The 144,179-nt window shown below is 35.8% G+C and overlaps 5 protein-coding genes, 1 non-coding gene and 6 pseudogenes across 11 annotated transcripts in view; 3 read left to right on the top strand and 9 right to left on the bottom strand.

Moving 5' to 3' along the window:
* The window catches only part of LOC120156569, a 3,436-nt gene extending 1,066 nt beyond the window's left edge, over nt 1-2,370 (bottom strand). The window contains exons 1-2 of the mRNA XM_039167866.1: nt 1,831-2,370; nt 181-464 (exon numbers count right to left, since the gene is read on the bottom strand). Of these exons, the coding sequence (XP_039023797.1) occupies nt 181-464; nt 1,831-2,242 (696 nt within the window). The 5' untranslated portion in view covers nt 2,243-2,370. The remainder of the gene's footprint in view (nt 1-180; nt 465-1,830) is intronic.
* A 15,279-nt stretch (nt 2,371-17,649) lies between these two features.
* Nucleotides 17,650-19,984, bottom strand: LOC120156548 (annotated as a pseudogene).
* Nucleotides 19,985-25,663: 5,679 nt separating this feature from the next.
* On the bottom strand, nt 25,664-34,536 carry LOC120156565 (annotated as a pseudogene).
* A 1,135-nt stretch (nt 34,537-35,671) lies between these two features.
* Nucleotides 35,672-38,089, bottom strand: LOC120156547 (AP2-like ethylene-responsive transcription factor PLT2). The gene is given in 10 exon segments (XM_039167853.1): nt 35,672-36,399; nt 36,477-36,553; nt 36,630-36,680; nt 36,795-36,868; nt 36,953-37,041; nt 37,121-37,129; nt 37,255-37,337; nt 37,420-37,792; nt 37,872-37,955; nt 37,958-38,089. Coding segments are annotated over 10 exon segments (1,632 nt in total). The 5' UTR covers nt 38,022-38,089.
* A 43,373-nt stretch (nt 38,090-81,462) lies between these two features.
* LOC120156571 (extensin-2-like) lies at nt 81,463-101,710 on the top strand. 6 transcript variants are annotated; one of them, XM_039167873.1, is made up of 5 exons: nt 81,463-81,622; nt 81,800-81,880; nt 82,094-82,336; nt 100,760-101,092; nt 101,216-101,710. In XM_039167873.1, exons 1-5 carry the CDS (start codon nt 81,530-81,532, stop codon nt 101,507-101,509), a joined length of 1,044 nt encoding a protein of 347 aa, XP_039023804.1. In that variant the 5' UTR covers nt 81,463-81,529; the 3' UTR covers nt 101,510-101,710. The 6 variants fall into 6 exon arrangements, with proteins under 6 accessions (XP_039023804.1, XP_039023803.1, XP_039023802.1 ...); XM_039167872.1 differs by having other exon boundaries at nt 81,464-81,622; nt 81,800-81,928; XM_039167871.1 differs by having other exon boundaries at nt 81,464-81,622; nt 81,800-81,928; nt 82,046-82,336.
* On the bottom strand, nt 83,354-84,463 carry LOC120156575 (annotated as a pseudogene).
* LOC120156576 lies at nt 99,311-99,452 on the top strand (annotated as a pseudogene).
* Nucleotides 101,711-102,310: 600 nt separating the features above from the next.
* Nucleotides 102,311-104,355, bottom strand: LOC120156574 (arogenate dehydrogenase 1, chloroplastic-like). Its single transcript, XM_039167876.1, has 5 exons — nt 104,180-104,355; nt 103,920-104,088; nt 102,782-102,937; nt 102,605-102,687; nt 102,311-102,522 (listed from the first exon to the last, which is right to left on the bottom strand). Exons 1-5 carry the CDS (start codon nt 104,353-104,355, stop codon nt 102,438-102,440), a joined length of 669 nt encoding a protein of 222 aa, XP_039023807.1. The 3' UTR covers nt 102,311-102,437.
* An 869-nt stretch (nt 104,356-105,224) lies between these two features.
* On the bottom strand, nt 105,225-106,639 carry LOC120156573 (extensin-2-like). Its single transcript, XM_039167874.1, has one exon. The coding sequence runs from the start codon at nt 106,542-106,544 to the stop codon at nt 105,537-105,539; it is 1,008 nt and encodes a 335-aa protein (XP_039023805.1). The 5' UTR covers nt 106,545-106,639; the 3' UTR covers nt 105,225-105,536.
* A 3,104-nt stretch (nt 106,640-109,743) lies between these two features.
* On the bottom strand, nt 109,744-120,481 carry LOC120156564 (annotated as a pseudogene).
* Nucleotides 120,482-129,573: 9,092 nt separating this feature from the next.
* On the top strand, nt 129,574-132,323 carry LOC120156549 (annotated as a pseudogene).
* A 1,718-nt stretch (nt 132,324-134,041) lies between these two features.
* Nucleotides 134,042-134,123, bottom strand: TRNAS-GCU. The gene has a single exon. It is a non-coding gene; the product is annotated as a tRNA-Ser (tRNA).
* Between the last annotated feature and the right edge of the window lie 10,056 nt (nt 134,124-144,179).

Genomic DNA, 144,179 nt, shown 5'->3' with positions numbered 1-144,179 from the left:
AGAAGCTGGTGTCTTAAGGGTTCATATAAGAAAATTGCCTTAAAATTTATCCTGTCCAAGAGTTTAAATAGTCGATAGCTAACATCAGTCGCGAACAATTTCCAAATATTTTAATGGAAGATTCAACTCACTACTGCTTCTAGACTTCTAGTCTAAAGGATTAAGGCTTCGGCATTGTACCTTAGTGAGTAAGGATTCAGTCTGGATATTCATGAAAACAATGGGGACCCCAGATGCCTGAGATGCAGTAAGCCAAGAATTTGCTCGAGCAAGGGTATCCTCCAGGTTGTTGTATCGAGAGGCCATTCGATCTGAAGCCTTTGGAAGGAGGAGAATGGAAAGAAAGCTGCTTGAGTTGGGAACTGATAGCATCTCCTGCATCCTCCTTTCCCATGGATATGAGACATATCCATCCTGAAGCCTTGTCCTTTCTAGTTCACTGACCATTCTGGAGCTCCTTGAAGCTGCAGACTCATTGTTTAACATCGAATCAGAAACTAGGGGTAAAAAAACCTGAAGGAAAAGATTCAAAATTCTATTTTCAACAAGTTATGGGTCAGTGCTGAACATTTACTTATGGATAACTTCTATGCAGAGATAGCATACCAATTACCAAGCAGCAAATGGGGTTAAAGAGAAATGATCATCAACACTCCATTCATCTACTCAAACAGACAATTGAGTTAATTATTCAATTAGAAGTATAAATCCAGCAACACATATTGCTGGACAAGTAGAGAACAGTGACCATTAAGTGGCATTAGGCGAGGACAATGTATGCTTATTTAATACTTATACAACCATATTTCGTAGGTTACATTCATGTTCGTACACTAGGATTGCATATGTGGTTTACACAATTGATGCCAGCAGAGATTCATACCAAAAACTTCTGTAAAGGGACAAAGATGAAGGTTGCTCTTACTGCTCAAGGATCGAAGGGTTGATTAGGCTAACTTGTTATCACTTTAAAGACGCTCACGCACAAGGCCCGGAAAACTTAGTATAATCCATCCCAAAGTTGACATAAACTAAATGATCACTAAGGCTTTCACTGAATCCATAAACAGGGATGAATGGACTGATATAATTTAGGTACTTTATTTGTATTTTCTATTGGTTACTTAATTTTCGATTCCTAGAATTTTATAATTTAATATCTCCTAAATTTTTAATATAACTTCTTAAATTTACACCTTTAATATAAATTCCTGAGTCTATCCAAATTAATCTCTATCGAACATGTACGTTACTCGAAGTCCCTAAATAACCATTGAAAAGTAGTTGACTTTAATGGCTGTACAAACATCACATTGTGAAAAACATATCTTTGAGAATGTTGACAGATACGCCACCCAAAGAAAAGTTGAATTTTATGCATATTGTCCTTGACATTTTGATTTAAAATAACGCATTTTTTCACATAACTATATACTAAAAATTCTTCAAATATATATTTCAGTTTATCATTTAAACACATTTTTAACACTAACTTTTTCTACAAACAATTGCAAGCTAATTCTTAGAACTTTTTTCTACAATTTATAAATTAAGAGGCAGCATTTATTGATATATATACCATTTTAATTTAATCACAGATTTTTTTTGAAATAAAACTAAAGAACTTTTTTTGTAAATTTAGATAGTAAATATAGTAAAGATATTAAAAAATAAATTAGTATTACACGTGTCTAACACAAACATTCGGAGAATCAAAGCAATCTAGGCCGAAAAGTCTAAAGTGCAAACAAAAAGAAAAAAACTAGGCACTGGAGTAGGCGGGCGGGCCAACTCGGAGACGAAAACGTAGTCAAAAGAGAACTAACTCACCTTGCAAGTCGAAGCACTCGGACTCGGTGCGATCTAAGAACCCGACAGCGTAATTAGGATCCGCTATAGACCTCAACATGTATTGTTTTCTCCCGGCAGCCTCGTTAGGCACAATACACGCTTGCAGCTGAGCGAACTCGTCGTTGCCTCGCCTGACTCGGACGAGGATGGAGGTCTCCTTGTTCTTAAAGGAGCTGTGAAGGATCCTCTGGACTCCGCTCCTGCCGCCTTTAAAAGGTGACTTATGAGTCGATCCTGAGCCGGATCCAAAACGAATCTCCTCGACAATATCGCCGGTCTGGAGCATGTCTCCGGCCCATTCGTCGGCCTTGGAACTCCCTTTTAGACACTCGATCGAGAGTACGTACGTTGATCTCATGCTCTCCGATTGTAGTGTTCGGTCCATGGGCATTTTCTGGGTCGGGAAAAACAGTATATAATCGTTACAAAGACCCTTTCGACGATCAACACCGCATATATTCAAGAGAAGTGAAAATCCAAGAAAAATTGAGAAAATTGTTGGTTTCTAAAGGGAGAAATGGGAATATTCTTGAAATGAGTCGAGACATGAAAGAGAGGAGAATAAAAAGGAGAATGGAAGGGCAAAGTCAAAGCAAGTATGGAGAATTGAAAATTAAAAGAGAAAAGAATAATATATTGAAAAATATAAGATATGGAATCGTGATCCAGTTGAGATACGGAATATGAATTTGCACAGTGATTTCCTATATTTTTTTAATACATTTCTGAGATATTTATAAAGGCTAAGTAAAATACTTCCTTTATATTTGTAAAATTAGCGAAAATGTGTCAGTAAATTTTATACTAAAACATGATATCTTCGCTAACATCAGATTATATATATTTTAATTTATTTATTAAACTTTATAGATTTAATTTTTTTATCACTTCGTCGTTAAATAATTAACGATATTTATGACATGATAACTTACATTATAACAATGTCATTTTGAATTCTTGAAAAAAATAAATTTAGATTAAAACGATGTTATTTTAATTTAAATATGATCATGTCATAACGTCGTTAATTATTTAACAGTAAGTAAATTGAAAAAATTGAAAGTATAAATAAAATAGGAGAAAAATAAAATTTAATTATTAAATGTGTAATTTAATTATCATCAGCGAGTAGTGTAATAATAATTGTTCATTTGTTTGAAAATTATATTAAATTATTTGTATAAGTTATTTACATTATTTTATAAAAAGAATCTAATGTATTTTAATTTTATTTAATGTTGTGGACTTCGACAACTCCACGAAGAATCTTTAACGTACAAAATAGAATATAGCACCATAAATTACCGTGTAATGTTTTAGTTAAGAATAAGTGCTTTATCAAGTAGAATTAATTTTTTTTAAATTATTTAAATTAACGAGTCATATATTTATAATTCAAATTTAATTTAAAAATTTTAAATCGAATTAAATTTATAAAATTCAAATCAAATTTATACTTATTTTAAGTAGCGAGAACTTAATAAGTTAAGAAAACTAAAATTTGTCTGTATTAAGATTATAATATCTCTTGTAAATAAAAAATATTATAGTGTAACGCAAACAAAAGTCTCACCGTTTAGAAATATTTTAAACCGTGTACCGTTAATTTATACTATAATTGTCATAGACTGAAATCCTAGCGTGCCGCTCAATCCTCTTCATCATCCTGGTGGCCGTCTGCCGGATGCTATACCGCAGATCAATTTGCAACCCTCTCTGGAAAGGCCCGGTTCACCGGTTACCGCTGCTGATCAGAGGGTGCAAAAGAAAGTGAAGAATAGTAAAGGTTTTGGTGATGGACGGTCTCCGATTGAGTATGGGGGCTTGGGATTCAGGAAATTAGAATCTCTCAATGAAGCGTTTATTATGAAATTTGCCTTTAATCTAATCAATCAAAAGTATACTCTGTGGGTTCGGTTCTTGCGCGTGAAGTACAAATGCGGGGATTGTGCTCCTTTGACTATTCGGAACCAGAATTGTTCGAAGCTTTGGAAAGGGATTAGTATTATTTGGCAGGACGTCTGCAGTAATACTACTCGTGGTGGAAAAATGGCGCTAATGCGGACTTTTGGAGAGAGAAATTGATGCTAGACATAATAATGATTATCCTGCATGTTAGTTCCAACAGATGATTCATAAAAAAAATTCGTCCAAAAATTAGAGAAAAAAGTCTCTAGGGTTTAATAAAATATTATAAAGCCAATAATCCTGAAATCAGTCCATAAGTCAGACTGTTATAGCCAAAAATCGTATTTATTCAAATTTTACCAAAAATAGCAAAATCCCGAAAATCACTCTAAATTAAAATTCGAAATAAAATAAGCAATCTCCAAAAAATCTGGCCTAAATCGGATTTAAATTGGCTTCCTAATTGACAATCGAAATATTACCATAAATAGTAAAAAAATATATAAATTTAGTGATTCGGAGGGGAAAATGACAGAATTTGAGGTTGAAAAAAGGCCACATGGAGCATAGCTCGATGTGGAGAGCGTGCGCGTCGAAAAGAGCTTTCCGGATTGGGGTCTTATGCGCGATTCTGACACCTGTAGTCAAAGTTATGACCAAAAGACTGAAACATACTCAAAACGACCCCAATAAGGAACATGTCACAATCAATTCCGCCTTTGCGCTGATCTGCCAACTCATGATATCTCAACGTCATTAAGGTGTAATCTGACAGTTCAGCATCATCTATCTCGGATCCCCATGCATCAGAAATGGATCCCTGATCTTGAGCCGTTGATATACTGTGTGAATAATGATGGCCTTTGTAGTTCCTTATCTGCAACAGTAAGGAGTATGCCTGATGGTGCGGGTATTTGGAAGTGGAATATCATTGATAATCCGAGTAAGGATTGTGCGGGTGTCTGGCGAAAAGCAGGAGATTAACTTGGGAGTTGAGGCTCAAATGGGTCCTCGAGAAGACGCCGACAACCGATAAGTCTGCATACGACAAATACAGAATAGTTTTTATATTTAAACAAGTTTTGTATTACATCTAACGGTAACAGAATGTTCCAATTAATTAATTTTAAATAAATATAATATTCAACACGCTAATGTGGACTCTTGTTGTATCGCATTGGAAAATTATATTATTTATTTAAATAATTTATATTATTTTTTAGGAATATTCTATTAATTTGTATTACATGATCATTGTCAATAAATTTGTGCCTCGGGAATTCGTTGACTGACTTTATATATGGTACTATGAGTTTATTTGAAAGGTATAAATCTAATTTTAACCCTCATATGTTTTTTTTCATTTTCAAATTTATTTATTTTATTCTCCATTTTTTTTAAAAATAAATCACTTTTGTTTAAAGAAAATATTAACACAATATCAAATTTTTAATGATTTTATACATCATAGGTTAATATACTAATATTTTATATCGACATAACATTATTTATCTTATATGTCATTTTAGTAAATACTTTAAAATTATAAAATATTTTAAAATAAAAAATATTTAAATATTGAAAGAACCAAACGACTCTTGAATATCAAGTTCAAGCATCACATATGTTAGAAATATGAGCGTTTATTGTTAAATGATATTATCTTATATAAATCTCAAGTTTATCGATATATAAACATTTGTTATATATATAATGATATTTTCTTTTGATTAATATTGCAGGGGGTTTGATTTTTATTTTTAAGCCTTTTTCGTTGAGGTGAGGAAATGACCATACAGCTCAGTTGGTAGAGCACAAGGTTCTTAACCTTGAGGTTGTGGGATCTAGTCCCACGGAAGGCATTTCATAATTCGGAGGTCTCTTACGGAAGCTGCTCTCAACCTGGTGTTGGGGGTAGCCTACTATCTTACCTCCCCTTACCCCATACATATGGGAAAAAAGGACAGCCATTTTTTCGTTGAGGTGAGTTTTAGTTCCGCTGCAGTTCTTCTCTAGCTGTGCACTGGTGTTGGCGGCTTAAAGTTTTGTGGCTGTTGGTTCTACATTCCTCTGTCCAATGGTGCCTTGTTGGTGGTGAGCTTGTTCCTGGCTGTGCCGTATAAGCTTGGTGTTTTCGATTCTTTTGTCCCTGTGGATCCTCTAGCTTCATAGGGTGTGAGGTCAGTTTTGTTATCGTGGCCTTGTTGTTTGTTTTATTTTGGAAGTTGTTAGTAGATAAGATAGATGTTTGTGGTGAATATTTGCCACACAATTTGTAATTTTAAAATTGATCTAAAATGTTAAGATTAAAATTAGTAAAATTGTACAACAACAAACCTGTAAAATTATCGAATATTCAAACCTAATGAAAAAATTTAATAAAAAATAATAATAGAGTGTTAAAGAATGGAGAAAGATAATTTGTTTTTGTATTTCCAAGAATGAATGATTCATACAATCAATTGACTATTTAACAAGTTACACGATTGGGTTAACTTCTATACGGCTGTTAAAACAAACTAAATAACATGCCACGTGTATCAACAAAAAAACCACGTGTAGTAGAATACTAGATGATTTTAAGGTAAGTCTAATATTCACCTTACTTTCTTACATCACTTCTTCCAACTCAAAGACACACAACTTGTTCATGAGCATTTCAAACCTATTTTGTGCAAGAGGTTTTGTTAAAGCATCAGCAACTTGACTGTCACATGACACATAGTTAACTCGAATTTCTCGTGCTCCAATTTTGTCGCGAACAAAGTGTAAATCTAGGTCAATATGTTTGCTCTTAGCATGTAAAATGTGGTTTGTAGCCATTGCAACCGCATTAGTGTCGTCACACCAGACTTTTGGTGCTTCAGGCAAGGGAACATCCATTTCATCCAACACAGCTTTAACCCATATTACTTTCGACATTACGTCAGCAAGGCTTCTATATTCTACCTTTGCAGTCGATCGTAACACTGGTCGTTGTTTCTCGAGCTCCAAGAAAGCAAATGTGTGACACTGTAAACAGAGTTTTTGTTATCAACATCTACTCCCCAATCGGAATCAGAAAAAGCATTGAGAGATAACATTCCTTGCACTTGAGAGGAAAACCAGAGTCCATGATCTAAGGTTCCTTTTAGATATCTTAATATTCATTTAACAGACAACCAATGAACATCTGTAGGCTTTTTAGACACCTGTTTTTGTCCGAGTCTACAAAAATAATATTATTTATTATTATTATTATTATTAATAATACTATTATTACATAGGTACAGGCCAACCAGTGACCCAGTACAAGCCCAGTATCCCAAGACCCGACTCAATAGCCCACCAAAGCAGTACAAGACCCAACCCAAACTTGACCCAGTACAAACTCAACCCGACCCAGTTTGATAACCCATAAACTTAGGGTTTTTAAACCCTAATCCAACGCCTCACTCTAGCCCTTGGACTTGGACCCATCCAACGGTCCAGATCGCTCCAGGGATTAGGGTCTTCTCACCCCAGAGACCTGCTGCTACTCGCCGTCGAGCCTTCCCCGATGCCTGACGTTGCCACCGACAGATCTACACCAAACAGTGTCAGAAACACATCTATCAGTCAGAGTAATCCATCAATAGCAAAAAATATATATAAGAGAGAGATGAATTCAAAAAAACCCCTGAGAAAATCGAGACTCTAACAAGCTAAAGTATAGTACTTAAGCCCTATTTTCTCGGGCACTAGCAATCTATCAAGCCATCAGAGAAAAGATAAAAAAAGACAGAGGAAGAGATAGAAAATAGATCAAGGAAAAGAGCAAAAAGAAAACAGAGAGACCATTCGAAAAAACCTAGAAAATCAAGGAAAACAGATCAAAAGAAAAAAAGAAAAGATAAAAGAAAGAGAAGAAATACGTCGGAAAAAGAGCATACCTTGGTTCTTGGCCGGAGTTGTGGTTTTCATCAAAACAAAGCTTTCGATTTTAAAATGTAACCGTTAGTTTTTTTTGGATCTAGGACAAAGGGTTGTGTTTTAGGAGATTTAAGCTTGATTTTCGGGTTGAGGGTAGAAAGAGGAAACTTTCGGGTTTGTTTGAATTGTTCCGACCACCGTGCGCCACCGTCAGCGTCGCTATGTGCGCCACCGGTGACGACTTCCTTCTCCCATGGGAGAGTTGAGATAGTTCTCTATCTCCTTTTGTTTTCTTACGCAAGGAGAAATGAAGAGTAAAATGAGAAATGAGATGTTTTTGGGCTTTAAATACCATGCACAAAATGATGTCGTTCTGGGATCTTCTGCGAGTTTTCAATGGGTGGGATAATAGTCGTTTTATTCCCCCATGTGCTGTAATATTCTATTTCAGCCATTTAATGAATTTATATTTATTTGATTTTGAGCACTTATATTTCAATTTTTATATTTTAGTCATGTTTTTACATGTTATGTATTTTTGTTAATATTTGATTTCGGCCATGACATTTATAAATATTTTTATTTTAGTCATTGCTTGATATTTGGTTTAATTCTTGTTTGATCCTTTATAGTTTTGTTTATTTCATTTTAGTCCTTTATAGTATTAATGGGTTATTTTCATTTCCAGTACTTGTATTATTTAATGTTTTCAATCTTGGCTTTGGATTGTTTGTAATTACTATTTAGCTCCTTCAAGTTTCTATTTTTCCCATTCTAGTCCTTGTAATTACAAATGCTTACTTTTTGGTCATTATATTTTGGTTTGTAATATTCATTTGTATTTATTTAAATCCCTTATATATATACATATTTTATATGTTATGCATTCATTTGTATCATATGTAAGTAAATACGCTTAACTCTATTTATTGTAAACATTGTACTTCGCATGTCTCCAATCATATTTGTTTCCATTTCCTTAACTATTAATGTTATTCGAATACTTTCAAGAACCAATTTATAGAATGAGCGTGGAAAGTATAACTTGTTCGAAGTAATGCGATCCGATACGACATTTTAACAAAATGGAAACTTGAAATATATTTGGTTTATTTTATGAATTAAATATTTTTTTATTCAACTAATCCGACGCGTTTTTAGAAATTTATGTTATTTTACGTAAATATCGATTTTCAATTTATATTTGATTTGCGTTTTTTAAATAATCAAGATAGAATATTCTTTTACGAATGAAAAATGATTGAAATAGCTTTCTCGACAGAGAATTTCAAGATTTCTTATCAGGTAAAAGGTTTTTCTTTTAAATAAACAATTGAATAAGTTAATCAAATTTTAATAAATGGATTATAATTCAACTTTATATTCGAATCATACTTTCCACCATTTACGACAACGTGTAAGCGACACAGTATCAATTTTAGGCGTTATGGGAGTGTCAATCATTCCACATGCGTAACCGACTCCTGAATCCTTTTAAATCGAATCTTTAGTAAACACATACTAATTTTTGTCTAAAAAAGATTTTTCTTAAAATTATTTTAAAAAGACATTTTTAGGTATTCGACCTACCTAACCCAAAGGTCGATGACGATTCTTTTTTCATTTTATTCAAATCAATTCCAAAACCACCAAATTTTCAAAATAAAAGTCATAATTGTTTTTTAAATAATATTTAATTATTTTATAAAAAATGGTTATGACATGCTTGTGAAGAAACTGAGCAGCCTTGTTAACTGCAAATGAAACGTCTTGACGAGTGTGACAAATATATAGAAATGCACCCAACACACTTCGATACTGCTTTGTATCACTTAGCACTTTTCCATCATGCTTGCTGAGTCTGGTTGAAGTGGGCATATTGGTAGAAGCAGCGTTTATATCAACCATTTAGGATTTGTGGAGGAGTTCAATGATGAATCTCCTTTAACTAAAGAACAAGCCTCGTTCTGACCAGTGTACTTCAATCCCAAGGAAGAATTTCAATTGCCCAAGATCCTTAAGTGATAATTTTTCATGAAGTTTTCTGATAATCTAATCCACATCTTCCTGTAAACTCCCAATGACCAATATATTGTCTACATAAACAACTATGTAGGTAATACTTTTACCCGTCTTGCAAACAAACAATGATGTGTCATCTCTTGAGGATTTGAAACCTAACTCATGCAAAAACTCTTGCAAGTTAAGGAACCAATTTCTCGGGGTTTGCCTCAATCCATACAAAGCCTTTTTTAGTTTGCATGCTAACACTACTCCAGTGGCTGAAACTTCTTCAAAACCAGACACTTGCTGCATATAAACAACTTCACCAAGTTCACCTTTTAGAACGACATTGTTCATATCAACTTGCCTTATTTGCCATTTGCAAGTGACAGCTAGGGAGAGCAAGACGTTCACTGTGAAGAAACAAACTACTGGACTAAAGGTATCCATAAAATCATAGCCTGGTATTTGTGAGTGACCCTTGGCTACTAGACGAGCTTTCAACCTTTCAATCGTTCCATCAATGTTTTTTAATCTTAAAAAGCCATTTGCAACCAACAACTTTCCTCCCAACTGGTAATTCATCGTCCTCAAGAGCAGTGAGAATATCAGTGGGAATACTGAATATACCTTAGGTTTGAAGATGTCATGCTTTCTTCGTGTGGCCATGTCATGGGTATTCTTAACATTACTGAGTTGACCAACATTTTAAACTTATCCTTGTTGACTAGTCAACCGCTGATCATGATTGAGTGAAGAATCATCAACTTGATCAGCAACATGGGTAGATACATGATTCTCAGATTCAACTGTTTGATTTTCATTGATCATGCATGTAACCTGTCGAATAGTAGAGCTTGCATCAACGAAAATAACATGTTGCCGATTATCAACACCATTTTGATGATGAGACTCAATCTGAGTAGGTTTATCACAGATGACTGGTAGAGGATTCGATCGATAAAGCCAATTCAGATCCTTGGTAGAGGGTGGGTCCTTACTAGCAAAAGGAAACATATTCTCACTGAATACAACTCTCAGAGAGACAAAGATCTTCTCATCTTCATCCATGCATTGATACCCATGATTCATTGGTGAGTATCCTAAAAAACACAGGATTTAGAGCGAAAGTTCATCTTGTGCTTATTGAAAGGCCTGAGATGTGGAAAGCATTGGCAACCAAAGACTTTAAGAAAATCATAGTTAGGAGGTTTACCATAGAGTTTTTGATGAGGTGACACATTTCCAAGCAATCTGAAGACATTCTCTTAATAAGAAAAGTTGCACTGAGAACCGCGTGAGACTAAAAATTTAATGGTTGTGAGGCTTGGGCTAACAATGCAAGACCAGTCTCAACTATATGCCTATGCTTCCGTTCGACCACTCCGTTCTGCTGAGAAGTATGGGGACAAGACTTCCTGAGCTTTATACCAAGACGATGTGAAATTGCTTCCAAGAATCTGAGCTCTCCACCACCATCAGTTTGTAGAGCAAATATAGTCGTGGAGAACTGATTTTTAGCTAAAGCAGTAAACATCTCAAATGCAACAGAAACTTCACTTAAAAGATATACCTAGTTGTTCCTGGTATGCAAATCCACAAACGACACAAAGTAACGAAATCCACTAGAAGCTACTGGGGCTGGGGCCCATCCATCAATTTCAACAAGCTTAAATGCTCGACTATATATACTGTTTGAGACATAGAAAAGGTATAACATGACTTTCCCATTTGGAAAGCTTCACATATACTACTGTTGTCTATATGTCGACTTATTGAGAACTAATTTCACCACCTCAGGCACTAGATGATCTAACCTCTTGTGCCACTTCCAGTACTCTACATTATCTTTAACAATTGTGTTGTGAAAAACAACTGATCCTTCTAAAGCCTGGCAATCAAAGCTGTAAGACCTCCATCAAGCCTACCCTTCAGTAGAACAACCCCTCTACTTTTATCCTTAACATAGCAAACATCAACATGAAGTTCAAAGTAAACTGAGTTATCTTTAGAAAACTTAGAAATTGACAAAAGATTTTTTGTTATCTATGGCACATACAACATTTAATCAAGCAAAAGTTCTCTAGAGGAAGAATGAACAAATTGCTGACCAATATGACTAATGAAAATAGTTAAACCATCCCTTAAATGAACCTTACCACTTCATGTGTATGGTTGTTTGTTCGCAAGAATGGAAGAATCATTGGCTAAATGGTGAGTGACTCCTTTAAGGTTCAAACATCAAACTACCAATTTTATTCGTATTCTCTCTTTTTACGAAAGAAATAGTTATTAATTTAGTGTTTATTTACCAAGGATTCGCAATTTTGCTATGATTTGTGTTTGAATTAATAAAATATCCTGTTGATGAAATTTGAGAAATAAGTTGTTTCACAAATTAAAATAAATAAATATTGTATAAGAGTAGTGATCTATTCCGTGGAACTCGTCACATTAAAATAACGAATTCCCCTACACTATAATAAATGCCGTTGATCCGAAATTAAAAGTCTGGGTGCTCCTATTTTCTACCATAAGACTCGCTCGTTGGGCTTGCTAGTTGCTTTTTACCCTTTTTGGTGTGGCGGTTGTACCATACTATGGTTTAATTAAACATGTTTTGTTGTACCATGCTCGTCTATCACATGCTCATGTGGTGAGTAATTCTAACCGAGCATTCTTTTGGACCCTTACTTCGCCGAGGTATTTTAAATTTAATAGGGATGATGTGACTGACTGTCCCTTGTTCCCATATATAATGGGGTAAGGGGAGGTAAGATAGTAGGTTATCCCCAACACTAGGTTGAGAGCAGCTTCCGTAGAAGACCTCTAAATTATGAAATGCCCTCCATGGGACTCGATCCCACGACCTCAAGGTTAATAACATTGTGCTCTACGAGTCTGATTACGTGTAACGGTACTACCAGGTATAAAATATCCCCATTTGAAAATAATAAAAAAACATTTCTAAAATCATATTCCGTTTGAAAATATCCTAATATGAAATATTTTCATTATTTGAAAATAATGAAAATAAAGAAATAACATGTGTGATACATATCGGAGACACATATTTGTCCAAGACTACGAGCCAACGACGACAACACGTGCTTATAGGCCTTGTTTTCAAGCACTTAACGAGCACATGTTTATGAGACTATATTTGAAATAAATTTAAAAAATTAATATATAGAAAACGTCAGATTTAAGAATATCCTAACAAACACTAGTTGATATTGAATTGTTACCAGGACGAAGTCATGATTAGGAATTGATAGGGGTAGAAATATTGAACATTTTAAAAAACATATAATAACTTATTATGTATTTAACCTTAAAATTCAGAAGACAGTGTCTAATTTGTCTAATATTTAATCTTACAATAACCTAAAACATTGAATTATCATTCTTTAGTTCGGCCTCTACATAATTAAATATTAAATATTTTTTTTTTAATTTGAATACTTATTTTTACATGAATTAAAATTTTATTAGATCAAAATCTATCGAACATAATTTTTTTTTACAAGGGTTGGAACCCTTTGGGCCCGAAAAGAGCTCCACCTCTGATTGTTATATATAATTCTTAAAGTTAACTGAATTTATATCAATATCACAATCAAAGACAGTTGGTATCTAAATCACTTAAAAGTTTAATGTAAAAAAATTTAAAATTAACGAAATTAAAAATACCGTAGTTATTTTCAAGTCCATTCATCAAAGACAGTTGGTTGCATCAATTGGGACTTTTGAGTAATTTTAAGAATTGTATATAACAATACATTATCAACAAGTGTTAAGTTTCAAAATAATCTATATATATAAATTATATTTATATATTGTCTATAGTTAATATGTTAAATATTTTTTGTATAAATAAATAAATAAATAGACATATACACATCACTATAATAATTGTGAATGAAGTACTCAAATAGAAAAATAATGAAGTGTTAAGTTTCAAAAGGTAATTTGAACAACAAGAAAAGGGAAAAGGAGAATCAAAGCAAAGCCAAAAAAAATATTGCAATGAATGGGAAAGGTTTGAGAAGGAGAGAAGGCTAAACGAAGAAAACTTGTACAACCCTAATCTGCTCCACCACTAAACTCTACACCTCTTTTATAGGTTGGTCCCCATACTTTATTATTATTATTATATTGTCCCAAGCAAAGCAACCCCGACCAACAAAAAATGGACCCGATAGTTTGTTTTCGGCATAATTCTAATTTTAGCCCCTAATATCTATTTCTTTTCTCATTTTGACTTAAATTTTTATTAGATCATTTCGACTCTCAACTTTTAGTTAAAATATTTTTTCAACATAAAAGTTAATACTGATGTTAAAATCATAATGATGTTGATGTGGTAATTTATATATACTTTGCGGGTATACTTTTTTTCTAAAACTTTTATGATTTTTAAATTTTTTATAAGTACACGTATTATCAAATTTTTAATGATTCAGTTAATTTTTTATAAAGAAAATAAATAGACTAAAATTTGAAGATTAATTATTAAAATGATATAAAAAAGAACAACGATTAAAGGGAGAAAAGGATAGACATCTAAACTATTTCTTAAATTAATATTCTTTAAATAAATGTTAAACATTTAATTATTACATATAACGCGTAAAATATAATATAGAAAAATCAAATTATATGATAATTATTTGTGTTGTAGAGAAAGAGTGACATCAGGTATGACATGGCAGCCACTTGCACATATATGTGAGAATTAGTGTCCAAATTCCTAATTAAGGTCCTTTCTGTTTATAAAACTTTTTTTATTCGTCAAATGGAATTTTGATATTTCTGGTTTCATGCTTTAAGTTTTGCCATGCTTACATTTTTAATCATTATTTTCTCTTTAATACATTTTGGTTTAATATCTGATATTGGCTATTGATTTGAGATGCAGTTCATTTAGGTCCTTCCTTCTTATTTTAGGAGATTCAGTATTATTTATGTTTAAGACCTTCCATTTTATTTCAAGTTTATTTTAGTCACCATCCTTAGTTCGAATATGGGATCCGATGGATTATATCTTTATTTAATATTTACTGTTTTATTTCTATTGTGATTTAGTCTATATATTTTTGCATGATATGTTTCTTTGTTTCTTTTCATTTTTTTCGTATATATATATTAATGTTTTTTTATTATTTGTGTATATCTTATGTTGGTATATGTTATTTATTCAACATGTCTTAACCCCTATATATTTATAAATATATATTTTATTTATACATTAATATGTGTATATCATTCATTCATTAATATCTTATTTATTTTATATAAGTTTCGATTATTTATATTTATTCTTTATTAAAATATTAGGTAATATTATTTTGTGCAATAAATTTATGGGAACGTACCTTAACTGATTAGGACCGTGTTTGGCAATGTTATTTTGTATGGAAAATCTATGGAAACATGTCTTAATTGACAAGGAAAGTGTTTCCATGATTGTTCTTATAAAATTATATCCCTTTAATTTTTTCATAAAAGTATCATAACTTAAATATCATTTTAATTTACAATTTTCAAACATAAAAATGATGTATAATCGTTTAGGTGTCGAATTTGAACACTGTGGGGATGCTCACCCTTTCCCACTCATAACCGACTCCCGAATCATTTTCAAAATGATTTTTTGGTTTGACGCAAACTAGTTTTATCTTTTAACTTACTTTTTTCTTAAAAAATATTTTAAAAGGTATTCGACATGCCTAACCCAAAAGTCGATGGCGACTCCAAATCATTTGTTTTTCAAACCCTGATCAATTTTAAATTAAGTCGGTTCGATTCCATTCTAACTAGTCAAAAAGCTAAAAAACTGTTCCGACAAATTCTCTCAACCATTTGACATTGAAACACTCACATCATTGGTATTCTTAATGTTCGAACTCGAGACTTCAAGGAATAATAACAATTTTTTTTACCACTAAAATCGTTTGGTTTATGCTACATGTCTATAATAGTTTTAAGATTTAATTTAAATACTTTTCAGATTTCAATACCTTTTGATTACTTCAATGTTTAATCTTAATTTCGTTATTGATGTGTAGGAGTATAAATGTGAAGATGCTTTAACTTACCCGTGATCAGGGACAACCCGAGGGGTATTTGCCCCCAAGAGTTTAGCAAATTTATTTTCAGCCCTCAAAATGTAAAAAGATCTTAATTAGTCTTTTAAAGTTTAAAAAAATTCTTATTATGTCTTCAATAGCAACAGTTTTGAAAATTCTTATTATGTCTTCAATATCAACAGTTTTGAAAATTAGTTTTCCAATATCCTTCCGTCACTGCATGTAAGAGAAATTGAAAAGGCTGAAAGAGTAAATGAAAGGAAAGTTTAAAGGGAAAGGAAAGGCATTTTGTGACATTTTTATAAACAAATTTAATTTACCATCATCGTATCAAATAACAAAACTTTATTCGAGCTATAGTTTTTTAACCAAATATCACCCAATAAATTATAATATACTAAAATAATATCCTTAGTCGAATATATACCAAAATACCACTTTTTCTAGAGAAAAAAACGTGTTTGAAGAAACGTGCCTTGCAGATGTGGCAAAGAGACGCGTTTTGAGAAGCATCTTACGCTGAGATGGCAAGACAGTTGGAAAGCGCATTCTGAGGGACAAGTCTTTCCGGGTTTTTGTAAAGCATATTTAAGAACAATACATTTAAAAAAAATAAAACTATAAAAATTAATAATATAATTTGAAACATATTAATTTTATGAGTTAAAAAGTTTAATGATATTAATTTATATAGACATAGTAAAGTGTTTAAGTTATATCTGTTGACAATGTAAGATAAAAGCTAAAAATGAATTATTCTATCATTTTCTTATATAATCTTTAATTTTTTTATTTTTACTTAATCTAGTATATATATAATAATCTAATTTCAAACTGAATTTGATGATGTTTTGTAAAAAAAAAATTATAAAACATATAATTATTTATTTAATTTTAATTTTAATTTAAGTACTCTTATCAAAATATTTCTTAATAAAATTTATCTCATAATTAAAAATAAAAAATTTAAATATTTTAACATGTAAAAAATATTTAATTTTAATTAATATAAACTATAATTTATATTTTAATAGTAAAAATAAAATCTCTAAATTAATAGATTAAGTAAAAATAAAAATAAAAATTAAAGATTACAAGAGAAAACGATAGAAGTATTATTTTTTAACTTTTATCCCACATTATTAATAGATATAACATAGACACTCCACTATGCCTATATAAACTAACACCATTAGACTTTTTCAGAATTGTCTTTCCAGCTCAGTTGGTAGAGCACAAGGCTCTTAACCTTGAGGTTGTGGAATCGAGTCTCACGATGGACAATTCATAATTGCTGGGGATCTTCCACGGAAATTGTTCTCAACCTAACGTTGGGGGCAGCCTACTACCCTACATCCCCTTACCCCATTACATATGGGAAAAAGGGTCAACTAATTTAATTAGACTTTTTCAATTCATAGAACTAATATGTATTAAATTGTTAGTCTCTATACTTTTTAATTTTTTAAAGTATATTTTTTTAAATATGCTTTATAGAAACTTGGGGAAGCTTGCCTCACAAATTGCAATTTCCACTATCCTGTCACCTAAGAGCAAGACGTTCCCTTTACAACGTGTTTCCTTGCCACATTTATAAAGGAGGTTTTCCTAAATGCACCTTCTCACTTTGTACTTGGAAAGGGTGTTATTTCATCATATATTCAATTTAAGGTGATATTTTGATACATTATAATTAATTGGGTGATATTGAATAGAAAAACCTCGAACTATATATCTAACATTTTGGTCAAACGATTCAATGCAACAACAAGACCATGCAAACCCTCTAATTAGTTTTCACATCAATATAAATATGGTTGAGCAAATGCCACATTATTGCTTTCCCATTTGTACAAAATATTCAATATATCATTGATGATTCCTTCCACGCAAAACCCCAACATCATTTATGACACAGATTAGACTTGTTCCTGATTATTTCCGTTTGAAAAATGAAAACCATACAAGAAAATAGGCTCAAAAAGCAAACAGTAATTACAGCATAAAAATACTTGTCTCCACACTGCTGAATCGGTTTCTACAATAATTTTACCTTGTTCTTTTAATTACCATCGCCGACTATTGTTGCTGCTGGCGCTCTGAACCACACGAACACCTTGCACGATTCTCCGAGAGTGTCTGAAAAAACAAGAATGAATGAATCGAAATGGCAAAAATAAAAAGGATTTTAAACATTAAAACAAGTACAAGTTTTGGGTAGATGTCACTATAAACATACCTCCACCTGTTTTCGGAGGTCTTTGATATAATCAACAGCCAAATCTAACATGTCGGATGTGTTTGTTTGCTTCAAACATGGAAAGAAACCGTCAGTTTTTTCCCCTACATATAATTTCATTTATAAATTGAGAATTTTTACCTTATCCATGTTTGGAACAAGGTCTTGAAGCTTCCTCATGCGTTCGCTTATTTTGGTTCTTCTCACCTGAATGAAAACAAACTTAACTAATGATAAAAGATGGTCTATTTTCAATTTTAATAATAGGTATTCGATTCATTGATCGATTAATGGGAAGAAGATGAAAAAGTTACCCTCTCAGCTATGCTTCTAGGGTGAGTGGCACACCCTCTCTTGGCCCGGATCTTGCACGGAACCGAATCCTGATACTGCAATAGCTTCTCGATGGCAGACATGTCCGGCGAACTCTTCGGCAAACTCAAATGATGAGACAAAAGTGGCGGTGGATGGTTTCCGGCCACCATCGTGTTCTGTTAGAGTTTACGTTGTTAGCTCACATATAACTAATGAATGCTGCATTGTGTATTAAATGTGTTTGCTACCTGAGTTTCTGCTCCGTCGAAGTCTAAGCCGGAACTATCGTCTTCGTTGAGTCTTTTAACACCGGAAATGTTATCAGAAGCCATCATCGAGTCATCCAAGAAGAACCCGGAAACCCCGAGGAATAAATGTTATCGGAGCTCGGTTTCGGACTCATTAGCCTAGACGGAGGCTGCCTGCTTGCCGAAGGAAATGCTGCTGCATTGTTACCGCTATTGATACTTCCATAATCTCCCATTCCTCTCATCGAACCATAGACTGCAATTTCATAAGATTTTGAGTGCCAGAAATTACCACTGAAATCTAATAATCATAATCATTTATATTCTAAAATGAAGATCTGTATGAACTGCCATGAAACATGCAAAAAAAAAAAAAACTTACTATTTTCAATGTTCATATTTGAGAATAACCCAGCAGGAGAGCTGCTATGTCGAATAAGACTCGAATTATTGCCATTTCCCATCTTCAACTCTATTGGCCGATCCATCTCCGTCGAGCTCTGAACCCGGTAATCCATGGTTGAATTTGGTTGCTGATTTGACAAATACTGTTGAGGTTGGCTTTGATAAAAATTCTGTGGAACAGAGTAGTTCATTTGTGTCATAATCTGCGTTTGCGGCTCTATTTTTACTGTCGTTTCTCTAAGGGGTGAGTTTGGCGTTATCGAGCCAAGATTCTGGTCGGAAATGTTATCCGGATAATCTCCGCCACTGCCAGCGGCGTCGTCGCTGTTCGATAGAAACCGGGCGATAATTCGTTCTGTTTCGGGACTCGACGGCCGGTTTAGAATCTCTTGACAGAAATCTCTGTCCAAGATGTTGGAAAAATACGAACTGGGTGCAGATTGATACCTTGTCAAGCCAGTGTTCGTCTGTTTTTGATGATGTTGAGGTTGATGATAATGATTCCGGCGTTGAAGATCTGACTCCATTCCCCTTCTCCAACACTAAAAACCAGATCAATATTAAGTACCCACTATGAAACCAAACTCTCCGTTTGTTTCCCAAGAAAGCAGCTCCAGGAAAACAATATTTTCTCTGAAAGGTTAATCAAATTTAACAAAGCGATGACCCAGAAAACACGAGCCGCTTTCACGTGGATCTATCTCAAGAACTTCAAAGTGGGAATCCCAAGAATTTGGTGGCCTGAAACTCAAGTTCAATCACTGCTCCGCTACTGGAAACACCTCCAAAAACAGAGGAACTGGAAAAGGAGATTCCCCAGAGTTGTTCGCCACAAAACAGCACTTACAATCAAATCACAAAGAAACCCAATTTTGTATTCTGGGAAACCGAAGCACTAAGCTGAAGAAGATAACACTAATTAGAGAAAAATAATAATAAAAGTGAACCACTCAATGAAAAGAATATCATGAATTTCAACAGAACAAGAACAAAAAAATAAATCCCCTCCCTACCTCTATGTCTCTCCACGTTCTCTTCTTTTTCTCTTTGTTTACTCAGATTTTGTATGATTCATTAATAAAGTGTCGTTGACAATTATAGCTTTTGTTATTGTGAATGATTTACAAAATTAGAAGACGGTGGAATTTCTGGTTTGCCATTTTTCACCATTTCAAACTCATTTAATGGGGATAACCCCAGGCAAGAGTAACATAGATGTGCCCCATTTTAGAAGGAAGCCATGAATTTTGTGATTAAAATGAGATGCCCCCACCAATAAAATGGCTTTTTGTCATCGTTGGACCATATAATATTTTTGTAAAGTATTTCATGAATTGATGTAGAATATGGAGTAACGTTTTTCTGTAACCTAAGTTATAATGGAAAATTAGGTCAAATATGAAATGGAGATAAAAAAAGGTTCGATACTGATTTGAAAAAAATTGTGAACTTCGGATACCGATTTGTAGAATAAACCATTAAAACAAAATCCTTAACCGTAGATGATCATTAAAACAAAATACCTGAATATATCAGAAAGGTATTGAGATATATTAAATAACTAAATGAAATTAAAATACACAGAATTCAAAGCGAAGTGAGCTGTCCCCTTAATACCGTTTTTTCTTCTTCAAAAAGCAGTATTTATAAAATAATAAATAAAAAATATATATTTCATCTGATTGTCATCAATGATGTAAAATAAAATCAAAATATTTGGCTTTGATCTTCCACGGGGACCACCAAGGGGCCACGCGGCCATTTATTTAAGGATCTTACAAAATTTTAATGCGCAAAGACAGTAGTATCCTTTGAATGAATATTCAACGAGAGGATAGTTTTGTCATTTAGGTGCTTTTGCTCAAGTACAAATAATACTATTTTCAATTAATGTCGAAGCTTTAGCAGAATAATTAGACGCCAAATCCTATGAACATTATCTTCCCAAGTCATAAAATAAAAGAAAGTATGATTGCAAAAATAAATTGATATAAAAATACATATTTTATTCTAATAATGATAATATAATAATATATTGTTTCTTAAACTAAACATGAATTTTACTTCAAGAAATTTAAAAAGTACTCTATATGTTATAATTTTTCGGAATCTGATAAATTAATATAACTGTTGTTAATAAGCTAATAATAGCTTGTTGATTCTTCTTTCACATCCTTCAATGTTCAATGATTATTATTATTAGTTAATAATAGCTAATAATATATATGTTAATAAACTAATTTATAATTACACGTTGAGTACTTTATATTGTTAAAGTTTTATAAATTAAATTAATGATGCTCTTCGTCAATGATATTTATTGGTGTTCGTCGAAAGTGACAGAATCATCTTAAAATTTCATATTCAATTATTCTTATAAGTCAATGTATCATTTTTTAATTAAAAAGTAAAATTGTTATTTTTAGATAATAATTAATATTATAAGAACAAGTTTTTCTTTAATTATTGTATTTTATATAACTTTAAGTGGAGTCAATTAATATAATACAGAAATAGAAATAAAAATAATTTTGAAAGTTATTCAGACGGATGGGCTGAGGATTTGACTTCTTGTGTGATAAAGAATAAACTTTTGTTTTAGGATTTTTAAATATTTAGTTAATTTAGATAATCCAAACCCTGAAATATTTAAAAAGAGAGTTTAATTAATCATCACTTTCACTTTAAGTATGCTTCTTAAGATTCTTTATCAATGTTTTTAAATATTATTTTCATTGGTTTTTTTCTATTTGATTCACTTTTTTAGTTCAAACCCAAAATTAAACCAAAATCATGTCAAATGAGGTGAGAATACAATACTAATAAGATATAATGAGACATTTAATAGTTAAACTAACGATTTTAGTAACAGAATTATCTAATTTGCATAGACTGAAAGTTTGGTGATATACTATGATATTTTAAAGTTTGAGGATAAATATAAAATTAGACTCAAATGTTAGGGATGACTGGTGCAATTAACTCAATTTATAATGTAAACTAAAGAAGTCGTCGTCGTCACCGACGAATGACTTTAAGAAGATTGGTTGACTTTCTTACAATATTAACAGTGTATTAATGTTAATTAAGGACATAAACAGCTCAGCTGCTGACAAGTGACCATTTGAAGCTAAAACTGCCGGTTTTAGGTGTAGGAATCACACAACATATTAAGACTATAATCTAAACATTGAACCACCAAAGTCTGCTCCAAACAAATCAAATCAGCCTTTTGATTTGTTTTAGTGTTTTCCTAATTATTTGGGGGCATTATTCACCAAATCTTTTGCATGTGAACCTTCCATGAACGTTGATTGAAATAGAGACACCAAATTTACAGTCCATTTCCTTGTAATATTCGAATCATTTGATAATGCCCAATTTTAATATAAAGATTAAAAAGGTTATGATGGTTGTTTTCTATATAAAATAAAAATTTAATCGGTTTAATTTAAATTTTTATCCTTTTATTTTATAAAATTTGACAATCTAATCTCTTTATAGCGGTTTATCACTATTTTATCATTGCATTTTACCTTAAATATAAAATAAATGTCCTATATCATTTTTCACGAATAGTTGCCTAAACTATTTTTAAATGATTATGGTGTCTAAAGTTACAAACGTTATCATTTTAGGTGTTTGAGCTGTCAACGACGTTTATTTTCTCCGTTAGGTGATACGTGTCACAATATGATAATTTAAAAAATTTCGTTTAAAATTAAAAAATTAAAATTATATTTAAAGAAACAGAAATTTGAAATAACCACAATACTTTAAAAGCCTTCATTTCAACCCCTAAACCCACGCCGCTGCCGCCCTTTACTGTCGACGAATTTCCATCAGACCACACCTCCTCCGATGACCAAAACCCCTATAAAATCGTGATTGATAAATTTCATTTTTGTGGGGAATAAAATCAAACGGGTAACTTGGATAAATCTAAATGCGAAGTTGTGGGATCTCAAAGGGCGGAGAATCAGGGAAAGAGATTCCCACAATGTTGGATGGACCCAACACCAACACTCGAAAACAACAGATTCTCACCCCAAACGTAAATGCCCAATATTTCCCATTTTTGGTAATCAAATCTTTAACCCCATTTGTTATTCTTGCCATATGTTTTGGTTACACATAAAAAAAAGCAGAGAGATTGAGAATTGAGAAGACATGTTTTGGGCATATTGTCCTGTTGGATCTATACCCTTTCTTGTCAGCACTGTGTCACCTCCACTTCAATATTACTCATCGTGTGAATTGTGGGTCTTTGTGCTTTTATATATCATTGTCTTTCTCAATGCCCATCTTCCTTTATCAACCAGAGATTAGAGACTTACGGTTTGGGTTTTTAAGTGTTCAACAAGCCTAATTTCAAGCTAAAACAAGTCTAATTTTAAATCTTCCTTGTTGATAATAATCAAAGATTTCTTATTTTTAGGATAAAAGTGAGATAATGATATAAAAATGGTATTTTTATCGCGAATAACATATTCAGACCTACTATTATACTATATCATCACTTAAAATTTTCTAAAAACTGTTTTCAGAAGAATCATCCGAACGCTAGAATTTGAAGGATGTGATTCTCACATCTTATAAGTTTGGTAGCCAACAATATACGAGATGAGATTGACCGCTACTACTACACCATTTGACGTCCTTTTATGTTAAGTGACCACGTCTTAATTAAAATAAAACAAAACTGACCTCGTATTAACTTTTTTAGATCAAATGACCATAAGTTTATAAAAATAAAATAAAATGACTAACTCTGAAGTTTACCCTATTTCTTATTGACACATGGTAGGACATAAGGAATAATGATAATAGAGAAAATAGGAGAGAAGAGCTTCCTCATTTAGGGAGACTACTTTTTTCTCTTCGAGTAATATTTAGAGTCTCAACTAATCAAATATTTTATCTTTAACATATTTTTTCGGTCATCGTTATTTTCAACAATATTCCATTTAAATTTAAAGAGGTAAATCGTAATCAATCACAATTAATCTCCCTTCCTTTAGTTGTACATCAACAAGACTCCAAAGGAAAAAAATTAATAATTACCAATTCAAGAGTCTATTCATGATACCCATTTTTGTAACGCATCAAATCCCGGGTTAATAATTTTGGCCTGACCTGAGAAGATCTTGAATAAACTCATTAGCTTTGTAGAAATCTTAGTTTAAATTTAGGTTGGTTTGAGTTTAAATTAAGCCTAAGTAGTGATAAAAGTGACATTTTTTATTTGAGACCAAAGTTTAAGGGACCAAAGAAGTAAATATTTAATTAAATTTTGAAAGGTTGAATTCCTTAACGAGGGTGATATAATCGGATATGAGAAAAGGATAAAACTGACATTTTAATACGTCTTTCTCCTCACACTCTCGTGTCTTCTACCTCACTTTTCTCCATCTTCTTATTCAAGTTTAATTTATCAAAGGTAGCAACTTTATAATCTTACAAACTTAGTCCAAAAATACCAAGGTAAGAGTTGTAATCTTTTCATCTTTAGCTTCCTTTTAAGCCCATAATAACAAGGTTTGGCCATAATACCTATAAGTGGGAGTTTAGAAATCCCAAGTAAACTAGCTTGTTTTTAGAAGATTTAAACCTTATAAAGTATTTTTAACTTATTTCCAAGTTTCTAAATGTGTTGGTAATTCATTTTCTTATTGTGATTAGAGAAAGAAGTTGGTGAGAGCTCTAAGGACAAACACATGGTAAAATTAGTGTTTGATTGAGCCTTGAGTTATTCCAACGACCTTAGAACAAACTAACACATTTTTAATTCATCTATACCACTTGTGGATCACAAGGTATGTTATGTTGGCTTATATGAGTTCATAGAGCATATAAATGCATTCATGGTAAATTATGACATTTGATATTATACAACATGAGAAACAACTCATTATGACCCATATGAACTTACATAAGACTTAAATAATGTTTAAAGGCCTTAAATAGGCAAATGGGTAAAATTGGGTATCGTTTTTATGCTAATATAGAGCAATTCCAGGCTTGTGTATCGATAATGGATGAACAATACCAATAATGTTATTCATATAGCTAAAATAAGAGTTTTCAGCTGGGTAGTATCAGTATCCTGTTCATAGGGTATTGATGTTGTTCTTCGAGTATTGATACACAAAGGTGAGGTATCGATACCAGCGTCGAGTTATAAATTTATGTAGTTAATTTTGGTTTTGGTACTCTGGGAGTATCCATACTACACAAAGCAGAAGTACTGATACCCTAAGTAAGAGTATCGATACTGAATTATTTTTTCAAACATCGAATCGTAAATTGGTATCGGTACCCAGGATTATTGGTACCCTAATAAAGAAGTATCGATACATCATATAGAAGTATTGATACTACAAGGCTTTCTCAGATTTCAATAGACAATTTTGCTATCAGTATTGAGAGTGGATATCGATATTGAAGAGTCAACATAGTACAATTATTTATATGACACTACGCTTGTGAGTTCACCATTCAAAATTTATTTTTGTGCGTAAATTTTTAGAAGATTTTTGAGTATCTAAAGTACGTCTTGAATTTATTTAAAGGACGTATATTATTTATAGACCCTTATATACTATATTATTCTAGCAATTACATAGCGTGAGTGTTACAATGGACTATGATACGACGACTGCCACCGAGATTAATTCATCGGAAAGATGAATCTTATTGTTTTCTAATAGTACCGACGCATTGTTCCGTCTATATACGTGGCCACCGACATTATGGTTTAATGTTGAAATAAATGGTGTAAGATTCATTTTTGAAGCTTTGCAATGGCGCCATAAGGAAATTCCTCATTTTCCCTTTCGCAACGAAGCTTATCGGATGGTATGCGCTTATTCTGCTGCTCATCACAAAGCTGGTTGCCTGATCGAATCCTGCCCCGGATGATGCTGAATTGCAACTGAGCTTCAGGCTAAGACTGAAACTATAGTTTACACTGCTGTACACATAGCACTCCTCTTGGTTAACAGATTCCAGGGATACACTATTATCCTTTCCATCCAATCAGGGAACTAAACGGAAACTTGAAGTCGCTTCGTAATTCAGAGAATCGTTTACGGCAAGGTTATTTTCCGTTCCTTGATGCACTAAAACCATTCCTGGGAAGTCAAATGGCTCAAACATGACGGTTTTACCAATGGCTGAAAATTTATCCGATGTGTCATCAGAGATGAGCCTGAATGTGGCATGCACAGCGGCTTCGGCACCGGCTTCGAGGAACTTCTCCATTCAGATTGATTGGTTTGAGTTTGTTAGGACAAAAGTTGAGTCGCTTGAATTTTGGGAAAAAGTAACAAGATGATTGTTATATGCAGCGGGAACCAGAGTTATCCAGTCGGCAAATGAACCTGCTGAACCAGTTTTTATGTCCCAGTCACCTCTGCTGTAACCGCTGAGCAGGTATGGACCATAAAGTATTGCCTGAACAGGAGCGTATTCAGGACGATCATCTGAACATTTTTTAAAGAAAAAAGCTAAAATTTTGCGGATAATAGAAGCTCGTTTATTATACAATTATAAAAAAAATTAGCTGATCCTTATTCCCATATGTAATGGGGTAAGGGGGAGGTAGGATAGTAGGCTGTCCAAGCTTCCAGAGACCTCCAAATTATGAATTGCCCATCGTGAGACTCGATCCTACGACCTCAAAATTAAAAACCTTGTGCTCTACCAACTGAGCTACCTAAAATAATGCAATTTGTATCAGTTCCTGTTATTCTTTGAAAAGACGTGCATAAAACGATGATTATGTTTCACACCTGGTGCTGGTATGGCTAAATTCTGATCATTAATTGTTGCCTTGGCCCCCTTCAATTCAGTCCGGATGATCAATCTATGTTTACTATATTGGATTCAATTTTCCTTTTTGTTTCGACTAAGAAAAATAAAAAGGCGAAACCGAAAGTAAAACGATTAGTTGCTTAATACCTCTTTCGAAGAGGAAGTCAATGTGACTTGAAGGTAACGATCCAAAGAAACAACTGGATCAACTTTCTGGTTGAGTACAAAATTTCCGGATTTCCAATCAAGAATGCTTGGTATATATTGGATGATGTAAAGACTAGGATAACCCCCTTCCTCTTCGAAATATATGGAATCCCCTAACTTGGAAAATGATTCAATTCCTGCAAAGATAGAGAATTTCATCACGCTTTATTCATTGCAAAAGGAGTAGTTAAATATTGGCAACGATCCCGGACCTGTGCCGTAGCAACACCAGAAATAATCAAATGGTGTTCCTCACTTGTGGCAACTTACAGCCTTAGAGATGCCGCGACCTTGGGGTAACGTGTAAATCATCACTCCCGGCTGTGTTCATCTTTGGATGCCTAGTACACCATTTGTGAGTGCACACTCGTAGTAATCTGCATATGCCCTAAAATAGTGGCGTTTTTTGACAAACGCCGCAATATGTCCATTTATAGTAGTGTTTTTCAATAAAAGCCGCAATAATAGTGGCGTTTTTTGAAAAACGCCTCCATAAGTCCATCTATAGTGACGTTTATTAGAAAAACGCCACTATAAATATATTTTTTGGGCCTACGCGGTCACCCATTTCGCACCGCCCCATCCACGACACTGCCTAAAACACCACACATACAAAAATGTAGGTCATTTTGAATAGGAAGAAAGGGTTGTCCGTAATCCGAACGTATATCGCCGAAAGACCTTCATGGATTAAGGAGTGATGGACATACCTTCAGCATGTTATAAGTTATGCAAGACTCTTCATTCTATGTCTGTAACGTGTTTTTCACTCGTTTCGTGTCAGACCTTATCTTAGGTAATTGGAATATACCACAAGAAGGCAGAGCCAAAATCGAAACAAAGGTCTTTAGATGAACTCCATATCATTTCTTATAAGAAAAAACAACTTATATTTGTGAAATGACAAAGCTAGTACCAGAACTCACTAACGGACGTTCCTTCGGTTGCATAGCTATGAGAAGAATTAACAATGTCCATAAAGGAAGTTGCAATCAATTAAGAAGATTGCATACCTTGTAAAGCACACCACCTATCGATTCGTATTGTATTTGAGGTCCAATAACAACAGGAATGAGTGTATTAGCATGGAAGCCTGATATATCATCAGTCTAAAAGAAAAAGAGAAGAATTTTATCAAAGAACCAGGAATTATTCGTACACATTATCAAATACAATTTCAAGACAAGTTTACCTGAACTGTAAGTAATCCTAGAAAATAGGGTTTGTCGAAAATGTGAGCCAACAACAAATGATATGGATCTCCCTGCTCAAAGTAACATGAGAATCACGTTAAATATAATTCAACATTGTCTAATAACTCTTCAACTGCATATGGAATGAGGGTGGAAAGAATACCGACAAGTCCGAATGTGAGATAATTTACCCACCTTTATGGTAAACAATCTGTAAAGGACGTTGTTCATACCACCGATTTCTTCGTTAAGCCACTGCCAATGTCTCTCCACACTGTGCTTTGTTATCACATTCCGAACACGACCATAAAAGTATTTGACCATCCATTTTGCCATATCTAAAGATTTAGAATTATCGGAAAATGTATATTGATCCAACAAACCTGCCAAGATCTGCTAAATCGACCCGAGTTAGAAGTTATAGTGTATCTCCTTAAAATTGAACCCCATAAGCATCCTTAGGAACCAGGCATAGAATCTACCTTATAAATGGTGTAGTATGGAGCCCAGACTGGTTGTATTGCTTCAAAACGATCGAAAAGTTCAGATTGAAATACCGAAAGATATCCCGTCCCTATTTTCTTCTGACAGACGGATAAGGAGGACACTGTTGGGAAATAAATGAGTAACAAGTAATTTCCCTATAATCAGATTATTGAGAATGCGAAATAAAAACGGAAAAATAATACCCAAAAATTTGATAACGGAGTTCAGCCAATTGTGCCTACGTCTCCGGACTGCTTCAGATCTTTTACTAAGAGAGAAAATTTACAGGTGTTTACAAAACACTCACTACTCATAAGAAAGCTCTCTAGTATTTGGAGAAAGAAATGATTTTGGGATTTTGGGATGATGTTGAAGCTAAATGGGCTAGGGTATTTATAGTTGAAGCTTAGGGACTAATATTTGAAAATACCCTAAAGAGCAATGACTGAAGTGTAATTTGCCCATTACAAAAAATAACAAAAATCTGTAACTTTGAAACCTTGCGTAGTAGGTGCCAAACCTCTTTGAAAAACCCTTTGGCGGTGCCAAACTTTGATTTTAAGTTTGTTGTATTGTTTGGCTTTCAACAATCTCCCACTTGAAGACTGATTTTAATCTGTCTTCACACCTCGATCAATGCAACAACATTTCTGGTCTCGTTACTATAGCATGCCAACTGAAGCTGAACACAACTTCAGTTTGTCCGTAGTCACCGTCTTTGTCAACATGTCTACCGGATTTTGAGTTCCACTAATCTTTTCAAGTTTCAAAATCCCATCTTCCAGAAGAGACCAGATAAAATGATATCGCAATTGTATGTGCTTCGTCCTGGAATGAAAAGACGGATTCTTCACTAGATGGATAACACTTTGACTGTCACATTATAAGACATTGTTTTCTTGTTTCTTTCCTAACTCTTCCAAGAAACTTTGGAGCCAAACCATCTCCTTGCTGGCTTCCGTAACAGCGACATATTCTGCTTCAATTGTGGAGAGAGCAACTACCTTCTGTAGTTGAGAAACCCAACTAACTGCAGTAACTCCTAAAGTATAGACATACCCTGTAGTGCTTCTTCTGATGTCAACATTTCCGGCTAAGTCAGCATCTACCTAGCCTGTTAGTATCGTATCTCTACCTTGGAAACAAAGTGTTTTGTTTGTGGTGCCCCGCTGATACTTGAGGATCTATTTGACTGTTTCCCAGTGTACCTTGCCCGGATTATTCATGTACATGCTAACAACTCCCACTATATGAACAATATCTGGTCTAGTACAAACCATGACATACATCAGACTTCCAATTATTGAGGCATACGACACCTTCACCATGTGTGCACGTTCTTACTACGTCTTTGGTGACTGTTCTTTGGAGAGTCTAAAATGAACACCTAAAGCTGTTCTTACTGGTTTAGCATCTTGCATGTTGAACATGGAGAGTACTTTGTTGATGTACTCAACCTGTGATAACATCAGTCCCCGAATTTGTCTCTCTTGATCCTCATCCCAAGAATCTGCTTTGTAGCGCCCAGATCCTTCATAGCAAACTGCTTCGACAATTTTTGCTTCAAGTTTATAATCTCTTGCATGTCTGAGCCTGCAACGAGCATGTCATCAACATACAACAATAAAATAATGAAGCTGTTGTCGAACCTCTTGATGTAGCAACAATGATCTGCTTGGCATCTGGTAAAACCACTGCTACTCATGAAGTTATCGAACTTCTTGTACCACTATCTAGGAGCTTGTTTTAAACCATACAAGATATTCTTCAACCTACATACCAGGTTTTTCTTACTTGCCTCTATAAAGCCTTCTGGTTGCCTCATATATATTTCTTCCTCTAAATCACCATGAAGGAAAACTGTCTTTACATCTAACTGCTCAAGATGTAAATTCTCTGCATGTACAATTTTCAACACCAGTCTGATTGTAGACAATTTTATGACTGGAGAGAAAATTTCATTGTAGTCAATACCTTTTTTTCCTGAAAGCCTTTAACAACCAATCTTGCTTTGTAGCATTTACTCCCATCGTGCTCTTCTTTGATCCTGTAAATCCACTTGTTATGGAGCGCTTTCTTGCATGGTGGTAATTCAACTAATTCCCACGTCTGATTTGACATAAACGAGTCCATCTCATTTTTCATGGAAGACTCCCACTTGACTGAATCCTCCACCTGTATTGCTTCATCATAGCATTCTGGTTCACCATTTTCAGTCAGCAACAAGTAGTGCAAAGAAGGCGAATAACGCTGTGTTGGTTTAGGAATTCTGGAGGAGCGTCTTAGTTCTAGTGTGCCTGGTTTTTCTTGAACTGCTTCAGGACTGATCTGAACATCATTTCCAGAACTCTCCTCGAACTCAGCAAATTTATTTGTTTCAGCTTCGATATTTGATCTACTTGATTCTATGGTTGACCTTTTTTTGTACATCACATTCTCATTGAAAATGACATATCTGCTTCTGATGATCTTTCGATTTTCGTAGTCCCAAAATCGGTAACCGAACTCATCACCACCATAACCAACAAAGGCACATTTGTTGGACTTGGCGTCAAGTTTACTTCTTTCAGCAGAATTTATGTGTACATAAGAAATACAACCAAACACTCTTAAGTGTAAAAGGTTTATTTCTTTCTTGCTCTAATCTTCCTCTGGTATTCTACCATCCAAGGGAACTGAGGGCCCACGATTGATCAGGTAAGCTGCAATGTTGATAGCTTCAGCCCATAGAAATTTGGGCAATCTGACATGTATCCTCATGCTTATGGCACGTTCATTCAGAGTTTTGTTCATGCGCTCTGCTACGCCATTCTGCTGCGGTGTCATGGGAACTGTTGTCTCAATCTTGATCCCATTGTTTGCGCAGAAATCTCTGAATCTCCTATTTCTGTACTCTCATCCATTGTTAGACCTCAACCGCTTGACTTTCAGACCAGTCTCATTTTCCACCATGGCCTTCCATTTTCTGAAGGTATCAAAGACTTCTGATTTCTTCTTCAGAAAATAAACCCACACCTTCCTTGTTGAATCATCGATGAAGGTGATATAATATAATGAGCCTGCAAGAGATGGAACTGGAGATGGTCCCCATACATTAGTATGAACCAACTCTAACTTTTTAGCCTTGAGTGTCTTACCAATCTTTGTAAAGCTGACTTTCTTTTGTTTGTCAAAGATGCAATCCTCGCATAGTACGACATCTACATTCTTTAGATCCGGTAGCTTCCCTTTTGACAAATGTGTCTTCATCCCTTTCTCGCTTATACGGCCAAGCCTTTAGTGCCATAGGTTTGATTTTCCATCAGCATCTGCTATTGTAATGATATTCTCTAAATTTGCGGTTACATAGAGAATACCAATCTTCTTACCACGAGCAATAAAGAGTGCTCATTTGGTAATCTTTCATTCACAGCCTGAAAAGGTTGTATTATATCCTTCTCCATCATGCTGTCCTACAGAAATCAAATTTCTTTTGAGACCAGGAATATGTCTCACACCTTTCAGCGTCCAGGTGGTCTGGTTTGGCAGCTTTAATCGTATGTCTCCCTTTCTGACGATCTTCAAGGTTTCATCATCAACTAGATGAACCTTCCCAAAATCACCATTGATATAGTTCTCCATGATTTCTCGGCATGGGGTGGAGTGGAAAGATGCCCCTGAATCCAAGATCCATGATTCAATCAAGACTGTTTACGCTTAGAATCATGGCATCACCTGTCTCCTCTGTCATGTTGGCAGAATCCTGTGCGCCGGTATCTTTCTTCAATGCTTGACAATCTATTTTAAAGTGACTCTTCTTGCCACAATTATAACAAGTAAAATCTTTCTTTCCCATTCTAGATTTTCCCCGTCTGGATTTTGATCTGTCGCGATTTGAATTTCTTTCTGAAGTTCTCCTTCTAGACTCTGTGTGCAAGGCTGAGGAGGTTGATGCTTCACCCGATTCTCTTCGTCGAATTTCTTCACTCAATACCAGATCCCGAACATCGTCGAATTTTAATTTGCTGTTTCCCGACGAGCTGCTGACTGCTGTAACAGTAGCATTCCAACTGTCTGGTAGAGATGATAAGAGAATTAAAGCTCGAACTTCATCATCGAATTCAATTTCCACTGAACTCAACTGAGTTGTGATTGTGTTGAGTTCATTTAGGTGTTGTGCCACTGATGCCCCTTCCGCCATCCGCAAATTGAATAATCGCCTCATCAAGTGAACTTTGTTTGAGGCTGATGGCTTCTCATACATATTAGAGAGAGCCACCATAAGACCCATCGTGGTCTTTTCCTTTGCTATGTTGAAAGCAACATTGCAGAATAACGTCAGTCGAATAACTCCGGGGGTTTGTCTGTCGAGAAGAGTTCAGTTTTTATTCTTCATGCCCTCTGATTGCTTTCCTGAGAGGGGTTGATATAGATTTTTCTGGTACAGAAAATCTTCGATCTTCATCTTCCAAAAGCCAAAGTCCGCACCAATGAACTTTTCAATTTTCACCTTCCCTTTGTCTGCAGTCATCGCTCCCACTCGAATCTGGCTTCGTTTAGATCGTTTCTGACAATTCTTATGAACCACTGTGTATAGGAACACCTCCGTCGACAAATTCGTATCGCCGACAAAATTTTACTATTCACTATTCACGTAAATAGTAACCTCACAAAAAATTGACAAAATTCACAACCAAAAGCTCTGATACCAGTTGTTGGGAAATAAACGAGTAACAAATAATTTCTCTATAACTATAGAACGAAATAAAACGATAAAATAATACCTGAAAATTGATAATAGAGTTCATCCAATTGTGCTTACGTCTCCGGACTGCTGCAGATCTTTTACTAGAGAGAAAATTTACAGGTGTTTACAAAACACTCACTACTACAAGAAAGCTCTCTAGTATTGAGAGAAAGAAATGATTTTGGGATGATGTTGAAGCTAAATGTGCTAGGGTATTTATAGTTGAAGCTTAGAGACTAATATTTGAAAATACCCTAAAGAGCAATGACTAAAGTGTAATTTGCCCATTACAAAAATCAACAAAAATCTGCAACTTTAAAACCATGCGTAGTAGGTGCCAAACCTCTTTGAAAAACCCCTTTGGCGGTGCCAAACTTGATTTTAAGTTTGTTGTATTGTTTGACTTTCAACAGACACGACTGGACATCTTCTCTTTGATAGTGTCATTGTGAGTGCTAGCCCACATCTGTGTCGTTGCACTCAAGTAATGCCCTTCAACATTCAAAACATAGTTAATCTATGTTCAACAGCAGCAGAAAGGAACTAAATTCATAATAACAATAATCATTTGCATTGAGAGGCAATATAAATAGCAAAGAAATCGAACTAAAGCCGTCGATTACCGACGAAATCGAACTAAAGCCGTCGATTACCGACGAAATCATCCATATGGCTTCCCAGGAGTTAGCAAACCAGCAGTTTTCCTAAAACTCCACACCAAATCATCCACATCAAGCATCATCAAGTACTCTAAGTTGATTTTCTGTGCTCGCCAATGAATCCAATTCGAATCCAATCTAACATCATGCAGCGAGACCTCTTTCAAAGAATCTGCAGCCAAGTTGAAACGACCAGGGTGCTTCATTTTCTGATACGTCAGCGACCAACTTAATTCATCTTCTTCTCTCAAATTCTTCCTCGGAAACAAACCAGACCAAGCAGAGTCATCGTTCGGGATTAAGTGGTAATGAGAAAACATCTCATGTCTCCATGTCTCGTTATTAGATTTCAACAGCTCGTAACGAAAACTATGTGACAATAGCTGAGTTGGGATGTTCGTACACTCTCTACTCACAACACTCCCACGCAGTAAGAAAACACCAATGGCTAGAAACAGAGCAAATCCCTTCATTTTCTTTTTCTTTGAATCAGAAGTTGAAATTCTCAAACTTTATCAACAAAAAAAACCCAGAAAGCTAAAAAGAATTCATTGAAGGATAGAGCAACATGTGAGTCCCCATTCCCTGTATTTATACAAAAAAAAAAACCCCAAAGTTCTAGCAGTCAAACAACAATTAAAAGCACCATCCCGTGAAAGATGAGAAATGCCTTTTGTCTTTGCATGGTAAATAACAATAGGTTATTGACTGCAACATATATTTGCAGTGAAAGAGGGAATTGCAGAATAGGTTTAGGCAGGTAGGTGTTGAATAATAGGATCATGTGAGATGTTTATGAAAATAAATTATATATGGATGGACCTACATTTCCAACAAAAAGTGCATTACCAAGCAACTTGTTACTAGCGGTGTTCTCCCAAGAACTTCTCGTGGGTCTTTAATATTTATTCTTGATTATCAATTTCTTTTAAAATATCTTAAAACAAATTCTCTTCGGGATTTTTATTTTAAAAATCTATGTATGTAAAGAATACCATACGAAGGCAAAAACAGATGATTTGGAGCAGCCATAGTTGCAAAACATGCATGTATTTAGATATCCAAATTTCAATCCTCTCTAACGCATTAGCCATAGTCTTAAAAAATATAGCAGCTTAGGATGGATGATCCTATTTTTTGACCACATGTACTTATTTTTCAACATTAATAATTAAACATGTAGTTATCCCATAGCTACACTCATAATTACTAAATAATAGTGGCCATGAAATAAAACGGGATGAATTGATGTATCATTGGTTAATAAAATTTCTATTAGCCCTTGTGTGGTAAATGTTGAACAATAACCTCAAAATTAATTTACTAAGCAACAAATAAATGGAGGAAAATGTTAATAGGAATAATTATCCATTGTACCATATTTAAACCCTAAACATATCCAATTAAATTGGAATTAGGATCATTAGGTAAAACTCCATATATAAGAAGTTTGTAGCAAGAACATCAACCCGAAACAAAAAGTGAAACAAACAAAAGGCCATTTTTTATCAACGAGAAACCTAAGTCAATAAGCCCTTTTTTCTGCATTGAAAAATTAAACGGTTGTTAGTTCAAAACAGAAACAATGATTTTGATCTGTCTTGGAAAAACATCGACCCTTTAACTGTGTTGTTAGTCATTCCATGTTGGAAAAACACCGGGATTCGAGCCTTGAATGGACTCACCAGACCAGCCGCCATTGCTCCCTGGCATGTCGTAATCAACCTTGACCAGTCCCAGCTCTTCGGTTGTTGCCACCGTGGTTCCTGCCGTACCCAGATACACTCCGCCGCTGTAACTCCCACTCGAGCAACCGCCGCCACTGTTTTCGACCACGGAGGGGGAAGAGCAGTTCATGTTCATCAACCCGTGAAGCAAAGCCGGGTTGTTTTGAATATAACTGTTGTAAAATTGGGAACTCTGGCTCGACTGCTGCAGGTTATAAAACCCGGCGGATTGCTGCTGGTGCAGTTGGAGCTGCCTTTGGATGTAATTCTGGTGAAACGTGGAGGTTTCATTTGCATATTGAGAGTTGATGTCGTGGTTCAGTAGTGTTAGCAACGGTTGAGGTTGATGATCAAATGTGGCTTGCATTAAAGGGTAGCCTTGTAGGCTGCTACTGCTCGAGCTTCCGTAATGGAAACTCGAACCAAGAGCGATCATTTCTTCGCGTTTCCTCGTTGATTCGAGTGCTTGAGCTTCCTTTAGCCTTTTAGCAGCTCCTCCTCCGATCGGCAACGTATTGCTCTCGAGAATTGCTTTGACGTCGTACCGATTCATGTCAAAGTTCGTCACTGCATTAAGTCCTCGGAATTTAATCGCTGCAATGTCGTAAGCTTCTGCAGCTTCCTCCTCGGTGCCTGTATTTTGGTAAACAAATTGTGATCATTAAGCACAATTTAGGTTCAGTTTATTTATGGGGAAATCAGAAACTTACCGAAAGTTCCTAAGTAAAGATCTTTGTTTCCTGCAACTCTGCCGATCCTCGCTTGCCATCGGCCATGCTGATGATGCCTGTATAAAAGATTCACGTTCGTTAGAGAAGGAGAAGATCATGCATGGAGCGCTGTTCATTTTGATAATAAAATACCTCGTTACTCCACGATACATGGATGCACCCCTTGAAAAACCACTACTCTTCCTGATATGTAACATTATAAACACATTAATATATATATATATATATATATATATATATCATTCTTGTCTAATTCCAAAGCCTGCAAGCAGAATCTCCTATTATATATGTGTGTACCTTCTAATGGAAGCAACAAATTCTTGTCTAGTCATGTGCTTCATTTCTTCGAGTTCCTTCTCATAATTACTAATCTAGAAACGCACAAGAAGAAAAATCACAATTTAAAAATGGAGATTGAACTTTAGTTGCATTACATCTCTTAATTATGTTTATACCAGGAAATTAGTGGTGGTGGATGTTCCCCAGTATTTGAGTGCAGCAAGATCATAAGCCCTAGCTGCTTTCTCTTCTTTATCATACCCACCTGCTCGACATGGTTTACAATATTTAACGAAAGCATATATATGTATGTATGTATGTACTGGTTGAATAACTGTACTCACCCAGGTATACTGGTGTGTTAATGATGCAAAGTCATCAAGGTAACCATGAAAAAGAAAATAGAATAGAGAAATGGGTTAGCAAAAGATTGGAATTTTCACTTGAAATGAAATCCTAGAAGAAGCTCAAACTCTACCTTGTCTTCCTTTCCTTGATTGTCCTTCTCTCCTACAACTATTATCCCAAAGATGAGCTTCATATCTTCCGGTCCATCTATGCCTGTAATTGCACCGACTTTAATTATTTATTTATCCAAATTATTACTTAGTTTTTATTGAAACTGATCCGAAAGATAGCTCACCTTGTGACGCCACGGTATATGGATGTTCTTTGGCCAAAAGTGTCCAACGTCCTTCTCGGGGGAGCCTCGACGATATTGGTGCTGTTATCGGCGCTGGTTTCGCTGGTTGAGCCCTTGCCACTGCCCATGGATAATGTCAGTGACTGCAAATTGTTAGCACTTTCTTGGAACTCAGCAGCGGGTATTAGAGTTGTGTTCTGCACTTGGACGATGTTGTTAGGTTGAAATGAATAGTCAGAATCACTGGATTGACGAAGTTCGTTGAATGCCAGGAGATCTAACGACGGGCTTTCGGATTTCGAAACTCCGAGGAAATCTGCAACCTTTGGAACTTCAGTACTTGTATTTTCATGGGTGTTTATCAGGTTCCATTCTGTCAAAATATCCAGAAAACGAGGAGTTAGATTAAAAATACAAGAACTAGAGAGAGAGAGAGAAATACGTGATGATACCTTGAATTTGAAACGGATTCTCCATGGTATCATTCACTAAACCTAGATTGAACTGCTGATGAGGCTGAGACGAGTGCAAATGCGTGGCAGTGAAGAATTAGTGGGAGAAAGCGGAAATGAAAGCCAGTTATTTGAATTCATGGAACCCATAATATCATATATTCCAAACTCCTAACTCCAAATCAAAAACTGTGCTTTAGCAACCCTCCAACAAATCAAACTCTACTGCAACAAGCGGAAAAAGAAAGACTATCAAACACAAGATGATCAAGTGACAATCAACAACAGAAATGATAAAAAGAAAAACTTTTTCAAATACCTAGAGTTAGATAGTGCCAAAGTGACCACTGACTAGGGTTTGAGCTTTGTTGATTCACCCTTCTCTCTCTTAGTTTCGTTCTTGGTTAAACCTCTTTATGGTGGCAAGAGAAGATATTTTACAATGAAACTAAACAAGAGAGAAGATAAAGAGACTGAAAGAAGAAGAAAGATACAGTATATATATATATATATACGAGTATATTAAAGGAGAGTTATTTTTGTTAAGTGACCCGTTTTGCAAGGGTCAAGTTCCCAACAATTAACATGATAGGGCTAATTGTACATAAATAATCAGTGTGTTTGTAGCAAGACAAACCCACAATTCCAACTAGGAAAAATCCAGTTATAAAAACTTTGATATATATACTTTAATCTTTGAATGCCCCACTAGGGTTTATTGGAACTCTCGGGGACCTCGAAGGAAGCAATGCATGACTCCCGAAAGCCCAGCATTCCCACACTCTGCAAATCATCTCATAGTCTAAATTCAATACATTGACCACTCTGCGTAAAGCTAACTTCTCTCTTTGTCTCTCTCTGGTGCAATTTCAAAATAGATCAGCCTAATTTCCCACTGTTTTTCCTCACTAAAAGCTATCCAAATTTTGTTGTAGATCCCCGAGTTCACCTCGTTCTGTGTACGGACATGCATTATTCTATCCCAAAATATCCGACATATTTAATATTTAAAGTACCCCATCCCATTTATTAAAAGAGTAACGTGTATAGGTCGTTGATCGTGTATGAATTTATACAACGTAAACTATATGTGGTTTCAAGTTTTATTATTAAATGGGTTATTTTAAAAAAAAAATTTGGAAAGTAATTCATTAATAATAATGAAGGACGTTGAAACTCAAAAGTAAAGGAAGATTTAATTGAAGGATTTGGTTTTGGTTTCCCAAGTAGAGCTCTGTTGACTGCCTAATCGGTTTCCGCACCCCGTCAAAAGGTTAACAATAACATGGATTAAAATATTAATCGTATTCTGTCATCCAATTACCCCAACCATAAACTATTTGATTATTTTAATTTTAAAATTTTAAACTATTTTATTCAGATTCATGAAGCTAATATAAAATGATATTAGTTCCACGTGTATAAACGTTTATCGAAACAACAAAGGTCGGCCACTCTAGGCTTGTCCAAACGATCTGTGGTGACAACAATAATAATCAGCCACGTAAATGAATTACATGAAGTGAGAGTCACGTTCAGATATTGGTGCCCCAAACCTCATAGGAATTTGACCTATATTCTTATAATTTCCATTTCATAATTAATTATTATTATTTCTAAAGTTCTATAGTTTAATTTCATTGCGGCCTTTAGTTTTCAAAGGGGTTCAGACTCAGCAGACAGATGGACCAATTATTCGTTTGCATGCTTGCACAAATAAACATACTCTTACTACCAGCAAAACTTTGACCATTCTTTAATGATCATTTCCTACTTTTTTTACACTAAATAATTAATTTTCCAGTAGAGACAAATAAATAAATAATTAAAATTTACGAGAGGACCAGTCTTCCCCCACCTTTTTCCAGCTGGTTAAACGAATTAGAAAATTTACATCAACATTAATTTTACACGTTTGTATAATGTTTATTAGAATTCAGATTCAATAAATGCTAATAATATTAATTAAACTACGATGAAAACTGTAAGTTATGATCGAATGGATGTGCAATATTAACCACAAATTCTTCATGCATGTCCATTGTCGTTTTTTTTAAAGAATTGAATATGGATCTGAATAAGAGCATATAATATAGGATGGGGGCATTGAAGAACATAAAGCGAAGAAAGGAGGGCATTTCTGGGCAAAGGAGGTCACGAGAATCCATGGAAAGATCTGTAGAGGGTTTCCAATTTCCCAGAGAAGGTGGGAGCAATAGCCGGGAAAGTACTCGTGTCGCCTCGAACCGAACCCACTTTAGAAACTCTTAATGTATTCTCTAGGGACTGTGGAAAAATCAAAAGCAGTCGGCTGCTAGGTTGCTGATTTTTTGTTTTTTTATTATTATTTTTGTTGAATTATGCAAGGGATAATTACAACATTTAATCATTGTACTTTAGGGTATTTACAAGATTAGCCCTTAGGTTTCAACTATAAATACCCTAGCTCATTTAGCTTCAAATCATCTCAAAGCATTCTAGCTTTCTTCCAATACTAGAGAATTTAGAGAGTTTCTTGAGAGTTGTTTTCTCCTTTTTATCAAGAGAGAATTATCATTGTTTTCTCCTTGGTAGATAGAGAGAAGTTGTAATTCCTATTTTCTCATAGTGAAATTCTTCTACCGTTGCCCGTGGTTTTTACCCTATATTATTTAGGGGTTTTCCACGTAAATTTTGTGTCTCTTTTATCTTTATTTTTATTTTCTCAAATTATCAGTTGTGAATTTGCTCTATCCGATAGCCGTCTTCCGCAACAATTGGTATCCGAGCTAGATTAGAGTGTGTAATATCTGCTTATTGTCTTTGTGGTTGCCACCAAAAGGTGGATCCTCTAACATAAGAAAGTAAGAAGGTATTACCCATTCTTTGAAGGTTCCAGAGAACTATTCACGATTGTGAAATAGTGGGAGCTATCCGTAATAGAAGCTATGACAACGAAATTTGATATTGAAAAATTCAATGGGAGAAATTTCTCACTGTGGAAATTGAAGATGAAGGCCATCCTGAGGAAAGACGGGTGTCTAGCGGCTATCAATGAAAGGCCGGTGGATTTCGCAGATGACAATAAATGGAACGAGATGGACGGAAATGCTATGGCAAACTTTCATCTAGCATTAGCAGATGAAGTATTGTCAAGCATCGAGGAGAAGAAGACAGCTAAGGAGATATGTGATCATCTCACCAAATTGTACGAGGCCACATCGTTGCACAATAAAATTTTCCTTAAAAGGAAATTGTACACTCTCCGTATGTCAGAATCTACTTCAGTGACAGAGCACTTAAATACACTGAACACCTTATTTTTCTCAGCTTACATCCTTAAGCTGTAAAATAGGAGAACAAGAACGTGCTGAACTTCTACTTCAAAGTCTACCGGATTTGTATGATCAACTCATCATCAACTTGACAAATAGTAATGTCACCAGTCTAGTCTCGATGACGTTGCAGTGCTGTTCTACAAGAAGAAAATCGGCGCAAGAACAAGGAAGACAAACAAGTAAATCTGCAACAAGCAGAAGCGTTGACAACGACGAGAGGGAGATCAACAGAATGTGGCCAAAGCAGCAGTCATAAACATGGTAGATCGAAGTCCAGAAGCAAAAAGAATTTAAAGTACTACCACTGTGGAAAGAAGGGTCACTTGAAGAAGGATTGTTGGAGTCTCAATAAAAACTCCAATCCACAAGGCAATACCGCAAACACTTCAGATGATGGAGATGCTCTATGCTGTGAAGCGTCAACTACCGTGGAAGGCAGAAAAAGATTTGCAGATATATGGCTCATTGATTCAGGAGCAACATATCACATGACCTCAAGAAGAGAATGGTTCCATCATTATGAACCTATCTCAGGAGGATCTGTCTATAGTTGCAATGATCATGCCTTAGATATCGTTGGCGTGGGAACCATCAAATTGAAGATGTATGATGGAACAATTAAAGTTGTTCGAGATGTACGGCACGTGAAAGGCCTGAAGAAAAATTTATTATCCTACGGATTGTTGGATAATAATGCAAGCAAGATTGAAACACAGAAAGGAATCATGAAGGTGTTCCGTGGAGCGCTTGTGGTGCTGAAAGGCGAAAAGATAGTTGCAAACTTGTACATGCTGAAGGGAGAGACTTTGCTAGAAGCAGAAGCCTCTGTTGCCTCATGTAGTTCAGATTCTGCAATGTTATGGCATAAGAAACTTGGACACATGTCAGAACAAGGAATGAAAGTCCTTGTGGAGCAAAAGCTACTTCCCAGCTTAACAAAGGTATCACTTCCTTTGTGTGAGCATTGTATAACAAGTAAGCAACACCGATTGAAATTCAACACATCAAATTCTAGAGGCAAAAGTGTTCTAGAATTGGTTCACTCTGACGTATGGCAAGCACCGGTCACATCCCTAGGCAGAGCAAAATACTTTGTCTCATTTATTGATGACTACTCCAGGAGATGTTGGGTGTACCCTATTAAGAAGAAGTCAGATGTGTTTGCAACTTTCAAAAACTTTAAAGCGCGGGTGGAACTTGATTCTGGAAATAAGATCAAGTGTTTCAAAACAGATAATGGAGGAGAATACACAAGCGAAGAATTTGATGACTTTTGCAAGAGAGAAGGCATCAAAAGACAGTTCACAGTGGCGAACACTCCTCAACAAAATGGAGTGGCAGAGCGGATGAACAGAACCTTGTTAGAAAGAACACGAGCAATGTTGAGGGATGCAGGCCTATAAAAATCATTCTGGGCAGAAGCAGTCAATACCGCCTGTTATTTGGTGAATCGAGCTCCATCAACTGCAATAGAGCTGAAGACACCAATGGAGATGTGGACTGGTAAACCAGCTGATTATTCAAACCTCCATGTATTTGGAAGTATTGTGTACGTGATGTACAACTCCCAAGAAATTTCGAAGTTGGATCCAAAATCCAGGAAATGCAAATTCTTGGGGTATGCTGATGGAGTAAAGGGGTATCGCTTGTGGGATCCCACTGCCCGCAAAGTGATCATTAGCAGGGATGTTATCTTTGTAGAAGATAAGCTACAAAGAAAAGAAGACGATGCTAGCGCTGAAAAGTCAGAGATTACTCATATACATGTGGAAAAGGAGGTTGAACAAGGAGATTCTTCTGAAGCAGAACCAGCTCATGATGAACAAGAACTAGAGAGTTCTGAAGCTCCAATAACTCGTCAATCAGATCGTGTGAGAAGATGTCCCAATTGGCACTCAGATTATGTTATAGAAGGTAATATTGCATACTGCCTTTTAACATAGGACGGTGAGCCATCAACATACCAGGAGGCAATAAACAGCTCAGATGCTTCATTATGGATGATGGCGATGCAAGAAGAAATCGAAGCCCTTCATAAAATAATACATGGGACCTTGTGCCACTACCACAAGGAAGGAAGCCAATTGGTAACAAATGGGTCTTCAAAATCAAGCGAAATGTTGACGATCAAGTGGAGAGGTACCGTGCAAGACTGGTGGTCAAAGGATATGCTCAAAAAGAAGGTATTGATTTCAATGAAATATTTCTCCTGTGGTTCGACTAACACAGTTCGAGTACTCTTGGCAATGTGTGCTACATTGAACTTACATCTAGAGCAGCTAGATGTTAAAACAACTTTTCTTCATGGAAATCTTGAAGAAGAGATTTATATGCTCCAGCCTGAAGGTTTTGAAGAAAAAGAAAAGAAGAACTTGGTTTGCAGGTTGAACAAATCTCTGTACGGTCTAAAGCAGGCGCCGAGGTGTTGGTATAAGAGATTTGATTCCTTCATTATGTGCCTTGGATACAACAGACTTAATGCAGACCCTTGTGCTTATTTCAAGAGGTCTGGTGATAACGATTTTGTTATATTGCTGTTGTATGTGGATGACATGTTGGTTGCAGGACCCAACAAAGATCATATTAAAGAATTAAAGGCACAACTGGCTAGGGAATTTGAAATGAAGGACTTGGGATCAGCAAACAAGATTCTAGGGATGCAAATTCACCGAGACAGAAGTAATAGGAAGATTTGGCTTTCACAAAAGAATTACTTGAAGAAGATCTTGTCACGATTCAGCATGCAAGATTGTAAGCCAATTTCTACTCTTCTTCCTATTAACTTCAAATTATCCTCCAGTATGAGTCCTAGCAGTGAAGAAGAGAGGATGAAGATGTCTCGAGTACCGTATGCATCAGCAGTGGGAAGTTTAATGTTCGCTATGATATGCACAAGACCAGACATTGCACAAGCAGTGGGAGTGGTTAGTCGGTACATGGCGAATCCAGGCAAAGAGCATTGGAATACAGTAAAGAGGATCCTAAGATACATCAAGGGAACCTCAAATGTTGCATTATGTTACGGAGGATCAAACTTACTAATAAATGGTTATGTAGATTCTGACTATGTAGGGGATTTGGATAAAAGCAAATCTACTACAGGATATGTGTTCAAAGTTGCTGGTGGAGCTGTAAGCTGGGTTTCAAAATTGCAGTCAGTTGTGGCTACATCCACAACAGAGGCAGAATATGTAGCAGCTACACAAGCCAGTAAAGAAACAATTTGGTTGAAGATGCTATTGGAGGAGCTTGAGCACAATCAAGAGTATGTCTCTCTGTTTTGTGACAGTCAAAGCGCCTTGCATCTAGCAAGGAATCCAGCATTTCATTCAAGAACAAAGCACATACGAGTTCAGTACCATTTCATTCGTGAAAAGGTTGAAGAAGGAACGGTAGATATGCAGAAGATCCATACCAAAGACAACATAGCAGATTTCATGACGAAGGCAATCAACGCTGATAAATTTACCTGGTGTCGATCCTCTTGTGGCCTGTCAGAGACGTAAGCAACATGATGGTACAAGGTAGAAAGAATGGTGTGAAGATATGATTGTTCCAATCAAATCTTCAAGTGGGAGATTGTGGAAAAATCAAAAGCAGCCGGCTGCTAGGCTGCTGATTTTTTGTTTTTTTTTATTATTATTTTTGTTGAATTATGCAAGGGATAATTACAACATTTAATCATTGTACTTTAGGGTATTTACAAGATTAGCCCTTAGGTTTCAACTATAAATACCCTAGCTCATTTAGCTTCAAATCATCCCAAAGCATTCTAGCTTTCTTCCAATACTAGAGAATTTAGAGAGTTTCTTGAGAGTTGTTTTCTCCTTTTTATCAAGAGAGAATTATCATTGTTTTCTCCTTGGTAGATAGAGAGAAGTTGTAATTCCTATTTTCTCATAGTAAAATTCTTCTACCATTGCCCGTGGTTTTTACCCTATATTATTTAGGGGTTTTCCACGTAAATTTTGTGTCTCTTTTATCTTCATTTTTATTTTCTCAAATTATCAGTTGTGATTTTGCTCTATCCGATAGCCGTCTTCCGCAACAGGGACACCCCTTTCTCCATTTTATATTATATCATGAAATGAAATTAGGGTTAGGGTTGTTTTGTTTTGCAAGAGCTATAAATGCGATGCTAAAGAATACAAGGTACAACACTCATAAAACATGCAATCTTGTTTTGCACTCACTTTTATTCGTTAAAACTCGTAATTTCTTTCTTCTTTTTAATATACAAAACACTATCTTAAGTATTTTTAGGTTTTATTTATAAACAACTTTTTCTCCAAATAAATTAAAAACATCTTCATATAAATATATCTATTGTCATTTAATACAGCGGTCGTGGTGTTAGGCTTCAGTTGATCGTTTACGTAATTTTGTACAGCGCATCAACTTGTAATCAATTAATTAAAAATTTCGGTCTTGTTTATGTGAGTTGTGCAACACTTTCACTTTTCATATCTTTTTTCTTCATATGTTATTTTACACGACTTAGCAAACTCTCTATTCATATTGACAGTACTCATAAAAGAATGAGAATATATATATATATATATGATCCACTAAAATCATGAAAATTCTTTTCGTTTTGAACCTTTTAAGATATTTGGATTAAGAGAAACTAAAGGTTGAGATTAACTTTTTATTATTTTTCAATGAATATTTTTTCATTTTTTACTTTTAATCTCAACCTTTAATTTCTCTCATCTATGGTCCTAAAAAGTGTAAAACTAAGAGAATTATACTGATATATATGGCAGGATCCACTTACTCAATGTAAAACTAATAAGTTTTACACTAGTTTATAGTCATTACATTTAAATAAATAAATTACTTAGATTTAATTAAAATATATAACTTATAAATAAATATATTTTAACTCACAGTAAAATAATACCTCTTTTCACCCTAAACCCTAAAATCTAAAACTCTATCCTAAACCCTAAATATAAAACCCTAAACCATAAATCCAAAACCCAAACCTTAAAGTTTAAATCTTAAACCTTAAATCCTAAACATAACCCTGAAAAATAATTTATTTATTTAAATTTAATGACTATAAATTAGTATAAAACTTATTAGTTTCACAAATCATAAGGGATATATATATTATAATTAATAATATTGCTGAGAGATCAAAAAGACATCCTTTAGTATATACAGTAAAAAAGAAGATGATTGAACAAGAGATATCGTTCAATATGACAGAGAAGAAGATATATGGATTAAAATTTGAAAAATTTATTTGATATATAGATTATATAAATAGACGATGAAGATTGGAGAATAAGAAACCAAATCATTAAATGTTAGATTCATGGAGTTTGAAGTGTTTCTCGATTAAATAGACACTAGATTCACATACAGAAGGATGAAATGACTTTGGTGGGGAATTTTGAGACTTATCGATCACCATCAATGACGATCATCGATAATTATTGTGGCGGCCAGAATTCGGGAAAACTGAGGAGAACATAAGAAAAAGAAAGAAGAAGAAGAAGAAGACATAGATTTTATATATATTTAAATTGACGTCATTTAAAAGTAGATTTAAATTTTAAAAACCATGTTGTTTTGATGTTGTGTGTCAACCACCATGTCATAATATCATTTAACAATTGAGAAATCAAAATAGGAGTTCTTCGAAAATTTAATGATCAAATTGAATTTATTTTAATTTTAATTACCGAAATTAAAATGCAAAAAAAATAAAAAATAAAAAATGAAATGATGAAATTTATAATTTAAAAATAGGATTTACCCTTATTTTATTATCAACTTACCTTCAACGCATTTCATTCATCCATAGAACATGCACCTCCACTTTATTAAACTCCATCCCAACCGATTTGGAAGCCTAATCGTTATTTGTGTTATTATTATTATTATTATATTTTCATATTTTATCTCTAATATAAAATATTTTTATAATAAATATCTCCATAAGACAATGCAACTTTAATGTAAAGTTTTTAACATCTAAACACGAAACATAATCTCAGGGTTAAAATAATTGGATGTATAGAGTCATTGAGATCATGTGCATGCAATTGTCTTGTTTTAGAAAACCAAGATGCTTAAAAAATACCAAGGTTAATTAAATATTTAATTATATAATGAGAATGATCCTAAGTTATACAAAGATCTGAGAATGATCCTATTTTTTTAATCTATGTTATACCACAGTAAATACTTAAAGTATACCTGCATGTCCAATGAATGGTAGCTAAAGAGGAGATAAGACCCAAAATTCCAAAGTCCATGCTCCATTTAGGTTGTGAAAATTTTAGTTTGCCCTCTAAATTCTTTTAAAAATTTTCATTAAATCTCAAAATTTTAAGATACCCTTAATTAAACTTTTCTTTATTTATGTCTCTAATTTTAATTAAATCTCAAAATCATTAGCAATTTTAATTATGTCTCTATTTTTTTTTAAAAAAAAATCTGTTTAACCTCTTAAAACTTTTAAAAACCGAATCATCATCCATTGAACAACACATACACAAGCTTTACACTACTCGTGCCTTTATAATGTTAATATACATGGGTAATACTCATTTATTATTTATATGTAGTTATAGTATTTTATGTACGTCATAACTCATTGCGTGACCTCAATGATTAAAGTGAGTGTTATTTTTCTTGAGTTCTTGAGTTCGAGTAACCGTGTTCACAGGATGTATGCGTTGTTAATAATTAAAAAAATTATACCTATATTATCTTATAATTAATTCAGATCATTAAATAAATATTTAGGTATATCATTCACTATTTATGTAAAAATAATAATATCTGCATTAATTCTTTGTATTACCTTTTGCCAATATACTTATGTGATCTTAATATGTAAGCGTAATTCTCATTTATTGATTATCTATAAAAAGTTTACGTAATTATAATATTTAATAATATTATATATATGTACGAACCCGACCCGACCCAAAAATTTTACATCCTTCACCCGACCCGACTTGAAAAATATATACCCTCCACCTGACCCGAACCCGACTTGACTTTTTGAGATAAAATCCGAACCCGATCTGACATTACCCGAAATAATAATAAAAATATTATTTTTATTCAATAAAACAGTGATTTAATTGAAAATAATATATAGAGGGGTATTATTATAATTATTCATAAATATATAAGGTAAAATTATATTTTTTTGGGTCGGGTCAGGTCGGATATTTTTTACCTTAAACTCGAATCTGACCCAACCCGAACATCACCTTTAAAATAAAACCCGAACCCAATCTTTTTTTTAAATGACCCGATCCGTTGGGTTGAAACCCGTCAGGTTCAGGTTCCATGCCCATCCCTACCTACAAGTAGTGCAGTAGGAGAATAAGAAGGGGAGTGGGGAAGGTGCTGAATACGAACGAGTGAGTGCAGATGCTTTTACAGCACCACGCATCGAATCACACAGCAACAGGGTCATAGATGTTTGAGAAGGCACCGGAAGATTTACTCTCACAAGTTAGCCCTGGCTGGCCTCTCTAGCCTTGTCGCCCTACATGCAGATCTACTGTCCATGGTAGAGCATCTTAAAGTTGTTCAATCACAATGCGAGACTCTGCAAATTTTCATAACTTCACATTTATTGAAGTATTTATATCATTTTTAATTCATGGTATCTAGCAAAAATCAGTTTTCTTTTCAAATCTCTTCGAACTCGAATATGATGTTGTGATCCAATTGTGAAAATTCATATTAGAAGAGATCCGACGAAATGCTTACGATAGCGTCCAAATTTTTAAAGAGAAAACAAGAGAGTTCCATGATTGAAGAATATCCTTTAAATCGTTTAATGTTAATCAAAAAGTTTATAGTGACTCAAGTTTTTCCTCATGGCGCAGTAGAAATCGAAGACAATTTGGGAACTCGATTTAAAATAAATGGATAGAGATTGAAGCCGTATTATGAACACACTCCAATTGGATTAGTCGAGGAGATTGAATTGGAAGAACCAATGCTTTAAAATCAGGTCGTCGAACTAACGACGTTAAACAATAGCATTTTAATGGGAGGCAACCCATTTTGTTTTTTTTAATTTATTTTCAAATTTTAGTTTCCAAATTTCGTTTGCTTATTTTACGTTTTTAATTCTTGATTTAAATTTTGTAGGTACCCCGAGCATTTTAATTGAAGATCGGATAAAGTCGAAGCAAAAAATTGTTTCAATTGAAGCAAGAGTCGACCGAAGTTAAGGTATTGGAGCAGAATTTCAGCCAGTTTTGAAGTTGGTGTCATGCGGCAACAAATGAGATTTTACTCCAAACCCATACATATCATTTCATTAATGGTGTGCGTTAGCAAACCCTCCATAACCGGTGCATGTTAGCGGAACCCAAACCCTAAATTTATCCCCTTTACGCCCAACATTCTCTCAAAATCTTTCCCCATATTTTTGTAAGTTTCGGCCACCCCTAGTCTCCAATCGCTATCAATTTCTTTTTGATTTGATAACCTTATCCCTTATCACTCATATTTTTCTAATTAAATTCCCTTATAAACCAAAACACCTCACCAAATCAAAACGCATACCATACCTGGCATTAACCACAAAAAATTAGTCTTTCCCTCTTCTTTTTATTAATCGGCCAAAACCTTACAACCATCAAGCATCATTGACGTCACCCACTTCACCACTGTTAGTCGAGCACCGCTACGCCCTTACATTTTAATCACCGCCAAACGTCACTAATTTTGCTGCAATTTTCATTCTTTAACCAATCAAGAAATCATGGTGATGACAAGAAACCAATCGGACAATCCATCTTGCCCACCGATCACCCTTGGTGGTAGTAGACAATGTTTCACTGTTCCTCCAGTGATCAACATTCCGAGGAGCTCTGACTCGCTGCCACAACCTGCTCTCATTCCTCAACAAACCGCTCAACATGGAGAAAAACGTGGGAGACAACCTTGCTCTCATTCGTCCATGCCTGAGTCAATGCCATCATCATCCGCTCATCATTAATCCAATTATATGGTGCCATAGTAAGGTTCTATCGTTCCATCCAGATCACGCCAAAACCGACCATCCTAATTGGTCGCTCTAATATTTTATTCGATGCCATATGCGACACATTCATAATCGATGCCAGATATCACCCATTAAACTCATTCGGCAGTACTCGAACAAGATGAAAAACCCGAGGTAAATTCTACTCATGTCGATAACGAACCACTACTATTTTGGCATCCTATTTTTGATTTTTCAGATGACTTCGCTTCTGGATTTTCAAATCTGCCGCCACAACCAAGGATCGAGCTGACATATTCCTCTAGTCGAAACAGCGACCAGCAACCACATTCACCATCATTTACTGCGTGTTACAACGAGACGCCCACCTACGATGATCATGCACCCGATCACAACCATTATCACGAGTGTCATCGAAGACGGCGCACCTACTCCATACCGATCGAGGAAGTACTTCAAGGTTATCTCGACTTTAACAATAAAGAGGCTTGACGATTCGAAAACATCCGACACAATAAGTTTCGAGTTTGTAAGTATATTCCTTATCACACTCTCAATTCCTAGCATTTGCGTGATTCTTTCATAAATTATTTTGATGAAATTGGTTGGAGTTCTTATTCTGAAGTTCGATATGCTATCTATTGTTGTGAAATTCGGGTTAATTTCCACCAATAACAGATTCACCGTGAAAACTATTATCTAGGTGATTAGTGTGAAAACGATTGTACTAAAAATCACCCCAAGGTAGATTCCCAGGAAAGAGGAGGGGTCACAATGGTCCCTCTTAAAACCCACTTTCCTTAGACAGAACTACCAAGACAAGTAATTTTAATAGGACAATAATTGACAACAACTATACCCGACAATAGCTATTAAATAGACATAAAAGAGAACACCAAAATATTTCACTAATAGAGGAAATATTACAAAGAGAGAAAGAATACAAATAGCCTTTAAAATAGAAGAAGGCTTATATTTGTGGGATGATTAACTAAGGAGGAGGAGGGCTTTATTTATAACAAAAGAATTTCCCCTCCTCCTTATACACAACCAATGTGGGACTTTTGCCAAAAACCAACAAATCTCCACCTTGGCAAATTCCACACACATCTCTAAAAAAAAAACAATCTTTTAATTTGTAACAATATTGACCAAATCTAAACAATGTTTAAACTTGACTGCAGTTACCACTTTTGTCAACATATCAGCAGGATTCTCAGTGGTCCGAATCTTCTGGATTATGACTCCACCTTCTTCTAGAATCTCTCGTACAAAGTGATATCGAACATCAATGTGCTTCGTCCTTGCATGGTAAACCTGGTTCTTTGCTAAATGAATAGCACTCTGACTATCACAGTGCACTTTGATGTGCTTTTGTTCCATTCCCAATTCACCAAGCAACCCTTGAAGCCAAATTGCCTCCTTCACAGCCTCTGTAACTGCCATATACTCTGCCTCTGTAGTAGACAAAGCCACTGTTGACTGTAAGGTGGACTTCCAACTGACTGGTGCCTTTGCAAATGTAAACACATAACCAGTAGTTGATCGACGCTTGTCCAAATCACCTGCATAGTCTGAATCACAATACCCAACTACACACTGACCATCTTGTTTGTCCTGCTGAAAGACCAAACCAACATCTACGGTGTTCAGAATATACCGCAGAATCCATTTCACAGCTTGCCAATGCTCCTTTCCAGGATCATGCATATACCTGCTCACAACCCCAATTGCCTGTGAAATATCGGGTCTCGTACACACCATTGCATACATCAAGCTACCAACAACACTTGCATACGGAACCTTTGACATGTATTCCCGTTCTGCATCATCCTTAGGTGACATGGATGCACCGAGCTTGAAATGAGAAGCAAGAGGTGTACTAACTGGTTTTGACATCTCATTTATGCCAAAATGTTTTAGTACCTTCCTCAGATATTCTTTCTGAGACAAACAAAGCCTCCCCAATTTCTTATCCCTTGATATCTCCATGCCTAGAATCTTCTTCGCTTCACCAAGATCCTTCATCTCAAACTCCCTGTTCAATTGAGTCTTTAGTTTCGCAATTTCTGTCTGACTCCTGGAAGCTATCAGCATATCATCAACATAAAGAAGAAGATATATATATGATCCGTCTTCTAGCTCGCGTAAATACACACAATGATCATATTTGCTTCTTGTGTACTTCTGCCCTATCATAAACTTGTCAAATCGCTTGTACCACTGCCTTGGAGATTGCTTCAATCCGTACAGCGATTTTTCTAATTTGCACACCATCTCTTCTTTTTCAGCAACTTTGAATCCATCTGGCTGAGTCATGTAGATTTCCTCATCCAAGTCTCCATGTAAAAATGCAGTTTTTACATCTATCTGAACTAGTTCCAAATCTAACTGCGCTACCAAAGCCAACAAAATTCTGATGGAGGAATGTTTTACAACTGGAGAAAATACTTCATTATAATCAACTCCCTCCGTTTGAGCGTAGCCTTTAGCCACTAATCTTGCTTTGTAGCGGATGTTATTCTTGTCAGGAAATCCATCTTTCTTTGCATATACCCACTTGCACCCAATTGCCTTCTTTCCCTTCGGAAGACTAGCTAGTTTCCACGTCTGATTCTTTTGAAGGGATTGCATTTCTTCATTCATGGCAATCCTCCACTTTTTATGTTCTGAACTTTGAACTGCTTCATTAAAAGTGGCAGGAACGTCATCAATTGCAATTGGTGATGCAAAAGAGACCATATCAGCATAACGAGCAGGTTGTCTAATGGTCATCTTTCCCTTTCTGAGTGCAATTGATTCATGTTGCTGTGGAGGTTCTTGGGTCTGAACCTCTTCTTCATCTGACTCTTCTTCTACCATAGGAGAGTCAATATCATTTTCTTTACTGGTTGGGACAAATTTGCTTCCTTCAAACTCCACCTTTTTGGGAGTTCCATCTGTCTGCTCCAATTTTTCTGAAGTCACCTTTCTCAACATGGTAGATTCATCAAAGGTAACATCCCTGCTGAAGATTATTTTCTTTGTTTCTGGACACCAAAGACGATAGCCTTTCACACCAGAGGTGATCCCCATAAAAATCGCCTTCTTTGCTCTTGGATCCAGCTTTGACTCCTTAACATGGTAGTATGCAGTGGAACCAAACACATGTAAGGAATCATAATCTGTAGTAGGTACTCCAAACCATTTCTCTAATGGTGTTTTACCACCAATAGCAGTCGATGGTAAGCGGTTGACAAGGTGACAAGCATAGACCAAAGCCTCAGCCCAAAATTCTTTGCCTAACCCAGCATTAGACAACATACACCGAACCTTCTCCACTAATGTCCGGTTCATACGCTCTGCCACTCCATTCTGTTGTGGTGTACCTCTGACAGTGAAGTGCCTAACAATACCTTCCTCTTCACAGACTTTCAGAAATGGATCATTTTTGTACTCTCCACCATTGTCTGTACGGAGACGTTTGATTTTTCTGCCTGTTTGAGTCTCCATCATCTTTTTCCATTTAAGGAAAAATCCTAGCACCTCATCCTTTGTCTTCATTGGATACACCCAAACTCTCCGGGAAAAATCATCAACAAAGGTGACATAATAGTGTGTTCCTCCCAATGAAGTTGTCTTGGAAGGCCCCCATACATCTGAATGAACATAATCCAAAATACCTTTAGTATCATGGATTGCTGTTCCAAATTTCACCCTCGTCTTCTTCCCTTTGATGCAATGCTCACAAAAAGCTAATTTGCAAGCCCGAGCACCCTTCAATAATCCTGGATCTATCAGTAATTTCAAGGATTTTTCACCAACATGCCCCAAGCGCATATGCCATAACATGGTTGCTTCTGACTCCTGTTCATCAGTAGAAGCTGCCACTGCTGCTGTCCCAACAATTGTACTACCCATAAAGTAATACACATTGTTTCTTTTTCGGATTCCCTTCATTATCACCAGTGCACCAGAGATAATCCTCATAATCCCATCTTTTGCCCTCACTTCTAAACCTTTTGACTCTAAGGTTCCCACAGAGATGAGATTTCTCATTAAATCTGGTACATAATGGACACCTGTTAAGGTTCTGATTGATCCATCTTGATTCCTCAAGCGAATTGAACCAATCCCAAGTGTGTCAAGAGGGGAATTATTTGTTGTGTAGACAATTCCACCTTTTAGTTCTTTAAAATCAAAGAACCATTCTCTATTGGGGGTCATATGGTGGCTACAAGCTGAATCTAACAGCCATGAACTGGAACAGCTGGTTGATGGCGTAGCAGCGAATGCGAAATCTGAATCTCCATCATCATACTCGACCACATTTGATTCTGAGACAGCCTTCCCCCTTTCAGGTTTGCCTTTATTCTTTAGCCTGGGACATTCTTTCTTCCAGTGCCCTTTTTCTCGACAAAAGGCACATTCATCTTTGCTCAATCTGGACTTTGACTTCGATCTCCCTCTGCTTCCTTTATTCTGACTCTTGGAACGGCCTCTAACAACAAGAGCTTCTGCTTCGACACTTGTGTTTTCTTGTTTGTCTTTCTTTCTCAATTTATAACTATAAAGGCAGCAGTTACTTCACTGAGAGACACATCAACCTTCCCATGAAGTAGAGTAGTTTCAAGATACTCAAACTCATCAGGAAGTGATCCCATCAACATCAGAGCTAGATCTTCGTCTTCAAAAGTCACGTCCATATTCATCAGATCAGTCACCAGCTGATTAAAGCTAGTAATGTGATCATTCATAGTGGTACCTGGTACATAGTTGAAGCGGAACAGTCTCTTTTTCATGTAGAGTTTGTTATGACCGCTTTTCTTCAAAAATTTCTCCTCCAGTGCCTTCCACAATTTACTTGCAGAAGTTTCCATAGAAAATGCATACTTCTGCTCTCTAGAAAGACATGATCGAATAGTACCACATGCCATTCTATTGATCCTCTTCCATTCTTTCTCCTCAACATCATCTGGTTTCTCTCATTCAATAGCAATGTCTAGACCCTGCTGAAATAGGGCATCTAGAACCTCGCTTTGCCACATGCCGAAATGACCGGTGCCATCAAAAATCTCCACTGCAAATCTAACATTTGTCACAGCATTTCTTGCCAAAATTGAAGATGAAGAAGCGTCTGCCATTTCTGCTACAAATTCTATTTAATAGCTGCCAATGCAGAATGTCAATTATCCCAAGGAAATTTTTCTGATGTGGAAGATCAGCCTAAGCCGCAACCACAGAGCATACTAAAATAAACCAAGAGCTCTGATACCAATTGTTGTGAAATTCGGGTTAATTTCCACCAATAACAGATTCACCGTGAAAACTATTATCTAGGTGACTAGTGTGAAAACGATTGTACTAAAAATCACCCCAAGGTAGATTCTCAGGAAAGAGGAGGGGTCACAATGGTCCCTCTTAAAACCCACTTTCCTTAGACAGAACTACCAAGACAAGTAATTTTAATAGGACAATAATTGACAACAACTATACCCGACAATAGCTATTAAATAGACATAAAAGCGAACACCAAAATATTTCACTAATAGAGGAAATATTACAAAGAGAGAAAGAATACAAATAGCCTTTAAAATAGAAGAAGGCTTATATTTGTGGGATGATTAACTAAGGAGGAGGAGGACTTTATTTATAACAAAAGAATTTCCCCTCCCCCTTATACACAACCAATGTGGGACTTTTGCCAAAAACCAACATCTATTACGAATTGGTTTTTGAATTTTATACGACTTTTACATTTTTACCAAATCGTATAGCATCTAATACAACGCCGGGTGTGATTTCATTTAGATTACTTGGACAACATTTCGTTCAGTCGTTAGCGGATTTTGATTTTTCTATGGGGTTCGTGACGGATGTCACATACCATGATTTTCTAACCGCTTTACGTGAGATTCCTCAGGACTTCAACACGGATGTAGCATATGAAGAACTTATCGGTTTGCCCAGTGCTACCTACAATGCACGAAACACCAAGGGATGGCATATTCATGATCCCACTCTCCGCTACATACACCGGTTCCTTGCATATAATTATTTCTGGCGTAATGACACTACGTCCTCGCTAAGTAAGGTTGAATTATTTTTCCTATGGTGTATACAAACTGGTGTGAAAGTAAATTTGGGTTTTTGGTTCGCGTATGCCTTTGAGCGTATTGTGCGTTTCGATCATCCATTAATTCTTGAACCTTACATTACTTGCCTTGTATCTCGTTTATTTCTGTTAACATTTGATTCTAATCAATTTACTTATTCTTTTGCAATGGATCCTTTGGATGCTAGGTGTTTGGATACGATGGGACTGCTTGCCGGAACTCCCAGTGCGTCACACATTGTCCCTCACAGCTCGATTACACCGCGTAATGAGCGTGTATTCCTTTGGAGGACTACTCAACCCGCGACACCAGGGGAGCATCCATCCTCGGACATGCATAGAGAAATCCATGAGGTGCATGGCCGGCTAGACTCCATCGAGACCAACATTGCTGAGATATTTTCGTACCTTCGCCTGAGAACTTTTAGACGTGGTTACGACAATGACTGACATTGATTGGGGAGTATTTTCACCTTCTCTATTTTACATTTTACATTTTATTATTCATATTGGGGCAATATGATTTTAAGTGAGGGGTGAAATTAGAAACCAAATTAGCCTTTGCTTATTCTTTGATTGAAATTGAATTTTTTCTTGATTTGAATCGTTGATAATCTTGGTTGCCAATCTTGAGTTTGATTTAATTTTTTGTGTTTATTTGTGAATTCAAGCATGTTCTTGTTAAAATTAGAATTCAAGATAGCATGACACGACTAGTTGATGTAATTTGTTTTTGGTAATTTCATGAATTTGTTGATTGAATTGGAGCATGACTTAGTTCAATAAGTTGTTCGTGTGAGTTTTGAGCCTAATGAGCATATCTTTTTTTTATTGCTACCCTTTTTATTTCCCCCTAGTGAACCACTTTAAGTCTTATATCATTTTCTTTAATTCACCATATTTTTATATCCGAGTCTATTTTATTTTTCCTTTTTTTGTTACCATTCTTCAAGACAAAGTGATATTACTTATGGAAAAAAACTAGAAAAAAAGTTGTTCAAAAAATACAGTGCAAAATCAAAGAAAATAGTACAGAAATTTATCATGTTCGAACATCATAAAAAATCAGTGCAATTTGGTTCGAATTATGCAGAAGAATTCAAACAGTGCAATTTTGATTCGAGTGAATAGAAAATTCAGTGCATAGTTTTTTTTGGTTCAAGCAAAAAAAAAGAGCAACAACAGAAAGAAAAAAATAGAATGTTTTCAAGAAGGAAAAAAACAGAAAAAAGACTGAATAAAGCTTTGTTTTTCTTGTTTTGACTTCCTTTCATTTTTACCTTCATTTGAATAAAGTTTCGGAATAGTCTATACTTTGTCTTGAATTTTAAAGGCCCATTTCTCAACCTTTATCATACTCGAACCTTAGCCCCGTTACAAACCATTTTGAAGTCCTCTTGATTGTTGCATCATTTTCATACTAAGTAGTGGAGATTATATTTAGTTACAAGCCTATGGTAATGTGTTGATTAATTAGTTTAGGCTTGAGCGATTCTTTCACCCGAAACACATGAGCAAAATGAGTAAACCCATGTGAAGAACTAAGTCTTGAGTTCTTTGAAATTGATGGATGTTTGAAATGCCATGATTGATTTACACTTAATTGATTATGCCATGATTGATTTACACTTAATTGATTTTGCCTTGCTTGATTGATCTTGAATTTCAACATTTACTTGATTGAGTTTGCTTAGAAACCTTGGAAATTCTGTGAAATTGAGATTGACAACTTTAGATTTTTGACATGGTAATTGAAAAATGCTTGAATACAAACATTGAATAAGTGAGGGAGAATTTGATTAGTGTTTAAATTATACATTATTTTATGATTAGTTACTCATTGATTAGATAATTTTAGTTGCTAACTTGGTCCTTTTCATTCATTTTCGACATAGGATATTGAATTCCAAAAATTATGCTAAGAACAACGAAATTGTGGATTTTTTTTTATTTTTTTAGATTTATGGTCGGATTAGTGGGCATGACTTGGGACATGACACACCCAACATGGCATCTAGTTAGCAACTGATGTGGCAACTAACATGGCGATGACGTAGCAGCTGATATGGTGATGACGTGGTAGCTGACGTGGGACTCAATTAACAGTTTCTAGAAGGCTCAGTCAATAGCTTCTAGAAGATCCAATCAGCAGTGTCGTGGTGAAGGAGACCTAGCCGAATTTTAATTCTAAATTAGGATTTATCTTATTTTTATTTTTAGGAATTATCTTTTGTTTTGAATATTATTTTCTAGATTTTTTTAGGACTATAAATACCCCATTGGGATAAGATTCTAAGCATCGATTTTCATTTAGAATTTATTCAACTCTTGTTTCTTTCTTCCTTTAGATTTATATTTTTTTTTACTTTTCAAGTTAGTTTATTTTTTCTTTCAAAATGCTAATTATAGTTTCTACTATGCTTATCTAAGTTTTCTATAGCTAAGGGCTAGAGAAATGACTCGATTCTAAGTCGTGAGAATCGAAAAGCGCTTCATACCCTCAAGGGTTATATTTTCAGTTTTTGGAAATCAAAGATCGATAATTGACTATCCTTTTATAATCAAGGAGAATTCATTTCAAAAAGTGCACGTTGGAATTGAATTTTAGTTTCGATTAATAGTTGGGAGGAAGGATCGACCTGTGACACATTTGACTTTCTGTGAACACACTTAGCGACGATCCTCTAAGGGAAACTAAAATCGGGTTAGATTCTCAATTGAGATTATAGAATTCGAGTCAGGGTTTTCCAGAATTTAAAGGTGTTGAATTAATAAGCGATTGTCGATCGCTATTAACTCATAAAGAGACGAGATCTGAAAATTGATTTAGAATTCTCGATTCATTTAAGAGAAAAATAAGTTATAGGAGTTGAGCCCTATAGACTGTAATCGGCATGAGCCCAAAGGTAAAATCCTATTCGAGGATCGATTTAAATCGAGGCAAAAACTTTATCCCAAGGTTGATTTTTACCAATTGAATTTTATTTTCTTTATTTACTATTTTATATTATTTAAATCAATTTTATTACATCACTTTAGTTCTCCCAAATTCCCCTCTAATTTTTTTACAAATCACGCCTGAAGCCAGATCAAAAGCTAGGAAATCGTCAAACTCCTAGTCCATGTGAATCGACCCTTACTCTCACTATTTTACTTATTCTTATTCATTTTATTGGGATTAAGGCTATTTATTTTGACATCATAAATGACGCGTGTCACTAACTATGTTGTCAGATCAATATAAACACCAACAACTAACAAATATGCTCAAGATTACCAGGTCTCTCTCTCCCCCTCTTTATTTGATGAACATATGTGCACTTTTTCTCACAAGCCGAAAAGGGCATAAGGTCCAAAGTGGCCGACAAATAGACTTTATACAAGTGTTTTGCTTGGACTTAAGGCTAAGCATACAATATAAGTTAGTTGATTACTTGCAACAAGCATCTAGTATGAATGAATCGAGTCTTCTAAGGTTTAATGCGTTATACATGTTGAGTAATTTAAATACTTTTTCAAGAATAACTACTTATAGGGTTATAGAGGCTTTAGATGCTAATGCCATGGTTCAAAAAATTGTTGCAAAACTTTGTTATGCATGTCATTTGGCAAGATAGTGTTGATCCTGACAACATGACTAATTAGGTTAGAGCAAAACTTTCCCAATTCTTTTTTCTTGCTTAATAGTTGGATTATCTTTTTTACTATTTCTCTGTAGCCTTTAAATTGATTCATACTTTTAAGTCGGTACAACTCTGAAAACGAGAAAGATTGGAAGACATAATGAAGTTCTTTGCTCCTAGTTTCAAAATACAGATGCAGCTTATTCTCGGGGAAGAAATCAAATAATAAGAGGTACTGCATGTGCTTTTTCGCTTTGTATCCGTTAAACTTCATTTGCTTTTATCAGCTGATGGTTATGCTCCTTAAAAGATATTTTGAAATACACAAACCTACTAAATGTGTGGTTCTTTTTTTTTCTTTTTTCATAAGCCTAATATGTGGTTCCTGATGTATAATCTTTCCGGCTTGTAAGGTGTTGTTTATATTTAGGGTAGACTACCATGTGGTCACCAACTATTAGGGGGCTTTGAATTTGGCCACACAAGTATGAAGGCTTACAATCTGGTCACTTACGTAAATGACATTGAAAAATCAAGTCACTCAGCTGTTAAGTGATAAACTGCTCGCTGACGTGGACTTTTTTTATCCAGATGCAATGTATGGCTAAAAACCACCTTCATCGTAGCACCACCATAATTCAAAAACACTTAACACATCCACCATCAATACCATTGCTGAGGGCACCTTCATCTTTCCATCCGATTGTTGAGACCATCACCATGGTCCACCTCTTACCATTCATCATCCATAACTATATACATAACCGAGCCCCAATCTAGCCCTACCAAAATTGCACTCACATTTCATAACACCTGCACACCCCAAGCACACAATAAACAAAACAGAAACAAAAGAAAAGAAAAGAAAAGACAAAAGGAACATTCACCTTGAAGTTTGGCCAAGCTTAGGTTAAAGTTCAGGGCCGGTTTTCTAGAATCCAAAAAGCAAAAAAAAAGGAATTAGAGGTTCATGTACTTTTGAAAAAAATTGACTATTGCATTATTTTTTCTCTGAATGTAGCCCTTCAACTAAAAAAACAAATCCAATGTGGCCCTTTGACCAACATTTTTTGTCGTTGACTGTAACTGTGTTGACATAACAATTCATGATGCTGAGATGACAGTTCGCGGTGGTGACATGGCATTTCACGGTGCTGATGTGGTGACCCATGGTGTTGATGAGTCAGTCCATCTTCCATGTTTGATTTACCAATTTTGCCCATCTCCATGTCATCCGCCACGTTATCAATCACCATGGATTGCAACATCAACATCATGGACCGCTACGTCAACACTGTAATGATCAACGATAAAAAATGTTTGTCAAAGAACCACATTAAGTTTATTTTCTTAGTTGGAGTCTCATACTGAAAGAAAAAAATAATAAAATGTCAAATGACATTCAATGTTGGAATAAGGCTTGTATCATGCAACTCAAACGCAAATTGCTTAATAGGGAAGGTTCCTTTTGGGTGGCCTGGGTATATTCCTATGTGTTGAAGGAGCTAATTTTGACTCTCTGATTGCAAGGTCAATGCTAACTGGTGTTTGAGGAAGATGTTCAAAATGAAGAATGAAGTTGCTTTAGTCCTCTCTTCTGGTTCGATTGGACAGAAGGTTAATGTCGCATGGATTTTGGGTGAGATTAGGCCTAAAGTACCTTATGTCATTGGCAAAAATCAATTTGGTTCCTTATGCATGTTCCTATACATTTTATCATTGTTTGGTTGGCTATTATTGATAGGCTTAATATTAAAGATAGGTTTAATATTGTTATTGATCCTCCTTGTGTGTTATGTTCTTTTGTTGTGGAATTTAGGGAGTATGTCTTTTTTACGTGTTCCTTTCGTGTTGTATTTGGGAGAAGGTGCTTAGGCTATGTAACATTGACAAGGTAGGTGTGGATTGGGAGCATGAATTGACCTAGGCCTAAACCATATTGAGAGGCAAGTCTCTGTTGGCTTATGTTTTTAAAAAGAGAAAATCGCCTCAGTGACCAAAAATGCCTTATAATATACGATTTTAACCAACTTTTTTTGGATTTGCCAAAATGACCAACAAAATCGCAACGCGATCCCCAGAATCGCAAATCAGTTTCCAAAATCGCAACGCGATTCTTGAAAATCGCAATACGATAGTACAAATTCGCATTGCGATTTTCCAGAATCGCAACGCGAATATGAAAATCGTAACGCGAACACATAAATCGCAACGCGTATCCGTAAACCGCAACGTGTATCCGTAAATCGCAACGCGTATCCGTAAATCGCAATGCGTATCCGTAAATCGCAACGCGTATCCGTAAATCGCAACGATAATCCGTAAATCGCAACGAGAATCTGTAAATCGCAACGATAATCCGTAAATCGCAACGAGAATCTATAAATCACAACACTGAAATTTTGGGTATATAACTACGCAACAGCAGCAAATCATAAACTAAATCCCTTAATCGCAACTCATTCCATCTCCATCTATCACTCTCTCCGGCGACAACCGTTCCTATATCCAACGACATCCTTCCCAATCCGGCAACAGGTTTTAGTTTCGCAGCTCGTCTGTTTAGTAAATTAATTTACAACCATGAAATCATCTAATGTTGATCATGTTTGGATAGATTTGTGTTTTGGAGGGTCATGGGATAATGTTCATGGTGTTTTACAATATATGCCTTTACCCATGAATCTTCAACTAAAATTGTCTTTACAAAAGTTAACTTATGAAACTCTAATGCTACGTGTTTCAAAGAAATTGAATTTAGAGCCCCTAAGTGGATTTAGGCTATCTTATCAGAGAAATGGTAAAGTTTATTTGTTAACCGACAATGAAGATGTTGAACGATTCATTGCTTACATTAGTGTTTCACAAGATGATGTTACATTGTATGTTGTTGAAACTAGAAGTAGTATTGTTGGGTCAGTAGCGGGTAGTAATCAACTAAGTTTTTCTCAAAACCCACAACCTTTCTCTAATCCAAATCCCAATAAACTTTCAGCACCAAATTCCAGTTTTCGTATTGACCAGTTAGACGATGATGAGCCAACAGAAAAAATTGTGAGTACTAGTCAGTATTCAAAATTTGGTCTTGGTCAATATCCGGACTTTGATATTGGTCAATACACGGATTTTGATGATGTTTCAGAAGAAGAAACAGACCCTGCGTGTAATGATTTTGATATTGGTCAATACCCGAATTTTGATGATGAAACAGCCGTTGCCGAAGAAGATATTGTTGATGATAATGAGGAGGAAGTTACGACTGTGAATGAACATGTTGAACATCCATTCTGTAATTCATATAATCCTGAAGAAAAAGAAGAAGAAAAAGTCCCCGAAGAAAAGAAAATGCCACGGGCGTATAACTGGAATATGCCAGAATTACTTCAGATACCGGAAGAAGAGTTGGTAAAGAAAGTAGTTGATTGTTACACAAAAGTTATTCGTATCAAGAAAGATGATTGTTTTGATACAAAGGAAGACTTGAAGATAGCTTTGTATACGAAATGTGTGGAAGATGGCTATCAACTAAAAGTTAACAAATCAAGCAAAGATCGTTTCGAAACAAGGTGTATGATTGACAAAAACTGTACGTGGCGTATGATTGCAAAGAGAATAAAAGATTGTGAAATGTTTCAAGTTAGGACTTTTATTGATAAACATACATGTTCAAGAACCCAAGTTTTTCCTCACCATAGACAGGCAAACAAAAAGGTGTTGGGTGGTTTTCTGGCTGAGTTAATGTTTTTGAATGGCAGGGTATATCGGGGACATGAAATTATGACTGACATGAATGCTCGGTTCAAGATTAGTATATCATATTCTCAAGCTTGGAGAGCCAAATGTTATGCCTTGGAATTGTTGAGGGGGTCGCCAGAAGCATCGTTTGCCCAACTGCCGGCTTATTGTCACAATTTAAAGCTGAAAAATCCTGGGTCGGTAACTCATATCAAAACAGATAGAGATGGACACTTTGAGTTGCTGTTTATCGCCATTGGTGCTACGGTTAGTAAATCAATATAATTTTGTTGACTCATTTTTGTTAGTTACATGCATTTCACATTTAAATGATTATATTTCTTGTGTATATTATTTTGTAGATTCGTTCGTTTATTACTTGCATGCGCCCAGTTATTATAGTTGACGGAGCACATTTGAAAGGTCGATACCTTGGAGTAAACTTATTAGCAGTAGCCATGGATGCTAACAATGGGATATTACCAATAGCTTACGGGGTTGGCAAATCTGAAACCTCTGATTCATGGACATGGTTTATGGGGCATCTTAGGGATTGCATAGGTCCTATTAGCAATCTGACAATCATATCCGATAGGGCAAACTCAATTGACAACGCTGTTAGAAGGTGTTTCCCAGATGCTTTTCATGGACTTTGTGGTGTTCATTTGTATAGAAATCTAAAATCAAGGTCTGCTGGTATAAAAAAGCACAAATGGACATACTGGAAGGCTGTAAAAGCTTATCGGGAAGTGGATTTCAATAAGCATATAAACTGTTTAAGACGTGTTTTGCCTAAGTGTGCTCAAACACTAGAAGATGTCGGGTTTGAAAGATGGTCAAGAGTACATCAACTTGGAGCAAGATATGGTTTCATGACGTCTAATAGTGCAGAATCAATCAACGCTCTAAGTCGTCATTCCCGGAAATTACCCATTACTATGTTAATGGAGTTTTTTCGAGCCTCTATTCAACAGTGGTACTACAAGAAAAGAAACCATGCAGGTATTATTTCTTTGAATTCGTAACTTATCATATTTATATATTTTACTAAGTATTGTTTATTTAAATTTACAGGAACATTGGAACATCGTGTTACACCATGGACTGAAAAAAAGATAACGAAACGTGTTGTGAAGTCAACGTCATGGAGAGTTGAACCATGTTCAAACACTTTGTTTCAAGTACTGTATAATAACTTAAATGGGCTGGTCGATCTAAATGCAAAGACGTGTAGTTGTATGAAATGGCAAACAACTGGTTATCCGTGTGGCCATGTTATAAAAGTTGCTCTTCATTTAAACCAAGATGATTCATGCGCATACGCTATGGATTGCTACACTACAGAAGTTTATCGACAGACTTATACCGAGATTGTCTACCCTATTCCACATCCTTCTGAGTGGGACATACCAGATGACTTACAAACAGTTTTGCCACCAGCCATGGACAGAAGGCTACCTGGCCGACCAAAAAGTCACGATCGTATACCGTCTAAGGGTGAAGAGAAGAAGAGATCGACATGTAGTCGGTGCAAGGAAAGTGGTCATACAAGGTTGACATGTGGATCACCAGTGCCATCACAATCATCTATCGGTGGGAGGTAGATACTTGGTGCTTCCCGTCGTCAAACGCTCCAACGCCAAGCATACGAGAGGACCACAATCTCCTCTGGCTCCTTCCGTTTGTTGTGGCGCGGTCTCGTCTCTAATAACTGTAATATTGAGCTTCTTTGGCTTCTTGTTTTCAGAACGAGTCCAATAATTGATCGCATCCAAGAATTTAGCCAAATGAGAGCTCCATCCCTTAATAATATCTCTTAAATCAGCCAATGATATGTAATTTATCATACTGTCATACACTATTGTCTTAAGGGATGGGAGCTGAAGCTCGACGAGAATCCAATGTTTACGTTCCAAAACAGGGATAAACACCTGCAATCATAAGTAATAATTCATTCATTTGCGCACTTATTTCATAAAACCTTTAAACTCAATCTAAAATAAATACTAACCTTATCGACCTCCCACCATGCAGGATAAAGTTTAGCTTGTCCATTGCCCAAATCAAATGATTCATCTCGTTGATTCTTCAAGTGAACGACGTTAAAAGACGTCGGCATAATTGTATATCGTATATTTTTATTTTTCTTAAGTTTTCTTATTATTATAAGTCGTGTCACCCACGCATCGATATGCTGTTTTACAAAAAAAGACATATATTAGTGACTTACATAAATTTAAAAAAAAATTAATCAAATTGAAATATAAGAAAAATATAAGACTTACCCCCCATCGAAATAGCCATTGTCTTCGACCCCTAATAATACGCCCCACCAAGCAACAAATAGATATCATCGGTGAGCTTGCATATGTCAGTGAAACACCCCTGGCTCCGCTCATGTAGATAAAAATCAACTGCGGTCTTAGCCCAAAGGGTGTTATCCAGAATTGTGTCTGGTAGTTGTCTCCTCTCCACTTCCGATACCGGAATGGTACTGGCCGGTAACTTATACGAGAGCCAACTCTCATCCATTATGTCCGGCACGTCAGAGGGTTTCTCAAGAAGCCTACATATGACGCCATGTGAATCGGGCTCTTGAATGGTGGGAGGGACCTCTTCAATGATGATAGTGGCCTCTTGAACGGTGGGAGGGGACTCTCGAGGAATGATAGGGGGGCCTCTTCAACGATAGGAGTGGACTCTTGAGGGATGACAGGCGAGTCGGGCTTCTTCTTGCGGTGTCTTCGCACTATTGGGGTGTACGGAGACTTAATAGCACGTGCACGCTGTCTGATGCGTGAACTCTGTCGTGCAAGCATAACCCGACGTAAAGCATCCACTCTATCGGGCCGCTAAATAATTAAATACAAAAATCAGTAAATAAACAGACATGATATTTAAACAGTGAAAACAAAGACAAATATGTTTCAAACTTGCATTGTATTCACCCAAGTCATTATTCTATCATAGTTCACAAAATGCATCAGATAACAAAGAAAAATATGTTTCAAACTAATACCCTGAAGTTAGTATTTGTCTTTGTTTTGTCTATTGGTTGAAGTAATGCAATCCATTCAAGTTTCAATTTGCAGAAGAAGAAATAGTTTACTTTCGCAACACGAAACTTAAAATCGCAACGCGAAATGAGAATCGCAACGAGAAACCAAAATCGCAACGCGAAATGAAAATCGCAACGACAGAATCGCAATGCGAAATGAAAATCGCAACGCGAAATGAAAATTGCAATGCGATTTTGGTTTCGCGTTGCGATTTTGTCGTTGCGATTTTGGTTTCGCGTTGCGATTCTGTCGTTGCGATTTTCATTTCGCGTTGCGATTTTCATTTCGCGTTGCGATTTTGGTTTCGCGTTGCGATTTTAAGTTTCGTGTTGCGAAAGTAAACTATTTCTTCTTCTGCAAATTGAAACTTGAATGGATTGCATTACTTCAACCAATAGACAAAACAAAGACAAATACTGACTTCAGGGTATTAGTTTAGCAGAATTGGCAGCAACCGAACAAATTTACTTTCAACCAAAAGACAAAACAAAGACGAATACTATTTCACAGTGTTAAAGAATACACAGTTTAGCAGAATTGGCAGCAACCGAATAAATTTACTAAGCAATCTAAGTGAAATGGCTAATCTAAGTGAAATTACGAGTAAATTTATCATCAAGTTAAATATGGAAAATCTTAAACTTACCTCGTTGCGTAGAGTATGAACCTCATTCTGCAACGATACTATCATCTCACGTAGAGCGGCAACCTCACCACGTAAAGTTGACACCTCCACACGCCATGCACCATCGTTATCGCGTAGAGTACCGATCTCCTCACGCAAGGCATTGACCTCATCACGTAACTCCCTTGACTCATCCCGTGGAGGTGGAGGTGGAGAACAGGGAGATAGGAGTCGTGGCATCTTTGCCGGTCGCCTATCATGAGGTGATGGTGGAGAAGAGGCTCGATGATGTGACGGGATAGGTGATGGCTCTCGTTCTAGAGGTGTATAGTCGGGTCGATCGGGTGATGGCTCTAGGTGAGGTGATGGCTCTCGAATTGGAGGAAGTGGATGCTGCTCATCATCCGTGCCATCAAAAAAACTCTGACTAGCTTGCCACCAATCAGTGGCAAGCTCTTCCTCCGTGGGTGTCAGTCTTTGTAATGGAATGTTGGCCTCCTAACAATATAAAACTCAAACAAAGTTAAACGTCTACTATTAATAACTTGTTTTTATATATTATATGAAAGTATTTGTGTTAACTTACATTATTTATTGTCGCATATGGTATTAAGTCTTCCCAATCCAACAGATTTTTCCTCTTCCAGGAAATAGCCCTGGGAATATCATTTGACGTTTTTATTGCATATGTACGCATGCTGGGGAAAGCCTCGAATATCCAAATCTACAAACAATATAATAACAAAATTAGTAATTGTTAAATAATTAATTATAATTTTAGAAACATTATATAGAAATTCTTACCTTAAAGGCCCAAACAAAGCCTGACAAAGTGTATTTCGACCCATCGCCACGCAAACTTTTGCGGTCATCAAAGGCAGTAGACAACTTAGTCCAAGTAGCTTTCCATATATACGAACCCCACGGAAACAGATTCCATGCATTCAGGTCCTCTACCAATATTATTAGCTCCCGAGGAATAGGTTGTCTGGCCTCTCTGCCTAAAAAGCCGGCATACAAAAGTAGTAGAAGGCATACTCGGACAATATCGACGTCATCCATCCGAGTGAAACCATCTTTCTTATTAAACAATTTCTTCAGGTCGTCGACGTGTAGGTTCGGCTTCTTCATTGACTCATCCGGAAAAACCCGGGATAACCATGATGGGCGGGCGATATGACGAGTGTACCGGCCTACATCATCGTGTCCGAATCGTAGACCAGTGATTAAGCAGAACTCCTTCCGCCCAAAACAAGTATACGCTGGTGGAAAATGAAACCATATCTCTTCCTCACCACGTTGTATACTGTCGGGTAGATTTGATGTCATGGTCTGAAGCCACAAATGGTTCAAATTAGCATCTCCACCCGGATGCTGTACTCTCAGCCATGGCCCGAAACAGGTTTCCTCAAACAATTGTCTTTGTGCAGGTGAAAGCTTCGAAGCAATTGCAGTGGCTAGGCTAACTTTATTCCTTAATGTCAATGAAGCCGAAAAAAATTTCTACAAAAACAATAAACATACCAAGTTAGATATACCAAAACTACACTGTGAAGATATACCAAAAACAATAAACATAAAAGTAGTAGTTTATTCTTGAAACTAAAATTTGCAACACTGTTTTGTCTTTTGGTTGAAATGAAAATCGCAACGAGAGAATGACTATCGCAACGAGAGAAATGAAAATCACAACGAGAGAATCGCAACGCGAAATGAAAATCGCAACGCGAAATGAAAATCGCAATGCGATTTTGGTTTCGCGTTGCGATTCTCTCGTTGCGATTTTCATTTCGCGTTGCGATTCTCTCGTTGCGATTTTCATTTCTCTCGTTGCGACTCTTCTGCAAATTGAAACTTGAATGGATTGCATTACTTCAACCATAAGACAGAACAAAGACAAAGACAAATACTAACTTGAAAATCGCAACGAGAGAATAGCAACGCGGAATGAAAATCGCAACGAGAGAATCGCAACGCGAAATGAAATCTAAGTGAAATGGTTAATCTATCCAGTAAACTTATCATCAGTTTCAATATGAAAAACCTACAATAATGCAAAAATTTCAAAATAAAAATAATTAAAAAAACTAACCCTCGGAGGTTGATTTTCCATTTCTGAATATTGTGAGGGATTTCTGACCGTGAATGGTTGTGAGGGATTTCGCCGGAGATGGGGACGGAAATCTTCGGAGATGGGGACGGATTTCGCCGTAGAGAGTGAGAGATGGAGATGAGACTGAGTTGTGATTTTAGGTTTTAGGTTATGAGTTGCGATTACGGGATTTTGTCTTAATATTCGTTTTTGTAATTTGAAAATAAAATACGCGTAGCGATTATAATGGCGCTTTAAAAAATCGCGTTGCGATTTACGGATACGCGTTGCGATTTTACGTATTGTCGTTGCGATTTACGGATACGCGTTGCGATTTACGGATACACATTGCGATTTACGGATACGCGTTGCGATTTACGGATACGCATTGCGATTTACGGATACGCGTTGCGATTTACGGATACACGTTGCGGTTTACGGATACGCGTTGCGATTTATGTGTTCGCGTTGCGATTTTCATATTCGCGTTGCGATTCTGGAAAATCGCAATGCGAATTTGTACTATCGCATTGCGATTTTCAAGAATCGCGTTGCGATTTTGGAAACTGATTTGCGATTCTGGGGATCGCGTTGCGATTTTTATTTCGCGTTGCGATTTTGTTGGTCATTTTGGCAAATCCAAAAAAAGTTGGTTAAAATCGTATATTATAAGGCATTTTTGGTCACTGAGGCGATTTTCTCTTTTAAAAATGCTTGGGGTACCCATATCTATTGTGTGTGGAAGGAGATGAGCTGTAGGATTTTTTTGGAAGGAATACTTGTTCAGTTGATGAGATCTTTGATGATATAAGTTATGGTTAAAGCTAGTAGTCGTTGTATTCCATGAGATTTGTAAGTAGAAGGTTTTGTGTTGCATGGAGCATTTCTTAGTTTTTGAAAAATGAGTCATTTTCTTTATACCTTGTACTTTGTAGTAGTTTTTTCCTACTTTCTTTGATAATACACATCAATTTATTAAAAAATAATAATACAAAGGTTATATATATATATTTTTAAAAGTATAGAAACCTCTAATACTTTTTTATCTATTCAAATTAAAAAATTAGCTGACCCTATTCCTATATGTAATGGGGTAAGGGGGAGGTAGGGTAGTAGGCTACCCCCAACGCTAGGTTGAGAGCAACTTCCGTGGAAGACCTCCAACAATTATGAATTGCCCACCGTGGGATTCGATCCGACGACTACAAGATTAAGAGCCCTGCGCTCTACAAACTGAGCTGGACGGCCAATTCATTAGCATGCTTAGCATTTTCGTTCAAAATTTGTCTACTTAACATACCCCAAAAAAATATATGAAATCAAAACTCTAAAAAAAGAATAAGAATGCTAATGAATTGACTATGATTTTAGAATAAAAAAGTAAATGTATTTAATTTTTAGTTTTTAAAATATATGAGCTAAATCTGAAATTATGCCAAACAACAATGACTGCAACGCATTTTAACCCGAAAGAAGAGGCACATGATTAGTTGACAAGGAAGCACGAGTTGAATTTAATTAGGTCATTGATTAGTCGAATTTGGAGTATATTAAAAATCTGATAAATGTAAAGTCATCTTAAGATGTAACAACCCAGAAAACCGAGAAAAAATATATTTATATCGGTGTAATTTGGTGACTAAATTAAAAGTTTTAAAAACTTGTAAGTCATTTTAGAAGTTGAAGGAAATTTAGGGAGCAAGCCCTGAATTCCTCCAAGGAGTGTCGGCAGGTTTGGTTTTATAAACGTGTTTTCTGATTTTGAAATCAGAAAACACAGAAGCAATTACTCAAATTTCCTTCTCCCGCACCCCTTCTTTCAAGCCCGATTCCGAGGCCGTCCGACCTTCGATCGTCAAATTGAAACCATCATCGTGTTCATCTTTGACCCGTGAACAAAACCCAGTAAACCAATTATAGCGAAACGCTACCAAAAGCTGTAAATTTCGAATCAAAGTCTCGACATTTTTTTAGCACCACCGCCGAGAAAATCTTAAATTCATCTCCAATCTGTTTTTGACACATCCCGTACCATCGTGTTCCTTGTGCCGTTCTGAGTTCGTCGGTGTCCTCCTTGTCTCCGTAGGCGGCGACGCGTGAGGGAGATGAAGTGGTCAAAGTTTTGGCCGAGTTGAAATCGAGCTCTCCACCGTTCAAAAATTTGAACCGAGCTTGGTAAGTGTATTGAATTTGCTTAAAATAATTTTAGGAATTTTTTTCAGTAATTTTTGGAGACCGGAGGAGGTCTCAAGCGCCCCCAAGCGCCGCCCCTGCGCGTGGGGAGCAGCGAACTGGTGGTTGTCATTATTCGACCGGCTTGACCGGTCTAAACCGGTCTGAACAGTTCTGACCGGTCCTAACCGGTTTAACCCGACCTGAACCGTTGACCTGACCCGAGTGTTATTTTCGTAAATAATTTTAAAATGATACTATTTTCGTAAATATTTTTAAAAGGGTGATATTTTCGTAAATATTTTTAAAAGGGTGCTATTTTAGTAAATATTTTTAAAAGGGTGTTAGTTTTGTAATTAATTTCTTTTAGGGTGCTATTTTTGTAAAAGTTGAATGTTGACTATTGAGCACCGTTGACCATAAATTTGACCGGCTTTAATCGGCCATTAAATGACCGTTGATTTTGTTCGGGTATACCTATTCTGACATTTTTCGACGTCCCGAATCCGTTTCCGAAGTTTGTTTCGCCAAATTCGAACTCGAAGGCCTCCAAATCATTAGTCAAACCCGTTGACTTTGACTTTGACCAAGAATTCGAATTTTTGAAAAGTCATACTTTATGTTTTTCGACGTCCTGATTCCGATTTCGTAATCCGTTTGGTCAAATTTAGACTCGAAAGCCTCCAAATTGATAGTCAAACCCGAAAAATGCATATATACTTAAGAGTTTTAGCTTTGAATAATTAAGTAAGACTGAGATTGATAAATTATTATTGTTTGGAGGTACAAGAGACTCTCCTGATCGTTCGACAGCTCGACCCAGCTCCTCTAGATCAGTTAAACTACGTGTGCCAATATTCACCCGTATGACCCATAAATTTTATGATTTCAGAAATTAATTATTACCCATTAGTAATATAATGTTATTATGAATTAGGTTTGAAAATTGTAGCAGAGTGTGGCGAGGCCAGCAATCACTAGATCTACTATTTGAACCTATTATCAAGGTGTGTTCCCTATTTATTACTGAACTGTTTTATTTGTTTTAACATGTGGTACACTGAATTATTTGGTTATTGTTTTATTGATGCACCGATTTAATGTGATGATTTATGGATTATGACTATTATCTGATTTTTGGTTTGCACGGGTATATGATTACCATGTTTATGGATTTATGGAATTTATGTCACGGTGCAATTGTATTTTTGATACGAATGTATAAAGTACAGCTCTGATCAAGCTGGAAAATTTTTATGGACCTAATATGACTCTTAGGTAGGCTCTACGGCCCTGAGATCATTCTGAGGTAGGTCCTACGACCCTAAGATATGTTCTTAGATAGGCCCCGTGGCCCCGAAATCTATCTTGGGTAGGCTCTCAGGCCCTAAGATATTCCCTTAGGGTAACTCTTTTATGGGATTTACTGCAGTCTGATTTTATGAGATTTACTGGACTATGACTTGTTTAGTGTACCTATCATAATTTTATAGTAATGTTGGGACACACTGAGCCTAGCTCACTTTTTCGTAAATGTTTTCCCCTTTCAGATATTGTTGGTTAGATACCCCTGATCGAGCACTTGGAGGATCAACATATCTCTTGAAGTATATCTGATTGTAATGTTTTTATATTTTAAGTTGACTTTATTTTGATAACATGGGCCTTATTTTAAATTATTGGATTTTATAATGATTACTCTTTTGCTATTTATATTCGGTTTATCGTAATTTGGATTTTTTTAAGACATGTTTTAAATTAACTTGTTACATTTTAATGTCATATTTATGAATTGAGTTATTATAGTATAATCTATTATAATTTCATAAATGTCATTTATAATGTGATTTTCGTTGATTAAATAACGGTTTTGGAAAATGTCTTTAAGAATCATGAATGTGATCCATTAGACTTAGTCGAAACGCATAGGTCGAGTCTAGGGGGTTACATTTAATTGGTATAAGAGCTTTTGGTTTTTAAACCTCGGACTGTGTATGAGTCCAAATTGAAAATACGGTTTTGAAGTATTTTATAAAACAAGTTACTAAGGCCACGTCACAATGTTTTTACGGTTTTAACTGTGTTCGAGACTCCAAGTACTTATCTAACCCTAAGTTTTATCTTCTGTAGTAAACACGAGATCTACCAAAATGAGTGCTAGACGTGGACGTCGAACTAGCCGTGGACGAGTGGCTAGATTTGCAGACCCGATCTATGAGATTCGAGTAGATCCCCCACCTCTGACAGGTGATCCTGCTTCTACGACCCCGACAAATTTACCTCGTGCCGCTGGTATTGGCATGACTACACCGATCATAGGAGCAACCGATAGTGAGCCCGATTCTAGCAGAGTTGCAGTTGATTCAAGGAGTGGTAAGAGCTGCTGGTGTTGGATCCGAGGTGCCTATTTCTCAGACTCTGATCGCCAATGGAGTTAGAACTTTTGGAGGACAGATTGCTGGAGTTCCTACTGAAGCAGAAGATTGGCTCCATGATACTGAGAGATTTATGGATCAGTTGGGTTTGGACCCAACTAAGAGATATTTGGGGGCAGTAGCGATGTTAGATGGCAATGCCCACACATGGTGGGAATCAGTGGTCAGTAGTGTTCTGACCGATCGTTTGACGTGAGATTTCTTTAAGGAGCGTTTTAGGAGCCATTTCTTGGGAGAGCGTTATTTAGTTCAGAGATGACAGTAGTTTCAGGACCTGGTTCAGGGTGACATGACTGTTTCAGAGTATGAGATAGAGTTCTTGAAATTGCTAAAGTATGAAATCAGTCTGGTGCTTACCGAGAGAGATCGATGCAGTAAACTTGCCCTCGGACTCAAATACGAGCTACGTAGGCAGGTTGTTTCCCACCAAGATGAGATTTTTGATGTTCTGGTGGGCAGAGCCAAGGATGCTGAGGAGATAGAGGCTTTAGCTTCTGGTAGAGAGTGTGTTGATCAGGAGCTATCTAAGAAATCTTTTGGCCATACTGAATCATCTGCATAGTCCGGTAAGAGGACTCGTACTTCGGCCCCTCAGAGGAGCAATACACGCTTCAGGCCTGCAGTATCTTCACCTTCAGCTATTAGTAGAGGTGATTCTTCGGTTCCGTTTCAAGTGCCTCCTTGCTATTTTTGTGGTAAACGACATACATGAGAGTGTTATAGGAAGACCAGAGCATGTTTTAATTGTGAATCTAGTGGTCATTTTCGGAGGGATTGTCCTCAGCTAGTTTGTCTGAGAGTATTGCTACCCAGACTCCTGTGCATTCTCAGACTATAGTACAAACCCCAATTAAAGATCGTAGCCAAGAAAAGACCCATGGATTAGCGTCCAGGACAGACAGTAAAGCCCGACCTCAACATAATAGAGGGCCAATAGTTTTTGAGGCTAGACAACCAGCTTTGGTTTACGCCACTAGATGTCGGGATGATAGAGATGAGCCTGAGGTTATTGCATGTACATTTACTATTTATTTTATCCCATACTTTGCATTACTGGACAATGGCTCCACCCACTCCTATGTATCGAGTTCAGTATCTCGAAACCTTCATATTTCGATTGAGAACATTGATAATATTGTTACGGTTACGAGTCCAGTAGGACAGGCAGTATTAGTGAATAAAGTATTTCGGCGTTGTCCTCTGGAAGTTCAGGGAGAAATTTTTCTCGCTGATCTTATGGAGCTTCCTTTAGAGGAGTTCGATCTAATTCTTGGGATGGATTGGTTAAATAAACACAAGGTAAAAATGGACTGCGAGTACAAGAGAGCTACTTTGAATACTTCTGATGGTCGGACTATTGTGTTAACTGGTGAACACTAAAGGTTCCTTGTCTACGATTGAGGAAATTCATACATTTAGCGAGTTTCCTGATGTCTTTCCGGAGGAGTTGCCTGGGTTACCTCCTGATAGGGAGGTAGAGTTCGAGATTAAGACTTATCCAGGATCTGTACCTATTTCTATGGCACCTTATCGCGTGGCTCCAAAGGAACTTAAGGAGTTGAAGGTCCAATTGCAAGAATTATTCGATCGAGGATTTATTCAGCATAGTACCTCACCCTGGGGAGCTCTAGTTCTGTTCGTGAAAAAGAATGATGGGTCGTTAAGGCTATGTATTGACTATCGAAAGTTAAACAAGATGACAGTCAAGAATAAGTACCCATTACCGATGATTGATGACTTATTTGATCAATTACGATGAACTATTGTATTCTCTAAGATTGATCTTCGTCCGAGGTATTATCAATTGAAAGTTAAAGGGTCCGATGTTGTAAAAAAGGTCATTCGCACTAGATATGGTCATTATGAATTCTTAGTAATGCCTTTTGGTTTGACGAACTCTCCCGCAGCTTTCATGGATTTGATGAATCATGTGTTCCGACCATATTTGGATCAATTTATGGTTATCTTTATTGATGATATTCTGGTCTATTCTCGGATGGAAGCAGAGCATGACGATCATTTGAAGATCGTTCTGCGGACCTTGAGAGAGCATCGTCTATATGCCAAACTAAGCAAGTGTGAGTTTTGGCTTCAAGAAGTATCGTTTCTAGGGCATATTATTTTTGCACGAGGTATTCAGGTTGATCTAAGCAAGATCGAGGCTATTGTGAATTGGAAACGACCCAAGAACGTCTCTGAGATCCGCAGTTTCTTGGGCTTGGCTGGATATTATCGACGTTTTGTCAAGGGATTCTCGATCATTGCTGCTCCTTTGATAAAGCTGTTAAGGAAGAATGTGCCATTTGGTTGGGGCGAGGCACAACAGGAGAGCTTTGAGAAATTAAAGGCGGTTTTGACTCAAGCACGAGTGTTAATTCAACCAGAGTCCGGGAAAGATTTTACAGTATATAGTGATGCTTCACACTCAGGACTTGGATGTGTTCTAATGCAGGAGGGTAAGGTGGTGGCTTATGCATATCGTCAGCTACGACCACATGAGTGTAATTATATGACCCATGATTTAGAGCTAGCAGCAGTGATATTTGCCTTGAAGATCTGGAGACACTATATTTATAGAGAAAAGTGTTACATTTTTACTGATCATAAGAGCTTAAAGTATCTTCTGACCCAGAAGGAGCTTAATTTGAGACAATGGTGCTGGCTAGAGCTTCTAAAGGATTATGATTGTATGATTGATTATCACCCTGGTAAAGCTAACATTGTAGCAGATGCTTTGAGTCGAAAGGCGGTAACGGAGTTGAGGTCTTTAATGACCAGAATGAATTTATATGACGATGACACTTTGTTAGCAGAATTACAAGTTAAGCCGACTTTGGTTGATGAAATTAAAGCTAAGCATCCCCTTGATAGCTCCTTGTTATCCATCTTTGAGCAAGTAGAGCAGGGGTAAGCACAAATTATGCCCTTGATCAAGATGAAGTTTTATGCTTTAAGGGTCGATATTGCGTGCCTGATGATGCTGAGTTGAAACAGATTATTCTTAATGAGGCTCACAGTAGTCCATATGCTATGCACCCCGGTGGAGATAAGATGTATTGGAATTTAAGAGAGAGGTATCATTGGGTTGGCATGAAGAAAGATATCTCGGATTTTGTGGATAGGTGTTTGACTTGTCAGCAAGTTAAGATAGAACATCAACATCCACCAGGTTTGTTACAGTCTATCAAGATTACTGAGTGGAAATGTGAGTGTATTACTATGGATTTTGTTACTGGCTTACCTATGACTCATTCGGAAAAGGATTCAGTTTGGGTGATTGTTGACAAACTTACAAAGTCAACTCACTTCATTCCTGTGCGGGTAAATTATACTTTGGACAAGCTGAGGAGATTGTATATTTCGGAGATTGTCAGATTGCATGATGTTCCATTGTCTATTATTTCTGATCGAGATCCGAGATTTACTTCGAGATTTTGGAAGGCGCTACATACGGCTTTGGGAGCAAGATTGGATTATAGTACATCCTTCCACCCACAAACTGATGGTCAATCTGAGAGAGTGATTCAGATTTTGGAGGATATGTTGCGGGGTTTTGTGGTAGCTGGGAGAACTTTTTGTCTTTGGCTGAATTTGCTTATAATAACAGTTACCAGACCAGCATTCGTATGGCACCCTATTAAGCACTCTATGGGCGTAGATGTCGTACCCCGATTTGTTGGACTAAGTTGCGTGATAGGAAGATGTTGGGACCTGAGTTAGTGCGAGAAACGAAAGACACAATTAGATTGATCCGTGACCGTTTAAAAGAGGCATTTGATAGGCATAAGTTTTATGCAAATCAAAGGAGGAAAGATATACAGTTTGAGGTTAGAGATCAGGTCTTTTTAAAAGTATCACCATGAAAGAAAGTATTGAGATTCGGGCGTAAGGGTAAATTGAGTCCAAGATTTATTGGACCATTTTGTATATTGAAGAGGGTAGGACCTGTTGCATATCAGCTTGAGTTGCCTTCCCAGCTCAGTCGTATTCATGACGTATTTCATGTATCAATGTTAAGGCGATACCGTCCAAATCCAGGTTATATTATTCAGATTGAGGAGGTAGAGCTGAGACCTGATTTGTCATATGAGGATGAGCCCATTCAGATCTTAGAAAGAGATGAACGAGTTCTTCGGAATAGGCGTATCCCAATGGAGTAACCGAGGCCCCTCTAAAGCTACTTGGGAGACATTGGAGTCAATGGAGACTCAGTTTCCTCAACTATTCTCATAAGTTAAATTTCGAGGATGAAATTTCTTGTAGAGGGGGAGAATTGTAACAACCCGGAAAACTGAGAAAAATATATATTTATATTGGTGTAATTTGGTGACTAAATTAAAAGTTTTGAAAACTTATAAGTCATTTTAGAAGTTGAAGGAAATTCAGGGACCAAGACCTGAATTCCTCCAAGGAGTGTCGACAGGTTTTGTTTTATAAACGTGTTTTCTGATTTTGAAATCAGAAAACACAGAAGTAATTACTCAAATTTCTTTATCCCGCACCCCTACTTTCAAGCCCGATTCCGACGCCGTCCGAACTCCGATCGTCAAATTGAAACCACCATCGTGTTCATCTTTGACCCGTGAACAAAACCTAGTAAACCAATTATAGCGAAACGCTGCCAAAAGCCGTGAATTTCGAGTCAAAGTCTCGACGTTGTTTTAGCACCACCGCTGAGAAAATCTTAAATTCATCTCTGATCGTTGATCCGTTTTTGACACCTCCCGCACTATCGTGTTCCTTGTGCTGTTCCGAGTTCGCCGGTTTCCTCCTTGTCTCCGTAGGTGGCGGCACGTGAGGGAGGTGAAGCGGTCAAAGTTTCAACCGAGTTAAAATTGAGCTCTCCACCGTTCAAAAATTTGAACCGAGCTTGGTAAGTGTATTGAAATTGCTTAAAATAATTTTAGGACTTTTTTTTAGGAATTTTTGGAGACCGGATGAGGCCTCAAGCGCCCCAACGCGTGGGGGAGCAGCGAATTGATGGTTGTCATTATCTGAACGGCTTGATCGGTCTGAACCCGACCCGAACCGAGTGCTATTTTCGTAAATATTTTTAAAATGGTGCTATTTTTAAAAATATTTTTAAAAGGGTGCTATTTTAGTAAACATTTTTAAAAGGGTGTTAGTTTTGTAATTAATTTCTTTTAGGGTGCTATTTTTTGTAAAAGTTGACCGTTGACTATTGAGCACCGTTGACCATAACTTTGTCCGGCTTTAACCGGCCATTAAACGGCCGTTGATTTTGTTCGGGTATATCTATTCTGAGATTTTTCGACGTCTCGAATCCGTTTCCGAAGTTTGTTTTGCCAAATTCGAACCTGAAGGCCTCCAAATCATCAATCAAACCCGTTGACTTTGACTTTGACCAAGAATTCAAATTTTCGAAAAGTCATACTTTTTGTTTTTTGACGTCCTGATTTCGATTTCACATTCCGTTTGGTCAAATTTAGGCTCGAAAGCCTCCAAATTGATAGTCAAACCCGAAAAATGCATATATACTTAAGAGTTTTAGCTTTGAATAATTAAGTAAGACTGAGACTGATAAATTATTATTGTTTGAAGGTACAAGAGACTCTCCTGATCGTTCGACAGCTCGACCCAGCTCCTCTAGATCAGTTAAACTACGTGTGCCAGTATTCACCCGTATGACCCGTAAATTTTATGATTTCAGAAATTAATTATGTTACCCATTAGTAATATAGTGTTATTATGAATTAGGTTCGAAAACTGTAGCAGAGCGTGGCGAGGCAAGCAATCACTAGATCTACTATTTGAACATATTATCTAGGTGTGTTCTCTATTTATTACTGAACTGTTTTATTTGTTTCAACATGTGGTACAATGAATTCTTTGGTTACTGTTTTATTGATGCACCGATTTAATGTGATGGTTTATGGATTATGACTACTATCTGATTTTTGGTTTTCACGAGTATATGATTACCATGTTTATGGATTTATGGAATTTATGTCACGGTGCAATTGTATTTTTGATACGGATTTATAAAGTACAACTATGATCAAGCTGGAAAATTTTTATGGACCTAATATAACTCTAAGGTAGGCTCTGCGGCCCTGAGATCATTCTCGGGTAGGCCTTGCGGCCCTAAGATGTGTTCTTAGGTAGGCCCCTTGACCCCAAAATCTATCTTGGGTAGGCTCTCAGGCCCTAAGATGTTCCCTTAGGGTGACTCTTTTATGAGATTTACTGTAGTATGATTTTATGAGATTTACTGGACTATGACTTGTTTAGTATACCTATCATAATTTTATAGTAATGTTGGGACACGCTGAGCCTATCTCACTTTTTCGTAAATGTTTTCCCCTTTCAGATACTGTTGGTTAGATACCCCTGATCGAACACTTGGAGGATCAACATATCTCTCGAAGTATATCTGATTGTAATGTTTTTATCTTTTAAGTTGACTTTATTTTGATAACATGGGCCTTTTTTTAAAGTATTGGATTTTATAATGATTACTTTTTTGCTATTTATATTCGGTTTATCGTAATTTGGATTTTTGTAAGACATGTTTTAAATTAACTTGTTACTTTTTAATGTTATATTTATGAATTGAGTTATTATTTATAATGTGATTTTTCGTTGATTGAATAACGGTTTTGGAAAATGTCTTTAAGAATTATGAATGTGAGCCATTAGACTTAGTCGAAACGCATAGGCCGGGTCTAGGAGATTACATAATATGTTAGATTCTGTCTTGCAAATTAAGAGAATATATTCAATTTTCTATGATATATATGAAAAAAATCGTATCATTTACTATTTTGGGGAAAACTTAAAAATATTAATTATGCCATTTTAATGTAGAGTTTAAAAAAATTAATGTTAATATATACATACATATGGATGTTTTTTCCCCCTTTAGATGTAGTGTGAAAGAAAAGCCGAGCTTTGACAATATGATTATTTAATTCTCTTAAGTTTCTCAAATGTGAATCTTCTCTCATGATTAGAATCGGTGAATTTTAAATTCCGACAAAACAGGCAAGCAATTTGTTTGTTTATGGATTACACGATCAGACATGATCTTTCATTGCATGTTAATTTATGGTTTCATTTAGATAAATTCATTTATAATTCAAATTAATTATTGTTTAATTAATAAAAATACTTTTACTAAAAGTCAAAAATAGATTTTAATAGAACAATTTTTAATATATGTCAAATTAAAAAGTAGGTTTCGAAAGCATATGAATGATTGAATTTGGGTTATAAAAATAGAAATAGAAATTAAGCACCGTATTCTTTAACTTTCTCTTCAAAAATCATAAATTAACATGGGCTGCCTATAGGTAGTGGGAAAACATCATTGGGTGATCAAAGCATTTTATTAAAAAAAATTAATCCAGCCTGTTATGTGTTATATTAAATGATTTAGACATTATTGAGGGTGATCGATTACTATAAAAGGGGAAGGTGTAGCTGCAAATATCACCACCAACCAATACTTCTTACATCTATTTTCAGGTTTTAGAGTTTAAGTTGTAGCAATGGGACAGCCAGGGCTGGTTTATGCCTTGGGATTTTGTCTCTTAATTTCGACTGTGGTAGCCACCTCTACCCCTTACAAGTATGCATCTCCTCCACCACCACCTTATCATTACAAGTCTCCCCCTCCTCCGGTGAAAACTCCAAATCCACACTACCATTATAAATCTCCACCACCGCCCGAATACTCACCACCTCCTCCACATTACATTTACAAATCTCCTCCACCCCCGGTTCACTCTCCTCCTCCACCGTATGTCTACAAATCTCCACCACCACCAGTCCATTCTCCACCACCTCCCTATGTCTATAAGTCTCCACCACCTCCAGTCCACTCCCCACCTCCTCCTTATATCTATAAGTCTCCTCCACCTCCAGTCCACTCTCCACCTCCCCCTTACATTTACAAATCCCCACCACCTCCAGTCCACTCACCGCCTCCTCCATACATTTACAAGTCACCTCCTCCACCAGTCCACTCCCCACCACCTCCAGTTCACTCACCTCCTCCTCCCTATATTTACAAGTCTCCACCACCTCCAGTCCACTCCCCACTTCCTCCCTACATTTACAAGTCTCCACCACCACCAGTCCACTCCCCACCTCCTCCCTATGTTTACAAGTCTCCTCCACCACCAGTCCACTCCCCATCACCTCCCTATATTTACAAGTCTCCTCCACCGCCAGTTCACTCCCCGCCTCCTCCTTATGTTTACAAGTCTCCTCCACCTCCAGTGCACTCACCACCTCCTCCCTACATTTACAAATCTCCTCCACCACCAGTCCACTCCCCGCCTCCTCCCTATGTTTACAAATCTCCTCCACCACCGGTACACTCCCCACCTCCTCCTTATGCCTACAAGTCCCCTACACCTCCTTCACATCCCAAACCTTATCCCCATCCCCAACCCTCTCATCCTAAACCCTATCCCTCACATCCCAAGGCTCCTTCATCGCCACACCCAAAGTATCTTTACAAATCTCCACCACCTCCAAAGATTTATTAAGCCGATGATTTCTCTTTTCGACCGTTTTACAACGTTTCTCATGAATTTGTTGACTTTCAATTTATCATTAAGAAGAATAAGAGAGCTTGAAGATGTGTATCGTTTGTTGATTTTTTCTTTTCAAATTGTGTTGTACCTTTCTTGTACTTTAAGCAATAAAGTATAATAAATGATTAATACCATGAGCATAATTTTTGTTTTCTTCTTGTCGAGTATTAATGCTCAACCATAGTACCTCAATAAAAATATAACACAGAAGGCAAGAGTTCGTGAGTATTCAAACTGGAGAATGAACAACAGCATTCTCGATTTTGTGACCTTTTCTCAAATGAAATGAACAAGATGATATATTGGCTTAAGAACTCTTCTGTATATCAATTTGCTTGATGTATACTTAAGCACCAAGGACTTTGTCTTGCGAAGCCACATACATTTTTTCATTTATCAACTTTCACCAATATCATGTGGCTTGCTTGGCTTATTATTACAGTCTAGGAATGCATTTAAACATTAGAAATGGATAAAAAAAAGATTGTATACTGAGTTGAGAATTACTAGAAGGATTTCTGTTAGCAAGAGTCCATGAAGTAGTCAGACCTTGCTAGGATTTTGTTCTTCCAGTCTCTGTTTGGCCATTTGAAAAGAATGCTCTAAGTTCATCAACCGCATAATTGTAGACAACGTTAGCGTTTCAAAATTTGTTAGTAGAAAGAGCTGATGCTTGCTTTTGGTTGGTTACATTACATACCTCTTGTTGAGTAAATCTGCTATGGATGAATAATCCGTCGAACAGATCGAAACTAGCAGTGGCCATGCTCTCTTTCTGCCTTCAATATCATATTACTTCATCCCTTTAGCTATTCTTGTTCCCAGTTCTCTTTCAAAGAAAGGTAAATTGCAATACTTTGAGACAACTCATTGTGAACTTACCAATTTAACTAGTGTTTCAAAGCTTTTCGTGTTCATAGATGTCGACTCGATTCCCATTTCTAACAAAATCCTGTCAAAGCAACTTGCTTAAACCGAGGTTTGAATCTTAAGATTTATCTGCGATTTCAAAGTAAAGGTTCATCTGAACATACCTGCCTACAGTACGGGTAAGAAACCGACTTCTAGCAGCCGGTTTGTCATGTTCTTCACAAGACATTTCCACCATTCTGCAACCCTTTTTGCCAGGAAATTAATTAAAAAAATTCTCAACTCAGTGCTACCAATCAGTAAATTGCATTAAAATTCCAAGGATTTGATTTCCATTTACCTCAGATTCAAAGCTTTGTAAGAAGTTTGAGCATCTGGGTTCATCCCTCACCCGAACTTTCTCGAAAACAATAGGAAGATCTTTCCACCCATTTTTGCAACTTTCAGGTCCAAACATTGGAGGAGTGCAGAGAACATCCATCTCCTCCGGCAAAACCTGCAAAAAAAAAAAAAAACCCCACCATTTTCAAGCTGGGCAAAAGAAATGACCAAGGATTGAAGGAAAAAGCATAGTATCACACTTGCAATAGAACGTTTCTGGGGTGCTCTTTGACAGAAAGCACATCGACGAACAGTGTCCGGCGTTTAAAGGAATGTAAAGGCATTGACCGGAGCACTTCCGATAGCGACAGAATTGACGTGGCTATCAGTATCACATCATTATCTGCTTCAAGAAATGCAATTACGTCCCTAAAAATTGCAATTTTTTTTTTTACAAAAATCAATATCCGTTTATATAGGTGTAAAAGAAAGTTGGGCGGATAAACTCTACCTGAAGAAGGAAATACCCAATTGATGGCAGATATGGGAATAATCAGTTCGAGAAGTAGCCCTTAGAGTATGGCCTTGTTTGATCATTGTCCTGGCCAGGAACTACCCGAATGTGCCGAAACCCACTATGCCTACTTTCAGAGCTTGTTGAGGCAAGCAAGTAGAAGAAGAAGAAGACATGGTTAACCAAAACTCGGTAAAGAAAGATGTTTCAGTGTCTTAATAAGGGGAAAAAAAGAAAAGATGCTGGTACCAAAAACCATTTGTAATTCACTGTCGGGATGGCGACGAGCAAATTGTTGGGGTGATTTAGCTTCGACAGGTGATCTTACGCAAAAATACAAATACTAGTTTGGTATAAATCGATAAAACAAAACAAGAAAGCATAAATCATTAATATAAATTAAAGTTGATTGAGAACACAATCAAACCCCAACCCTAAGTAATCACTAGGGTTTACTGAAAACCAAGTAGTGATTGCTTTAGGTAGTAGAGGCTAGCCTTTCTCTTATTACATCAACAGCAAGCATATGCATCGATCTTAGACAAACCAAATGACTGTAAGGCAAGTAAAGGAAATGCCAATGTAGTAATATGTTGTCGCACGGAATCTAGATGGTGGAGGAGGAGACCTGAAAATTTGAGGAGATGGAGGTGATGACAAAGGTGACGACCTTTTAACGGAGGGGAAGACCAGAGTTTACTTGTAATATGGGGGAGGTGGTGGTGGTAACGTCTAAACATATGGAGGTGGTGGCGGCGACTTATACATGTATGACGGAGGAGGTGGTGATTTGTATTCATAAGAAGGTGGTGGAGGAGATTTGTACACATATGGAGGTGGTGGTGACTTATACTCGTATGGAGGGGGAGGAGGTGATTTGTTCACATATGGAGGTGGAGGAGGAGACTTATACATGTATGGAGGGGGAGGTGGTGACTCATAAACATATGGAGGAGATGGAGGTGACTTGTAGACATATGGAGGAGGAGGTGACTTGTAAACATATGGAGGAGGAGGAGGTGACTTGTAGACGTATGGAGGAGGTGGTGGTGACTTGTACTCATATGGAGGGGGAGGAGGTGATTTGTAGACATAAGGAGGAGGAGGAGGTGACTTGTACTCATATGGAGGGGAGGAGGTGATTCGTAAACATAAGGAGGAGGAGGAGGTGACTAGTACTCATACAGAGGTGGAGGAGGAGACTTGTAGACGTATGGAGGGGGAGGAGGTGATTTGTAAACATACGGAGGAGGGGGAGGAGGTGATTTGTAAACATAAGGAGGAAATCGTCAAACTCCTAGTTCATGTGGATTGACCCTTACTCTCACTATTTTACTTATTCTTATTCATTTTATTGGGATTAAAGCTATTTATTTTGACATCATAAATTACGCGTGTCACTAACTAAGTTTTCAGATCAACATAAACACCAACAACTAACAAATATGCTCAGGATTACCAGGTCTCTCTCTCCCCCTCTTTCTTTGTTGAACATATGTGCACATTTTTTTTTACAAGCCCAAAAGGCCATGTGGTCGACAAATAGACTTTATAAAGTGTTTTGCTTGGACTCAAGGCTAAGCATACGATATAAGTTAGTTGATTACTTGCAACAAGCATCTAGTATAGATGAATCGAGACTTCTAAGGTTTAATGCTTTATACATGTTGAGTAATTTAAATATTTTTTCAAGAATAACTACTTATAGGGTTATAGAGGCTTTAGATGCTAATGCCATGGTTCAAAAAATTGTTGCAAAACTTTGTTATGCAGGTCATTTGGCAAGATATTGTCGATCTTGAAAATATGACTTATGAGGTTAGAGCAAAACTTTCCCAATTCTTTTTCTTGCTTAATAGTTGGATTATTATTTTTACTATTTCTCTGTAGCCTTTAAATTGACTCATAGTTTTAATTTGGTACAACTCTGAACGAGAAAGATTAGAAGACATAATGAAGTTCTTTGCTCCTAGTTTCAAAATACAGGTGCAGCTTATTCTCGGGGAAGAAATCAAATAATGAGAGGTACTGTATGTGCTTTTTCGCTTTGTATCTGTTTAACTTGATTTGCTTTTATCAGCAGATGGTTATGCTCCTTAAAAGATATTTTGAAATACACAAACCTACCAAATGTGTGGTTCTTTTTTTTCCGAAGCCTAATCTGTGGTTCCTGATGTATAATCTTTCCGGCTTGCAAGGTGTTGTTTATATTTAGGGTATACTACCCTGTGGTCACCAACTATTACGGGGCTTTGAATTTGGCCACACATGTATTAAGGCTTACAATCTGGTCACTTATGTAAATGACATTGAAAAATCAAGTCACTCAGCTGTTAAGTGATAAACTGCTCGCTGACGTGGACTTTTTTTTTTATCCAGCTGCAATGTATGACTAGAACTACCTTCATCGTAGCACCACCATCATTCAAAAACACTTAACACATCCACCGTCAATACCATTGCTGAGGGTACCTTCATCTTTCCATCCGATTGTTGAGACCATCACCATGGTCCACCTCTTACCATTCATCATCCACAACTATATACACAACCGAGCCCCAATCTAGCCCTACCACAATTGCACTCACATTTCATAACACCTGCACACCCCAAGCACACAATAAACAAAACATAAAGAAAAGAAAAGAAAAGAAAAGACAAAAGGAACATTCACCTTGAAGTTTGGCCAAGCATAGGTTAAAGTTCAGGGCCGGTTTTATCGAATCTGAAAAGCAAAAAAAAAAGGTAAAAAGGAATTAGAGGTTCATGTACTAGTGAAAAAAAATGACTATTGTATTATTTTTTCTATGAATGTAGCCCTTCAACTAAAAAAACAAATCCAATGTGGCCCTTTGACTAACTTTTTTGTCGTTGACATAACAATTCATGATGCTGACATGAAAGTTCACAGTGGTGACATGCATTTCACGGTATTGACGTGGTGACCCATGGTGTTGGTGTATCAGTCCATCTTCCAAGTGTGAGTTACCAATTTTGTCTATCTCCATGTCATCCGCCACGTTATCAATCACCATGGATTGCAATATCAACATCATGGACTGACATTTCAACACCGTAATGATCAACGACAAAAAATGTTGGTCAAAGAACAACATTAAGTTTATTTTCTTAGTTGGAGTCTCACACTGAAAGAAAAAATAATAAGATGTCAAATGACATTCAATGTTGGATTAAGGCTTGTATCATGCAACTCATGCACAAATTGCTTAATAGGGAAGGTTCCTTTTAGGTGGCCTGGGTATATTCCTATGTGTTGAAGGAGCTGATTTTGACTCTCTGATTACAAGGTCAATGCTAACTGCTGTTTGAGGAAGATGTTCAAAATGAAGAATGAAGTTGCTTTAGTCCTCTCTTCTGGTTCGATTGGACAGAAGGTTAATGTCGCATGGATTTTGGGTGAGATTAGGCCTAAAGTACCTCATGTCCTTGGCAAAAATCAATTTGGTTCCTTATGCATGTTCCTATACATTTTATCATTTTTTGGTTGGCTATTCTTGATAGGCTTAATATTAAAGATAGGTTGCATATTGTTATTGATCTTCTTTGTGTGTTCTGTTCTTTTGTTGTGGAATTTAGAGAGTATGTCTTTTTTACGTGTTCCTTTCATGTTGTATTTGGGAGAATGTGCTTAGGCTATGTAACATTGACAAGGCAGGTGTGGATTGGGAGCATGACTTGACTTAGGCCTGAATCATATTGAGAGGCAAGTCTCTGTTGGCTTATGTTTTTAAAAATGCTTGGGGTGCCCATATCTATTGTGTGTGGAAGGAGAGGAACTGTAGGATTTTTGTAAGGAATACTTGTTCGGTTGATGAGATCTTTGATGATATAATTTATGGTTAAAGCTGTAGTCGTTGTATTCCATGAGATTTGTAAGTAGAAGGTTTTGTGTCGGAGCATCTCTTAGTTTTTGAAAAATGAGTCCTTTTCTTTATACCTTGTACTTTGTAGCAGTTTTTTTTTCTACTTTCTTCGATTATACACATCAATTTATCTAAAAAAATAATAATATAAAGGTTATATTAATTTTTTTTAAAAAAAGTATAGAAACTTCTAATACATTTTTATCTATTCGAATGGTATCTTGAAATGTGAATAGACCGATACCAACTTTCAGTCTGACATGACATCGGGATTCGGAGACTGAAGTGTAGGTATTTTAGAGTGTGGATCTTGATTTTGTGATTTTTGGGGAAATGTTTTCGGAAATCTAACCAGAGATGTAGGATAATTAGGGAATAAGGATAGTTTTGGTGTAAACGTTAGACTTGATGGAGACTGGTGAATGACATGTGCAGTGACACCAAGGGAAGCCAATAGCGGTGATTTGACTAAACTGATACATTTTCGTCGAAATTTTTCATTTCTAACATACTTTGATCAATATTTCCCAAAGTAACATCCTTTTGATTGAAGTGGCACAAAAACGCATCTTCGGAGACGCACTTTACCTGGGTTTATGCTGACTGGGATGCCACGCGTGTAAGGCGCATCCCTGGGATGTGCTTTACATGGGTTCTACTGAGTCGGATGCCACACTGGTATTTTTTTTAATAATAAAGATTTTATTTTTATTGTTATTATAAATTAGTAATATATTATGTAAAGTGTTTTGGTTATAATTTAATAATTATCGAATGTATTTTTTAAATGCGTGTTAAAGGTAGAGTGAATTTAGGTTTTAGTGTTATATGTTTAGGAGACTTTGGCATTCACCCATTCCACGCAACATTAATAGGATGAAACAATAGATGAAAACCAGCTTTAATCTTATTGTAGTTATAGGAAAAAATATATGAAATTATAATATTACGCGTATGGTTATATATCTATTTTTTTATTTTGATTATCGATCTATTAATTTTATCACTTAATTATTTCAATGTTATCAATCTAGTCATCTGTTATCAATATTTAACGAAAATATTGATGCATAAGTTAATAAAATTAATATAATTACACATTTAATCTTCAATACTTATATATTTTATCAATTTAGTCTTAATTTTAATTTAATTTAATAAATTTAATCCTCCAATCAGAACATGAAATGTGTCATCGTATACATAATTTTTTTTATAACTTTTAATTTGTTTAATTTAATATTTTTCTCTACTTAGAAGGTGGAATTATTATAATATTTTAAAATTAATAATTAATTTTTTATAATAAATAATATTAATTATTATATTAATCAAATATAATAAAATAATTTTTAAATAAAAATTTTAAAAAAAAATATTTAGGTGTACATACATTGGGAAATTATAGAAAATACAATTACATTTAAATATTAGAAACAAAAACATTAATTTAAATAGAATATTAATTACATAAGGGTTAACGGTTATGTGATGATAACAAAGCTGGATATTTTTTTTCTATTGTGCCCTATATTTCTACAATGCCCACATCGTTTTTGTTCTGTTGACTTCTCCCGAATATCCATATCACAATGTATTCTAGTAGATTTTGGACGACCTGAGTACCCTAATAGCAATGGATCTGGTACAATTGTAAGCCAAGTTTGAATCTCATTTGGGTCTCTTTCGTTACCTATGGGCGGAAACTCAAATTCATATACCTTGAATACTTGTGAAAGCTGGTATACGGGATCAACATAATTTTTGTAGTCCAAATGCGAATGTGAGCAAGCTGCAATGACATGAGAGCATGGATATTTGAGTGCTTGAAAGAAATCACAATCGCACCACCTCTCTTGCAGATTAACTTTGAAAGAGTTAGCTTCAATCCATTGCAGCGAACGTGTCATTTCGGTTACACGAAACAACTCACGGGTGCGAGAAAAATTTGTAACCAACATCCCATTTGATGCAGCCATTTTTTCTGTAAATCAGCTATCAGTCTTGGGTGGTAAGTATGGTCGTTTTGCATCCAAGTAAGAGTTTGTCCACCGAACTTTGCAAAGAGTTGGCCCAAACGAAAATAAGTCGTTTTGACCAACGCCGTGACTGGTAAATGACGCGCCCCCTTTAAGGTTGAATTTATTGCTTCAGCCAAGTTGGTTGTCATATGACCATAGCGATACCCCCGTCATACGCATTTGTCCACATTTCTTTGCTGATGTTCATAATGTACTCGCACCCCTTCTTATTTTTGCCAAACAACTCTTGTAGCATAGACTCAAACCTTTGAGGTAAGAGTTTGTAACCTAAGCTATTAGAAATATGTAATAGTTAATATGAAGTATAAATAAGTAATACGAAAATGATAGAAAAATTGGAAAAAAGAAACATATACATCCACACAACTAACTGACGTTCATCGTTCTTCTTGTATTTTCCGTAATAGTTTGTAGCAATATGATGAACACAATAACGATGTTGAACATGTGGAGGTCTATATATTGTACACAAGGAGTCCATTGTTGCTTTTATCCCAGCTCCTCAGTCTGAAATAATGTATACTCATTCCCTAGTGACAACATGTAAACGTAAATTTTTAAGGAAAAAAACCCCAAGAATCAGTGTCTTCTCCTTGAACGAGGGCAAACGCAACAAGAAGAATATTGCGGTTTCCATCTTGGACCACATCCAATAATAAAACTTACTTGTATTTCCTATACAAGAAAGTACCATCAATTTGAACAACTGGTTTACATTACTTGACTGCATTAATACACTGAGGGTAAGTCAAAAAGACACAGTAGAATTGGCAGCGATCGTGAACCACTCGATCATTCACGTAATGATGTTGAGTTTCGAACTCAACAATTGTCCCGAGATTGAGTCTTTGCACAACATGAAACCAACTGGGCTGCTCGTTGTAAGAGGAATCCCATTCACCATGAAGTTTGCAAATGACATTTTGTTTTGCCAACCAAGCTTTTTTATAGGAGACGGTGTACCCATATTGTGTTTGTATAGCATAAATCAACACTGCAATAGCTATATGAGAGCTTTGCTTCACAATGGGCATGATTGCTTGGCAAATAATATTGGAGTCCAAGTTGGTATGATCCTGGTTTATACCTCTTGCACAACACGTATGAGGACCTTTGTATCTGGTTAGTTCCCATAAGTTGTTCTTCATCTTCCTCTTTGATACACGGACCATCCATTGACATCCATTGTCACATTGGACGCAGTAGCAGACATATTTCTCCGTGGTAGATCGATCAACTCGGGACTGAACTGAGTTACGAATATTGTAACTCTTAATTACCATCATTGCTTCCTCCTTTGATGCGAACTCCATTCCAATATATAAATCATTGTCATTGACTGATAACTGAAGTCCATAGTTGCCAACATCAGGGAGATCCGAAAATTCAAGCTCGTACATTGCATCATAATCAGCCCCATACATATATGCAGGAAGTTCGGCTGGTGTTGTATTTATCGAAACATCATCATCATCATCATCAGAATGTACATTAAACTGTGGTGAGTCAGGTTCAACGAATAATCCCGTTTCAGCACCTGGCTCCCGAAGAGGTTCTTCTGGTGGAGATGAGGGTTCATCCGATAATCCAATGTTGAGGTCAAATAAGTTCCCGCTTGCGTGTTCTCCCTTTGAACTTGAGGTCATTGTATCATGTGGGATGTGAATAGACTGCCGTCTCGATGGCATTTCCATATGTAAGTCGAAAACATTGGCAGATGAATGTATGCCCCTTGAAGTAGAATAGATATTGCCATATATATGGATTATTAGTGAAGCCATGTGATTTGAGATCATAAGCAGTTGCTGATGAATGCATTCCTATTGAACTTGATGGCATGGCATCTGGCGTTTGATCCGCCATTAATGATGTGAAATCATTACAGATAAATTGCGTCGGGCTATCAACTTGATCAGCTTGATATGCAATGCCAAAGTGAGAGGAATATGAGAGACCACGAGAAGCACGAAGCTCAATAAAAGTGGTATACATTTCAATAAGAGATTGTAGACTCCTCATATGAGCATCAACCATCATAGAAACATCATCATTGTTGGAAAGCTGAAATAATGTATACGTGAGTGGAAAAAGTTCAGTAAAAAATCTATACTGAAGTGAAGATAGTCTTCTCCGGCCTGCTACACGAATCTTTAACGAAATTTTTGTGATTAACTCCTCAAGAGTGATGTTTTTCTTCAAGGTTAAGAGGATATAATGATCTGACTCAAAAACAACCCCCTCTTCATCTTCCTTAATTTCTCCATCATATAAAACAACAACAGAAAGATGACTTATTTTCAGAGAATAAAGGATTGAGATTTTTGAGAAATTGAGAGTTTAAGAATTTGAAAGCTTGTGAACTGAAGTTTGTTATGAAAGTTTATAATACGTTGCATATAATAGTGTTTATAACTGGGTACTATTCATGTGAAGGCGCATTCCTGGGGGCGCGTCTTCCATTATTTTGTCAGAGAATATGTTATCATTGTCCTATTATGTCACTCATGTCCCTCGGGGGCACTATTCATGTCAGTACCCAAAGTGGTGAAAGCGCGTTCTCGGGGGTGCGCCTTCGATTGTTTTGTCAGAGAATATGTTATCATTGCCTTATTATGTCACTCATGTACCCCGAGGAACAATTCATTTCAGTACCTATTATTTCTGAGGGGACTTGGCAAAGTGATGAAAACGCATTCTCGGGGGTGCGCCTTCAATTATTTTGTCAGATAATGCCCTATTATGTCACTCATGTACCCTGGGGAACTATTCATGTAGTACCTATTATTTCTGAGGGGACTTAAAAGTGCGTTTCCGGGGGCGCGCCTTCAATTATTTTGTCAGAGAATATGTTATCATTGACCTATTATGTCACTCATGTCCCCCGGGAAACTATAGATGGATGGTGAAATTAGGTAAATTATAACCAAAATTTAAGTTCTTTTTGGAAGTTCAACAAGTTAAGGATAAAATTATACATATGGATAAATTTAAGTTCATAACTTAAATTAAAACGTTATGTGAAGTTTGAATAAATTGGATAAAATGTTATGGATAAATTGAATAAATGTGAAGTGATCAGTTGGTTATTTGAATAAATTGGATAAAATGTTATGGATAAATTGAATAAATGTGAAGTGATAAGTTGGTTGTGACATTGAAATTGTATGGAATGAGCATCGACATGTTTTTACAAATAAATGTGATGTGATAAGTTGGTTTTAATGTATATGTTAAGGATAAAATCATACGTATGGATAAATTTAATTTCAATTTAAGTATTGTGAACTATAATTGGAATATAACTTTTAATTTCGAATACAATTGGAATATTAAGTTGAATTTAATGTTAAATTTCGAATACTATAATTTGTATTTTAATTTTAAATTTTGAATACTATAATTTGTATTTTAAAAACATTTAACAAACATTTAATGTTAAATTTGAATAAAAAATAACATTAAAAATATTATTGTAACAACCATTAAATATTTAAATGACATAACCAAATTACATAAATTTCTGAAATATAACTATTTAAATAAAATTAAAATACAATTGGATCACCGATATCATTTTCTCGAATGAGTTTCACATGGCGGTAGTTGTCTATTTCGCTGAGGATTTCTTCGTGGAACTTGTTCTCCAGTCTCCTCATCTTCACTATCATCATCATCATCGATATTTTCTTCATTTGGCGTAGAAAAAGCTGAAGGGCCTGTATAAAATAACGACCCTGGAGGAGTACTACTAACAATCCCACCGCTCATAGAAAATTGAGAAAACTGTGAAAACATTGGCATCGATGTCTGTGATCCAGATGGAGATTGAGGTGTCTGTGGAGAAGGACCACCAGCCAAATAAGATGCATATGAACCATATGCTGGATCATTAAACATAGCCGTATATGCACCTCCATATGGTTTCATAAAACCATGCGGGCTAGGCATGTAACCTGGCGGGCTAGGAATGTAACCCTGCGGAGATGGCATATAAACTGGTGGGCTTGACATATACCCCTGAGGAGATGGCATCTGAACTGGAGGGCTGGGCATGTACCCCTGTGGCATCATCATCGGTGGATAGGGATGTTGTGGTGGGACTGATGCAGAACCGGTAGCGCCTTCTCTCCATCCACGAGTCGGGGGACGATGATATTGAGAAATGGGGACGTCTCTCTCGGCGCCTAAGAATGTTAACCCCTCGTGCTTCCGCCGAAAGTTGAAACAACTTTTATTTTTCATTAAACCAGTCCATATAGTTATCCGTAACCATATGACCAGTTTCAGCGTAAAATTGTCGAGGGGCCAACTGTGCATACCGGTTCTCCCAAAGCGCAATCCAATCTCTGTGTCTCACCACCCAGTTAACCTCTTTCTTTCCTCGTCTATCTATGTTATGCATGTCGTCTAAATTCCTAGGTGCTCCAGGAATATATTGCGTACAACCAAACTGACGGAACACGCGATCAACTGGATGCCACTTAATAATAGCATAACATATAAGAGGTACAATTGACATCCAAACCTCTAATGACCCACTCAGGTGGGGTGGGATGCAAGCCTTTACTTCATCGCTCGCATAAGGTATCCACTGAAACTGAAATCTAGCATTTTAAATTAAAATATTCATATTTAAACAGATTTCAAAACATACCTCAGACCCAACTTTTGTATCAATAAGTAAACGAATTTCTTCTAGTCCAGTAGGTATATCTCTATGGTTCTTTCTTTTCATCGACCACCTATAAAATATAATATAAACTAAATATCACCCTATTTGATTAAAAATATCTAAATCAAAATTTAGTTCGAAAATTACCTCAATAATAAGGGGAATACGTATGGTTCATTGACGATCGCGAATAAGAAAGGCATGCGGAACCACGCCCATGATTGCAGAAGCATGAGACATCCACCGATAGTAGTTTTCTTATAATTCGCCGCATGACACATTTCTCTAAAGAGAAATGCCAAAAATTGCAGCGCCCTAACTATATCTTCCAGCTTCATCAAAATCAATTAGATGCTGCAACCACATACAATGCACCTGGTTGCGAGATTTGTCGGGCATCAATATTACTCCAATGATTCGTAGAATATAAGCCCGAGCATATGCCTTTACTTCATCATCTGAAGCATTTTCATTCAGAACTTCAAAATTAGCTTTCAACCATGATAAAACTATTCTACCTCCATTAAACTCTGGCGGAGCAGCTCCAAGATACTCCATGCACATTGACTGCCAATCACCATCCGCCATACCACACATAATATTCCCATCGACGGGAAGCCCCAAATGCATAGAGACATCCTCCAATGTAATTATAACCTCTCCACATGGAAAATGAAATGTGTGTGTCTCGGGCCTCCACCTCTCAATCAATGCAGAAATTAGGACAGGTTCGAGTTTGCAACCGCCAATAATTGTTGCAATATACCCGAACCCGGCAGAAGACAAATATGGAAAAATACGTTGCAGTGCCGGTATACGTGGGTTTTTAATAAATGTCTCTAAAATACGATCAGTTTCCTAAATAATATGCATTATAAAAATTTATAATTAATATTATTTCATGATAAATTTAAATTAAAAATAATAATAAATATTAACATTAATTATAAAAAAATATTATCATATCACTAAAATGTCTGGAGATATGGTTTGCATCCAATCGCAGCAGCATTTCACTTTCCATTATAACTGTAGATAAAAAAAATATAATTAGTACAAAAATAATTAATTAATAAATTTAAATAAACAATAATTATATAAATATTATTTTAATAAAAAAAAATAATATTTATGTAATTATATTAATATAAAATATAACAACTATTTTAAAAAATACTAACTAAAAATAAATTTCTTACCACTAATAAGAAATTTAAAACTCAAATAGTTGGAGAATTTGAGTTATATAAGATAGGAGAAGATGATTTTGGTGTGAAGAATGAGGGGGTTTGAAGGGTTTATATAGGGGAGGAGGAGGGGTAGTTGGGGAAAAACGGATGGGTATTTATGACATTTAATGAAAGGCGCGTCCTCGGTGACGCGCCTTACCCCCGTGGCATCCGACTCAGCAGAACCCCGTGAAAGCGCATCCCCGGGGATGCGCCTTACACGCGTGGCATCCCAGTCAGCATAAACCCAGGTAAAACGCGTCCCCAGAGATACGCCTTTGTGTCACCTCAGCCGAAATGGTGCTACTTCGAAAAATATTAGTCAAAGGGTGTTAGAAAGGGAGAATTTCGGCGAAAATGTGTCAGTTTAGTCAAATCGTCACCAATAGCGGCGTCTAGGTTTGAGGGGTGGATTGGTCTTTGTATGTTAGATGAGAGAGAGAGAAGCTTGTGGTTTTCTGGAAAAAAAAGACTAATAAAATAAAAAATTGCTTTATGTTAGAAATATCCAGCTGGATAAAAAAAGTCCATGTCGATTCGCTGTTTAACGACCGAGTGACTTTATTTTTCAATGTGATCAACGTATTGTAAGTTTTGATACTTGGGTGACTAAATGCAAAATCTGATGGATTCATCAGATTTAAGATTTGTCACGGCTTTCCATTTACTCACTCACTCCGACATTCTTTGGCCATTTCAGTTTTGCTGGTTCTTGTAAAAAGGCTTCAAATTGAGCCTGTATATATTTGCAGTTATTTTCATGTGAGGCGTCGAGAAGCTTGAAAATGGTTGGGTGATCACGATAAATGATTTATTTATCTAAGGTAATGCTTTAAGAGTATTTGTGAGTAAGACGTTGTCTGTTCTACTGCTGGGTAAGACCAACTAGGGCACTAGTAAGACATTGTGTAGGCAGATTTGATGTTTGAGTGGCATTTTCTCCAAGGCAGTCTCTGATTATATTATATTGAAACCTATTAATATGAGTTTGTGTAGGTAGGCTAGGGACCTAATTTCTAATCACCTGGCCATTGGGAGTTTAGGTCTTCAGCAAAATCTTCTAATTTTCGTCAATTCCATTTACTTTATGGGATTGAATTGAATCTCAAGTGTGTCAAACATTTTGAAAGTAATGGAAGGCACCTAGATGCATATACATGGACAAATGGTCTTCAGTAAAATCTTTTTGATTTTCGTCTTCTGAACATAAATAACACATTCGTACGTTTTTATTTTATTTAGAGTTTTGATTTCATATATTTTTTGGGTATGTTAAGTGGACAAATTTTGAACGAAAATGCTAAGAATGCTAATGAATTGGCTATGATTTTAGAATAAAAAAGTAAATGGATTTAAGTTTTAGTTTTTAAAATATATGAGCTAAATCTGAAATCATGCCAAACAACAAGGACTGCAACGCATTTTAACCCGAAAGAAGGGGCACATGATTAGCTGACAAGTAGGGCTGTAAATGAGACGAGACAGATCGCGAGCTACTCGAAATCGACTCGATCAAGGCTCGATAAATACTCGAATCGAATGGACTCGACTCGAGCTCGAGCTCGACTCGAGTTCTTAACGAGCCGAAACGAGCTACTCGATACTCGACTTGAAAAGCACGTGAGCAGCTCGAAAAAAATGTTATATTACAATTTTAGATTTTTTAAAATTATATTATTAAAAATATATTAAAAATACACTATTGATAATTATAAAATTTAAAAATTCTATAATACAACTATCTCAAATTTTAATTTTTTTAATTAAGCAAGCCAAGTCCAATTGTTACATTGTATACTACTAAAAGAAAAATAAAAGTCCATTTAATTAATCACATGTTAGATTACACCCTAAACCTAAACCCTAAACTATAAATTATAAACTATAAACCCTAAATATCAAACCCTAAACCCTAAACCCTAAGCACTAATCCCTAAGCATTAAACTCGATTATGTGATAGGGTACTAAAAGAAAAATAAAAGTTCGTTTAATTAAGCACATGTTAGATTAAACCCCAAACCTTAAACCTAAACCTAAACCCTAAATACTAAACTCTAAATCTTAAACCCTAAACCCTAATATTAAACCCTAAACTCTTAATATGATTATGTGATAGAGGTTAAGTTATGCAGATGATAATAGTGCATTACATACAGTGATGGATTGGATCTTGATAAAAAAAATTGGGGACATACTTAATATTTTTAAAAATTTTAGAAATATAAATTAGATTTTTTACAAATTTTTAGTCTTGATGAGATTTAAAAAACTTAAAAGGGGATTTAATTAAAAATATTTAAAAAATTTAAATTTAATGAGAATTTTAAAAGGAACAAGTTACCCTTTTCGGAAGATAGAATGTTATATAGTTAGGAACATCAAAAAAATCAGTACCCAACGGATTTGATCCGATCTAATAAGATCATACTTTTTTATTTAAAATTTGGACTTCGTGTTGGATTAAGTTAAAGTTTAAGAAAAGCCTGTACTACTCTATGATAATTATGAAAAAAAAACACTTCTTTATGTATTAATATATTACTAGTTGTATAGCATATTTGAATATTATGTCAAATCTATAATTAAATATATCTAGATCGGCACACATGCTAACGTATTGATTTTATAAAAAAAATATCAATTAAATTCTTATTTTCGTTAAAATCACACTAATTTAAATATTAAAAAATGGCAAAACTTAGACCTTAGACCATCTTTGGCAATTACCTAACGGTAGAGCCTCGGTCGTCTGACTCGAGAACACGCACATAAAATTCCAGAGTTAGTTCCATTGATTTATCAAAGATAACTTGATGGGAGTTGAATATGTAGAGGTATTACTGAGCTTGCTTCTGCCTTTTGATTCGCTCAAGTGCACCCAGTAGTCCCTTCCCACCCTTGTCTTTGGCAGCAAAGATCTCATACATGCCAAGTTTTTCATGGTTTGGAACAGCTTTAGTTGCTTGATCATAGACCTTCATAGCTCGCTTTGCTAGCCCAAAATCCTCCTCCAACTTGGCATACTGAAGATAAAGGGGTTTTACTGCATCAGAAGTTGCCGTTTCAACGGCATGCTCAAACAGTTCCCTTGCTCGTTCCAGTTTTGACTTCCCATATATCCCACATCGGTAGGTTTAAGGCGAGGAGACTCCTTGACTCTATTATAAAAGGCGAGGGGATACAAATGTTTAAGTCATCTTTGCGCTTAGTTGGGGCAATGACGCAGCTCATAAGGTTTGAACCGAGGCGCGTCGATTGTTAGTTCAAATTATTTCTAAACCCTCTCTTAGCTCTCGAATTTTTTTTGAGTTTGAGTCTTATTGAGCTCGAGTATCGAGCTTGAATTGAGTTTGAGTATCGAGCTCTCGAAATTTTTTTAAGTTTGAATTTTTTTGAGTTTGAGTCGAGTACAGTAATATTTAAGCTCGACTCGTTTACATCCCTATTGACAAGGAAGCCCGAGTTAAATTTAATTAGGTCATTGATTAGTCGGATTAGGGGTATATTAAAACTCTGATAAATGTAAAGTCAGCTTAAGATGTTAGATTCTGTCTTGCAAATTAAGAGAATATATTCAATTTTCTATGATAAATATGAAGAAAAATCATCTCAGTTACTACTTAAGGGAAAATTTAAAAATATTAATTATGCCATTTTAATGTAGAGTTTAAAAAAATTAATGTTAATATATACATACATACGGATGGTTTTTTTCCCCTTTCTTTAGATGTAGTGTGAAAGAAAAGCCGACTTTGACAATATGATTACCTAATTCTCTTGAATTTCTCAAATGTGAATCTTCTCCCATGATTAGAATCGGTGAATTTTAAATTCCGACAAAACAGGCAAGCAATTTGTTTGTTTATGGATTACACGATCAGACATGATCTTTCATTGCATGTTAATTTATGGTTTCATTTAGATAAATTCATTTATAATTCAAATTAATTATTGTTTAATTAATAAAAATACTTTTACTAAAAGTCAAAAATAGATTTTAATAGAACAAATTTTAATATATGGCAAATTAAAAAGTAGGTTTCGAAAGCATATGAATGAAATCTGGACTGAATTTGGGTTATAAAAATAGAAATAGAAATTAAGCACCGTATTCTTTAACTTTCTCTTCAAAAATCATAAATTAACATGGGCTGCCTATAGGTAGTGGGAAAACATCATTGGGAGATCAAAGCATTTTATTAAAAAAAATTAATCCAGCCTGTTATGTGTTATATTAAATGATTTAGACATTATTGAGGGTGATCGATTACTATAAAAGGGGAAGGTGTAGCTGCAAATATCACCACCAACCAATACTTCTTACATCTATTTTCAGGTTTTAGAGTTTAAGTTGTAGCAATGGGACAGCCAGGGCTGGTTTATGCCTTGGGATTTTGTCTCTTAATTTCGACTGTGGTAGCCACCTCTACCCCTTACAAGTATGCATCTCCTCCACCACCACCTTATCATTACAAGTCTCCCCCTCCTCCGGTGAAAACTCCAAATCCACACTACCCTTATAAATCTCCACCACCGCCCGAACACTCACCACCTCCTCCACATTACATTTACAAATCTCCTCCACCCCTGGTTCACTCTCCTCCTCCACCGTATGTCTATAAATCTCCACCACCACCCTATGTCTATAAGTCTCCACCACCTCTAGTCCACTCTCCACCTCCTCCTTATATCTATAAGTCTCCACCACCTCCAGTCCACTCTCCACCTCCCCCTTACATTTACAAATCCCCACCACCTCCAGTCCACTCACCGCCTCCTCCATACATTTACAAGTCACCTCCTCCACCAGTCCACTCCCCACCACCTCCTTATATTTATAAGTCTCCACCACCTCCAGTTCACTCACCTCCTCCTCCCTATATTTACAAGTCTCCACCACCTCCAGTTCACTCCCCACCTCCTCCCTACATTTACAAGTCTCCTCCACCACCAGTCCACTCCCCACCTCCTCCCTATGTTTACAAGTCTCCTCCACCACCTCCCTATATTTACAAGTCTCCTCCACCTCCAGTGCACTCGCCACCTCCTCCCTACATTTACAAGTCTCCTCCACCGCCAGTTCACTCCCCGCCTCCTTATGTTTACAAGTCTCCTCCACCTCCAGTGCACTCACCACCTCCTCCCTACATTTACAAATCTCCTCCACCACCAGTCCACTCCCCGCCTCCTCCCTATATTTACAAATCTCCACCACCGGTACACTCCCCACCTCCTCCTTATGCCTACAAGTCCCCTACACATCCTTCACATCCCAAACCTTATCCCCATCCGCAACCCTCTCATCCTAAACCCTATCCCTCACATCCCAAGGCTCCTTCATCGCCACACCCAAAGTATCTTTACAAATCTCCACCACCTCCAAAGATTTATTAAGCCGATGCTTTCTCTCTTCGACCGTTTTACAACGTTTTTCATGAATTTGTTTGACTTTCAATTTATCATTAAGAAGAATAAGAGAGCTTGAAGATGTGTATCGTTTGTTGATTTTTTCTTTTCAAATTGTGTTGTATCTTTCTTGTACTTTAAGCAATAAAGTATAATAAATGATTAATACCATGAGCATAATTTTTGTTTTCTTCATGTCGAGTATTAGTGCTCAACCATAGTACCTCAATAAAAATATAACACAGAAGGCAAGAGTTCGTGAGTATTCAAACTGGAGAATGAACAACCGCATCTCGATTTTGTGACCTTTTCTCAATTGAAACGAAGAAGATGATATATTGGCTTAAGAACTCCTGTATACCAATTTGCTTGATGTATACTTATGCACCAAACACTTTGCCTTGCGAAGCCACTTACATTTTTGCATTTATCAACTTTCACCAATATCATGTGGCTTGCTTGGCTTATTATTACAGTCTAGGAATGCATTTAAACATTAGAAATGGATAAAAAAAAGATTGTACACTGAGTTGAGAATTACTAGAAGGATTTCTGTTAGCAAGAGTCCATGAAGTGGTCAGACCTTGCTAGGATTTTGTTCTTCTCCCATTCTCTTTAGCAGTCTCTGCTTGGCCATTTGAAAAGAATGCTCTAGGTTCGTCAACCGCATAATTGTAGACAACATTAGCGTTTCTAAATTTGTTAGTAGAAAAAGTTGATGCTTGCTTTTGGTTGGTTACATTACATACCTCTTGTTGAGTAAATCTGTTATGGGTGAATAATCCGTCGAGCAGATTGAAACTAGCAGTGGTCATGCTCTCTTTCTGCCTACAATATCATGTTACTTCATCCCTTTAGCTATTCATGTTCCCAATTCTCTTTCAAAGAAAGATAAATTGCAATACTTTGAGACAACTCATTGTGAACTTACCAATTTAACTAGTGTTTCAAAGCTTTTCGTGTTTATAGATGTCGACTCGATTCCCATTTCTAACAAAATCCTGTAAAAGCAAATTGCTTAAACTGAGGTTTGAATCTTAAGATTTATCTGCGATTTCAAAGTAAAGGTTCATCTCAACATACCTGCCTACAGTATGGGTAAGAAACTGATTTCTAGCAACCAGTTTGTCATGTTCTTCACAAGACATTTCCACCATTCTGCAACCCTTTTTTCCCATGAAATTAGTTAAAAAAGCTCTCAACTCAGTGCTACCAATCAGTAAATTGCATTAAAATTCCAAGGATTTGATTTCCATTTACCTCAGATTCAAAGCTTTGTAAGAAGTTTGAGCATCTGGGTTCATCCCTCACCCGAACTTTCTCGAAAACAAAAGGAAGATCTTTCCACCCATTTTTGCAACTTTCAGGTCCAAACATTGGAGGAGTGCAGAGAACATCCATCTCCTCCGGCAAAACCTGCAAAAAAAAAAAAAAACCCACCATTTTCAAGCTGGACAAAAGAAATATGACCAAGGATTGAAGGAAAAAGCATAGTATCACACTCATAGTCACATGGATCGCGGTACGCTCCGGTACGGAAACGTGGAACGAGATCACAATTCGTTAGGTCTCTAAAATTCGATACGAGAGGGGTAGACTCATTTCGGATCGCTCCAGTACGATGTACCATATAAATTGGTACGATGTATCAGTTTCTTAGGTTGCTATTTTTCTACATCAAATTTTATAACTTCAAGACTTCAAATATCTTAAGATTAACTTTAATACTATAGATTTCATTCAGTAACTTCAATTCTTCAAAGTTGAAGGATTAAATTTATAAAATTGAAGGACTAAATTTATATTTAAACCAATATCTTAAATAGTAAAAATACAACAGTAAAAAGAATTGGTCTTTACTTGGGTTTATGAAATATTAACTTTTCTTTTTTTTTTCTCACACTTCAACGCTTCCTCATCTTTCTTTCTTTTCCTTCTCTAAAATGTCAGTCCATCTTCCTTTCTTTTTCTTTACCAAATTACCTATCAAAAAAATTTGTCGACTCTACCGCTGACTGACAAGATCAACCCTTCCACCGTCTTTGTTACTGTCCCTTCTCCTACTAAATCTTTATCCCTATATTTGTTTCTTTGTTTTTGTTGTGGTGGGCTTTTGTTTCCTTTGCTTCTGCTGTGAGAGATTTTGTTTTCTTTGGTTTGTTGTGGTGGGTTTCTTCTTTCTTTGGTTTGCTTTCATGGGGTTTATGCTTCCATTATTTTCGTTATGAGTTTTTGGTACACTAATTTTACTGTTTCGGTACGCGAACGAACTGCGAATTGGAACGGACGAACTGAAACGAGATTCATGGGGTGAAACACGTTCGTACCGCGTTTTGGATCGCAACGTACAGTACGTAGATCGTGGGCTATTGAGCGATATATGTAACTATGATCACACTTGCAATAGAACGTTTCTGGGGTGCTCTTTGACCGAAAGCACATCGTCGAACAGTGTCCGGCGTTTAAAGGAATGTAAAGGCATTGACCGGAGCACTTCCGATAGCGACAGAATTGACGTGGCTATCAGCATCACATCATTATCTGCTTCAAGAAATGCAATTACGTCCCTAAAAATTGCAAAAAAAGAAAAAAAGGGTTTTACAAAAATCAATATCCGTTTATATAGATATAAAAGAAAGTTGGGCGGATAAAATCTACCTGAAGAAGGAAATACCCAATTGATGGCAGATGTGGGAATAACCAGTTTGAGAAGTAGCCCTCAGAGTATGGCCTTGTTTGATCATTGTCTTGGCCAGGAACTGCCCAAATGTGCCGAAACCCACTTTGCCTACTTTCAGAGCTTGTTGAGGCAAGCAAGTAGAAGAAGAAGACATGGTTAACCAAAACTCGGTAAAGAAAGATGTTTCAGTGTCTTAATAAGGAAAAAAAAAGATGCTGGTACCGAAAACCATTTGTGGAGCATCTTTTTTCTATAAGTAGCGTATAAAATGCTGATGGTAATTTATATTAATCACCAATTAACTATTATTTTTTTATTTTAATTATTAATTATTAATTTTAATAAAATATATAAATATTAAAAATTATGTATAATTATGTAAATACTTTTAAGAGTCCCATCAATTCTTCCATATTCAATCATCCTATTACAGTTGTTGGAGTTTTAACTCACGACCTTAAGAAATAATAACGATTTTTTAACCATTGAAATAAGATGGTTCGTGCAAAATAAAACAAAATATGATCATTGATATAAATTATCCATTAATTAATAGGTTATATATATATATATATAATGATCTTATGTCATATTAATACTTTATGAAATGAAATGAATATTATATATATAAATATAAACAAAATTTATGCACAAATTAAATTATTTTAGTGATTAAAAAATAGTATTATTCTTAGTCATTTCAGGTTTGAGAATGAGGTTTAATTATACTTCTTAGATTTATCCTATTTTTTTTTTTAAATTCTTTTGACAATTTGACGAGTTACGGGAATCAAACATTCAACAACATTTGTTGCTGCTATAATTTATATTTGATGGTGTGTACGTCTATACACTAACAATAAAACTATTCTAACATCTTTAAGATTTATATTTTAACCATATAATTCACTGTCGCGATGGCGACGAGCAAATTGTTGGGGGTGATTTAGCTTCGACAGGTGATCTTACGCAAAAATACAAAGACTAGTTTCGTATAAATCGATAAAACAAAACAAGAAAGCATAAATCATTAATATAAATTAAAGTTGATTGAGAACATAATCAAACCCCAACCCTAAGTAATCACTAGGGTTTACTGAAAACCAAGTAGTGATTGCTTTAGGTAGTAATGGCTAGCCTTTCTCTTATTACATCAACAACAAGCATATGCATCGATATTAGACAAACCAAATGACTGTAAGGCAAGTAAAGGAAATGCTAATGTAGTAATATGCTGTCGCACGGGATCTAGATGGTGGAGGAGGAGACCTGGAAGTTTGAGGAGGTGGAGGTGATGACAAAGGCGACGACCTTTTAATGGGGGAAGACCAGAGTTTACTTGTAATATGGGGGAGGTGGTGGTGAATTGTACATGTATGGAGGTGGTGGCGGTGACGTGTAAACATATGGAGGTGGAGGAGGAGACTTATACATGTATGGAGGAGGAGGTGGTGACTCATAAACATATGGAGGAGGTGGAGGTGACTTGTAGACATATGGAGGAGGAGGAGACTTGTAAACATATGGAGGAGGAGGAGGTGACTCGTAGACGTATGGAGGAGGTGGTGGTGACTTGTACTCATATGGAGGGGGAGGAGGAGATTTGTAGACATAAGGAGGAGGAGGAGGTGACTTGTACTCATATGGAGGGGGAGGAGGTGATTTGTAAACATAAGGAGGAGGTGGAGGTGACTTGTAGACATATGGAGGAGGAGGAGGTGACTTGTAAACATATGGAGGAGGAGGAGGTGACTTGTAGACGTATGGAGGAGGTGGTGGTGACTTATACTCATATGGAGGGGGAGGAGGTGATTTGTAGACATAAGGAGGAGGAGGAGGTGACTTGTACTCATATGGAGGGGGAGGAGGTGATTTGTAAACATAAGGAGGAGGAGGAGGTGACTTGTACTCATATGGAGGTGGAGGAGGAGACTTGTAGACGTATGGAGGGGGAGGAGGTGATTTGTAAACATACGGAGGAGGTGGAGGTGACTTGTACTTATATGGAGGTGGAGGAGGTGATTTGTAAACATAAGGAGGAGGAGGTGGTGACTTATACTCGTATGGAGGTGGTGGTGGAGAGTTGTACACGTACGGAGGAGGTGGTGGAGACTTGTACTCATATGGAGGCGGAGGCGGAGAGCTATAAACGTACGGAGGAGGTGGTGGAGACTTGTACTCATATGGCGGAGGCGATGGTGATTTGTAAACATATGGAGGAGGTGGAGGTGACGCATAATTGTCAAGCGGTGGAGCACCATAAGGGTCAACGTCGGCAGCTACATTGTTGATTATCAAGCACAATGCCAAAGCACATGCAAAGTGAGGCCAAAACTTGGCCATTGAGGGCGGAACGAGGCACTTAAAACTTCCACTACTTTGCACTTCTATATCATACAAATCAAGGACTATTGCTATTACTATTTTGTTCAATAAAATGGGCAGCTCGCTACATTTTATAGTGAGATCTCCTACGTCCAAATGAATTATAAAGTGACGTACCAAACTTCATGACCCGATCCATCAATTAGTTTATTTCCATAAGCACGTAATGTTATGTTATTTATTGAGGAATAGATGTGACATCCCACTTGCTCTGGTAAGACTTTTGTATATTAACCTTGAAGTAGTCACACAATTTTACTTGAACAATTCTCGGCCAGCTTATTCCACAAGGAAACCTACTTTAATTTTCATTCTATATAATAGATTATTTTCTGATTATTAATTCATTTATGTTTTATAATAATTAATTCTGATTATAATATGCTCGAATATATATTATTAATAATTTGTTGTTAGTTCTCTCCTAGACCTGGTCAAAATGTAAAAACAAAAATGTCAATTAGTTTAATTTAAAATAATTACTATTTAAGATTGTAAAATAATTCATGACTGAAGCAGTACGAGTGTTCAGGCTGACTTGGTTAACAAAAAATTTATTTTAATTAATATTTTTTATTTAAATAAATTTTATCATACAAGATAAAGTAGAGTAGACTTGTTCCCGTTTTGCTGAGCCACTAATGGAATAAAAAATATTTGCAGAATTCAACTAATTACAGTCCAAATAATTTTAAGTTGTATTTTAGCTTTATAAATATTAAAAATAAATTATTAAATATTTTTTATTTTTTGATAATAATTTGGTATATTAGTGATAGTGAAAACTTTTAATTCTAAGAGTGAAATTAAAACACGATTAAATGTTTTGAGTTATAAATAAAAAATAAAATACACTTATAGTATTTTTAAATAATGTGAGGTAATTATAAGATAATATTTGTTCATAATGTTTATTAATCATTAGGTCTGTAAACGAACCGAATGAACACGGACGAGGGTATAGTCATGTTCGTTCGTTTAACTTTAACCGAACAAATGAATGAATACGAACATAAATGAACAAAAAATTTCTTGTTAATGTTCGTTCATTAAGGAATGTAGTTTGTTCGTGTTCGTTCATTTAAATGATAAACGAACACAAATGAACGAACATAAACGAACGGATGTAAGCGAACATAAACGAAAGTAAACGAACACAAACGAACGAACGTAAACAAACACAATAAATGAACATAAATGAAAATATTTTTTTTCTTTCCTAATAATTTTAGGATTATATTTTATTTAATTGTTTTGACCTTTTTTATTTTTATTTAAAATTAATTGAATTTTAAAATATTTATGGGTATCATATTAAAATTTATTGGGTTTTAATATTTTAAATAGGTATAGAGAGATTGGGCTAAACATAAATGAACACACATAAACGAGCATAAATGAACGAACATATTACCGAATGTTCACGAACGTAAATAAACGAACGAGCCCTCTATTTGTATTCGTTCATTTAATTAAACGAACACAAAATCTTGTTCATGTTCGTTCGATTAATAAATAAACGAACATAACCGAACTTTCCGTCGAACGGTTCGTTGAACGTTCGGTTCGTTTACAAGCCTATTAATCATTGATAATATACATACACTTTACAAACATAACTGTTCGAATTCATATCCTTTAAAAAATAATATTTTTATCAAGAGACAATTCAATAAGTTTATAGATTTATTTTTAAAAAATCTCTTTAAATAAATGATCTTAATTTATCTTTATTTAGAAAAGCAATGTACCAAATGTTATTCTATGTATAAATATTTTTTAATCATGTCTAGTAAATTTAGAAAACTCTGTACGAAATTATATACGGAATAGCTAAGCACATCTTGATTTATTTAATTTTTGAGATACAATTCATTGACTCTTGCTAATTGATCGGTTCAACTGACCGGCTAACCGCGTTTCCTATTATTATTGATTTTTATAGGTCACATCTTACTTCAATTGTGGAATTAGTATTCTTATTTTTAATTTTATCAAAAGTTAAAGATTCTAACAAATCACTAATTAATCGATTTCGGTGGTTAAAAATTTTTAGGGTTCGAACATTGAGTATGTTGGAGTATAAACATTTATTATAAAAAACGAGAAATCTTTAAATATAGACTACCTTGAATTATTTATCAAAAAATTAATATTGAATTAAATAGCTTAAAAAACTTAAATATTTTATTTGATCATTTAAAAAAATTAAACTCGTATTTGAGCAGTTCAAAAATATTAAACTCTATAATTGTTTTTAAAATGTTAAATTCATATATCACCATATAACTCTTAAAATTCAATACCTTATTTAAAGGTTTAACCTTTAATAAATCTAATCTCTATAAGTTATAAATTTACTTATCTCAACGATAAAAAGGAATATTATTTTTTCTAAAGATTCTGAATTCGAGCATTTATGTCTACAAGATGTGTGTGTACTATCAATAAATAATAAATTTAAAAAAATTAAAACATATATTATCTTGTAATCATTTCAAACTATTGAAAAAATTGATAACTCCGCTAATTTGTGTTGTTATGAGTTGATAATATGACAATAATTTAAAAAATAAATGTTATACAAATAAATAAATATGTTAAAATTGATACAATATATTATTAGATTATAAAATACTATAATATGAAACTACACAAGTAGACGGACATACAAATTGTCACGGTGGAAGAAAAAGTCTAGAGATTGGTTCAAACTTGCTTATAATCATTTATATTTGGTTGTTCATCTGACCAATTTAACTAAATTTAAAGCCTGATATTAATTGTTGAGTAACATTTCATATTTGATTTAAAACTTTACTTAATAAAGTGAAAAGGAAATAAAATTAAGAAAGCATTTATTTGTTTAAATAATTTAGGAAAAATTTTAAAAAAAAAAATTGAGGAAAAGAAAATATATTTTTTATCAGTTTAGAATGATTACAAGATAGTATATGTTTTAAAGATTCTTAATAATTTGACAATAAAAACACAACATTTTTCGATATATGGTACTTGAATCTGAAACCTCCAGAGATCACAATAATTTTTTATTCGTTAAGATAATTTGATTTGAGAAAAAAGACAAATTTAATGTCGCTTGTTAGAATATAAGTTTACTAAATCTTTCATCCGGTACTCCGTCGGTCCATCTCTTTATCATTTCATGGCATAATCGCAACTCTGCCCGCAATGGTACATAGACTATCCATGACCGCAATGCAACGACCATCTCAAACACTAAGCTTGGGGTGGAAATCGGAGCTTACAAATGGTGCAGTAAATTCATCTAAACACACCATTCTGATTCGTTCGGGTATCGCCGGATTATCGAGCGGAAACCACCCGGTGTGACCTGTTTCTGCTCTGGCAGCTAAAATGGCATCTTTGATGGCGAAGAAAACAGATGAAGCCATGAAAAACGGAGGCTCGCCAACAGCTTTTGATGAATGAATGACTTTTACATTTGGATGACCCTGCACATCAGTCCATAAACATAAAAAAATCAAATCATATAGAATCAGAAGAACAACTTTTTCAAATCAACTGTATTACCTTCAAGAGAGAAACATTAAACTTGAATGGGATATCATTTAGAGAAGGAATTTTGTAAGTTCCAGGTCCACATGTGTACAAACAGCCCGGTTGAATCCATTTAAGAGATGCATCGCCCCACTTGAGCTCTTCCAAGGCAACCCATCCAAGGCCTTGGATAAACGCGCCTTCAACCTGTGTTAAAAATACAAGAAAAGCTAATGTGAATACACATTTTAACTCGAAAATAATCGAGCTGGGGAATGCACCTGGCCAACATCTATTGCTGGATTGAGAGAGTATCCTAGATCCATGAAAACATTTGCCGCTCTCGTGTGGAAATCTCCGGTCAATGTATCGATTTCTACTTCAGCGAATGTAGCCCCGTAGGTATAATAACTGAATGGCGTTCCTTTACTGTTGCTCCAATCAAAGCCGATATCAGGTGTGATGTAAAATCCATGGGCAGAAAGATCTATTCGCTCCAGATAACATGCGGTGAGCAGCTCGGCGAAAGAAGTATAATTACGCTGCGAAGCAATCGGTTCCATCCTTGCCTTTATCTGCTCACATGCATCCAAAGTTGCAGCTGCATACATATCAGAACTAACAGAAGCTTCTGTTGGAGCAGCATTAGGAACCTTGTCAACTTGTATCTGATATAAAGACCGAGCCGAGAGGGATATTGAAGGCAGATGCTGCAACTTGAGCAACTTTTGTGTGTAAACCTTTCCCCATCTCGACGCCACCATGTGTAACTAAAACAGTTCCATCAGTGTAGACATTAACAAGAGCTCCCGCCTACATGCATGTGTTCATGGATAAAGTTAATGTATTAGCTTTATTTGTATCTTGACAAGCAACAGAAATACATGCATCTTTTAAATTTCCATGTTACCTGATTAAAGAACTTGGTTGTAAATGATATGCCATATTTTGATGGAATCATGGAAATGCCACGCTTCTTCCACCGATTGTGACAGTTGAATTCATCGACTTCTTCTCGAACCTTGAGAAATTCGCAAGATACTTTCAGCTCTTTCCAGACCTGAGCCAGAGTATAGTGTTCTAATTTCTGACCATAATGCATTATTGATCCTTCACCTTGAAGTTAATCTCCTGATACAGTTTCCAGTAATGATCCATGATATTGGTTTATTTTTTTAACAGTGGCATGATTGAGAGTAACAAAGTAACATAAATATAAAACTTAGCCTGATCTCTTCTGGACTCTTTTTGAGTTCTAAAGCAATTCTTTGAATCCAATTCTTAGCTATAAGCATACCTTGGGGAGAACCAAATCCTCAGAATGCAGTGTTAATTGGAAAATTAGTGAAGCAAACATTTCCAGAAATTCTGACATTTGGTATCTCATAGACATTGTCCGAGTGAAACATGGCACGCTCAAGTATCGTTGGGGACTGATCCAGTGAATTTCCAGCACTATTGTATATTTCAAGATCCAAAGCCAGCACTTTTCCCCTAGTTGTAAATCCAACCTGTATGAAGTAATTTTATTCTACTGTTATACAATTTGAAATGTTTCAGTAGATTGATCACCATGTTATCCCACTTAATAGGCAGTACCTTGTACTTTCGGAGAAAGCTGTGGCGCTGCCCTGTTGTGATCATGTCGGTATCTCTATTAAGTTTCAATTTCACTGGCCTATTCATCAGGTAAGATGGCACGACAGCAGCAGCAGCAATGAAGGCTGATCTTGTCTCCTTTCCACCGAATGCACCACCGATCCTTTTAGTTTTACAAACTACTTCAGACATAGGAAGACCGAGAACACGAGAAACGTATTTCTGGTGCTTATAAGGGGCCTATACACAAACAATGACAATTACACCGTCTTCAAAATATAACAAAAATGATGTAAAGAGCAGACATAAGATAAAGCATTTAGGCAACAGACACTTGACAAAGCATCCTACTTAACTTGTATACTAAGCAAACACAAGCAAACCATATATGAACATAACGATAGAAGAAACACAAGCAGTGGAATTATAAGTTTTGGCAATCTTACTTGAGTGGCCGAAATCATATGAACTTCATTACCACTGCCCATGGTCCAAACTAAGCTGGTCTGTGTCTCCATGTAGAAGTGTTCATGACCTCCCACTCAAACTTTCCCCTCTATGATCTTTTCACATTGATCTGATTGGAAACAGAGATCTACATCCCCTTTTCTCATAAACCTCTGTGAGTTGGGATGTAAATTTTTTGCACCATTTGCATCCTCTATCAACAAGATTGCTGGGAGCTCTTCGTACTCCACATGAACTTTTCCAGCTGCTAGTTTAGCATTCTCATGAGTATCAGTCACCACAATTCCTATAACCTGTATAAATTACAAAATCAGTTTCAATGCAATGTGTTTACCATATAAATTGTATTCAATTCTTTTTTACCTGCCCCACACAAGTGACAAATTCTGAAGCAAATAACTCCTCATCCAAGACAATTGGTCCGATTTTATTACTGCCGGGAATATCCTTTCCAAAGAAGATACCAGAAAATCCATGTGAAGACTTGGCACCGGAATCGTTGATGGATAATATTCGAGCATGGGGCTTTTTGCTCAAAACTAATGCTGCATGCAGAGCATTAGAAGGCATTGGTGTGTCATCGTTATATTTTGCCTCTCCAGTAACCTGAAGAACATGATAACATGAACACTGTCATGAAGATAATCTTGGAGATAAAACTCACTGAAAGAGTAAGAATCAAAAGCAAACAACAACAGCAGGGTACAGACATGTAAACAGCAATAAAAAATCAGAAACTAGCATAATTCAAAAGGCAGATGTAACCAGAACCCTTCATTTTGAACTCTCCTTGTAAAACCGTTTTAAATAACCTTGAAAGTACAAGTCCAGTAGTAAGGAGTAGTTTGTGAATCTGCATACCTGAAGCCTGGATGATAGATGAACCTCAGGTGAGTTTACAGATGTTCCATGTTTCCTGATTTTATAGTCCTTACTTGCAACCAATGGTGGGCGGTGAAATGGCTTTATGGCTGACAAATGTGATAATGGTACACTTTCCTTGATGGATTTCTTCCCCTCAATTTGATGTGAAACCCAAAGGAAGAATTTAAAGAAGAAGCTAAGGGTCAAAGATCTTCGAAACTCAACCATCCCACCAGGAGCATCTTCCTTGAGCACGATATCGGCTCGTAAGACATTCAAAGCACCCTGTAGGACATTCATGCTCCATTCTTTTCCGATTAAAAATTCTTTTTTTTTAATTGCAGATAAAGAGAGAGGTGCCACTCCTCCATAAGCAACTGATGCATCTGAAACAATCCAATGTTCACATTTCTCCTCCAGACAGACACGCATTCTAGCATTCACAATAGCAATATCATCATCCCTTCTATGAGCTTGATTAAATTCTTTGACATATACAAAGGGCCGAGTACAAGGTAAGAATATCGACAATAATATTTCATTACAGTTTAAATCCACTTTACGGTAGCCAAGGAAGAAATTTTCTGCCAGAGTAGTTCTAATATTCCCATTGCAGTTAATGATTCAAAATTTCGCTCTAGCGGCCATCCAGAGTGGGTTCATGTCTGAAATCGGACTAGCCGTACACACAGTTCCTCTAACAGATGCAACATTTCTTATTTGTGTCACAACAAACCACTTCAACTGCTCAACGAAGGTCCTGCATGCTGATGTTTCATGAGCAGGACGTTGAGCCACAACATCTCTAAATAAATTCAAGAGTTCAGTCAGTTACTCAGTCGTACTGCAGCACCTATCTCAATCTCATCATCCTTAACGTTTAAAACATTGAGTTCAGGAACATGTGCAACGGAGATCAAAACTTGATATGGAATTCGCTTCAGCCTCATCTCGACACCGACTTCAGTGTTACCAACTATCAATTTGGTAGTTGGGAATTTCTCCTTCAACTCAAGCACATCTTTAATCGTTAGGGACGGTACCATTTAAGCCCTCCAAGCCCACTCAAATTTAAAGGACTTAATTTCCTTCGTAACAGCTCAGGAGGAAAAATAAGTTCTGTATCTGTATATGTGCTTCCATCAACCTCACTATAAGATAAAGGTGTTGAAATGTCAAAGGTTGGGCGGCAGAAAATTGGTTCAAGTTAGGCACCTAATATTGCAATGTCAATATTAGGTGCAATAATGTTTGAAATTTAAATGGGTAAATTATAAACTTTAGTCACTAAACTTTAGGGTATTTATAAGATTAGTCCTTAAGTTTCAACTATAAATATCCTAGCTCATTTAGCTTCAAAACCATCCCAAAGCATTCTAGCTTTCTTCCAATACTAGAGAGATTTTAGAGAGTTTCTTGAGAGTTGTTTTCTTCTTTTTATCCAGAGAGAATTATCATTGTTTTCTCCTTGGTAGATCGAGAGAGGTTGTAATTTCTATTTTCTCATAGTGAAATTCCTCTACCGTTGCCCGTGGTGTTTTACCCTAAATTTTTAGGGGTTTTCCACGTAAATTTTGTGTCTCTTTTATCTTCATTTTTATTTTCTCAAATTATCAGTTGCGATTTTGCTCTATCCGATAGCTGTCTTCCGCAACAATTGGTATCAGAGCTAGATTAGAGTGTGTAATATCTGCTTATTATCTTTGTGGTTACCACCAAAAGGTGGATCCTCCAACATAAGAAAGTAAGAAGTTATTACCCATTCTTTGAAGGTTCCAGAGAACTATTCACGATAGTTAAATAGTGGGAGCTATCCGTAAACGAAGCAATGGCAACGAAATTTGATATTGAAAAGTTCAATGGGAGAAATTTCTCATTGTGGAAATTGAAGATGAAGGCCATCCTAAGGAAAGACGGGTGTCTAGCGGCTATCAATGAAAGGCCGGTGGATTTCGCAGATGACATCAAATGGAACGAGATGGACGGGAATGCTATGACAAACTTTCATCTAGCATTAGCAGATGAAGTATTGTCAAGCATCGAGGAGAAGAAGATAGCTAAGGAGATATGGGATCATCTTATCAAATTGTACGAGGCCACATCGCTGCAGAATAAAATTTTCCTTAAGAGGAAATTGTACACTCTCCGTATGCCAGAATCTACTTCAGTGGCGGAGCACTTAAATACACTGAACACCTTATTTTCTCAGCTTTCATCCTTAAGCTGTAAAATAGGAGAACAAGAACGTGCTGAACTTCTACTTCAAAGTCTACCGGATTCGTACGATCAACTCATCATCAACTTGACAAACAGTAATGTCACCAGTCTAGTCTTCCATGACGTTGCAACTGCTGTTCTACAAGAAGAAAATCGGTGCAAGAACAAGGAAGACAGACAAGTAAATCTGCAACAAGCAGAAGCGTTGACAACGATGAGAGGGAGATCAACAGAATGTGGCCAAAGCAACAGTCATAAACATGGTAGATCAAAGTCGAGGAGCAAGAAGAATTTAAAGTGCTACCACTGTGGAAAGAAGGGTCACTTGAAGAAGGATTGTTGGAGTCTAAATAAAACTCCAATCCACAAGGCAATACCACAAACACTTCAGATGATGGAGATGCTCTATGCTATGAAGCGTCAACCACAGTGGAAGGCAGAAAAAGATTTACAGATATATGGCTCATTGATTCGGGAGCGACATATCACATGACCTCAAGAAGAGAATGGTTCCACCATTATAAACTTGTCTCAGGAGGATCTGTGTATAGTTGCAATGATCATGCCTTAGAGATCGTTGGTGTGGGAACCATCAAATTGAAGATGTATGATGGAACAATTAAAGTTGTTCGAGATGTGCGGCACGTGAAAGGTCTGAAGAAAAATTTATTATCCTACGGATTGTTGGATAATAATGCTAGCAAGATTGAAACACGGAAATGAATCATGAAGGTGTTCCGTGGAGCGCTTGTGGTGCTGAAAGGTGAAAAGATAGCTGCAAACTTGTACATGCTGAAGGGAGAGACATTGCTAGAAGCAGAAGCCTCTGTTGCCTCATGTAGTTCAGATTCTACAATGCTATGGCATAAGAAACTTGGACACATGTCAGAACAAGGAATGAAAGTCCTTGTGGAGCAAAAGCTACTTCCAGGCTTAACAAAGGTATCACTTCCTTTGTGTGAGCATTGCATAACAAGTAAGCATCACCGGTTGAAATTCAACACATCAAATTCTAGAGGCAAAAGTGTTCTAGAATTGGTTCACTCTGACGTATGGCAAGCACCAGTAACATCCCTAGGTGGAGCAAAATACTTTGTCTCAATTATTGATGACTACTCCAGGAGATGTTGGGTGCACGCTATTAAGAAGAAGTCAGACGTGTTTTCAACTTTCAAAAACTTCAAAGCGCGGGTGGAACTTGATTCTGGAAATAAGATCAAGTGTTTCAGAACAGATAATGGAGGAGAATACACAAGCGAAGAATTTGATGACTTTTGCAGGAAAGAAGGCATCAAAAGAAAGTTCACAGTGGCGAACACTCCTCAACAAAATGGAGTGGAATAGCAGATGAACATAACCTTGTTAGAAAGAACAAGAGCAATGTTGAGGGACGCAGGCCTAGAAAAATCATTCTGGGCAGAAGCAGTCAATACCGCCTGTTATTTGGTGAATCGAGCTCCATCAACTGCAATAGAGCTGAAGACACCAATGGAGATGTGGACTGGTAAACCAGTTGATTATTCAAACCTCCATGTATTTGGAAGTATTGTGTACGTGATGCACAACGCCCAAGAAATTTCAAAGCTGGATCCAAAATCCAGAAAATGCAAATTCTTGGGGTATGCTGATGGAGTAAAGGGGTATCGCTTGTGGGATCCTACTGCCCGTAAAGTGATCATTAGCAGGGATGTTATCTTTGTAGAAGATAAGCTACAAAGAAAAGAAGATAATGACAGCGCTTAAAAGTCAGAGACTACACAGATACATGTAGAAAAGAAGTTTGAACAAGGAGATTCTTCTGAAGCAGAACCAGCACATGATGAACAAGAACCAGAGAGTTCTGAAGCTCCAACAACTCGTCAATCAGATAGTGTGAGAAGACGTCCCAATTGGCACTCATATTATGTTATAGAAGGAAATGTTGCATACTGTCTTTTAACAGAGGACGGTGAGCCATCAACATATCAGGAGGAAATAAACAGCTCAGATGCTTCACTGTGGATGATGGCGATGCAAGAAGAAATCGAAGCCCTTCATAAAAATAATACATGAGACCTTGTGCCACTACCACAAGGAAGGAAGTCAATTGGTAACAAATGGGTTTTCAAAATCAAGCGAAATGGTGACGATCAAGTGGAGAGGTATCGTGCAAGACTGGTGGTCAAAGGATATGCTCAGAAAGAAGGTATTGATTTCAATGAAATTTTTTCTCCTGTGGTTCGACTAACAACAGTTCGAGTAGTCTTGGCAATGTGTGCTACATTGAACTTACATCTAGAGCAACTAGATATTAAAACAGCTTTTCTTCATGGAAATCTTGAAGAAGAGATTTATATGCTCCAGCCTGAAGGTTTTGAAGAAGAAGAAAAGAAGAACTTGATTTGCAGGTTGAACAAATCTCTGTACGGTCTAAAGCAGGCGCCGAGGTGTTGGTATAAGAGATTTGATTCCTTCATTATGTGCCTTGGATACAACAGACTTAATGCAGACCCTTGTGCTTATTTCAAGAGGTTCGGTGATAACGATTTTGTTATATTACTGTTGTATGTAGATGACATGTTGGTTGCAGGACCCAACAAAGATCATATTGAAGAATTGAAGGCACAACTGGCTAGGGAATTTGAAATGAAGGACTTGGGATTAGCAAACAAGATTCTAGGGATGCAAATTCACCGAGACAGAAGTAATAGGAAGATTTGGCTTTCACAAAAGAATTACTTGAAGAAAATCTTGTCACGATTCAGCATGCAAGATTGTAAGCCAATTTCTACCCCTCTTCCTATTAACTTCAAATTATCCTCCAGTATGAGTCCTAGCAGTGAAGAAGAGAGGATGGAGATGTCTCGAGTACCGTATGCGTCAGCAGTGGGAAGTTTAATGTTCGCTATGATATGCACAAGACCAGACATTGCACAAGCAGTAGGAGTGGTTAGTCGGTACATGGCGAATCCAGGAAAAGAGCATTGGAATATTGTAAAGAGGATCCTAAGATACATCAAAGGGACCTCAAATGTTGCATTATGTTACGGAGGATCAAACTTACTAATCAATGGGTATGTAGATTCTGACTATGCAGTGGATTTGGATAAAAGCAAATCTACTACAGGATATGTGTTCAAAGTTGCTGGTGGAGCTGTAAGCTGGGTTTCAAAATTGCAGTCAGTTGTGGCTACGTCCACAACAGAGGCAGAATATGTAGCAGCTACACAAGCCAGTAAAGAAGAAATTTGGTTGAAGATGCTATTGGAGGAGCTTGGGCACAATCAAGAGTATGTCTCTCTGTTTTGTGACAATCAAAGCGCCTTGCATCTAGCAAGGAATCCAACATTTCATTCAAGGAAAAAGCACATACGAGTTCAGTACCATTTCATTCGTGAAAAAGTGGAAGAATGAACGGTATATATGCAGAAGATCCATACCAAAGACAACATAGCAGATTTCATGATGAAGGCAATCAATGCTGATAAATTTACCTGGTGTCGATCCTCTTGTGGCCTGTCAGAGACGTAAGCAACATGATGGTACAAGGTAGAAAAATGGTGTGAAGATATTATTGTTCCAATCAAATCTTCAAGTGGGAGATTGTTGAAATGTCAAAGCTTGGGCGGCAGAAAATTGGTTCAAGTTAGGCACCTAATATTGCAATGTCAAAATTAGGTACAACAATGTCAAAATTAGGTGCAATAATGTTTGAAATTTAAATGGGTAAATTATAAACTTTAGTCAATAAACTTTAGGGTATTTATAAGATTAGTCCTTAAGTTTCAACTATAAATATCCTAGCTCATTTAGCTTCAAAACCATCCCAAAGCATTCTAGCTTTCTTCCAATACTAGAGAGATTTTAGAGAGTTTCTTGAGAGTTGTTTTCTCCTTTTTATCCAGAGAGAATTATCATTGTTTTCTCCTTAGTAGATCGAGAGAGGTTGTAATTCCTATTTTCTCATAGTGAAATTCTTCTACCGTTGCCCGTGGTATTTTACCCTAAATTTTTAGTGGTTTTCCACGTAAATTTTGTCTCTTTTATCTTCATTTTTATTTTCTCAAATTATCAGTTGCGATTTTTCTCTATCCGATAGCCATCTTCCGCAACAAAAGATTTATACCTTGTACTACAAATAGACCGATGATCATCGGTATCTATATCATGAACAGTTTTCGACCCATAGGAACATGACTTACCTGTTGAAGGACAAATAAACTCACTAAAAGTAGTTATAACAATAAGAGTTGCAAAGGCATCTATCCAACCACTGGTAGAGAGTTCCTCTTCTCCAAGTGAACTTCGGAACACTAAAACCTATATCAATCAAACCTAAGTCAAAAATAAAATCACAAAATTTCTGGTAAACACCCACCCAACGTTGAGACCCCCTTTGACGTTCAGACTGGTCACCAATCATATTAAGATCTCCCCCGAAAATCCAAGGCCAATCAAGCCCAGAGTCTAAAACTTTTAACTGATTCCATAGCTACCTTCAAATCCCACCATCCGGGCTAGCATAAACGAAAGTAATAAAGTAACCACTATCATCAGTTGGAGAGGAGCACCAAGCCTGAATAAATTACCGAGAGACCGCAAGGATGTTAAGATGGACCGAGTTTCGCCAAAGAATCCAAATACCACCTGAGTATCCCCGAGCATTAACTTTGTAAGAGAATTCAAAACCAGATATCTGAATAAAATTATCGGTTATTTTTGTACTAATTTGGGGTTCCAAGATAGCAACTATATCAGGCTTTTGGACCTGAACAATCAACTTAAAATACCGGTTAAAATTGGGGTCCCGAGCCCCTGGACATTCCAAAAGATAACTCTAGTCATTAAAAAAATAAGAAGAGGGGAGTAAGGTGATACAATTAAGCTTGTATATTATCCGCAGCACAGTGTTGCTCTTCATTCTCGGACTGACAACCAATTTTTAGGCCTGGTTAAGCTCTTAAGTCATACTTGACAGCCACTCCGTCAGCATAGGCTTATTCGGCACTTTCTCTTCTTTTTTTCTTCCTTCTTATTTCTTTCCTAGAGAGGCCCTTAACCACAGTGAGCCCTTTATTAGTAACTTTCTGGTGTGAATCTCTAGCGGGTCTTTGTAAAACGTGTATGTTTTGATCACGAGGGGTTTGGTTCTCATCATTTTCATCTACCTGAATAGCAACATGTTTGTCTTTGGCCAAAGACGACTCAACGGATACCACATTACCTTTCGACGCTACTGTAACCATATTACTCTTTTATCTTTAGTTTTCAGCTTTTGCTTATTAGATCATTGTCTGCTCGGTTCAACATGGTCATTTTATCTTTCCTTTCATTTTAGCATTGTATGAGATGTCATTTACATTCTTATCACTCACCACATCCATGTGCCCTCTCAGATTACTTTTAGTGTTCACGTTCGCTTGAATTTCATCAAAAATAGCATAACGCGATCTAAAGCTTTGTCCAGCCTTTTGATTTGTGGTCTCATCATTCCCCTTTTTTCTTTCGATTAACTACTTGCATCCAAGGCCCATACGGATTCTCTTCTGTGACGCATTCTCGGTTCTCCTCAGAAACACCACTGATTTCAGTAGTTTTCGGCCCATACTGCTCTATAGCATGTACGTACTTTCCACATGCATAGAAAATTACCGGAAGGCCTTCATATTCTACTACTTATCGATGGCCATCTATAATAATACCAGAGACTAAAGGTTTCTCCAAATCTACGAAAACGGTAAGTCTTGCGAAACGTCATCTTCTTCCATCTTCAGTATTATAGTCTATCCGTACGACCTGTCCAATTATGTTAGCAATACATCATAACAAACTCTTCGTATAGTACCTGTAGGGTAAAGCGGGAAGCCAAACCCAGGCCATAATTAAATGAAGGAGATTGAAGAGTTTGAAGCCCCCTCCTTGACTTGGTGTTTTACGTGCCTTACAAGATTTATCGGTTTGACTTGGAGATAAGGAAGGGAATTAGATGATTTGGTTTTTATAAAATGAGTAGAATTTTAAATCTGATCTAAAATAAATAGCAGGTTTGTAAGTGTTATATTTGACACCATTAATTTTGAAATTAGATTTCACTTTTAAACTCCACGAATATATACGTTCATAAGGGAATAAGGTATTGTATCGTGATAATTGTTTATGTTAAAACTCTTCGCATATGTTTTCATTTTGACTAAATTATCAATAATTTATTAACTTGTAAACGAAAAAATGATTTCGTACGATGAGCTTTACAACTTTTCTAATATATTTAAGAAAATAAGTTTTTATTTTTTTATAGAAACCATTAATTTTAATAAAGAATTTTCCTAAACACAAGGAAACTAATTACTTAAGATCATAAGGATCATACAAGGAAAATGTTAAAAAAACCTCACCAAATAAACTCGAATAAAATATAGAAATGAATAAATCTGACTGCATCGACAAATGAACCACAAAAGCAGATGAAACTATTAAAAGGATACCGACAAATGACAAACTAGAATTGAGGACATGAAAATACTATACACGAACGCAAATCGCGTATCCAAATCCAATCTGAGTGTCCAAAGTTGGGAAGATAAACATGATAACAAATAAAAACGTCATCTTAATCAGTCGTGAAGATGTCAATCCAACCCTAAAAATAATAAATAAAAATAACGGTCAAACGACTAAAAATGTGTCATAAAGACAGAGAATAATGTGTCATAAAGGTAGAAGAATACGTTTCATAAAGACAAAATTATTAAAAATAAAAAACGAAGAAAAAAATAAATATATTGTAATAAGCAAAGAAAAAAATAATGAATACAGGCAGTCGACGATCAATATCAAAGCTGATGACACCGCCGATCATAAAGATAAAGAGAAAAAATTCCGGCGACGAATAAAGAAAAAAAGAGAAAAATATGACAAACCCTAGGGTTAGCATATAAGTTATGTGTCATGATTAAATAACTTATACATATAATTTATCCTTAACTGTGTAGCATTAGGTTTATAAAAATTGTTCTCCTTTGTAAATCTCGATAGTTGTTCTTCAAAACATCAATCTTTTTTTCATCCTTTGTATTTTCTATAGAAATCCATTATGGTATCATTCGCTTCAAGATCTTGAGGGTCTATTTGCTTCTGTTGTGTCTGCAATGGAGTTCTCTGTCAACAATGGCAAATCCTTCACCAACAAGAAGGTTAACATTGTTCTTGATGAAATGAACTTCTTGCTATGGAAGCAACAAGTCCTGGTTACAGTTCGCATACATCGCCTCAAACGCATGCTAACTAGGTAGCCGCAACCCCTTCCTGAAACTATTATCGAAGAAAATGGTTTCTCGGTTCACAATGAGGAGTATGAGGAGTATGTAGCTCAGGGAAGCAATATCATGAGAGTTTACCTCACTCGTATAAAGGAGGTTTAAGATGTTTTATCTTCTTGTGGCAGTGTTATACCTCAGATGAACATGTTGCAAGCATCTTGAAGGGTCTACCCAAGTAATATCAACCCTTAATGGCGGTTATAACTACAATGAGAGAGTCGTTGTCTCTTGATAGCATTTGTTCTATGTTAATTGATGTTGAAACGCAATTAGCTGGTTTTGATGCTCAAGAAGAGGCAGTACCTATGAACACTCATCTTGATCATGGGAATCTTGGACAAAAGACAATTGGAGTGCAGTCTAAGTACCATGATCGACAGGTGACTCATCAAGAATTTGGTGGTCGATCTGGTGGGTGAGGTTGTGGTCGTCCTTATATTTAGTGCTAGTTACGTGGCAAGAATGGTCATATTGTTGCAAGTTGTTGGTATCGCTTCAATAAAAGTTTCACTGAAACCTCCTCTGATCGTCATACTCACTTGAAGGATGTGATAAGTAATTTATACCATTCTAACGTTGAAGATCTCTGGTGTTGAGGGTTGCCACTGTTGTAATCATGGAGGCTTATGTAACTATTGTTGCTCCTAAGAATTGGGTGGTCGATTCTGGAGCCACTCACAATATGACTAATGATGTCACAAACATTCAACATACAAATGAGTTCAATGGTCCAGGTAAAATAGTTGTGGGTAATGGTGTTTCATTGAATATTAATGCTATTGGTAGTTTTAAATTATGTTCCACCTATCATGTTTTGATGTTGAAGGATCTGTTGCACGTCCTTAAGATAACAAAAAAATTCTCTCGATTTCAAAGCTTGCTAGGAACAATGTAGTTTACTTTGAATTTCATACTAAGCTTTGTTCTGTTCGTGATGAGAGCTCGAGTGAAATCTTGTTGCGAGGAAGAGAGATAGATGGCCTTTATTTGTTTGCCTTGAATACAACCATGACTGGACATGTGCAAGTATAAACGAATGTTGTTTCTACTCCAGAAAATATTCGTGAGCTATGGCACAGGAGGCTAGGGCACCCAACATCTAGCACACTAGAAAATGTTTGTAAAATAAAAAGATGTAAATAGTATTTCTAGTGCTTGTTGCATGAGCAAAAGTCACAAATTACCTTTTCCAATTTTTAATACAATTTATGATTCACCTTTCCAATTGATTTTCACAGACTTATGGGCCCCTTTGTATAGAGTTGGCAAACGGGTCATTCAGATCAGGTTTAATTCGGGTCACTTTAGGTCAGGTAATTTCGGGTCTACATTAAATTCAATTTAATTTTGTTCGGATCAGATTGTATCTGGTTCGGATCTAGTTCGGGTGTATGGTGAATCGGATTGGGTCGGGTATCGGGTTGGGTCAATTTTTGGGTCGGGTGATTATTGGATCGGTTGTTTTTCGGTTCAGATCAACATTGGATCAGTTGATTTTTGGATCAGGTAGGGTCAATATCGGATCGGTTGCTTTTTGGGTCGGGTTAATACCAGATTAGTTAGATTTCGGGTTGGGTCAATATTGGATCAGTTGATTTTCGATAGGTTATCCTTTAGATCAAGTTAATTCGGGTTGAATGGTTATGAGTCTAATCAAAATCGAGTATATATAATAATTGATATATACTTGTAAAAATATGTCTTCTTATTTGTTAATTTTATCATTTAGGTTTAATTTCAATTCTCAATCGTTCAATATTTTGAATTAAACTATCATTTAGAGATGATAAATCGATAATTTGACACAAATACTACCCTATAATACGTGTTAGAATTTGTTATCAAAATTTTATATTGATATCGTATGAAAAGTTTATAAAGAAAACTATTTGATAAAGAAATAAACTTTTTATTAAATTTTTTATTTCCAATTATAAACTCAATATTTTTATTAAATTTTAAACAATAATACATACCTTTATTTGTTAAGTTTTAGTATGTTACCTTTATATTATTTTTATTATAAATATAATATTATTTCCTTTGTTTTAGTTGTATTCTATTATTTTTATTATAAATCTAATATTTTTATAACAAATAAGATAAATAAACTTTATTTATTATTGTTTTCAATTTATATTCCTATTAAACTTTCTATTATTTTATTATAAATCTATTATTTTTAATAAATTATCAATTTTATTTAAATTAATTTATTATTGAAAATAACTTTTATCGTTTAATAACTTTTATCAATTTTAATATGTTAGGGTTGCTTTCAGGTCGAGTTAAATTTGATTTGGGTTACTTTCGGATCTAGTTAAAATTTGGTTCGAGTTTCTTTCGATTCGGGTTAATTTTGATTTCGATTTTGGTTGATTTCAGTTTCACTAAATTTTGGAGCGGGTATGGTTCGGGTCGGATATGGGTAAGGTATCATATCAAATTTGATTATCATGTTCGGGTTAATATTGGGTATTGGATCGGGTAAATCGGTTTGGGTAATTGGGTTTGGGGCATGTTTTCCAGGTCTACCTCTGTAACACCCAAATATGATCTGATCCAAAGTCCGAAGGATTTGAATGTCATACGGAACCACCAAAGTGTCTAACTATTTTTCATTTAAAACAACAAATATTTGCAAAAAGACATCAATAATAGTAATAAAATCCTTTTTATAAAATGGAGCTCCATGATACAATTTAAAACAATTAGTACAACTTAAAATTTACAAATCATAATACATAAGTAAGGGTTTTATGGATACATATGCCCACTACATATAACCAACCAATACTCTGTGAGGAATGTTGGGCCTCACCATAAGTAACGTATACTAGGTCTCTAATCTCAATATTATCCTATAATGCATTATCATGCAACACATAATGATATCACCTAGTATCACAAAGATGTCAAGTACAATCATACAACAAGTAAGTATCACGGTATAGTTCGGGGTCACATAACATCACGGAACTCATATCCCTATTTGCTTACTATTGGTAACTTAGGTGAGATCTGGGTCACACAGCATCAACATCTCTCTATTATCTTAGGCTAGGTCCGTGTCATACAGCACCGACACCTTAGTATGTTAGTTTACTCATCTAGAGTACTCAGAACGTGTCTAGGTCACATAAGCATCAATACAAAGTTTAACTAGAGACTAAAGTTCTCTCGTGATAACTTGGATATATTCGGATATTTCTCAAATAATTGGACGATCGTCATACACACAAAAGTAACTTGGGTCTCCTCAGCATTTCCCGAGTGGCAAACAAAGGCATAAGTCTTATGGAATCTTACCTCGTAAGATTATTATGATTATCACACATGTAACATTATTATCACGTGGTTATATTATAATTATTATCAATTACAACACAAGTTGGTGAGATCGTTCCCTCACTCACTACTATCTCGTTTGTTCTCTTCATAAAACGTTATACAAGAACTTATTAATATGTTAGTGTTTTATGCCCTTAAGGCAATTCATTACCATTGCTACCACTTGGTATATTAGAACTAACCCAATACTTGATTTGGTTCTAGTTCATTGACAACGACTCCCTAATCATTCTTATCACACTTCCCATCACTTCACCCTTGAACCGATAGGGTAACTTACACATCCTTGATTATAGATGATCACGTAGTACTCACTTTCTTCTACCACACTAGTCACGTCGTTCATCGTCTCAACCACTGACATATCTTTTGAAATAGTCCTTCATTCACAATTATTCAATACATGTTCGATTGAATATAATCATATGTATTTATTCTAGTATGGTTACTTCGATTGTAACCCGCTCAAACGAGTGTTTACTAGCCCCTTTGGCCATTTATTTCCCTCATGGACTAAGTTACATCATTACGAATCATTCTTAACTCTTACGAGCCTTAATGAGGTCAAATCTAACCATCCAATGTGGGTAGTATCGATACTTTACTTGTAGTATCGATACCCTAGGGTCAAGTATCGATACACCCTTGAGTACCGTTACCAAAAATGGCTTCTGTTTCTAAAAACATAGCCCAGTATTGATACTTTAAACCTTGAGTATCTATACTGTAGGGGTAATATCGATACTCTTCTTAGTAGTATAGATACTCTCTACTTGAAAATCCCAAAATTTATCCAGTATCGATATTCTTCATCTAGTATCGATACTCGAACCTAGAAATGACTTCTTTAAGCTTGAGAAACACCCAAAAATCACTTTAAAGGGCTTAGTTTGATTCCTAATCATGTGCTAAAGCTTTAGAAAGTTACTTAGGGTCATTTAGCACTATAAAAACACAAGTTTTATCATAAAATACCCTCAAGACAAGAATCAAACAAGAACCCCCATAATGCTTAAATACCCAAAAACCCTTCAAACATCATGATATGGAAGCCATAAAACCACAAAGGAATAGAATTACACTACTTTAGCTTGAGAACCCGAAATGAAACTCTTTTCTTAGCCACGCCCACCTTCTCTAGGGTTTGGTTACTCAACTACCACTTTCTCTAGAAAATAAGGAAACTAAAGCTTTGGATCACCAAACCAAAGTTGTTGGAGGGATTCAGGAACAAATAGAAAACTAAATGGAACATAAGAAAAGCCCTTACCACAATCTTTAATCTATGGAGCTTGAAGGGAAAAGAAGGAAGAAAGATGTGAAGAGGGAAAGATGTGAAGAGGGAAAGTGTTTAACTTTTCCAAAATCCATGCCCAAACCTAGGTAAAAACCAAGGATGTCATCATCTTTTCCATCAACAGTCTAATTGCACTTTTGGTCCTTCCTATTTTACCTTGTACTTAAAAATCCTCTTTTTATGGCCAATCAAGCCCAAACTTGGCCCAACTCTTTTAATTGAAACTCCACATGATCTATAAACCTCTTGGATTAACCCGAAACTATTGTCCCAGAATTCGGGTTGTTACACCCTCTCTTGTAGTTTCAAATAATTCTAGATACTATGTGACTTTTGTAGATGTGTGTACATATCACACGTAGCTTTACTTGCCAAAAGACAAGTCTCATGCAATTCATGTGTTTCATCATTTTCACCAACATGTTAAAACTTAGTTTGGTTCACAAATTTTAGGTGTACAAAGTGACTGAGGGAAGAATTTTGAAGCTTGTCTCGAGAATTTCTTAAAGTTGGCATTCAGCACAATCTTACATGTCATCACATGTCTGAACAGAACAATGTTGTGGAGTGGAAGCACAAGCATGTTATGGAGTGGAAAGAACTAATATGGTGGATGCTACACCTACCTCAATTCCAATGACAGTTGCCTCAAAACTTCTTGAGCAGGCTCGGGAGTTATTGTTTAATGCTCGTGAATACTGTAGCATTGTGGGTGTTCTTTTGTATGTCTGTCATACCAAGCCAGATATGGTGTTCAACGTGAACAAAGTGGCACAGTTTAGGCATGCCCCATGCGAAGGTCACCTGTTGGCAATAAAGCGGATAATTAGTTATCTAGCTAGAAATCTCAATTATGGCTTGGTATTCTCGCTTGGCAGTATGGATATTACTGCTTTTTCTTATGCAGATTGGGGAGGTGATGCAGAAAACCGTAGATCAATTTCTGGTCATAGTGTGTTTGTAGGTGACAGTCTCGTGGCTTGGAGCTCAAGGAAATAGAATACAGTGTCTCACTCAACCATGGAAGTGGAGTATCGAAGCTTTACATATGTTATAGCAGAGGTAACATGGGTTGAAGCCCTGTTGACTGACCGGAGAATGAAGAAACAAGCTGAACCAGTTATATGGTGCGACAACACGAGTGTCGTTGCCATGAGCGCAAATCTTGTGGCCCTGGATATTCATTTTGTTAGGGAGAAAGTTGCAGCAAACAAGCTACATGTCATTTATGTTCCAGAAAGTTTTCAGGTTGCAGATGGCTTAACTAAGCCTTTGGCCAAAGTGGCGCTTGAGAAATTTAGAGAGAAGGTTCGAGTCTTACCTTGCTAAGGTCAGAAGAGTGGAAGAAGCGGGGAGAATGTTGAATATTAGAGTTGTGCACGTGACTGTTCCAGCCAAAGGAGTTGGTGGTTGTTAGCATGCAATTAGTAAGTAGTTAGGGCTCAGTTGTCCTTAATTGTGTAGCAGAAGATTTATAAAAAACTGTTCTCCTTATCTGTAAATTTCGAGAGTTGTTCATCAATACATCAATCTTTGTTCATCCTTTGTATTTTCCATAGAAATCCATTATTTTGTGTGTCATATTAGTTTAAATCATTATACAACTAAAACTAAAAAAAAGGAGTATATTTTATATTATGTTTAATCCTTCTACCGTTAGCATAAAATTTGATAAGTGAGAGAGAATTTAAAACAGTATATCAAGTGTGTATCAGTAATCAGGTTATCTGGTATTATATATAGTACTCACTCATACACGTACCTATACCTTAAAGTTCTCGAGTACGTTGGGTTTCATGAGATGGGAAGAAAAGAAAAGAAGATTATGTGAATCTGAGGCAAATTAAAATCTTGGCTTGTTTACAAACCAACCCCTACCTTTTCCAATATTTATTTGCTTTTTTATTCATTTTTCTTCTCTTTTTTTTTTCAATTTGAATATGATTCATAATTTCATATATATGATGATTGCCTTGTGAGTGAAGAAAAAATGGTAAGAGAATAAAAGAAAAGGAGTACTAGAGTCAATGACAATGGCATCAACCTCAGTCTTATGCTCTATACATCATTCGATCTTTAAAATATTTGTGTTTAAGTCCCATTCGAAACCGTTGTCTACTTAGACCCATCAACCAACTCTCTCCTTCCCTATATTCTAAGCAAACCCCACATCCATCACCACCATTTCCCACTCCTCTCTTTTAATCCCATTCTATAAAAGTGGTGTCCACTAATCGTTAATATCACCAAACTTATAGTTTCAAACACTGAACAAAAATAACCCACCCAGATTATCGTTATCCTAATCGTTGTCTTTGTTCGATAGCATCCGAGGCTTATCTTCTCTTGTAGGAGATATTGATTGGATTTGATGATGAGGAAGCCTGATTCATCGACAAAGGGCGGCGACAACAGTAACAGTGTGCTACTAATAAGCATAAGAAAGGGTTATGGTCGCCGGAGGAAGACGAGAAGCTCGTCAACTATATGTTAACCAACGGCCAGGGTTGTTGGAGTGATGTGGCTAGAAATGCTGGACTGCAGAGGTGCGGCAAGAGCTGCAGGCTCCGGTGGATCAATTATCTCCGACCCGATCTCAAACGGGGTGCGTTTTCGCCCCAAGAGGAAGAGATTATCGTCCATTTACACTCCATTCTTGGCAACAGGTGTGCTTCTTTATCATGCATGCAAAGCTAGTAGTATATTTTATTATATCTTTTTTCTCCTGCAATTTTTTTTTTGAAAAAAACCCTTATTTGAACTCTTTACTTTTCTTTCCCAATCAGCTTTTTGTGCAAAACCCTAATTTTAAATCACCTAGCTAGGTTATTAGGTGCTAGGTATATAGTACCCTTGACGTTAATTTCAATGATGACCAATGTTACTTCGTTGGAAAATATTGTAATTGCTTGCTTCATCAGGTAAAACGTCCTTTATACCTTGTATGTATCATTCATTTCATTGACAAAATAAGCTCATTATAGTATCCTCAACCCTGATTATAGAATAAAGAAATTTAGGGGGCGGCCATCAGGGACTTGAAAATATGGTATAATTATGATAAATTTTCACTTTAAAATATGGTATAATTTTGTTTTCCCCCTACAAAGATTTTCAGTTAATTAATAGATATACTAACAATTATAATTGTGTTAATAGTTCTTTTCTTCTAATAATAATAGAGAAATAGTTAAAAGAAAGTTAATGAGCACCTAAAATTATATATATATTTTAATAGTTTGAGTGATTAAAAGATAGTATCTGTTTAAAAAAAATTAACCTATTGCCAATGCACACACTATCAACAGAGCTGCTCGAACCTGAATCCTCTATAAAGAACGACATTCTCTTTACATAAGTGCAGTGATAAAACATATTACTTTTACAATCTTGAACATAAACCACAATTTTAATTTTAATTCCGCTTTTACATGAATATAAGGGGTTCCAAGAACTCAAAATCTAGATGTTGTGAACATATGTATACGAAAAAGTAAGTTTTGGGTTTCAAGAGAGAAGAGGGCTTTCTTTCTTGTGTATATTTATACATACATAAAACGAGACTACTTCTTAAGCTCCCAAAGCTTATTATTAGGAAACTATATAAATGAGACAAACCATGAAGGGCTAATGATGAGAAGATGATGTGGGAATGACGTTTAGAGTAATTTGAGGATCAAAACAGATGAGCACCAATCAACAGCTCTCTTTGTCGTTTGGTCGCTAATTTTGCACATGATTGCCATAAAGCACCTAATCATCAGGGTCGTGGCAGGGTTTTCGGGAGTTTTGTACAAATTTGTATAAAGGGACCTCTATTTTCTAGATATATTCGATTTCGGGGCAATAATAGTGGCGTTTTTTTGACAAATGCCGTAATAAATCCATCTATAATGGCGTTTTATCAATAAAGCCGCAATAATAGTAGCATTTTTTTTGAAAAAACGTCGCAATAGGTCTATCTATAGTGGCGTTTATTGGTAAAACGCCACTATATATTTTTTTTGGGCCCCTTTTTGGGAGGGCCCTGCGCGGCGCAGTTTGCGCCCCCAGCCACGGCCCTGCTAATCATGTAGTTGGTGGAGGGATAAGAAGCAAAAGTAACTATAAAAATTAAAAAAAAAACAGTTTATGGGGGGAAACATAATCCATACACGTGAATTAGTCAAAGTTTGTTCATTTTTTAATACTCTATATATGGAAATATAAATTATAAAGTTAATAAATTGTGGAAAAATTACAAGTTGTTTGTAATTGTCGTATCAATAATCTATAATGAAATTTCTTGTGTAGGATTTAAGCATCCATGCATTTTATGTATGCAAGAAACATGCAAAGACCTAGCGTCGACAATTTTTCTATATAGTATTGATGGAAACTGACCCTTTTCAAACCCTATAATCAGGTGGTCTCAAATATCGGCTCACCTTCCCGGTCGTACCGACAATGAGATAAAGAACTTTTGGAATTCGACGATAAAGAAGAGGATGAAGCATCTGTCATCCACCGCCTCACCCAATGCCAGCGATTCGTCGGTGTCGGAGCATAACAAGGATGTCATGGCGGGGACGGGGTTCATGTCGATGTTTGAACAAGAGTATTTTCCGACGTACGATGATTTATCGTCGAATTCTTTCTTGCAATCCATGGTCCCGAACCACACTGAAAATCCTTTGCCGATGCTCAAGCATGGCCGGAACGCAGTCGGGGCAGCTGCCGGATACTTCGATCTGACAGGCTCGGGTTTCTCCGGTGATAATGAGATATTTGCAAGTGTTGACAATGGGAGAAAAAGGGAACTACATGCTCCTCCATTAGAAAGCTTTGGAGAAGACCTTAAAAGCACTGAAAACACAATTCATAGGAACATCAGCATCAGAAACAACAACAATAATAACATGTCGGGAAACATAAACAGCGCCGATGTCGGGAGCTTTTGGATAGGAGAAGAACTAAAAGTTGGAGAATGGGACTTGGAGATTTTGATGAAAGATGTTTCTCCATTTCCTCTCCCTGATTTCCAGAGCTCCATATAATTAATTATAATATAATATAATATAATGTATGTATGTATTTGAGCAGATTTTAGAAAGGAACATCTCAAGGAATATTATTGAGATTGATGTACAAATAGGGATGGGCATAGGATTCGAACCCGAAGGGTTCCGACCCAAGTCGGGTCGGGTTTTTTATTATAAAAAAGCAGGTCAAGTCAGGTCGGATTAGGTTTTTTAAATGTGATTTTCGGGTTGAGTTCGGATTTAGGGTGAAAAATACTCAACCCGACCCGAAAAATATAATATTACCTTATATATTAGGTATAATTACAATAATATCCCTCTATATATTATTTTTTAATTAAGTCACTATTTATTGAATAAAAATAATATTTTTTATTATTTAGGGTCGATTTTTTAAGTTATATATCGGGTCGGGTGAAATCTTGTTTTGGTCGGGTCGGGTCGGATCTCGGGTAGAGGATTCCTTGTTCTTGGGTCGGGTCGGATGGACCAAAAACCCGACCCATGCTGATCGCTATGTACAAAGCAATGCCAAGTGGAGATAGAAAATATGTTAGATAGAGATTATTATTACATTGTGGTAAAAAATATAAATAATAAAGCCTTAATTAATTTCTTCCTTGGAAAGGAAGCAGTGCTTGCATATAACTTCATTAATTGAAATGAAATGTTTTATATATTTAGCTTTGATTTAGATATATTCATATAGAATCCTAAAATTTTAGGAAGAATGAATTTATAAAATTTTAAGATACGGAAATAATTTATTAAAAATATAAATAAAATATCTAAAATATATGATATAATCTAAAATTTTCAGTGAACGATTGTCTCAACCACCACCTCGGTTAATCACTATTTGGTCACTTAGTTAAGCTAATGGTTGAGGTGTCCATTTCTATAATAACTACACCGGGGAGTCTTAGTTAGCTTCATATTCAATTGCCAATTTGTATCATTTTGCATTGTATAATTTGTTAGTTAGATTAGCTAGCCGTTAATGGTTGGCCCTCTAGTTGTAAAACTAATTATAAAGGTGGTGAAACTTCTCATTGATATCCTCAGCTAGAGATGACAATATTATGAACCAATAAAGATTTATTATTTTAAAACTTAAAGTTTAATTAACTGTGATGTCAACGGTAAAAAAAATGTTTTTCCCTCCAATAGGTTTTAAGCTTAAATAATGACGTCTGTAAAATGTGTATTGTCGATTAATTTAAAAAATTCTGAACAAGTATTACCTCATAATCACAAATTATTAAAAAATTAAATTTTTATTTTTTATATTTCAATTTTAACACTCAATATTATATTTAATTTAGAAAATTTTGGCCTCTTCTTCAATTTTCTTTTCAAATTTATCATTAATCATTGGCCTTTTTATAAACGTTAGTTCAAAATTTAACAGTAAAATTAAACAAAAATTAATAAATGAATTAAAAATAATATACAAATTCAATATCATAAGATTAAAATATAAAAACCCTTTAACATGCTGAAACCAAAAATAAAAAATAAAAGGAAGAAAGAAACCAAGTTGATGAAAGCGTGAGTAGTAAGCAAATGCTTTAATTAGTTAGACTTCGAGTAAAAAGATGAGTTAATAAAAGAGATGCATTTAAAATGAATAAATGATAATTAAATCAACATATATAAACATTAGTTAATCGAAGCATTTGATTTAATTAAGAACGAAATTAAATCAAGTAATGGATGGTTGTTCTGTTTCAAGGTAACTCATGATTATAACGGAAATACTGCTTGCTATTATGTATTACAGAAAGAAGACATGAAGAGAAGAAAAACAAAATAATACGACGCCTGAGAGATTCGAACTCTCGCGGGGAAACCCCATGTACTTAGCAGGCACACGCCTTAACCACTCGGCCAAAGCGTCATTTGTTAACTCTTTGCTTATATTTATATATTACAGTAACATAATCAATGATTAGCAATGATCAAGCAACGAAGTTTTTAACATCTAACATATGAGTTGTTGAACCAAATTATTAGCTACATTGTCAGCATATATGCCCAATTTCTCAAATCAAAGTTAACCACTTAACAAAGTAGAGTTACTTGTTAACTAAATCTCTCCCATTGACCAGATGGTAAAGCAATGGCAGATATACGTATAGTTTATACTGGATACGTATCCATCTTAAAATTTGAATTTTTAATATTAGTTGTTCATTTTATTGAAAGTGTTCACTCAGAAATTTTATTTTTTCCCGCCCCAAACAAATGTTTTTTTTTTATTAATACATATGTGTACACTCTAAAAATATTTTTGGATTTGTCACTGTGATAAAGAAAAGACTTTAATTATAGAAAATTTAATTTAATCTAATCCTAATCCTATAATTATTTACATCTAATGGTTCAAAAGAGTGTAAAAATTGACTTTTCCATTGTCTTTAGTGCATTACAACAAAATAGATTTTTAGTGATGTTTTTAGTCCTATAGCGGCGTTTTTAAGTGCCGCTAAAAACACAGTCGGCTCTAGTAAGAATGTCGCAAGAAGTGTCGCTAAAACGAATGTCGTAAAAGGTAGCGATGTTTAAGGGCATGATTGAAGCTGAAAGGTTAACATTTACGTGAGGTATGTGTAAAATTCGAAGTGAAAGAGGTAAAATCTAGGTAAGAGTATCGATACTGAAAGAACATTAGCGATACTATCAGGTTAAAATGGAAGGATAATATATGAATTAGATGAACAATATTGATATTGATTTAAGAAGTGTCGAACTAATGTGGAGGTATCGATACCAAGAGGAAAGTATCGATACCATAATCGAAAATGGAATTCTAGAATGCTTAAATGTATCGATACTGAAGTGGGTATCAGTACCATAGAAGGGAAGTATTGATACTGTAGGAGGAGTACCGATATTGTTTAGTCTGAAATTTAAATTAGTAGTTGTTGTTCCATTTTTGTAATTGCTAACTGATGAACCATTAATGGAAATTCATTATTGATATTGGACATATCTTTGTGTAGATTTGGATCAGAAGCGTACCGATCAAAGATATTTAACGAAAATTAAAAAGGATTCGTTTAGAACTTAATTGAGGCAAAGGTGAGTGCAAATTATATTTTATATTAGATATGAGGATGACTTGCGATAAGTCAACCTCAAAATTTTTGATCGAAAACGATTTATTTATTTTATGCAATTATTGTTATTATGCTTTAGATAAAGTATATTTTCAAAATATTGTTTTGATTATGTATATATATGATTATGTTCTATATGAAAATAATATATGTGCTAAGCGAAAGCGATATACGTGAAAGTGCCATGTACATGAATGTACTCTATGAGAATAAGACACACTTTGAATAATGAAATGAGAAATAATTATATGGTTAAAGCCCAAGGTATATGTATGAGAATTAGAGGTATAGTTGGCATGCCAAGGGTCGAGGGTTCTATGTGGTCCTTCGGGACAAACTTATGTTGTCATTCGGGACAAAACTATGTGGTCATTCGAGACAATTTCTATGTTACACTTCGGTGCAAATTATGTAAACAGTGGTGACTGCATTAGTGTACAACCTCAATGTACTCAAATACCTAAAGTTCTCAGTAGTATGCATTGGGCTATTACAACAAAGTGGGATAAATTGAACAATGTGCAAAAGTATACCTTATTTTCATGAAATGTAAATTGAATTCATTATGAAAAGTTTTATATGAGATGAATAAGCAATTATTTTTTAAATGCTTTGTTATACTTGTATTTGCCTCACTAAGTCAAAGACTTAGCGTGTGAATGTTTCACACGTAGGTTCAAAGAAATCTGAGGACTAAAACTAGGAAGGGACAACATACAGTTGAAGAAGATCAGATCAGAACAAATTAAATTGTAGGTTTATGGTTATTTTGTAAATTGTTGGCATGTATTACAAGTTTTAAATTGTAATGCTCTGATCTATTTTGTAATCATACAATTTACATTTATGTAAATTATCGAATGTTATTTTAATTATGAATTATGTATTTTCAATAGAAATTTGTTATAAGGGTTTCACCTCCTAAATACAAGTAATAGTTTGATTTTTTTTACAAATTTTTAAAGAGTAAAAGTTTTGAAAAGGTAATGTGGCACCTCATATTTGAATCCGAGTCGGATACTGGTTGGGGGTGTTACAATTCGTTTTTTTCAAACACAAGGCAATGTTCACTTATTAGGGAGTCAATAGTATATCTCCCGCAAGTATGCTCAGGGGGTGACTACTGGTGATTCACGAAATAAGTCGACATCATTTTCGAAAACCCTATCATGTTTCAAAATTCCAAGACAATGTTCGATTATTGGGCATAATAATTGATCTCCCGCATTCATGTTATGGCGAATATTATTGTCTTAAATAATCAAACATCCTTTTCAATTGTGCATCCATAGTGAATTTTTTATTAAATAAATTTCTAACTCAAAATTTCAAAATAGGGTAATTAACTAGGTACCAATTTCTGGGCACTATGGAGTCCTAACATTCCCCACGCGTAACCGACTCCCGAGCCTGATTTCTAGATTTTTGCAAACCCCAAAACTCAGTATTTTGGTAAAATAAAATATTTTATTAAAATCACCCGATTTTTATAGTGTTCCAACCGCACCTTAAATGGTTGTTGGCAACTCATCACATTTCAAAATATTTTCAAATAAAAACCCCTAAGTTGTACTAGTTTTTTCCCATTGGAGTGAAAAACGATGACGACAATGTGTTAAGAACAACTCTTTGTAATATTATCCTAGTTCATATTATAAATTTATAACAATGATTTCTTGGCTCTAGATCATTTAATTTTCATTTATAGATGTGGTCATTGTTTTGTGATAGTAATGATCTGTTTGATTTTAGAAAATATATGTTATTTTCATTTTTTATTTTTATAGAAAATAGATAACATTGAAGAAAATGCTTTTGGTCGTAAAAATGAAAACAAAAATAAGTGAGAATATGAAAACATAAAAAAAATATTTTTAGTATTTTCATTGATTTATTTTTGGAAATTCAAAAAGTAAGGAAATATTATATCTAGATTTTTAACTTAACTTACACATGATTATTCTAACAATAATTTTTTGATTTAATTGTATTTGAAATCTTCAAACTTTCGTAAAAATATCAATATGGTCCCAATGTAATCCTTAAATTAATTTTTAATAATTTAATTTTATAGTATTTTTATATTTAATTTATTGAATATATTAATAATTGTTTAAATTTTATATTTTTAATTTAAATAAATGTTTAACTTTTTAAAAATTAATAAGTCCTCGAACTTTTCAAAAATAATCAATTAAGTACATCTACCACATCATCGTCCATTAGGTATTGTCACAATAGTATCATGAAAAAAAAAGTTTAGGGACTACACTAATTATTTTTTCTAAAAGTTTGAGGGTCTCAATTACCACTAAACATAACTTCTTATGTTAATGACACTTTTGTGTGCTATTACTCGTAACAGTATTTTGTGTGCTATTACTCATAACAATATCTTTGTGCATTTATAAAATTTAATTAATATCTAATATGCATTAACATTATATTTTTATTATAAACTATAAATTCTATGTTATGGAATTTCTTATCAATTATATTATTTTATATTTGTATAACTCATATGTTAAATTTAATAATTATAATCTAATTTAATTATTTAATAACTATTTTATTTATATCTATTTTACCGTCCAGCTCAGTTGGTAGAGCGCAAGGCTCTTAACCTTGTGGTCGTGGGATCGAGTACCACGGTGGGTAATTCATAATTTTGACTGTCGAAGGTCTTTCATGGAAGCTGCTCTCAACCTGGCGTTGGGGGCAGCCTACTACCTTACCTCCCCCTCACCCCATTACATATGGGAATAGGGTCAGTTAATTTTTTTTTTATTTTAAAAAAATAGATACCAAATATATTTTTAGTATTTTAGTTTTGAATTCAAATTTTCGTTTATATTAACCAAACATTTTTTCTAATTTTCAAAAAAAATGAAAATGAAATCTATTTTCTAAAAACAAAAACAAAAAGTAAAAATAGAAAATATTTTTAGAACCAAATGGATCCTAAAAATTTTCATGACCGTAAAAAATGTTATAGTATAATAAAATGATCGTAATAATGTAATATTTTTTGTTAATATTGATTTTTAAAAGAAAAAATTAAAGATTCTTTTTATAATTATAATTATTATATTTTTATAATAAGATGTATGAATTATAAAAATCATGGTCATAATAAATATATAACATTTATTATATTTTCGATCTGATAAACATAACACGATGAAAAATACAACCACACACATATTTAAATCCTTGGCTAGACAATCACACAGCCTAACGCAGTTAAACAACAAGATTTATTAGAACAACAACCATTTGTGTGAGAATTGGGAACTTCTAAAGTGCGGCATACTTAATATAAGACTAAGTAAATGTGTTATCGATTTTGTTATTTTTTTTAATAAATCTGGTAAAAAATTACTTAAAACATTATTATTTCTATCTAAAACATTAATATTTTTTAACATTTCCGATAAAGTGCCCAATAATAACAAAACAAGTAGAAAAAATAATAAAACCGGTAGCACATTACCAAATATGTTAACAAAACTGGTAAAACGCCTAATAATAACATAACTGGTAGAAATAATAATGTTTTCGGTATGTCGCAACCGTCTTTCGGTTGGGCCCCGGAATTGGGCTTCGACGTGGATTGATTGGGTTAGAGTCGCCACCGACCATTTTAAAATGAATTTAGGTGGGTCGGACACCATCTTACCTGATCTGCGTTGTACCAGAAAAGTGTCGGGTTCGGGAGTCGATTACGGTCAAGGAAGGGTTAGCACCCTTGAACCGCCCTTTCGGTACCAATTAATTTGTCGGTTGTCTTAGTTGCGAAAATTTAAAATTTAAATTTAAATTTAAAAACTCGATGCAAATCACTTACCTTTGATCAATTGGAATTTCTGAAAAAAAATGAGTTGAAGATGTTAGGAAAAAAAACAAATAAGTAATGAATTAGGAAGAAAAAAATAAATAAATAAATGAATATAAATCAAATGGCAAGAATAAAAAAAAATATACTAAAGTCAAAATAAATAAAAGAATAAAAAAGATAAAAAGTGAAGAAAACGAGATAGGGAAAATAAAAATAAAAAATAATATTAAAATAATAATAATTAGAACGAATATTAAAAACGTTAACTTTTAAAGGTAAATAAAATAGGAGGAAAAAGTGAAAAGTGTAATATGGGAAAGAAATAACAATAATAAAATAAAATAAAAAAAATAGATAAAAAAAAGGGTTAAAGTTTGAAATTAGAAAAATGTTAGAAAAACAAAACAAGGTAAAAAAAGGATCAGAATGAATTAAATTGGACCTTGTGCACTGAAAGTGATACTAAAACCAAACTGTAAAAAAACAAAATTAGAGGGTTAATTCACAAAATATAAAAAGTGTAAAAGGTGACCAATTTGAATGAATTGAGAATCCAGAGACGAAATTACAAGTGATGGCCAGATTGAAATGCGATTTAAACTACCAGGGACTGCGGAGAGAATTAAAGAATCTTCTATTTGCATAATGGTCCCTGCTATATATATATACATAACCAGGCTTATTTCGTTCATTCTCAACAATCTCATCTCTCTCAAACGAGAGAGCTCCCAACCAGCCTTTCTCGGCCAATGGCTGGCTGAATCCCGGCAACCGCACGCCGCCGCTCCGGCGGCGGCCGGACACACCCAAGTTCACTAAAATACTCGCCTCTTCCCTGAGAACTCAAATCTGGCTACCAAATCGTCTAAGATTGCCCCGAATAGAGTAGATCTAGCCAAAAAAGGTTCGGCCTTTTTACCTTCCTCGCCAGCGACGCTTCGGGTTCTCGGTGCCTTTTCTTTCGTCGGGGTTCCTCCACACTCCCGGTGCTCTTGTCGACCCTTGAGGAAAAAAAAACCTTACCTTTTACTTTTTTACGTTGTTTTTGGTTCGGTTGGTTTTTTTTTAGGCTGTTGGCTTGTGTTTTTCGTGTTTGGTTATGATGATTCTGTTTTTGTGTGGGTTTGATGATATGGGTTTTCTGTGTTTGGCTTACTGTGGATGTAGTTTTGTGGTTGTTTATGGATCTTTCCGTTCTCGTCGGTTCTGTTCGTGATGGTTCCCCCTGTGTGTCTTCACCGGGGGCTTTTTATAGCCCCGGTGTTGGTTGTTTGGCTCCCGAAAATAACGGGATGTGGGTTGTTGCTTGTTCCGATCTTCCAGTTCATGGTACCGGCCGCCTCGGGATGGTTCAGTCCCGTTGGTGCGGCCGGAATGTGCGCTGGGCGTTGACTGCTTGGCTCCATGCTTCTGGAACCTCCTATGCGGCGCTGTGACAAGGCTGATGTTAGGGTTGTGAAAACCCTAAACCTAACCGGGCTGGATCAGGCCCAACATGGAGACAGATAAATAAATAAATAAATTAAAAATAAAAATAAATAATAAAAAAATATATATATATATATATAAATGTTTTTAAAAACTATATAATATACATATTTTCAAAAATGTTTTAAACTATATATTATATATGTATTTTCAAAAACAATTTGCAAACTGTATAATATATATGTGTATATATGTATAAAATAAAAAATATGGACGGAAATTAGTGTCTACAGCTGCCCCTCTTTGTCCTTTTTCGTGGAACGAAAAATAGGACAAAGATAAAAAGACACAAATTTTCGTTCAGTGGGGTTGAAGAAAAACCCCCTGTCGGATTGAGCTGCAGATGACCCCTCCGTCGTGAAGTCAAGTCAATCTTGAAATGATATGGAATTGAATCGGAATGCGACTTCTTGTTGCCCAATTGTAGTCAACCTCGGTCTTTTCCTCAGTTTAAGGACCTTGGTTAAAAATTCGGCTGGAAAATATTTCTTTGACTTCACCATCTAGCTTGACAAGCCCTCGAGCTGAATAAAATCGAACTCGAAAAGTCTTTGTTGACAAATAGCTTTTCTCGACTTAAGCTATGTTGCTGGAAAACGATTTTTTATCACTGAGGCACAGTTAACCCAGGTCTTCTTCTGGACTTAAAAACCTCGATTACAGCCGGACAGTAGTGTGATTCTGATTAGAATCGAACTCGAAAGTTTTATTGACAGATAGCCCTTCTTGCATTGAGCTATTCTGTAAGCTTGATTTGCCTCTAAGTTGAATATAATCGAACTCGAAGGTCTTTAGCAGATAGCCCTTCTCGACTTAAGCTATGCTGCCAATGATGTGCCTTGGAGCTGAGCGGAGTCGAACTCGAAGGTCTTTTGGTCACAGATAACCCTTCTATCCTTGAGTTATGCTGTAAATGATGTGCCCTCGAAGCTGAGTGTAATCGAACTCGGGGGTCTTTGGCAGATAGCCCTTCTCGACTTAAGCTATGCTGCAAATGATGTGCCTTGGAGCTGAGCGTAGTCGAACTCGAAGGTCTTTTGGTCACAGATAACCCTTCTAGCCTTGAGTTATGCTGTAAATGATGTGCCCTCGAAGCTGAGTGTAATCTAACTCGGGGGTCTTTGGCAGATAGCCCTTCTCGACTTAAGCTATGCTGCAGATGATGTGCCTTGGAGCTGAGCGTAGTCGAACTCGAAGGTCTTTTGGTCACAGATAACCCTTCTAGCCTTGAGTTATGCTGTAAATGATGTGCCCTCGAAGCTGAGTGTAATCGAACTCGGGGGTCCTTGGCAGATAGCCCTTCTCGACTTAAGCTATGCTGCAAATGATGTGCCTTGGAGCTGAGCGTAGTCGAACTCGAAGGTCTTTTGGTCACAGATAACCCTTCTAGCCTTGAGTTATGCTGTAAATGATGTGCCCTCGAAGCTGAGTGTAATCGAACTCAGGGGTCTTTGGCAGATAGCCCTTCTCGACTTAAGCTATTCTGCAAATAGTTTGTTTAAAAATGACTTCCTTTTACGGGTCGAAAACGGTCATGATTCTTCCGGTGGTTCCCCTAAGCTGGTCTGGGAAAACCTACTGATAAATTTTGACAGCCGGATATCTTCCGTCGTGGAATTGAAATCTGGCTTGAAAGTGTCAACTGAAAACATGTTGCTCATTGTTGAGTTGAGCTGAACTGAATTTGATCTGAATTGGTTCTCGAACCCATCTGAAATTGGTTCTGAGATCTGTAGTTATGTAAAGTCGGTTGAGGTGTAACTTCTTGCTGCTGAGTTACACCATCGTTCTTTAAAGGTGCTTGCAAGTCGAGTAACCTTCATCCTGAAGTCGAAGCTTGACTTTGAAAGCTGCAAAATTATGTATGCTAAAATGATGAATGTGATGCACCTAAGTATGTCTAAGATGCATGCAATCATGAATGAATTATGATTTATTTATTGGATGGAGTCTCGTGCTTTGCCTGCCAATCTGGTCCATGGAATCGATCGTGCCCCATTTGCTTCTCGAGCTTGGGCTTTACAGACATTTCATATCTGAGATTGTTCTGTTTGAAAACGTTTTTCTCATTTTTCTTGTTTCAGGAGAGAGAAATGATAAAAATGTTGTAAGGTATTGTTCGCAATTGAATCAAATTGTAAATGTGAGTTCAAAAAATATCAAAGGAATCAAGAGCTCTTTTAATGCTTTCAGAGTTACAAATCTTTGACAAATGTTCAAATGGACGAGTCGGCTTTAGGTTGGCCTCCTTTCTAAGGTTTTTTTGGTAAAAAATGTCATTTTTTAAATAACACAACATGCTTTGGTACTTTAATTGGGTGCGGACAAAATGACGCAACTAGCATGATCAATTACTAGACCCTTTATCTCAGTCCTCTGGAATCTTTCATTTGTTCGAGCTTTGTAGGTTCTTCCAACAAAGGAAGTGCAAAAAATATTGGTCTAAAAATGAGATTCTTGAGTGCTCGTGTGTAGTTGACTATAACAGGTGTTCCTTAACTCCCTTAGTCCATCTTACCGAAAATTTCTTAGATAAATTTGATTTAACTTGTCATTATCTGGCTAGCTGAATCCATAAAGCCGGGGCATTTAACCAATTGCTTTAGAGGGACAACTTAGTATTATAATCACTTTTATCAGGTTTAACTGAAGGGTTCGTCTCATCACAAAGTCTTCAGCCTGTCAAAAGCAGTGGAGCAAACACCGAATTGCCAAGTTTCCGAGCAATGTCATGGTTTGAACGTAATCTACTCATAAGGCCAGGGCTTTTGAGTTTTCTCTGTAACCAATTGCCTTAGCGGAATAGCTCAGTTTTTACGGATTTAATTTCTTAAGATTGTCAAGAAGAACCTGTTATAGCCTAGGTATTTGTTGAAAGTCAAAAATTTCATCTTTAGAGTTCAATTTTCAAGCAACTGACCTAAACTAGATTCACATACTCGACTCTTTCATTTGTAAATATCATCATCGTCATTGAACATCTTAAATAAAAAGTATAGTAATTGTCATACGCAAACGATGCCCCATGTTGTCCGCACCTTATGAGAGGAAAATTGGTTAATTCCAAGAACGGGGTATGGTGTTTGAGGGTATATTCTGGATAAGGTCAAAGTCCTTGTTTTGAATCATGTTACTTCGTCAAAGATCTGTAACTTTGAACCATTTACAGAGTTTCTTAATTCAGATGATATTCAAAGAATTGTAAATTTGCAAATATGATCTATTGCTTAACATCTTTTAAAGTAACATAAATTTGATTAAAATGTCTTTACAAAAACTTGAGAAAAAAATGGAAGAAAAACAAAGTCAGGCAGAATGCCTCAAAATGATGAAATGATATTCCTCACTTGGATGCCCCCAAGTTGTTGAAGTCAATCCAGTTCTGGTTACGCATCTTTTGTACAACCCTCTTGAATACGTAACAGTTCTCAATTGTGTGCCCTGGGACTCCGCCGTGATATTCACAATACGCATTCTCATCATACCACTTGGGGTATGGGGGCTTCAT

Source organism: Hibiscus syriacus, unplaced genomic scaffold, assembly GCF_006381635.1.
Source record: "Hibiscus syriacus cultivar Baekdansim isolate YM2019G1 unplaced genomic scaffold, ASM638163v2 tig00111231_pilon, whole genome shotgun sequence".
In the NCBI taxonomy this organism is placed as follows: Eukaryota; Viridiplantae; Streptophyta; class Magnoliopsida; order Malvales; family Malvaceae; genus Hibiscus; species Hibiscus syriacus.
This window is presented reverse-complemented; position numbering and strand designations above follow the sequence as displayed.

Bases quoted from the DNA above. Each gene is read 5' to 3' on its own strand.
- LOC120156574 (XM_039167876.1), bottom strand. From the start codon at position 104,355: ATGTCTTCTTCTTCTACTTGCTTGCCTCAACAAGCTCTGAAAGTAGGC. The intron at 104,089-104,179 runs GTAGATTTTATC...TGCAATTTTTAG, and splicing joins TTGGGTATTTCCTTCTTCAG to GGACGTAATTGCATTTCTTG. The intron at 102,688-102,781 runs GTAAATGGAAAT...ATGGGAAAAAAG, and splicing joins TACAAAGCTTTGAATCTGAG to GGTTGCAGAATGGTGGAAAT.
- LOC120156573 (XM_039167874.1), bottom strand. From the start codon at position 106,544: ATGGCCAAGTTTTGGCCTCACTTTGCATGTGCTTTGGCATTGTGCTTG.
- LOC120156571 (XM_039167868.1), top strand. From the start codon at position 81,530: ATGGGACAGCCAGGGCTGGTTTATGCCTTGGGATTTTGTCTCTTAATT. The intron at 81,623-81,799 runs CCACCACCACCT...TACAAATCTCCA, and splicing joins CTTACAAGTATGCATCTCCT to CCACCACCAGTCCATTCTCC. The intron at 81,977-82,045 runs ATTTACAAGTCA...CCTCCTCCCTAT, and splicing joins ACTCACCGCCTCCTCCATAC to ATTTACAAGTCTCCACCACC.